This window comes from Echiichthys vipera, assembly GCF_963691815.1.
Source record: "Echiichthys vipera genome assembly, chromosome: 19".
Lineage (NCBI taxonomy): Eukaryota > Metazoa > Chordata > Actinopteri > Perciformes > Trachinidae > Echiichthys > Echiichthys vipera.
In genome coordinates this window covers 4875846-4997564 of record NC_139844.1, presented here as the reverse complement: position 1 = coordinate 4997564, position 121719 = coordinate 4875846, and the positions used below count along the sequence as shown (strand labels likewise).

The 121719-nt window shown below is 42.6% G+C and overlaps 6 protein-coding genes across 9 annotated transcripts; 3 read left to right on the top strand and 3 right to left on the bottom strand.

Moving 5' to 3' along the window:
• Positions 1 to 4451: 4451 nt before the first annotated feature.
• LOC310962077 (gap junction delta-2 protein-like) lies at positions 4452 to 8982 on the top strand (the record flags this gene model as incomplete). The annotated part of the gene is made up of 2 exons (XM_083934429.1): positions 4452 to 4522; positions 8139 to 8982. The coding sequence occupies 2 exons, from the start codon at positions 4452 to 4454 to the stop codon at positions 8980 to 8982; spliced, it is 915 nt and encodes a 304-aa protein (XP_083790555.1).
• Positions 8983 to 20793: 11811 nt separating this feature from the next.
• On the bottom strand, positions 20794 to 31178 carry ccr6a (chemokine (C-C motif) receptor 6a; the record flags this gene model as incomplete). Its single annotated transcript, XM_083933911.1, has 2 exons — positions 31153 to 31178; positions 20794 to 21948 (listed from the first exon to the last, which is right to left on the bottom strand). Exon 2 carries the CDS (start codon positions 21937 to 21939, stop codon positions 20794 to 20796), a length of 1146 nt encoding a protein of 381 aa, XP_083790037.1. The 5' UTR covers positions 21940 to 21948; positions 31153 to 31178.
• Positions 31179 to 35351: 4173 nt separating this feature from the next.
• Positions 35352 to 56802, bottom strand: cep43 (centrosomal protein 43). Of its 3 annotated transcripts, XM_083933522.1 has the most exons (20): positions 56669 to 56802; positions 55545 to 55598; positions 55384 to 55438; positions 53221 to 53309; positions 51565 to 51687; positions 51153 to 51179; positions 49966 to 50022; positions 49803 to 49873; positions 49583 to 49644; positions 49065 to 49126; positions 48346 to 48396; positions 46247 to 46288; positions 42234 to 42436; positions 41609 to 41665; positions 39551 to 39619; positions 38197 to 38306; positions 37256 to 37315; positions 37007 to 37040; positions 35601 to 35688; positions 35352 to 35508 (listed from the first exon to the last, which is right to left on the bottom strand). In XM_083933522.1, the coding sequence occupies exons 1-20, from the start codon at positions 56750 to 56752 to the stop codon at positions 35428 to 35430; spliced, it is 1479 nt and encodes a 492-aa protein (XP_083789648.1). In that variant the 5' UTR covers positions 56753 to 56802; the 3' UTR covers positions 35352 to 35427. The 3 variants fall into 3 exon arrangements, with proteins under 3 accessions (XP_083789648.1, XP_083789650.1, XP_083789649.1); XM_083933524.1 differs by lacking the exon at positions 39551 to 39619; XM_083933523.1 differs by lacking the exon at positions 46247 to 46288.
• Positions 56803 to 58559: 1757 nt separating this feature from the next.
• mboat2b (membrane bound O-acyltransferase domain containing 2b) lies at positions 58560 to 78763 on the top strand (the record flags this gene model as incomplete). Its single annotated transcript, XM_083934130.1, has 13 exons — positions 58560 to 58754; positions 60021 to 60166; positions 60479 to 60556; positions 62065 to 62160; positions 68145 to 68200; positions 68292 to 68346; positions 69187 to 69370; positions 70549 to 70741; positions 72965 to 73068; positions 73157 to 73221; positions 73365 to 73497; positions 74087 to 74238; positions 78595 to 78763. The coding sequence occupies exons 1-13, from the start codon at positions 58665 to 58667 to the stop codon at positions 78761 to 78763; spliced, it is 1521 nt and encodes a 506-aa protein (XP_083790256.1). The 5' UTR covers positions 58560 to 58664.
• Positions 78764 to 82629: 3866 nt separating this feature from the next.
• On the top strand, positions 82630 to 104621 carry kidins220b (kinase D-interacting substrate 220b). Of its 2 annotated transcripts, XM_083933588.1 has the most exons (30): positions 82630 to 82756; positions 84424 to 84579; positions 85509 to 85607; positions 85723 to 85821; positions 86045 to 86143; positions 86265 to 86366; positions 86761 to 86859; positions 86936 to 87133; positions 91807 to 91905; positions 92018 to 92116; positions 93063 to 93161; positions 93249 to 93426; positions 93517 to 93681; positions 93921 to 94100; positions 94189 to 94354; positions 94429 to 94580; positions 94773 to 95062; positions 95201 to 95341; positions 95420 to 95657; positions 95966 to 96054; positions 96172 to 96316; positions 96619 to 96781; positions 96877 to 97055; positions 97999 to 98234; positions 99193 to 99315; positions 100404 to 100433; positions 101231 to 101368; positions 101445 to 101543; positions 101653 to 101886; positions 101963 to 104621. In XM_083933588.1, the coding sequence occupies exons 2-30, from the start codon at positions 84448 to 84450 to the stop codon at positions 103145 to 103147; spliced, it is 5256 nt and encodes a 1751-aa protein (XP_083789714.1). In that variant the 5' UTR covers positions 82630 to 82756; positions 84424 to 84447; the 3' UTR covers positions 103148 to 104621. The 2 variants fall into 2 exon arrangements, with proteins under 2 accessions (XP_083789714.1, XP_083789713.1); XM_083933587.1 differs by lacking the exon at positions 100404 to 100433.
• Positions 104622 to 106709: 2088 nt separating this feature from the next.
• On the bottom strand, positions 106710 to 109019 carry id2b (inhibitor of DNA binding 2b). The gene is made up of 2 exons (XM_083933815.1): positions 108698 to 109019; positions 106710 to 106828 (listed from the first exon to the last, which is right to left on the bottom strand). Exons 1-2 carry the CDS (start codon positions 108996 to 108998, stop codon positions 106821 to 106823), a joined length of 309 nt encoding a protein of 102 aa, XP_083789941.1. The 5' UTR covers positions 108999 to 109019; the 3' UTR covers positions 106710 to 106820.
• Between the last annotated feature and the right edge of the window lie 12700 nt (positions 109020 to 121719).

The window sequence follows — 121719 nt, the reverse complement described above, 5'->3', positions numbered from 1 at the left end:
GTTAAAATGATGATTTACTAATATAACAGTTAAAATGATGATTTACTAATATAACAGTTCAGTAAATGATGATTTACTAATACAACATTTAAAATGATGATTTACTAATATAACAGTTCAGTAAAATGATGATTTACTAATATAACAGTTGAGTAAAATGATGATTTACTAATATAACAGTTAAAATGATGATTTATTAATATAACAGTTAAAATGATGATTTACTAATATAACAGTTAAAATGATGATTTACTAATATAACAGTTAAAATGACGATTTACTAATATAACAGTTAAAATGATGATTTATTAATATAACAGTTAAAATGATGATTTATTAATATAACAGTTAAAATGATAATTAACGAATATAGCAGTTCAGTAAAATGATGATTTATTAATATAACAGTTAAAATGATGATTTATTTATATAACAGTTAAAATGATGATTTACTAATATAACAGTTAAAATGATGATTTACTAATATAAAGTTCAGTAAAATGATGATTTACTAATATAACAGTTAAAATGATGATTTACTAATATAACAGTTCAGTAAAATGATGATTTATTAATATAACAGTTCAGTAAAATGATGATTTACTAATATAACAGTTCAGTAAAATGATGATTTACTAATATAACAGTTAAAATGATGATTTACTAATATAACAGTTAAAATGATGATTTACTAATATAACAGTTAAAATGACGATTTACTAATATAACAGTTCAGTAAAATGATGATTTACTAATATAACAGTTAAAATGATGATTTACTAATATAACAGTTCAGTAAATAATGATTTACTAATATAACAGTTCAGTAAATGATGATTTACTAATATAACAGTTCAATAAAATGATGATTTACTAATATAACGGTTAAAATGATGATTTACTAATATAACTGTTAAAATGATGATTTACTAATATAACAGTTCAGTAAATAAGGATTTACTAATATAACAGTTCAGTAAAATGATGATTTACTAATATAACAGTTCAGTAAATGATGATTTACTAATATAACAGTTAAAATGATGATTTACTAATATAACAGTTCAGTAAAATGATGATTGACTAATATAACAGTTCAGTAAATGATGATTTACTAATATAACAGTTCAGTAAATGATGATTTACTAATATAACAGTTCAGTAAATGATGATTTACTAATATAACAGTTCAGTAAATGATGATTTACTAATATAACAGTTCAGTAAATGATGATTTACTAATATAACATTTAAAATGATGATTTACTAATATAACAGTTCAGTAAATGATGATTTACTAATATAACAGTTCAGTAAAATGATGATTTAATAATATAACAGTTCAGTAAAATGATGATTTACTAATATAACAGTTCAGTAAATAATGATTTACTAATATAACAGTTCAGTAAATGATGATTTACTAATATAACAGTTAAAATGATGATTTACTAATATAACAGTTCAGTAAAATGATGATTTACTAATATAACAGTTCAGTAAATGATGATTTACTAATATAACAGTTAAAATGATGATTTACTAATATAACAGTTAAAATGATGATTTACTAATATAACAGTTCAGTAAATAATGATTTACTAATATAACAGTTCAGTAAATGATGATTTACTAATATAACAGTTAAAATGATGATTTACTAATATAACAGTTCAGTAAAATGATGATTTACTAATATAACAGTTAAAATGATGATTTATTAATATAACAGTTAAAATGATGATTTACTGATATAACAGTTAAAATGATGATTTACTAATATAACAGTTCAGTAAAATGATGATTCACTAATATAACAGTTAAAATGATGATTTACTAATATAACAGTTAAAATGACGATTTACTAATATAACAGTTAAAATGATGATTTACTAATATAACAGTTCAGTAAATGATGATTTACTAATATAACAGTTAAAATGATGATTTACTAATATAACAGTTAAAATGATGATTTACTAATATAACAGTTAAAATGATGATTTACTAATATAACAGTTCAGTAAAATGATGATTTACTAATATAACAGTTAAATTGATGATTTACTAATATAACAGTTAAAATGATGATTTACTAATATAACAGTTAAATTGATGATTTACTAATATAACAGTTAAAATGATGATTTACTAATATAACAGTTCAGTAAAATGATGATTTACTAATATAACAGTTCAGTAAAATGATGATTTACTAATATAACAGTTAAAATGATGAATTACTAATATAACAGTTAAAATGATGATTTACTAATATAACAGTTAAAATTATGATTTACTAATATAACAGTTAAAATAATGATTTACTAATATAACAGTTAAAATGATGATTTACTAATATAACAGTTAAAATGATGATTTACTAATATAACAGTTCAGTAAATGATGATTTACTAATATAACAGTTCAGTAAAATGATGATTTACTAATATAACAGTTAAAATGATGATTTACTAATATAACAGTTCAGTAAATGATGATTTACTAATATCGCAGTTCAGTAAATGATGATTTACTAATATAACAGTTAAAATGATGATTTACTAATATAACAGTTCAGTAAAATGATGATTTACTAATATAACAGTTAAAATGATGATTTACTAATATAACAATTAAAATGATGATTTACTAATATAACAGTTCAGTAAATGATGATTTATTAATATAACAGTTGAGTAAAATGATGATTTACTAATATAACAGTTAAAATGATGATTTACTAATATAACAGTTCAGTAAAATGATGATTTACTAATATAACAGTTCAGTAAAATGATGATTTACTAATATAGCAGTTCAGTAAATGATGATTTACTAATATAACAGTTCAGTAAATGATGATTTACTAATATAACAGTTCAGTAAAATGATGATTTACTAATATAACAGTTGAGTAAAATGATGATTTACTAATATAACAGTTCAGTAAAATGATGATTTACTAATATAACAGTTAAAATGATGATTTACTAATATAACAGTTAAAATGATGATTTACTAATATAACAGTTAAAATGATGATTTACTAATATAACAGTTCAGTAAATGATGATTTACTAATATCGCAGTTCAGTAAATGATGATTTACTAATATAACAGTTAAAATGATGATTTACTAATATAACAGTTCAGTAAAATGATGATTTACTAATATAACATTTAAAATGATGATTTATTAATATAACAGTTGAGTAAAATGATGATTTACTAATATAACAGTTAAAATGATGATTTATTAATATAACAGTTCAGTAAATTGATGATTTACTAATATAACAGTTCAGTAAATGATGATTTATTAATATAACAGTTGAGTAAAATGATGATTTACTAATATAACAGTTGAGTAAAATGATGATTTACTAATATAACAGTTAAAATGATGATTTACTAATATAACAGTTAAAATGATGATTTACTAATATAACAGTTAAAATGATGATTTACTAATATAACAGTTAAAATGATGATTTACTAATATAACAGTTAAAATGATGATTTACTAATATAACAGTTGAGTAAAATGATGATTTACTAATATAACAGTTAAAATGATGATTTACTAATATAACAGTTAAAATGGTGATTTACTAATATAACAGTTCAGTAAAATGATGATTTACTAATATAACAGTTCAGTAAAATGATGATTTACTAATATAACAGTTCAGTAAATGATGATTTACTAATATAACAGTTAAAATGATGATTTACTAATATAACAGTTAAAATGGTGATTTACTAATATAACAGTTCAGTAAAATGATGATTTACTAATATAACAGTTCAGTAAAATGATGATTTACTAATATAACAGTTCAGTAAAATGATGATTTACTAATATAACAGTTCAGTAAATGATGATTTACTAATATAACAGTTAAAATGATGATTTACTAATATAACAGAAGAAAGGTAAGAACAGTCAATAACTCCATGTGCAGTACTTTTGAAATTAAATGATGAGCCTCTACACAGTTGTGATTTATGGTGACATGGTATGAGTTACATACAGGCCCGCAATCCTGACCTCGGATCTGCACCCAGGGGCTAAAACGGTGGACAGACGGATTTAATACTGTGGACAGGCGCGCGTCTCTGGACTGTGCAGCGCACCGACCGGTGTGCGTGTGACGCAGAGGAAGTCAATCGAGTAAAGCTGGATTAGCGTTGAGCGGCACACTGTGCTCCACACAACCTTCAGCACACAGCCGCTCAGGACGGCTCTCTCTCTCATCAGCGCCTGGAGAACGGACAGGACAGGCGCTCGGGTTTCTGCACGGCGGCACACACACACATACACGCACCCATGCCCTCGCTGGATACCGTCGGAGTTCTCGTACACATGGAAGAGGAATAATAAGATCCCCCGGGTTTTTTTCCTGCACGATTTGCATCTGAGGGCTATCTTCTCCGAATGAGCGACCATGGCGGAGTGGACCATACTGGAGCGTCTCTTGGAGGCGGCTGTCCAGCAGCACTCTACTATGATCGGACGGTAAGAGAGGGGTGGAAAGAGAGACAAAGAAAGAAATGTGCCGTCCTCTTGTCTTGAGAAGAGTTTTAGAGTCGAGGTCAAAATTCAGCACGGTGTCAATCGGGAAGATGACGCATTTACAGTGTCAAATCATAACAAAAGTGATCTCAGGACACTTTACAGACTAGGTAAAGACCACACTCTATGACTTATTTATGATTTACATAGACCCAACAATTCCCCCGTAGAGTACGGTGGCAACAAAAACCTTCCCTATAACAGGCAGGAACGTGAGCCAGACCCAGCTCTGTGGAGGAACGGACATCTTTCTGCACCGGTGTGGAGGAAGAAAAAGTGGGAATTGTTGGGTCTATGTAAACTTTTCTTATGATTTGGCACTGTAAATAAAATTGAATTGAATTGAATTGAAAAGGAGAGAGAAAGAGAGAAAAGACGGATAGATGGACAGAGAAAGACAAAGACAGACACAAAGACAGAGACAGACACACTTACAGTAACTATAATAATATCCATAGTAATGTGAATATGAATTATATGTTATGGCGGTTAATACAGCAGAATAGTAGAAACAAGTATAGCTAAGGTGATAGAATATGAAAATGATAATAATTATGGAGGCAAACATGATCAATGATGAGTAGCGGCAATAGCAGCTGAGGTACAGCGAGGTACCAACATACCAGTGATGGTGTTTTTATGGCTACAAATTGTATATTTCATAAGACTAGTGATAGTATATATGAGTAACAGTGATAATAGCAGCAGGAAGCGTCATGCAGGACCAGGGCAGCAGGCACCACCACCATCAGCAGAGACCTGCGAGACGACAAAGCACAAACAACTCCGGGGCTTTGTTTGGTTATTTCACTAAAGATTTAAAACATTTCAAACTCAGCAGCTGATTTCTTGTTTGAGGGAAATGTTGAGTGCTGACAGAGATTTGCGTTTACATTCTGATGACTTAGAGCGCCACAGGAGAACTGTGGGGTTGGCCAGGCTGGCAGGGCTTACTTCAGCACTGGGTACTGGACAGCTCCACACAGCAGGACACCTGCAGGGATAACACCCTCCTACCACCTGATGGGCCTGGGCCTGTGGAAACACTGTTCTAACAAGGCACCCTATGAAGGGTTTGTAAGGAGTGACTTTATGAATGAATGAGCAATGCTTCAAAGATGCATTATCATTATAATAATAATAATAATAATAATAAGAGATGGGAAAACTGGATTTGGCTAAAATGTGTCCCCGATGAACTAAAAAGCAAAGGGATTCTTCAAAAACCTTTAATCCCAAAACATTTCTTATTAGTGGTGTAACACTGATAAAGCATTAGTGAATGACTTATTAAACATTACTAAAGATGGAAGCTTTATTTTCTCATGGGCAGAAATGGGTGATGAAAAACATAAAAATATGCAATACATTCAATGTGCACATGTAACTTCACACGACATTTACTCACACATACAGTACACACCTTTATGTTCAGTGGAGGTCTTTATTTAAGCTGCGTAAACACAATTAGGCTAAAATAACACATTTATACTGCAGGAGAAAAACTGCATGTTTTGACCCAAACTATCTGGATGATCATAAAGTGGGCGTGTCTGTAAAGAGGAGACTCCTGGGTTCACATAGAACCAATGAACTAAAGAGGGACTGACACCTGCAGGAAAGAAGGAACAGAGAAGTTAAACCGGTGTAATGCAGAAACTATAAGGGCACAGGAAAGACTAAGGATGCAGAGACAGTAAGTCAATCAAATATTTTTTATTGCAATGATACTAAACCAAGAGAAACCCTGGAGCTGTTAAAGAAGAAAGGGAGAAGCACAAAATGACTATGAAAAGGTCAGTGATGACACCCAGGCCACACTGAAACTCAAGAACAAACAAAGATGAACTCCCTAAAAGCAGAAGAAAGTCGACAAAACCTCCAACTCTAACCTCTAACTCGTGGATTCAACAGCAAAGGACCATGAAAACAAATCAAAACTACAAGAAATCAAAAATGGCCAAATAAACCAAAGAGCTAAAGGCTAAAAGAAAGCATGGGTCCAAAAGAAAAGAGGCAAATAAACCAAAACAAGACCGAACGGAGCAGCTGCAGGGAATCCTCTAAAACAAAAGACACAAAGTAGTAAAGAGAGAAACAACTTCGACTCAAATGTAGGGGGGAGAGGTTGGGAGCTAAGGGGCATTCACACTTCCTACTGGTTCACTACAATCTAGTTACATATGATACCAACATCTTCACGTTGGCTTTAAAACAGAGCCCTCTGCTGTTGGCATGTTGGGGATGTCGGCCAAGGTTGCACACACTCCTGCAGGTCTCTTACCTGGGTAACACCTGGGGGGGCAGTCAGATACCCCTGGACACAGGGCTGCATGAGTACAACATAATGTTCTGAGTTCATTCAATATCAGGTCAGTGTTCATAGATTTAAGTTCACATTGTTTCGAACTCTTATCCCAGAGCTCAACATCAGCGCATCATTTTTGAACACCTACATTCTTTCAGGCATTGGTTTCTGTTTCTATCTGTATAAAATGATTGTGATAGAAAAACACTGTACTGATGCTTTATGTCAGTTTAACGTACGTAAGGGAGCATAACGCAACGTAAACATGTCTATGCTATACATGAATGTATTATCAGTAAGATAATGGGATGTAAAACAAAAAGCATTCTGCCATCCAGGTTCAGTTATGACGCTTTTTCCTGCTGGAGTTTAGTGTCAGATTGCTAGAAAGGAAAGAAAAATCCCATTTTACAGGCACTTTACTGGATATTCAGAGCCTTGATATAGCAGCCATTTACATAAATACATAATACAGCTTTAGCCTGCACGCAATAACAATAACATTGCTACACTTTGATGGATAACTAAAGGAGATTTCAGGTCTCTGCAAGTGCATTTTCTTATTGAAAATGTATTGGAAGAATAAAGCTAAAGTGCCCTCTTCAGTGGCAAAGATGCGCTACATGTGCCCTTTTCTTTCCTTTTTGCCCCTGTCTTTCAAAAAGTCTGTACACGCTGCTGCTTTGTATAGAAGTCAGCAGAAAGGAAAATGTAAAATGTAACCTGTAGTGAATGAGCTAAAACATGCAAACGCTGGTGGTTTCCTCCACCTTTTTCTCTTTCATCCCTGATTAAACCAGTGAACCAGGTCAACAGGGGATCACACACACACACACACACACACACACACACGCTGCCACACCTCCTTGCACGAGACAACCCAGGATGATGAAGTGTACACCTTGTTCACATCCAAGTATCCCAATGGAATTGTTTGTGAGAGCAGATACATGTCGAATCACTGTAAACTCCACATTCATCACAGAGTTCAACAAACAAAGCTATCTCTACTTGTGACCCTTTATCATCAGTGCCATAAGTCTGCTGATTTTGGGATTAAATCCAGAGAGTTACCTCTCAGAAGAGACTTAGACTGTGTGTGTATTTGAATGGGGTCAAGAGCCGTAACCATTTTATTTCTGAATATAAGGTTTATAAAATATATAATATATAACCTTATATAAGGTGCACAAAAAGGCTGTTGACAACACAACTACTCTAAATGTGTATCTGTCCCTGATCTTTCCTCAGGATCCTACTGACCGTGGTTGTGATCTTCCGGATCTTGGTCGTGGCCATAGTTGGAGAGACCGTGTACGACGACGAGCAGTCCATGTTCGTGTGTAACACCTTACAGCCGGGCTGCAACCAGGCCTGCTACGACAAGGCTTTCCCAATCTCCCATATCAGGTACTGGGTGTTCCAGATCATCATGGTGTGCTGCCCCAGCTTATGCTTCATCACCTACTCTGTGCACCAGTCTTCCAAGCAGAAGGAGGTGCGCTACTCCACAGTGTACCTCTCCCTGGACAGAGACATGGACTTTCTGAAAAGAGACGACAGCAAGAAGATGAAGACCGCCATCGTGAACGGGCTGCTGCAGAACACGGAAAACTCCAGCAAGGAGGTGGAGCCCGACTGCCTTGAGGTCAAGGACATCCCCAATTCAGCCCTGCGAACTACAAAGTCCAAAATGAGAAGGCAGGAGGGCATCTCCAGGTTCTACATCATCCAGGTCGTGTTCAGAAACGCACTGGAGATAGGATTTCTGGTGGGTCAATACTTCCTGTATGGATTTACCGTCTCTGCGGTGTACGAGTGCGATCGATACCCTTGCATAAAAGATGTAGAATGCTACGTTTCCAGGCCGACAGAGAAGACGGTGTTTCTGGTCTTCATGTTTGCAGTCAGTGGCATTTGCGTGGTGCTGAACTTGGCAGAGCTCAACCACCTAGGCTGGAGGAAGATCAAGGCGGCCGTGAGAGGAGTGCAGGCCAGGAGGAAGTCCATTTATGAGATCCGGAACAAAGACTTGCCCAGGATGAGCATGCCCAATTTCGGACGCACTCAGTCCAGTGACTCTGCATACGTGTAACTGCATGTTACACGTATGCAGAGGAGCCTGCGGGACAGCTGTGATGAAAATATAGAACAACAAAAACAACATTCAACATTGATTTATTAGTATTTAGTCTTGAAATGAAACAAGTAAAACATTTTTTCAGTGAAAGTCAAAACATTATTATCGAAAGATCGGTGGTTCGATCCCCAGTTCCCCCGGTCCGCATGTCGAAGTGTCCTTGGGCAAGACACTGAACCCTGAATGTGTCCCCGGGCTGCGCATTGGTGTGTAAATGTGGCGTGAATGGTTAGATTAGATGGTATGTCTGTGTGAATGTCTGTGTGAATGGGTGAATGTGACAAGTAGTGTGAAAGAACACTATTTACTATTCATCCTTTTTTCCAAGAAATCAGAATAAGTAATGATGGCTTTTTGGCTTTTTGGATTTCATCTGCCTTTCATGGAGAGGTTCAGATGGACCACACATTTGTTTGTTTGTTCTAATTAAGGTAGTGATGAAAAATGTGTTTGGATTTGATGCATAGGGTTTTTTAAAAGCATACACTGATACATTACACGGTCAAATGTATGTGGACACCAGAGGTTGCCTTAACAGAATATTTCCACTATTGACAGGATTTTCTTAACAATGACGGAAAACTCTGAAGGCCACCTGTCATTTTGACGGATTAGAACAGTGAGGGTGATCTACCGTAACTTTAATTCAATCCCCGTCCAGTCACATGTACGTGCGTACTCAGTACAGCAGCGGTAGAGTTTACTGACAAGGTGACGTAGAGGATTTGGTATCAAAGCTAAAGCATTTCTGATTGAAACCCAATTCTAATAGAGATCCTTATCCGGCTGTTAACACGTGACATAACGCCAGCAATCAAATCTTTTTGTAATCAAGTATTCTACCGGATAAAAAAATATATATTTTTGCGTAAAAATATATTATAATTTGTGGTATTTTGCCAAACAATATATTGTGTCTGGGGTAGTGTGTGTGAGGGGGGGGGGGAGATGAGATATGTGTGTGTTGAAGGCAATACACTCACAATTTAACATTCATTCATTCATTCATCTTCAACCGCTTGTCCCTGTCGGGGTCGCGGGGGGGCTGGAGCCGATCCCAGCTGACATCGGGCGTGAGGCGGGGTACAACATGAGTAAGTGTATTATTAGAGATATTAGAGATATTATCAGGAAGAGTGAGTCGTTCTCTTCCTGTTTACTGTAAGAACAAGCAATGAACAAAACTCCACTGACACATTTACGCAAACCAAACTATAAAGAGTGATCAGGGAGGTGACGTTATGTTTAAGATTCATGAAAAACTAAACATAGAGGCATTCACAAAGACAGCTAACGTTACGCATTCTATTGCTGTTTCTCCGTAACTACGGCAACCGCCCTCCTTAAAGCGGAACAGCGGCGCTCGGTGAAGTGGTGTTAATAACGGGCTGCTTTGGTCCAGACGCTGAATCATCGATGTATTGTTTTTTGTTTGTTTTAATTTTCCAACAATAAGAAAGTCTAATGCAACCTCTGGTGGACACCTCAACATTCTGGTCATATGTCATGACAGTTGAACATGTGAATGCCACACAATGGGCATTAGTGTGCTGCTATTACGGCCTTGTGGTTTGGAACGGGATTACATTCAACCACCAGAGCATTAGTTAGGTCCGGCACAGTGTTGATTGATATGGCCTGGCTTACAGTCGGCATCCCAGTTCATCCCCAAGGTGTTGGATGGAGTTGGGTTCAGGCCTCTGTGCAGGCCAGTCAAGTTCTTCACAGCAGACTGAGAGAACATTTCTTAATGGAGCTGGCTTTGTGTATTGGGATCATAGACTGTATAAAAAATGTCGAGGTCCGTTCTCTCAACTTGATCCAATCGTCCTCGCCTACGGAAGGCATCTAGTCGGACTTTGACTCTGCCTCATTTCCTCTTACCAAAAAAGGGCATGTAAGTGACGTTGAGGGGAGGGAGATACGTCCATCTGGCTGACGTTTACCTCCGAGGAGAAGTGAGGGCCAGAGGCTAGCTGTCACTCAAGAGGCCACGCCCCTAATTATTCATCAACTTTAACCTCCAATAAAATAAAAACTAGGCTGGTCCAAAAGAATTCAGCCCCCTCAGTGTTGTCATAGAGATATGACCTAAACATACAGACAAGAATGTTTTTTTTGTCCCAGGTCTTAAACAGGTTTAATGATGCTGTGAAAACAGCCTGTTTAACATGGGGGTCAATGAGAAACTGCTCTGTTATGAAACCTGCCCCTAGTGGACACTGAGAGAACTGCAGTTTTTGGCAGTTTTGATTGGGTCAACCAGGAAGTGGCTGTGGAGGGTGCTTGATTGGGATATTGTTATTTTTAAGCAGGAAGAGGAAAACAAACAAGGCAACACTCTGTAGGTGCTTTATAAACAATGTGATCATTTCTCTTAAAACTGATTTAGTATGCACTTTTATAAAGTTGGGGCTCTCGTCATAGATGGATTCAACCAAGAAGGATGGAATCTGTGCAGAAAAGGCAGAGGTATCTAAACTTTTAGTCCTCAATTTGAGTCAAGCTCGAAAACCGCAGGATCCTCCTTTTCCCATAATGCAACTAATGTCTTCACTTGTGCATATTAACATCATATGGGATGGATGGTATCAATGAAAAATATTTCCATGTGTATGACTTGCGACTGCTTGAGTCAACAGACAAATCAGGATGGTTGTATGACCGCAAAGTTGGTTATTCTGTTGGTTATTGGTTGTGTTTAACTCTCCCTGCCTGGACAATGCCTCCAAGTCTCCAGGCTCAATCCCAGAGACTGAGAAAAGAAAGTCTCACAAAGCTCCCCCAGGGGAGACCTCAGGGGAGACCTCTCACTATTTTCAGCGGTTGCATAGAATTCCCTGTGACGGGTAAACTAGTGCTCATGTGTAAAATTGGTAGGGCGCTCTTTGAATTGGAATTTAGGGACCTGGCCCAAACCATGAAAACAATACCGGACCAAAAGTACACTCAAGTATACATACCTCTGAGTTCTTGAACTGTTCTTACACATAGATCGATTGTATTCCTAATGTCTTCTTTATCCATTTTGAAAGTTAAAGTTTGTTCTAGTCAGAAAAATGTGTTATATGGTAAGGATGTCCTCTTACCTTTTCTTAGCTCACAGTTTTGGCTGTCCTCCAGCCTTCCTCAGAGCTGCTGTTCTCTTCCAGGTATGAGGTGTTTTATGAAAACAGCTGACCGGGCCGGGAAACTTCAAAATAAAGTTCCCCGACCCGGTTGCGTCCGTTCCTTGCTCTGGTGCCGCTGGCAGAGTCCAGGTGTGTCCCAGGTGTGTGGGAGCAAGTATGCCCTGTTCATGGTGTTGCCCTCACACCATTCTCTGCCAGCGGCACCAGGGCAAGGAACGGACACAACAGGGTCGGGGAACTTTCCCGGCCGTGCTCGCACCACTAACCTTAATCTAACTGATCATTCCTTTGCTTCAGCTGGGGGAAGGTGGCACCTGGAACCAATGTTTTTCTCTTCCAGCTATTACTTTCATTTGTGATGTTTCTTGTTTTCATGTGCCATACATATACTTTATGATGTTAAGCATTCATACATGCTAATTTTCGTTTCTTTGGAGGGATATCCTGTACTAATCATGGCATTACTACCCCCCTAATATTGTACGTCATGAGTGGGTCTAAACACAAAAGACTTTTCTCAAATTCTCTTTATTATGCACTTTGTAATAAAAAATATTCTTCACTCTAAATTGTCTCTCCTGATTGAAGTGAAGCTTAACGAAAGTTCAATCAGAAAGATTCTATACACTCTCGTTCATTCACAAATCTCTCTGCCTCTCTCTCTATCTGAATATGGGCGCTGACTCTAAGTAGTCCAACCAGATTTTTAATAGAATAGTTTGGTGAGTAATAGAGAGACAAGTTAAGTCCCAGTTGGCAACATCTGTTTGATCATGTTCACTGAAGCCATCACTATGATCTGATAGAACAACAGAATTCATCTGGTTTTAGAAAAAAAAGCGCCTCTACGTGCACGTAGAGCCAGTTGTTTGTTTTGCCAAATTCCACAGCGCCCGTATCCTCCTGTCCACTCAGAGCAGAGCTGACTTTCAGGCACAGTTTGTGCACACACCACAGATCCCCCCCTCCACGCTCGCGCATATTGCAATATCACAGGCACACGCCTCAAGCTAGACATACGCTAAATGATGTTAGCAGTTGCTATCTATGGGTAAGATAGCCAGCCTACCTCCATGTAGCATGTACTCCATGCTGTTTGTTTATTTATGAGAGAAGACATGGGCGCGTCCACAGGAATCTGGTGCACACGCACTGACGAGCACTCGACTGGAGAGAGCAGAGGAGCTCGATGGTAGAGGGGGAGGGGCGAGGCTCCGTCTGCCAGACTTGCTGATTGCAGCTTTAACTTAACAGAAAGACAACAGTAAGCTATGGAAAGGCATTATGAAACACACCCAGGAGATCCAGAGAGATGGTTGGGGGGATGGTGGAATCTCCAACAGGAAGGACAAAAGGTTATTGGCCCTCAGTTTAACAAAGACATGACCAACATCTGAGATGTAGATAGGTAACAAAGAGAGAAAGGTAACACCAAGCTCACCACCTACACCATAAACTGCAGGACCAGAAAAATACATCAACTGTGGCAAGAGCTTCAAACCCTCAAAAACTAATACAAGACATCCACTAAAGCGAAGAAGCAAGCCTTAGCCAACCTACGAAACATTCTAAGGAAACAGCTCATGGCACTTGGTAATCATGCCCTGAGTCCTGTGGCCTCTGCGGGTTCATGCTTTTTCACTGACCACAGTTGAGTCCCTCAACAGTGCAGCATTGTAGAGGAACAGCTGTCATCGACTGGCATCGAGGTGAGAACAAGAAGGAAATAAACAAGTCACGACTATGGCAAAAGGCATTGATGGGAGTCATGGTAATTGGCAGAGTAACACACAAGACAAAACAATGCACACCAGCACACAAGGCTGACATCTGCGACTAACCTGACTCCTCCAGATGGATTGATCCTCATTTTCTCAGCATATCCATTTGGGAACTCTCGGTTGGAGATCTTTTGGGAGGGGGTGAAAATACTGGTTGCTGATTGGATAAACCATCTGTCTATCACCAACATACGGGCCAAATCAACCAATCAGATCACTGAAGCATGTGATGTACTAACAGCGTGGAGGCAAAGCTCAGACAGGAAACATCATGTGGGTAAAGGAGATTTTCTCTTTGTGTTTAACGTGAATTTACGGATCAAAGGCCCAATTTCAGGAGCCCGGTCCATATTCAACAGAAGGATCCAGAGAAAGTTAGTGAGCAGCTTGATCCATAGCTGCTCATCTCATCTGTGGAAGTATCCAGTTGTTTACACTGAACAGTCGCTTCTCGTTGCGTCACTGTTCAACTCACCTCTAAACCAACACAGATTGGTTTGGTCGCTTGGCAAACTTCTCCAAATTTTCTCCTCTGTACGTCACCAGACTGATCTCAGAGTAAAAGACAATGGAGCTCAAACATCAGGACGGTCTATGCGACGCCAGGTTCCTGAAATTCACAAATATCAAGGACGTTAAACAGTGGTGGAAGGTTACAAAGTACATTCGCTGTATAAAGTGTTTGACTTAAGTACAGTGTTGAGGTACTTGTACTTCAGTTGAGTATTTCTACTTATGGCCCTTCACTGTTCAACAGTGAGAAGCTGCTTCAGTGGAAACAAGGAGGAAGTACCAGGCCAGATTATTCAGGGAACTTAATCCTTATTGGTCTATACAGTCTAAGTGGATTAGTAAACACTGCATCACCATCACTACATATAGTAGCCAGCCATGCACTCTACTACTAAGCTTGGTTATGTCACCCACACACTCCCAATCTTAGCCACACACAGGGCATATCAGTACAGTGTTTTCTTGATTGCTAAGACATACTTAATGAAACTGGGATCCCCTTGATCTTCATCACTTGCTTAGCACAGCCGTAGTAGTGTTTTGCTAATATGTTCACGCTTAATCCCTTGGTTTAACATTTTCCACACCTTTTTTTTCAAAGCAGTTAACACAGATCTCACAGACATTCACAGAACTGCATAAACACATTTCATTCATCATTCATCTTCACCCGCTTGTCCCTGTCGGGGTCGCGGAGCGGAGCCGATAGACACGCTGATATAAATTACTGCACAACCAGTCAGCAACTCAATCAGCGATCAAACACTAGCTCAAAACCTGGTGCACGGCTGTTGTGTTGTAGCCAAAAAGAATGAGGTGGAAAAATATGCTGCAGTACAATTAAAATGGACGTATTTAATATTTCTCAGTTTGGTTTGTTGGTTCTTTGGTGATGATGAATGTGTGAATTTATTTAGTGTAGGTCTTGTCAAAGACAGTTCATGGGCACAGAAAGACCTGCACACAAGAATAAAATGAATGAAAACAGGTTTCTTAAAAGGTTATAGTTATAGTATAATATATAATATCAGTGTATATATATATACCATTTTTTTAAATAAAAGATCCAAAAATAGATAATAAAATAAATAAAAAATAAAAAATAAAATAATCCCCAAAATATTACTAAAGTATCAGAAGAAAAATCTGAATAATATCTGGAAGTTATCAATAAAATATCCTTTAAATATTTGTAGAAACTTCAAGAAATATCATTAAAATATCAGAAGAATATTACTTCAATATCGATTTATTTGAGATAGAACACATTTCATTTAAACCGTCTCGTCAGGATTCATATTTCTGTCCTTGAATTAACTTTCCTTCTTGTCTTTTGATCTTCGTGTTTAATCTGTAAATAATCTGGGTTATAACATTAATATATACAGTAGAGCCTATAGAAAGTCAGGATTCCCTTTTGAAATAGTCACTTTTTTTGTTTTACAGCCAGAAATGATAACACATAAGCACATTTGCCTTACAACATTACAGTGAAACTTTATTTTTCAAAATTTCTGAAAAGGAATAAAAACTGAAAAACTAGAATGGTAGTGTTGTAAAAGTGAAGTGTCCCCAGATTTAATCCTTTGTGGAGGCTCCTTTTTCTTTAATTACAGCATCAGTCTGTCTGGATCCGTCTCTACCAGCTTTGTGCACCTAGGGAAATATTTCCCCATTCTTCCTGCAGAACTGTTGGAGTTCAGTCAGATTCTGTGGTGAGAGTTGATGGACTGCACTCTTCAAGTCCATCCACAGATGTTCTGTAGGATTCAGGTCCGGGCTCTGACTGGGCCACTCTAGGACATTCACCTTCCCATCCTTTAGACACTGTGTTGTTTTTATGGAGGTGTGTTTTGGGTCGTTGTCATGCTGAAGGTCAACCACCTACCTTTCAAGTGTCTAACTGAGGGGCAAGGGTTTTCCTCAAGAATTTGGGTGGACTTGGCAGCATCCACTTTCCCTTTAGTCCTGACCAACTGCCCAGCAGTCCCTGCTGAAGAGAAAAATTAACTTAAATGTTGTAAGGCAAAATGTGTAAATCAAACTGGAGAAATATTATTTTTTATTTATCATCATCAAAAGCAAAAGGGTATCATAACTTCTATAGGCACTGTTTATATATATGTATATATATATATATATATATATATATATATTGTGTTGTTGTGGTTGGTTTTCAGTCTAAACTTGAGTTTAGGGTAAAACAACTAAATAAATATATATGAAATATTAAATATGAGTAATTTCTCTGCAGAATCACAGAACAATCAAAGATATTAAAAACATATTTCCAACAAACACAGATGTGATTCAGACGTTTGGACACCAGAGGGAGACATTTACTAAATCATTTATTTATTTCTCTTTTTTCAGAGATATCCCTGATTTATTATTTAATTTATAAGTTTATTTTCTTATTTTTCATGTTGTGGTTTTAAATAACTATTACTGATCCAGCTCATGAAGTTTGATTTTTACTTTTTTGTTTCTCTTTGAAAGATTTCATCACATTCTTTAATGTTTTATTTCTATTTTCTGTTTATTTCACTTTTTTACAACTGGCAGGAAATATGAAATAGGAACACTTTTAATGTTTAAGACTAAAGAGAGGGAATAATGATGAAGGCAAAGATCTTTCTGAATTTAATATCCAAAAAATATCAATAAAATATAAGACAATATGAACACAATATCAAAACATAATAAAATATCCAAACATTATTACTAAGGTATCATAGCAATATCAGTAAAACATCAGAATATTACTGATAAAATATCCTCAAAACATTGGTAGAAATCTTGTGAATATTATAAACATGAAGTAATGAAGTATCCATTTATTCTCTCACCAACTTTATTCTAATAAATGACGACAAGTAATAAATGATTGAGTGATTCAAATGAGCCCTCACATTAAAGTGAAGAACACCGGAATGCATCCATAATGAAAATGAATAATGATAAATAATAATAGACTCATGTTCTCCTGTTGCTGCAGAAACTCGTGGTTCCGAGGGGACGGCGGTGTGTGGACGGGGGGGGGGGGGGGTCCTCTTTGTGACCGAAGCTCCGCCACAGGACAAACTCGGCTTCAGCAGCCGCCGCACCCCGCTGGAGCTGCGGAGGATTTTCACCGAGTCACGGATCTGGTTCTGGGAAGGAGAGAGAGAGAGAGAGAGAGAGAGAGAGAGAGAGAGAGAGAGAGAGAGAGAGAGAGAGAGAGAGAGAGAGAGAGAGAGAGAGACAAAGAGTGAGTGAGAGAGAGGGAGAGAGCGAGAGAGAGACAGAGAGAGAGAGGGGCGTTCACGACCGGCAGAAGCCCCCATTGTCTCCGATGACCGGAATCTGATTCGCAGCGAAGCCGGGACACATGGACAGCAGTGCGGGGGGTCAGCAGGGCTACTCCGGGTCCTCCTCCGGGGACCTGACAGCCCAGAACTGTTATGAGCTGCTGAGCAGAGCCAAGAGGGGGGGCGAGCAGGGCGAGCTGCAGCGGGTCTACCGCTTCATGAGCGACCACTACCTGCAGGTGCTGCGGACCCCCGCGGTGTTCGGCCGGCTCTCTGCGGCGGAGAGGGAGCTCATCCTGGCCCGGCGGCTGGAGGGAAGGCAGGTGCTGACGGTGGCCGAGAGCAGCGAGGTGTGTGACCGTGGCGGCGCCGGGGGGAGCCGGGAGAAGAGCCCGCTGCCGCCGGGCCCGGGGGACTCCAGTCTCCGCAGGGTGCTGTGCCTGCATCCGGAGCGGCAGCGGTGGGAGGAGCTGACCCGGCTGCCGGAGGATGTCCCAGCTCAGGGCTCCGGGATGTGCACCATGTACAACTACCTGTTCGTGGCGGGGGGCATGAGCGCGCACGCGGACGGCCGCTCCAAAGCGTCAGACCGGGTGTTCTGCTTCAACCCGCGCACCGGCGTGTGGAGCCCGGTCCGGCCGCTGCTGCAGCCCCGCTGCCAGCTCAGACTGGTGTCCATGGACGGACAGCTGTACGCCATCGGGGGGGAGTGTCTGTTCACGGTGGAGCGCTACGACCCGCGGGAGGACCGCTGGGCTCCGGTGGCTCCGCTGCCCAAAGGGTCCTTCGCGGTGGCGCACGAGGCGACGTCCTGCGGAGGACAGCTGTTCGTGTCCGGGGGCTCGCTCTTCTACCGGCTGCTGCGGTACGACTCCCGCCGGGACGAGTGGGAGGAGAGCCCGTTCAACGAGAGCCGCCACAGGTCCGCGGATATGGTGGCGCACCGCAGCCTCGTGTACCGCTTCGACTTGGACCGGGAGCGCGCGACGGTGAGCGTGCACAAGTACAACACGGTGGTGAAGGTGTGGCACGGCGGCGCGTCCTTCCCGCTGCACAACCCGCTGCCGTTCCGGTGCGCGGTGCTCGGGGACCGGATCTACTGCGTCAACCGGAGCCACACGCTGCAGTTCGAGGTGCGGGAGGACCGGGAGGGCTTCCTGCCGGAGGAGCTGCCGGCCCCGCCGCACACCAGAGGAGCCCTGGTGCCCTTTGTCCTCTCTCTGACCCGGGACACCTGACCCAGCCCGGGACAAAGCCTCCTCCTCAGCCCTGATCCAGGAGCTGCTCGGTGCCTTTTTGTCTTTCAGAACTTCCACTGGATGAAAACTCAGTTTCACTTGTTGATGAAAGTTTGAAAAGTGAATCATTTCATATTTGATGCAGTTTGGATTCAGAAGCAGCTGACGTCACCGAGGCATGTGGATGAAGATGTGGAAATCTAAAGACACTTTACACAGTTCTATAGAAACCATGTGCATAAATAGACTCATTTATAAATATACCTATAGAAGCTTCATAAAGAAGTGAAATAAAGTCCTTAGAGTGCTTCATTTTCTAAGTTCTTCTTCTTTTTTCACACATTTCTTCTGTTTCATCCCGTGACTCCAGACAAAAGAAGTATAGATCATTTTTCAGGCCTGATATAAAACTTTATTAGAAAAGACAATGACTCATGACTCCATGTTTATAATCTGGACGGTAAAGTGTCAAAAGATGAAAACTATTGAACAAAACCTTTGATAAAAGATCTTATCTGCAGCTTTATCTCCTTTTTTCTGCCTTCTCTGCTGTTTGTCTCTAAACTGTGAAAGTGTCCTGCAGGTGTGACGTCAGCGTTGACCTCCGCAGGTAGTTTTGGGAACATTTGGTGATGCGTTCAGGAACCAAAGTTAAAACCCTTCACAGCTTTGATGTTTTAATGATTGCGTTGATGTGAACTACACTTAAATTCCCATCATCATCACTGAAGATCCTTCAAAATAAAACGAAAGTGACCCTCAGAGAGCTCTTCATTCAGCAGAATTACAGCGTTGATAGTAACAATAATAATAAAACTGCTTCCATTAAAACAAACATTTATTCAGTCTCCATATATTTACTGTATTTTTACATCCATCGATGTTTCAATGTTCTAAAAATGAAAGTTGAAATGAATAAAGTTGCATTAAAATTAAGTTGAAACAGAGAAATAAAACAGCTTCATGTTCACGCCGAAGAACCCAGAAATAAAGTCTCCAGATTATCAAAATCATTTGAATTCTGATGTTTTTGTTTGAATACATTTCCTGTATTATATTTTGAAGGCTCCTCTGTTCATTGCCGACACTGAAAGAAATCTGCATCCTGTTAATGTTTCCAGAAAACTCTTCATATCTCTAAATATACACAAACACACGCACACGCACACACACACACACACACACACAAACACACACACACACACACACACAAAGGCCACGGATGATCACTGAAGGGGTTTCAATGGTGCAGGAGGACACACGACTGACCACAAAGAGACACAAAACAACCACAAATAGACACAAAACAGCCACAAAGAGACACAAACAACCACAAAGAGACACAAACAACCACAAAGAGACACACAATGACCACAAAGAGACAAAAACAACCGAAGAGACAAAAACAACCAGAGACACAAAACGACCACAAAGAGTCAAAAACAACCAGAGACACAAAACGACCACAAAGAGACAAAAACAACCAAAGAGACACAAAACGACCATAAAAAACACATAACGGCCACAAAAAGACACAGAAGAGAGAAAAAAATCCAAAGAGACAAAAACAACCAAAGAGACAAAAAATAGCAAATGGACACAAAACAAGCACAAAAAAGCTACAGTGGTCAGTTTGTGTCTCTCAGCTGTGAGCAGTTCAGGGACATGTCTTCTCATGTTGTTACAGTTTTTAAGTCCTGAGGACGTCAAACTCAGGACATCACATTAAAAAAAGAAAGAAAACCAAGATTTTGATCCTTAAAAGATTCTCAGACTGGAGACAGTTCGGACTTTGGGTTCAAGGTTCTGGTCCTCACATGGTGAAAGAGGAGCCGTTTTCGCTAGATCCATCCACCGAGCGGCGGGTGGACACATAGATCTCAGAGGTGACCCTAGAGAAGCGGCGTGGAGCGATGTACCTCTTCCCCAGACACCACAAGTCCTGGACGATCCTCCTGAAGTGGTTCCTGAACTTGACCCCGACGAAGGCGTACAGCACCGGGTTCAGGCAGCAGTGCAGGTAGGCGATGGTCTGCGTCACAGTCTTCGCCGCCAGCAGGACGTCCGACTCTTCGCACGACTGCAGCTCGAACATGTTGGCGGTGTCGTAGAGCAGCGTGATGTTGTAGGGCAGGTGGCAGACGATGAACACAGCCACCAAGGCCAGCACCACCCGCACCGCCTTGTGCCGCTGGAAGTTTTTGGCTTTCAGCAGCGTGGCGATGACGGCGGCGTAGCAGAAGACCATGACGAGCAGCGGCAGGAAGAAACCAACAGCCAGCTGGGTGCTGGGGACCGCCACCTTGGTCTTCCAGGCCGTGGAGTTGTCCGCGAACCTGAACTCGCAGACATACTGTGGACTGGAAGTGCGGTTTGTCTTGTCTTCCTCATCCATGAAGGCGTCCACACTGTGGGACGGCTGGTACCAGCTGTAGAAGTAGAAGGTGGGGACGGATAGCAGTAAGGCGGACGCCCAGACGATGGCGCAGATGAGGCGGCTGTACGGCAGCGAGCGCAGTCTGAAGCTGCGGCGGGCCTGGACGATGGCGATGTAGCGGTCGGTGCTGATGCAGGCGAGCAGCAGCATGCCGCTGTACAGGTTCACGCTGTAGGAGCCGCGCAGCAGCTTGCAGGCCACCGGCCCCATCGACCAAGCCGTCAACTCGTTGTAGACGATGAGCGGCAGCGACCCCACGAACAGCAGGTCGGCGATGGCCACGTTCAGCAGGTAGACGTCCGTCATGGACTTGGTCCTCTTGTAGAATGCGTAGGTGACGATCACCAGGCTGTTCCCCACGAAGCCCAGGATGCAGATGATGGAGTGGACGTACGGGCCAACCACCATCTCAACACTGTGGTTGTTCTGGTGAGAACACGGTCCAATCAGGTCGTAGTCAAAGTCCGTCTCGTTGTAGTCGTAATCTGTTTGGTTAAAGGTTTTCTCCTCTGAGTTGTCCATCTTCTTCTACTGTAAAAAAAAAAAAAAAACAGCACTGAGGACAGTTTGATAACAACGATGTTACGAGACATGAAGACAATGGACACAAGACAAACACAAAGACACAAATCAACCACAAACACACAAGACAGCCACAAAGAGACACAAGACAACCACAAAGAGACACATGACAACCACAAAGAGACACAAAACAACCACAAACACACAAGACAGCCACAAAGAGACACAAGACAACCACAAAGAGACACAAGACAACCACAAAGACACAAATCAACCACAAACACACAAGACAGCCAAAAAGAGACACAAATCAACCACAAAGAGACACAAATCAACCAAAAGGGACATAAATCAACCTCAAAGAGACACAAAACAACCACAAAGAGACACAAAACAACCACAAAGAGACACAAATCAACCAAAAGGGACATAAATCAACCTCAAAGAGACACAAAACAACCACAAAGAGACACAAAACAACCACAAAGAGACACAAAACAACCACAAAGAGACTCAAATCAACCAAAAGGGACATAAATCAACCACAAAGACCCAAGACAACCACAAAGACCCAAGACAACCACAAAGACCCAAGACAACCACAAAGACCCAAGACAACCACAAAGACCCAAGACAACCACAAAGACCCAAGACAACCACAAAGACCCAAGACAACCACAAAGACCCAAGACAACCACAAAGACCCAAGACAACCACAAAGACCCAAGACAACTACGAAGAGACACAAAACAACCACAAAGACACATAAAACAACTACAAAAAGACACAAAACAACTACAAAAAGACACAAAACAACTACAAAGAGACACAACACAACCACAACATTAAAGAGAAGCACACTGAAGATGTGCAGCAGTCAAATGTTTGTTCTGTGCAGGTGAAATGGAAGAACAGCTCGTCTGGTCTCAAGGGGGAGGTAGAGCTCTATCGTTTTCATTACCTCATGTGAAACGAACAAGATATAACTTGTTATCAGTAATCTTTCAGCAGGTGTTTTGTTACCTTTGGACAGGCTAGCTGTTTCCCTGTTTAAAGGGTTTATGCTAAGCTAGGCTAAGCAGCTCTTCTTTGTACAGACCTGAGATGGTTTCAGTCTGAACATGTATCTCATCCGAAACAGCTGTTTCAGATGGACCACACACCTGAGAGGACAGTTTACAGCCTCTTTAAAGACACAGTGGACACGTCTTTGTCTTTGTCTAATGTTCAGTTTCTTTGAGGAAAACTTTATTCACACTAAAGAATAAATAAGGAAATAAACATTTAAGAAATAAATCAAGAAAACTAATAATGTATTACACAGCACTTTAATACGACTGTATTCCCATACGTGCAGTAGATTACCACTGTCAGTATTTTACTGTAGTATACAGTGTTTCCCCTACCATTATATTGAGGGGGCGCTACACCCCCCCCCCCCAACGGCACCCCCGCCCCCCTTAAATGTCAGGTTAATCTTATTTAATTGTATTTTCTGAATAGACTCAGATCCCAACAGAAGTCATTTAAGGATCCTTTCGTATAGAACAGCTCTATACCTTGTACTTTAAGTAAACAAACTAAACAGCTTTATGTTATTTGTCTTATTTACACGACAGCATGTAAAATATGTCTCTACATGGCTGTGTGTTTACAATTCTCAGAAAACTCCGACAGCATTGGAGATTCACTTGTTCAAAAATCGTTTGTTGAATTGTTTAGGAGGAGGCTCCACTCCTACAGGGGGGCAAAGAAACTGAAACTTATCAGAGATCCTTTATTGTGTTTGAGAAGAGGGTTCACTCCTACAAAAAAACAACAAAAACAGAATTAAACAAACTGAAATTCTTTCTTTAGTTAGTTGATTTTTGATTTAACTTTGGACTGTTTCTGTTGGGGAACATTATTTGAATCTTTTGGACATTAATTATTTCAAATACATTTTCTGATGCTGAGTGTAGCTCATTGTGTGATACACTGATTTAAACTGAGTTTGCATTGTGGCTAATTATTGCTGTATTACTGTGATCCTTCTGTCTGGTGTAACGCCTTTTAACACTGATTCATTTCCCCATGTGGGGGTTGACCTTTAATACGAACCCAACCTTTAAAGTGTCTGATTAAACACCGACTGACACGCTAACAAAAGAACATTCAGACAATCTGCGACAGTGGAAACACTTGAAAACCTTGAGTTTGTATACACTGGTATACTTATTAAGAGTACACTTATAAGCAATTTACAACACACTTACAATAAGTACATACTTAAATACACTTCTAATGAAATGTAAGTAGATTTAATAAAGAATACTAACAGTGTAATACAAAAGACTTGAATACAACTATACTAAATCACCACTACCTATACTGTATCTGTAATTGAGTATATGTATAAAAAGTGAACTGAAATAAATGACATTAAATGCACCTTTTGCAGCTTTGTTTAAATACACTTCTAATGAAGTGAAATGATGAATAAAAACATAACAAGACTAAATCACTATTAGAGGGATTTCACTATAAGTATACGTATCAAAAGTGCACTTATGAGCAACTTACAATACATTTACAATAAAGTACACAAATAAATACACTTCTACTGAAATGAAATGATAAAGAAAACTATTAAAAGGGGGTCCATAAGTCCATAATCACTAAAAGCAAACTTATTAAAAGTGAACTTATGAGCAACCTACAACACACTTACAATACACTAATGCACCACTGTAAGTTTATATTTATTATTTTATTAAGTACATTTTTAAAAGTATGTGTTAAAAATACTCAATGATGTCGTAATAAAGAATACTAAAAGTTTATCACAACTATACTTTTCATAAGTTCACTAAAATACCCCCGTAATGTCAGAATTTGTGTATTTAGTTTAAACGCAACGTGATGTTTCTAATACAGTTTGTGTGAATTAAAAGAGTCTCTGTAATTCTGAAGTCCTGACACAAACGAGTGCTTTTCACTATGACTTTGATTCCCTTTGATGGGCAAAAGATTATTATTGAAATGATGTGAAAGTGGCACAGACGTCCCAGTGTGAGATAATCTGGTGTAAGTGGAGCTTTACAGACTCAACGTGTTCCAGTTGTGGTGCAGAGAGGAGGAGGAAGTCTGCAGAAAAACGGGTCAGCGGCGTCGCAAACACCCGGATGACCCACTTCAGATGGAACCTGTGGTTTCTGCCTCGCACCTCAACATTCTACATTTATACTTTTATTCTTATTGTTCTCTGAGAGTTACTTCAGAACAGAGGAGCAGCAACAGATCAACAAGAAAGGTCAACTTTAGTGAATCTGAAATATCATTTACACACAAAAAAGTTATTACAGAGATTCTTTTACTTTGACTGCTTTAAGTGTATCTATGATAAATCAAGTCATTGTGTGATCCCTTGTGTGAGCTCTTTTTAGACTGTAAAGCTCCAGATCATCGCTTTCAAATCATTTGCATACGTAATCCTTTGTTCTTACATTAAAGTCAAAAACACTCACTTGTTTCCACTGTACACTACGGGGGAATTGTTGGGTCTCTGTAAATCATAAATAAGTCATTGAGTGTGGTCTTTACCTACTCTGTAAAGTGTCCTGAGATAACTTTTCTTATGATTTGGCACTATAAATAAAACTGAATTGAATTGAATTGAATATTCTCTGGTAAACACAGCATGACTTCAGACCCAAAGCCACAGCCACGCACACAAACTTTATTAGAAATGTGACGCACAAATACAAAAGTTTACTTTTTGTATTTAGCTTAAAGTATATTTAATATGTACTTTAAAATAAATACACGCATTTTGACTTTAAATTGGTGTTTCAGTGAACTTTATTGTGTTCTATCTGTGCACTTTTAATAAGTGGAGTTAATCGCAAATACTTGCAGTGGTAATTTAGGGTACGTCCGCACAATCGAAAAACAACCTTTTTTTCTCCTGTCATTCTTTAAAAGGTTTTTTTCCACACCGCCTCGACTCTGCGTCCACGAGAAACCAGTGAAGCCGACTAAAAACGCTGTAGTACACATGTCAGGCCTGGATGTGGCGCTGTAACTGCCACAGAAATACACCAACAACAGAGAAGAAGAGACGGGGAGACGCTGTGGAGAATCCAAACACCGGAGAGTTTCTCTCCAAATCTGGAGACTTCCCAAATCCTCCTCCATCCTAGAGAGAAATGTGTCACTGTTTCTGGTGTTAGTGGAGACTTTGGTGCTGTTTGGACTCTGATGCACCAATCACTCTGCAGTTCGTGTCCTCACTGAGCAGAGGGTGCTGCTGGGAGCCCCTTCCCCGTCCCAAAGCACTCACAGGCGCCACTTTCTCACTACATTTAGAGACTTTTCACACCTTCTTAGAACTGGATTTAGAAAAAGAGACAAGAGAGCAGTTTAGCTCCTTATTCAGAGCATCAGGGAAAAGGGAGAAATCTGTGGTCGGCCTAATTCATTCCCATGCATGTGGCTCAGAGTCCAGTTCAGTAAACAGTCTCTGGGTCCGTCTCTCTCCTCTCACACAGCAGCACTGTTGTTGTTATGTGACTCTGCGGGGTTAGAGGCCGGAGGTGGGGCCGTGACGCCATCCTTTAACAAAGTCTGAGCTTTCACCGTCCAGACCACAACGCCATGGAGGGCCTTTTACAATCTTCCCACTCTGGGACCCGGTTTCTAAAGATCCTGTTTTCAGGCTCCGATAACACCGACTGAGTGCGGATAGAAGACTGAACCAGATTGAAGTTGTGCGTTACAAGAAAAACGTGTCTCCGTGTGGACGGGCCCTTAGTGTACTTATGGAAATTAAATTGTATTCAAGTGCTTTGTATTTTTTATTAAAGTACAAAAAGTTCAATTAAAGACAAATTTCTGTGGACATTTAAAAGATTATACTAATTTATTTATTCTTTATTTACATTCTTGTTAACTAAGTGATACTGAACATGAAGTTTATTATTGTGTATTTTTTCTTTATTTAACTGACTAACACTGAACATGAAGTTTATTATTGTGTATTTATTCTTTATTTAACTGACTGATACCGAAAGTGTGGGAGCAGCCGAGGTTTTATCTAAAGAAACATTAACACAGTAAATAAAGAATAACCAGATGGATATAAACTTCTTTTTACGAGAGTTCCTCAAAGGCCTCGCTGTTCCTGTTTGTCCTCTCAGACTTCCTGTATTTCAAATGTCAGCTGGAGACAAACAAACATCTTCAGCTCTGTCTTTCTAGTGAAAGGGTTGGACAGCTGCACACTCACCTGTTCAGGTGCAAATGTTTGTGTTTAAGCACTTCCTTTAAATCACTTCCTCTCTCTCACACACACACACACACGCACGCACACACACACACACACACACACACACACAAACACACACACACACACACACACACACACACACACACAAACACACACACACACACACACACACACACACACACACACACACACACACACACACACACACACACACACACACACACACACACACACACACACACACACACACACACACACACACACACACAGACCTGAGCTAGTATGAGGCAACACAGAGACGAGACAAACACGAGACAGAAAAGAGACAAACACGTTTATTGATGTTCTTTTTCTGTTTTGTTGAAGTCCGATGAAGAATGTCTCCAGTCATGAAAACTATAAAAAGAATGGAAGTTAAAGGACATGATAGGATATTTCTCACGCTAGCGTTTGTAGCTTTTTAGGTCCTTGTTGTTTCAAAATAAAGTTGTTATTTTGTTAATTTCCTGGCCTCTTTCTAAAGAACGACTAAACAAGGTTATAGGGTTAACGAGGTTGTGGAGTTAACATGGTTGTTGAGTTAACAAGGTTGTTGAGTTAATGAGGTTGTTGAGTTAACGAGGTTAAAGAGTTAACAAGGTTGTTGAGTTAACAAGGTTGTAGAGTTAACGAGGTTGTGGAGTTAACGAGGTTGTAGAGTTAACAAGGTTGTTGAGTAAATGAGGTTGTTGAGTTAACAAGGTTGTAGAGTTAATGAGGTTGTTGAGTTAACAAGGTTGTATAGTTAACGAGGTTGTGGAGTTAACGAGGTTGTTGAGTTAACGAGGTTGTAAAGTTAACAAGGTTGTTGAGTTAACAAGGTTGTTGAGTTAATGAGGTTGTTGAGTTAACGAGGTTAAAGAGTTAACAAGGTTGTTGAGTTAACAAGGTTGTAGAGTTAACGAGGTTGTGGAGTTAATGAGGTTGTAGAGTTAACAAGGTTGTTGAGTAAATGAGGTTGTTGAGTTAACAAGGTTGTAGAGTTAATGAGGTTGTTGAGTTAACAAGGTTGTATAGTTAACGAGGTTGTGGAGTTAACGAGGTTGTTGAGTTAACGAGGTTGTAAAGTTAACAAGGTTGTTGAGTTAACAAGGTTGTATAGTTAACAAGGTTGTAGAGTTAACAAGGTTGTAGAGTTAATGAGGTTGTAGAGTAAATGAGGTTGTGGAGTTAACGAGGTTGTAGAGTTAACGAAGTTGTAGAGTTAACAAGGTTGTATAGTTAACAAGGTTGTAGAGTTAACAAGGTTGTTGAAAAATGAGGTTGTAGAGTAAATGAGGTTGTGGAGTTAACGAGGTGTTAGAGTTAACGAAGTTGTAGAGTTAACAAGGTTGTATAGTTAACAAGGTTGTAGAGTTAACAAGGTTGTTGAGTTAATGAGGTTGTTGAGTTAACAAGGTTAAAGAGTTAACAAGGTTGTTGAGTTAACAAGGTTGTAGAGTTAACGAGGTTGTGGAGTTAACAAGGTTGTAGAGTAAATGAGGTTGTTGAGTTAACAAGGTTGTAGAGTTAATGAGGTTGTTGAGTTAACAAGGTTGTATAGTTAACGAGGTTGTGGAGTTAACGAGGTTGTTGAGTTAACAAGGTTGTAAAGTTAACAAGGTTGTTGAGTTAACGAGGTTGTAAAGTTAACAAGCTTGTTGAGTTAACAAGGTTGTATAGTTAACAAGGTTGTAGAGTTAACAAGGTTGTTGAGTTAATGAGGTTGTAGAGTAAATGAGGTTGTGGAGTTAACAAGGTTGTAGAGTTAACGAAGTTGTAGAGTTAACAAGGTTGTATAGTTAACGAGGTTAAAGAGTTAACAAGGTTGTTGAGTTAACAAGGTTGTAGAGTTAATGAGGTTGTGGAGTTAACGAGGTTGTTGAGTCAATGAGGTTGTAGAGTTAATTAGGTTGTTGAGTTAACGAGGTTGTAGAGTTAATGAGGTTGTGGAGTTAACAATGTTGTATAGTTAACGAGGTTGTGGAGTTAACAAAGTTGTTGAGTTAACAAAGTCATTGAGTTAATGAGGTTTTAGAGTTAATGAGGTTGTGGAGTTAACAAAGTTGTAGAGTTAGCAAGGTTGTAGAGTTAATGAGGTTGTTGAGTTAACGAGGTTGTAGAGTTAATGAGGTTGTGGAGTTAATAAGGTTGTATAGTTAACGAGGTTGTGGAGTTAACGAGGTTGTAAAGTTAACAAGGTTGTGGAGTTAACAAGGTTGTAGAGTTAACAAGGTTGTTGAGTTAACAAGGTTGTATAGTTAACGAGGTTGTTGAGTTAACCAGGTTGTATAGTTAACGAGGTTGTAGAGTTAACGAAGTTGTAGAGTTAACAAGGTTGTAGAGTTAACAAGGTTGTTGAGTTAACAAGGTTGTATAGTTAACGAGGTTGTAGAGTTAACAAGGTTGTAGAGTTGACAAGGTTGTGGAGTTAACAAGGTTGTTGAGTTAATGAGGTTGTAGAGTTAACGAAGTTGTAGAGTAAATTAGGTTGTGGAGTTAACAAGGTTGTAGAGTTAATGAGGTTGTTGAGTTAACGAGGTTGTAGAGTTAATGAGGTTGTGGAGTTAACAAGGTTGTAGAGTTAATCAGGTTGTTGAGGTAACGAGGTTGTAGAGTTAATGAGTTTGTGGAGTTAACAAAGTTGTAGAGTTAATGAGGTTGTTGAGTTAACAAAGTCATTGGGTTAATGAGGTTTTAGAGTTAATGAGGTTGTGGAGTTAACATGGTTGTAGAGTTAACAAGGTTGTGGAGTTAACAAGGTTGTGGAGTTAACAAGGTTGTAGAGTTGATGATGGAGTGGAGTTAACATGGTTGTTAACATGATCTCAGCTGAAATCGGGCGTGAGGTGGGGTCCACCCTGGACAGGACGCCAGTCTATCACAGGACACATAGAGACAGAGACAAAAAACCTTTCACACTCACATTCACACCTACGGGTGATTTAGAGTCATCAATGAACCGAACACCTGCACGTCTTTGGACTGTGGGAGGAAACCGGAGAACCCGGAGAAAACCCACGCAGACACGGGGAGAACTCCACACAGAAGGGCCCTCTTGCTGTGGAGGGACAGTGCTAACCACCACCTCACTGTGCCGTCCCGCTTTATATATTTATATATATTTTTTTTGTATTTTCTAAATTTTGTTTCAACTCCAGGTCTTTTCAGGGATCACAGGTCGTGTTTTTAAAAAGTATAATTATCTGCCCTTTGGAGGGCATGTGTGCAGAGTTGATCAGGGGCTCTTGATTAAAGTGTTTCAGATCAACTTTTTGTTCTAGAACATCTCCATCAAACACTTCAACATACAAGTGAGAGATTTTCTAATGCAGTCTGGTGCTGTTCGAAGGCACGGGCTCCACAGCATAGACCTGTTTGTACGGGTTCATGTAGACGGTGTGGTGTGCACGACGTCCTTATTGGAAATATACTGTAATTCAGGGCTGAAGGGGTGAACGTCAGTGGAAAAATATTCTGTTTGTTATCGTAGGAAAAGGCTGTGAATAACATGGGCAGTATTTATACTGACTTTTCTGTCAAAAACAGCGTCATTTTCATCAGTGCTCATTATGTGGTTCTTTCTTTTTTGAATCAGCAGAAAAAACGCTTTATCCTGACATATGAAGTTAAATGATGTCGCTGTTAAAACTGCATGAGTTTGTTCAAGTTTCTGAATCTTTCATTTGGTTGCGACATTAAACACTTTCCTAAAATGTCATCATCGCCACATCCTGTTGAGTTTTAAGATAAAAATCACACAAAAACCGCCTGTGATGTTATCTGACGGATGACATGACCTTACTCTTTTCACCTTCAGCTCTTCGGTCCACGGATTTAATACACAAAGAGTGAAAGATTCTGAGGTTTTCACTGAGAAACAAACAAAAGAAGCATCAAAATCAAAGTAGAAATCAAAAGAAACTCACAGGAGGAAGTTTGGATGGAGCTGCTGGTTCCCTTCGTCGTCCGTTCAGGTGAGGATGAAGAGGATGATAGTGGTGACGGGGCGGACAACACTGAAAACACAAAAGGGAAATAAAGTGTGTGTGCGTTTCTGAAACCGGTCAATTGAGTCATCTCACCTACACACACACACACACACACACACACACACACACAGACACACACACACGCACACGCTCTCTGTTTCAGGTTTCACACATTCCAGCGTTTCTGTTGATAAAAAGGTGAAATAAAATAATAAAAGAGTGTAAATGTGCTCAGGCTCACATGAATGTGATGAAAATGGGACTTCTCCTTCAAAACGTTTGTGGTTTTTCAAGTCTGTGAGAAAAGAGTTCAGTCCGCTGCAAACAGGAAGTGCTGAAGAGCCAATTCAGCAAACTTCAATGGTCACAAAGTCACAAAAATGTAAAGAAATACTGACGTTAATGACGCTAACTCAAAGAAAGTCACATTTAACTGATATCCCCATGAACCTGATCCACTTCATCACTGACATTAAGAGTATTATGTTTGTTTTCTCAAATGTTAAATATGCAAATGAGGCGTTGTGTGATGAAATATGAGCTCACGTTCATACGTTTCCGGGTTCATTTTAGAGTACGTTCTTTTCTTTACAGATTACTCCATAAATATGGCGTCACAGGAGTGCCAATAAAAATAACAAATTGGTTTGGAAAATTAATTAATAATTAATAATTTATTTATTTATTTAATTTAATTTATGAATGAATCTATTTTTCTATACATTTAAAAATAAATATTTATTTTTATCTTGTGGCATTTATTTTCTTTCCCTATTGCTTGTCTACTTTATATTTCCACATTTATTTTCCTATATGTTATTTGAGTGTTTATGGCACGAATATGACTCCATATTAAATCTGAAAATAGTGTATTTTTATGAATAAATGTTGTATAAACGAGGCTGTGAATGTTAAAATCCTTCAGCATATAAACAGGAATGAAACCGGAAAGTTTGGAGATTTAAAAACCTTTACAGATATTTTTTAAGTTGGATGCGTTGTGTCGCTGGTTGAAGATGGTAAAAGGTTTTCCTCTTTAGCATTTAGCTTAGCACACCAGATTTAAATTGTCAGCGACTTAGCGCTCCTCCCCGACTCCGCCATCTTATCCAAATATGATCACGTTAGGTTCAAAGAAAAGAAGGATTGACGGACAAATTCCAAGCCCGATGCTAACACCCGTTAGATGCGTTGATGTCATCGCTGCTACGACTGCGCCGGCATCAACACTCAACGCCCTCCAACAGCTTCCGACAGTTACGGAGTGTAGCGACACTTTCTACTGTGAGAAAATGACAATAAATAAAATATAAAGCAATAAACTCCAAAATCAAACATGTTCCTGCAGGAATGAGATCTAAATTGACAACAACAGACAATTTAACACACACTGCTACATGTAGCTAGCTTTATGCTAACGTCAGGGAAGAAGAAGAAGAAGAAGAAGAAGAAGAAGAAGAAGAAGAATTACTTTATTTATCCCACACGGGGAAATTGAATTTTTTTCACCTTTATTATACATGTTACACACACAGGCCTGTACATGCAATTAAGGAGAGATGTTAGAGCGAGGGGGCTGCCAGTGACTAGCGCCCCGAGCAGTTGGGGGTTCGGTGCCTTGCTCAACAGCATCTCGGCAGTGCCCAGGAGATGAACTGGCACCTCTCCAGCCACCAGTCCACGCTCCATACATGGTCCACACAGGGACTTTAACCAGCGACCCTACCGTTCCCAGCCAAGTCACCTATGGACTGAGCTACTGCCCCCCCCAAAAAAAATAATAATAATAATAATGATAAATAAATAAATAAATAAATAAATAAATAAATAATAATAAATAAATTAATTAATTAATTAATAAATTAAAAAAAGAAAGCTGCATCTTGGTTCATGTTGTTCATTTCTCCTCATTTTCAGATCTGATTCTTTCTGGATAATATTAGTTTTTACTTTAGAAGCATTTACTGGTTGTTTTTGATAATGGAAAGTGCTGCTATAATGTTAGCTACTCCACAGTCAGTCACTGCTAACTAAGCTACATGTAGCTTCATGCTAACATCAGGGAAAGCTACATCTTGGTTCATGTCAGTAATCTCTCCACTTTTTCAGATTGTTTCTTTGCTTGAACATGTTAAAATGTGTAGTTATGTGATTAATAAGCCTTTATTAGTGATTTTAGACCGTAAAAGTGTTTCTATAACTTTATTCCAGCCTTTCTACTTGTGGAGCAGCTAAGTGCTTATTTCCATCAGAATCTTTCAATTGATGATACAAGCGTGGAAATTGACATAGTTATTGTTATTATTGGCATGACATTCTCCATGGGTCACTTGCCAAAGAAATTGTCCGAGACATTTGAAATTTCAAGATGGCTGCTGTGTTGTCCTCAGTCCCTCTTCTGGCCCTGTAGGCAAAATGGAGGAGATCCAGGTGTTGACGGTTGTGTGGCAGGATGGTGGGAAGCAGCAGGCACTCCAGGCACTTTATCAGGATGGACGTAAGGGCGATGGGATGGGAGTGGTTTGGTTCTTTAGGCTGTGGTTTCTTGGGTAATGGAATTATTATAGCGGTTTTCATGGGGGGGGGGGGGGGGGGGGGGGGGGGGGGTACATTGATTGTAGACTTCACAGAAGAGTGAATGGATTATTGCAGAAAGTTCAGTGGCACAGGTCTTTAGCAGCCTTGCTGAGATCTAGACGGGCCCTGGAGCCTTGCCTGGCTAGCAGATGTTCAGTTGATGTCCGTGCTTGGGTGGAATTGGAGTGCTGGGTCTGGGTGCACTTCCCGTCAGTGTCTTGGCCACCTGAAAGGCTTGCTTGGTGTTCATGGGGCTTATTCTCATATTGTAGTTTGGCTTTGAAGACCTCATTTTTACTGCCCGGTTTGCTACACCGAGGGCTGTCCTTGAGCTCGAAGGCTCTGTATTTTTCCTTCAGGCTCTTCCTTAGCTGTGGTGTAATCCATGGTTAGGAGTTGGGGTATCTTTTTATGTTCTTTACTGCTATGATAGTCTGGATACAGAAATGTATGTAGTCTGTAATGATGGAGACCCTGTCATCTAATTTCCCATAAAAATGCCATTGCTCAGTTATTATTTTGGGGCACTGTTCATTCAGCACCACAACGGTGCTAGTTACACCATCCCTTAGTATTTATTTGAAAGATTTAATGGATTAAAAAAACACTGTGACTGTCGTGGTAAGGGAGCTTGTGTACCTCAGTGAATCCTGAAAGAGCTTTCTTGGTGGGAGGCAACTCCTGACAGGTTTAACCAAACTGGACAGGGCGTGGGCAAGGAGTCAGACTAAAACAGTCAAAAACCTCTCTTGATAGAGCCTTTTGAGGAACCAAATACATTTCTATGAGAAAATGTATTTACAGATTCACATGGGGGGCGGCAGTCATCCTGAAAAATGGCCGCCATCTTAAAACTTTAAGTCAATGTGGGTGGTTTCTTGTCAAATGACCCTTTGAGACAGCTCATGCTCACCAAATAAACCATTATATCACTTAACTGCTCCACTAAGGTGTCGGCCATCTTGAAATTTCAAGTAGCTGCGGGTGGATTATTGTCAAATGACCCTTTGAGACAGCTCATGCCAATTTTTATGCTTGTATCACCAAAGAAAGCAGTATTTCACTTAACTGCTCCACTAAGGGGTCGGCCATCTGCAAAAATGGCCACCATCTTGAAATTTCAAATGTCTCAGACAATTTTCTTGTCAAGTGACCCATGGAAACTGTTCATGCCAAAGTTCACGAAAGATTGTAGCACTGCTCCACTATACTAGCTAAGATACATGTAGCTACGTGCTAATTTCAGTGAAAGATGCATCTTGGTTCATGTTTTCTTCACAAGAGTCCTGCTTGACAATTTTGGATTGTGTAGTTAATGTGATTTAATAACCTTTATTGGTGATTGTTGACACTAGAAAGTGAAGCTACATGAGTTTACTGATAACTAAAATGCATGTAGCTAAACGCTAATGCCAAGGAAAGCTAATGTGATCGGACGAAAAACAAACATGAGAAGTGTAATAATTGTGCGTAAACCATGTCTCAATAGAAATCCATTTATTTGCTCATTGAAACTTTACATAATTGTGCGTAAACCATGTCTCAATAGAAATCCATTTATTTGCTCATTGAAACTTTACAGTCTTAAATATTTATGCTACAAAGAGGTGCATGATGGGATGGTGGCGATGGCGTTCAGGACACGTCCTCCATGTAGTCGGCTCCGTGACTCTGACTGAGCTGAGACACGCTCAGGTCCTGAGTGGTTTCATCAAACTGCAGAACAAACAACAACATGAGCTCTAAGAGACCTTTAAACCCTCACAGACACGCTTCACTCACTGAACACGGACGCCACTCATCGTCACCTTGTCGCTGTGGTCGGGCCCCTCAATGGAAACTTCCTCGATCTCTTCGCCGATGCTGAGCTCGCTCTTGGACAGATCTGACCGATGACTGTGGCAACAACAACAGAACAATTAAACCAACCTCACTTTCACGTTTCCATTAGACTCTTTTTCTTACATTTCGGTTCTTTGCTGTAAAATGAATCCTCATAATAATTATAATAATTAATAATCATGGACGGATTATTTGAGTCTGGGCCCTGAACAACACACCCAAACTCAAAGGTGAGTTTTGGTCATATTTCATGTTAATAATCTGTCAAAGTTAACATTTAGGTAGTAGTTACTTTGTCGTACAGCAGGCTTATGACTAAAGGCTTAACACTAAATACTTAAGACTAAAGACTTAAGACTTAAGACTTAAGACTTAAGCCTAAAGACTTAGGACTTAAGCCTAAAGACTTAGGACTTAAGCCTTCAGACTTTTAACGTAACAGAATAAAAGGAAAAGGCGTTATGTAACTGTATTGTGTTAAAGATACAGAAAAAACAAAGTAATTAGATTTCTGATACAGAATTACAGCCTTGTGGTTCCAGACTTCATAATGGCATTTCTTTTATATTTCAAAACAGCTCGGCTCCAGCCCCCCACGACCCCGACAGGGACAAGTGGTTGAAGATGAATTAATGACTGAATGAATGTGTTGACGCGCAGCTGCAGGAAGGCACACTGCAGAGCCAAAGTCATCTCCTCGGTTAGTGGCTACCCTTGATAAATTGCATTAAATCAAACAAGGTATCAGATGATTAACATTTTGGTAGGGTTCTTCTAGGTGACAAAGGTTATCCTCTAACAGAATACCTAATAACCCCGCTGGCAAACCCCGCTACAGAGCAGGAGCGCAGGTTCAGCAGTGCGCACACACGAACACATGCCACAGTGGAGCGCTGCTTCGGGTTGACTGCCTCCGTTCTTCTTTTCCATACAGCGTTTTTATGGGCCCCTTTTATTCCACTCTTAAGACTGCCAAAAAGCATCAGCACATCTTTATTTTGCTCCATCTCGGATGTCAGGATGCCGATCTGTGTGTCAGAAAAGTTTCTTTTCTAACCTGCGTTCCTTCTCTCCATGTTTGACCTCAGTGGGCGAGGCCTCCGAACCAGGAATATTTAAGGGCGTAACATGTTAATGACGATCAAATTCAGCCGCCGCATTTATCAAGGCCCGCTCATTCGTACGCTGAGATTGGTCCGATATGAATGTTTCATAAATCACACGTGGGTCCTGTCATACGACCAATTCTGCGCTCAGATCTGCTCCCGTTTCCACGCAAGATTGATAAATGAGGGCCAATATCTCTAAAATAATATCTGCAGTGAAGACTTTCAGTTTAATAAAAAAGGTGTTCAAGCTTCATCAATCTCACCTGTTAAAGTCATCGTCATATTCAACATCGTCATCTGTGGAACAAAGTTTACAAGTTTCATTTGTGAATTTGAACATTTTTAAATCAAAAAAATCCAGACATAAGTCAAACTGAATTCAAACTCTTTGCAGATGACACTCACATTTATCCATAAAGAAGAAGAAAGTGTGCTCATGATTAAATTCAAACTTTAAAAACACTGAATAGAAGTAAAAAGTCTGAAGCGTGTGGAGTCGTGGCGGTTCGTACCTAAATGCAGAGATCCAGTTTTATCGTTCGAGACCTTTGGATCTCTGAAGCCTCTCTCTCCTGCAGGAAGGAAACAACAACAGTGTCCTCAGAGAGACACCTTTATTACATCTGTGTGTTCCTGCTCTCTAGAGGATGGACCTTTACACGTTCCTCTACAGTCTAGGAGGACAGAAATGCAGCTCCACCTTCCAAAACTATACTGATGTACTACCATTCTTTTAAAATATTATTTGATTATTTCGCAGATTGGAAAATAAAATGATTATAAAATACATCAACAATAAAATTTAGTGCCATAAAAAACGTATGAAAATCAGAGAAAAAATAAGTCATGTTATTTTTAACTATTTTCATGGATACTTTTTTTCGTCTTAGCTTCAAAGCTTATATTAAACTTCAGCTGTTCCGTTGCTTAGGAGGTTTATAGGATATTTTCATGTGTAAGATAAATACATTACACATTTTATTGACTTCACTGTAGATTGACAGTTTTGATCCGGCTGTTTAAACTTCAAAATGATGCAAAAAAGAGGTAAAATGGCCTTTTGTAAATAGTTGTTGCGACATTTCCTTAGCAACGGTCGTCACAGAAACGTAGAACTTACTGGCAAGGATCAGGAAATAAAGAGGTTACCACGACTAGCATATATTCAGAGTTTGACTTCATAGTGTTTATCAAAACCAAAACTATGATGTTTTATTTGCCGCTAAGGGACTATATCACTGTTCATACAGTACTTCAACCTCTGGACCCTGATGTCCCACCTGGACCCTGATGTTCCGACTGGACCCTGATGTCTCACCTGGACCAGAGTCCCTCACATGGTTCTGGATTAATGATGTGGACAACAACACAAATGTGTTGAGCAAACTTCACATTTTAGTTTGTCTGCAGCCTGTAGTGGGCGCTGTAATCTTATAAACTGTTGAAGTCTGACCGTTCTTGCTGCGGCTCTGCTCCGAGACGCTGCTTCCCCCTCCTCCTGGTCTCTGGGCCTCTGACAAGGACCCTGCTGGACTCCCTCTGACCCCCGGTGCCTCCACCTTCCTGGGATATGAAGAGCACACAGTCAGCTGAGGTTCAAACCAATGACCAGGGGTTAGCTGTGTTGACTGGCTTGGTCACAACCTGAGATCCACGCTAACCAACAACCCAGTGACCCTCGTCCTGGACCACTCACACCGAGGTGGACCCTGGTTCAACCGGAGTCACAAGTCAACGAGGGTGAACCTTTTAAACACTTAATCAACCCTCGGTGTGTTTTCAGTCACCGCAGTACCCAGAGAATGGCCTTTACTCGGGTTCAGTTAATATGCGGGTTATTGCAGTTCTCCCCGTTTACATGAGCGTGAAGAATGTGAAGAATGATGGAGTAACTCTTCCTGCCTCAACGTGAAGAAAAAGATGTATTCAGACCAGATGTACGTTAGCAGAGCGCCACCAGGTGGTCAAGACACGAGAAAACTGTCACAGCAGTAACCTGGTTATGGTCTGTACCACAGCTCAGTTAATAAGCGGGTTATTGCAGTTCTCCTCATTGAGCGTGGAAGAACGTGAAGAATGACGGGGTAACTCCTCCTGCCTCAATGAGAAAAAAATGTACAGGATCTGGTCTGGAAACGTCTTTATCTTCCGGTTGACCTTTTGTCAAAATCACAACAATGTTGAGAGCGTGGAGAACACGGAGGACTTTTGGACAGAATGAGGACAGACACAGGGCTTCTTGGTGGTGACGTTAGTCTCCACGGTGAAGTCCTCAGTGGGTTTAAGGGTAACGCTTGTGTTGTTGCTGTTGTTTTCGCCGGCGTTGCTTCCTGTTCTTTTCTATTTACGGGTCAAAAACAACTGCAGCGGGGGCAGCTGGTGGCACGGTGGTTAGAGCAGTCGCCCATGTAAAGAGGCTGAAGGTCCTCGAGGCAGCAGCCGCGGGGTTCGACTCCGACCTGCGGCCCTTTTCTGCATGTCTCCCCCTCTCTCTCTCTCGACTTATTTCCTGTCTGTCCTATCTAATTAAGGCTTGAAAACTGCCAAAAAAAATAAACTTTAAAAAAACGAACAAAATAAAAACACTGCAGCATGAGGTGGGGAGAGGCAGTTATAACCTACGGAGCATGTGCAGATGCCTGACCTCATCTGACCCCGGTTTATGCACCAATACTCAGGTTACTGAAGGTTACCCATGTCTGTCTGTTCACCGGGGTCAGGTGTTTACATGACGTCTCTGAAACCTGAGTATTAACCAGAATATAACCGGGTTTATAAAATGAGACACCCGTCTGTCTGCTGCTCACCTGAGATCACAGGTCCCACCGAGACCATCATCTGCAACGTCCTCTGAGTCGACAGACAGGACAGACAGACTGATACCAGAGAGACAGAGAGAAGAAAAAGACAAAGGCAAAGAGAGGACAGAGATGATGAAAGGCAGTCGTCCTCTTTATATATAACATCTTTACTTTCTATAACACATGTTTCCATAATCCCTGTCCAGTCCTCTGGTCACAGTCCTGTCATGGAGGTCACAAAACTTCTCTGATGATGAGGAGAAGAGCCGGTTCCAAAAATCAAAGTTTGCGTCTCGGGTCAAAAGCAGAAGCAAGAGGTGCTGCACACAAAAAAATTCTGGTTCCGTCGTTTACCAATGGAGTTCATTTGAAACAAGGACTCCTCAAGGTATCGATCCCTCATGCCCATCCCCAGTACAGTCATATATCATACGACCAACCTCGACCTGCCTCAGCTTTGGAACCAACTTTATTGACAACAAATGTAACATTTGACACGTTCAGAGACAGAAACTTTACAGACGGTTCCCTGGAACAGGATGAGGTGAATTCAACCGCATTTATAAAAATAAAAACCAATGAGAAAGCAGGCGTCGTCAGCAACCGTGCCGACGGCAGCGCGACGCACGCTGCATTCGCAAAGACACTAAACTGCGTTGGGCGCGGGCAGAACAAAGACACCCAGCACAGACGGAAACACAGATGGTTTCAGTGTCTCTGAATGGACAGACGGAGACACTGAACTGATCTGAACACGTGTCCACCTGCTGAAACCAAACACTGTCTGTGAACTGATCTGAGGTCAGACGAGGACACTCACTCACTGAGGCTTTGTCCTCGCCTCATCAGGGACAAGACCAGCCCAGAGACACACTCCGCCTTCAGGGGGACAACACTGCAGGGTGAGGAAGGGAGACGCAAAGGTGGAGGAAGAAGGACAAGTAGAGAGGGAAAGTGAAGAAAGAAGGACAGGTAGAGGACAGGTGAAGAAAGAAGGACAGGTGAAGAAAGAAGGACAGGTAGAGGACAGGTGAAGAAAGAAGGACAGGTGAAGAAAGGACAGGTGAAGAAAGAAGGACAGGTAGAGGACAGGTGAAGAAAGAAGGACAGTTAGAGGACAGGTGAACAGAGAAGGACAGGTAGAGGACAGGTGAAGACAGAAGGACAGGTAGAGAACAGGTGAAGAAAGAAGGACAGGTAGAGGACAGGTGAAGAAAGGAGGACAGGTAGAGGACAGGTGAACAGAGAAGGACAGGTAGAGGACAGATGAAGACAGAAGGACAGGTAGAGGACAGGTGAAGAAAGAAGGACAGGTAGAGGACAGGTGAAGAAAGAAGGACAGGTAGAGGACAGGTGAAGAAAGAAGGACAGGTAGAGGACAGGTGAAGACAGAAGGACAGGTAGAGGACAGGTGAAGAAAGAAGGACAGGTAGAGGACAGGTGAAGAAAGAAGGACAGGTAGAGGACAGGTGAAGAAAGAAGGACAGGTGAAGAAAGGACAGGTGAAGAAGAAAGAAGGACAGGTAGAGGGCAGGTGAAGAAAGAAGGACAGGTAGAGGACAGGTGAAGAAAGAAGGACAGGTAGAGGGCAGGTGAAGAAAGAAGGACAGGTAGAGGACAGGTGAAGAAAGAAGGACAGGTAGAGGACAGGTGTCGAAAGGACAGAGAAGACATGGTAAGGATGCAGGAAGGACAGACAGGATGTAAGGAGACAAGAACAGGAAGTAGACATTTAGGACAGAGTTAGGACATGAACAGAGGGACAGTGTGAAGAAACAAGTAAGCCAAGCTCAGAGGGGCATACAGGAGGAGACTAAAGACGCTAAAAGATGTGACCGAGGTTACATGTTACACTGACTTTTTTTGGGAGTCTGCATGTTTTTATAGATGTTTAGAAAGAGGAAACAAAGAAACTTGTATCAAATGCAGTCAGTTGCAGCAGCTGAACGTAACAAGTTAAGAGAGAAGAGCAGACGAAGACGAAGACAAAGAAGACGAAGAAGAAGAAGAGACTGCTGTGGTCCGAGGATCAGGACTTTGTCTTGGATGAGTCCAGGCACTTACTCTTTGTGACTGCTGGTCCGTTCTGATGGGTCCTTCTGTCCCAGAGGAGAACTACGACTTTAAACACAGAGACAAACACAAGATTGAAGTTTGTTCCATCACAACAGTTCTGCATTCACACTCAGAGTACACAAGCCGATTGGTTGTTCTGTCTGTCCTCTGATATGATGTCTTTCTGTTACCACAGACTATGTAAAGTCCAGCAGGGGGAGACTCCACTTAAAGCTACATTCTCTTTAATGTCCAGCAGGGGGAGACTCCACTTAAAGCTGCATTCTCTCTAATCTCCAGCAGGGGGAGACTCCACTTAAAGCTGCATTCTCTCTAATCTCCAGCAGGGGGAGACTCCACTTAAAGCTGCATTCTCTCTAATGTCCAGCAGGGGGAGACTCCACTTAAAGCTGCATTCTCTCTAATCTCCAGCAGGGGGAGACTCCACTTAAAGCTGCTTTCGCTCTAATGTCCAGTAGGGGGAGACGCCACTTAAAGCTGCATTATCTCTAATATCCAGCAGGGGGAGACTCTACTTTAAGCTGCATTCTCTATAATGTCCTGCAGGGGGAGACTCCACTTAAAGCTGCATTCTCTCTAATGGTGTGACTAGTCAAAGGTAAAAGGTACTCACCAGCCGTAGGTCTTCTGTGGTTTAGGCAGGGGATCGTCAAAGAACGAATCCCCATCATCGGGATCGTCCTCCACCTCCAGGTCCAGGTCCAGGCGGTCCCTCTTCGGACTGGAGGAGGAGGTCCTGTTGTCGGGCACCTCGCTGAGTCTGGAGCCCAGCTGCTGGAAGTCTCCTTTACCCAGAAACATCCCACCGTCCAAGTCCTGAGTGAGAACACAAAAACATGAGATAGACGACGCGCCAGCTTCAGGGCAAACATCAGAAGATGTTTTGAAGAGTCCAGAATCTATCCAACCAACCAACCAACCAACCAAGTATTCATTGAACCAAACATCCAACCAACCAACCATTTATCCAACCAATCAACCATTTATCCAGCCAGCCAACCTTTTCTTCATTCACCCAAACATCCAACTATTAGAGCAACCAACCAACCATTCAACTTTTCGTTCAAACATTCATCCAACCAACCATTCATCCAACCAATCAACCAACCAACCTTTTATCCAACCATCCAACTGACCACTCAACTTTTCTTTTAACCATCAAACGAACCAACCTTTCATCCATCCAACCAACTAACCTTTCATCCAACCAATCAACTATTCATCCATCCAATTAACCAACCTTTCATCCAACCAATCAACCTTTCAACCAACCATTCATCCATCCAACCAACCAACATTTCATCCAACCAATCAACCTTTCATCCAGAGAACCACCATTTATCCAACCATCCAACTGACCACTCAACTTTTCTTTCAACCATCAAACAAATCAACCTTTCATCCAACCAACTAACCAATCAACCAACCATTCATCCAACCAACCAATCAATCTTTTAGGTCTGACTGCCAGTAGTCGGTTGATATGCTCTTTAATCGTTGGTGTCACTTTCAAAAGTCCATGTGTAGAATTCTGGTCAAAAATTTGTGGTTTAATAACAGCCCTACAATCTGTTCCCAAACTCCATTTACAGCCAGGTGAGAAAGTCAATCATTTACCAATATTTGGGAATTGAGAAGGCTGCTGATCAGAAATGTGTTAATCATCATCATCATCATCATCATTATCATCGTGACTCTAGTTCTAAATATTAATCTGAAGCAGATGAGTTATTAAAGATGACATTGATCTCAGCTCTCTGAAGCTGATCTGCAGTCTGTTGTTTATGACTAAACTAAAGCAGGCTGCAGCTCACTAACTAGTTCATAAATAGAGATCAGTTTTTACTAAATATTTACAGTCACAAACTGCAGGTGGAACTGTTTTGTGGCTAACAGGCAAAGCTAATGTTAGCATTCTTCAGATTTTCAACCAGTTTGATTTGTTCCAAATGTCAGTCATGTATTTATGATCCAGGATACTTAAAACTTAGATTAAAAATGTGTGTTTTATACCGAAACACCCGATTCTGTGTAAATAGTTACAATAATATAATCTAAATTCAGCCCCAGTACAGTTATAAATGGGGAAATGAGCTCCAGAGACCAAAAGTGTTTTTGTAGCAGCTGGTAAAAAAGTCTGCCGTAACATGGAGGTCTATGGGGATTGACTCATTTTAACATGGAGGTCTATGGGGATTTATTAATTTTAACATCGAGTTCTACGGGGATTGACTCTTGGAAAATGCCTCAAGTAGCCGTTGGAGGAACTGCAGTTTAGCCCTGAGGTTGTCTCTTGAATAACATACAATGACAAACATAATTTTCAGCATCTTACTGATATATTACTAATGACTAAATACTCAACATAAAACAGCATTAGACTTATTTAGCATCAGAACAGAAGCCAGCGTTAGCTTGGCTTAGTATCTTGACATAAGCTAGCATGAGCTTCATTTAGCATCAGGACATAAGCTAGCGTGAGCTTTATTTAGCATCTGGACAGAAGCTAGCATTAGCTTCATTTAGCATCAGGACAGAAGCTAGCATTAGCTTAATTAAGCATCAGGACAGAAGGTAGCGTGAGCTTCATTTGGCATCAGGACAGAAGCTACCGTTAGCTTCATTTAGCATCAGGACATAAGATAGCATTAAATTCATTTAGCATCAGGACAGTCACTTCACTTTATGTTAGCTTCAACAAGGATTAGGACCGACCTGTTGTCAAATTCAGGAAATCAACAACTTCATCTCATCTCATCTCATTTTCATCCGCTTATCCAGGTTCGGGGCGCGGGGGCAGCAGCTTTAGCAGGGGACCCCAAACTTCCCTTTCCCGGGCCACATTAACCAGCTCTAACTGGGGGATCCCGAGGCGTTGCCAGGTCAGCGTGGAGATATAATCTCTCCGCCTAGTCCTGGGTCTTCCCCGAGGCCTCCTCCCAGCTGGACGTGCCTGGAACACCTCCCTAGGGAGGCGCCCAGGGGGCATCCTTACTAGATGCCCGAACCACCTCAACTGGCTCCTTTCAACGCAAAGGAGCAGCGGCTCTACTCCGAGTTCCTCACGGATGGCTGAACTTCTCACCCTATCTCTAAGGGAGACTCCAGCCACCCTCCTGAGAAAACCCATTTCAGCCGCTGGTACCCGCGATCTCCTTCTTTCGGCATGACCCAGCTTTCATGACCATAGGTGAGGGTAGGAACGAAGATTGACCGGTAGATCGAGAGCTTTGCCTTCCGGCTCAGCTCTCTTTTCATCACAACAGGGCGGTAGAGCGACTGCAATACCGCCCCCGCTGCTCCGATTCTGTGGCCAAACTCACGCTCCATCGTCTCCTCACTCGTGAACATGATCCCGAGGTACTTGAACTCCTTCACATGGGGTAAGGACTCATTCCCTACCTGGAGTAAGCAATCCACCGGCAACCCCTCCCCACCACGACTATGCCTTGATATCCTGTCCATGAAAATCACGAACAGGATTGGTGACAAAGCGCACCCCTGGCGGAGGCCAACCCCCACCGGGAACGAATCCGACTTACTGCCGAGGATCCGGACACAGCTCTCGCTTTGGGTGTACAGAGATTGGATGGCCCATAGAAGTGACCCCCTCACCCCATACTCCCGCAGCACCTCCCACAGTATCTCCCAAGGAACCTGGTCATATGCCTTCTCCAGAGCCACAAAACACATGTAGACTGGATGAGCATACTCCCAGGCCCCCTCCAGGATCCTTGCGAGAGTGAAGAGCTGGTCCGTTGTTCCACATCCAGGACGGAATCCACACTGTTCCTCTTTGATCTGAGGTTCGACTATAGGACGAACCCTCCTTTCCAGCACCTTGGAGTAGACTTTACCAGGGAGGCTGAGTAGTGTGATACCCCTGTAATTGGCACACACCCTCTGGTCCCCCTTTTTAAAAAGAGGAACCACCACCCCGGTCTGCCACTCCCTTGGCACAGTCCCAGACTTCCACGCAATGTTGAAGAGGCGTGTCAACCAAGACAGCCCCTCCAAACCCAAAGCTTTCAGCATTTCTGGACGAACCCCTGGGGCTTTGCCACCTTGGAGTTGTTTGACTACCTCAGTGACTTCCGCCAGGGATATTGACAATGACTCCCCATCAGCCTCCAGCTCTGTGAAATGTTGTAAATGTTGTTAAGTATTGATTTCTTTGTTAGAACATCCAACATACAAGTCTTCACATACAGTCTGGGGTCGGACCGGGTCTGAACCGTGAAGATGGTGCAGCTGATGGCAGATGATAAATCTAGGTGTTCATATTTATGTTAACCCAACTAGATGAATGATGATGTTTCGTCTTTGATTTCTGTTTTATTCCAGCATCTCTTTTAAGGGAATATAAACGGCAAATAAAAATATAAATCAAATGCTCTGTTAATTGGATTTAATCAGAAACATGCATCAGAGGAGGTGGAGGGGTCTTTCTCAGCCCTGAGTCATGTCTTAAGGTCATCCAGCCACACGTTTGGGCAAACGGTGAACCTGAAACAGTCACAGTGAGAAACACATGGAGATTTATTGAGATCAGCGTGTGTTCAGCTTTCAAGAGTTAGTGAGCAGAGGAGTGTTAGCGTGAGTATCTTTATCTCTCCATGTTGTTACCTTGGCTGCTGTCTGACTCTGGCCTCCTTTATATCTGGGGATCTGTGCATGACAGGGACACAGCAGCTGTCAACACACGGCAGCTCCTGTCCTGATGTCCACAAGTGTGATTGTGTTGCCTACAGCAGCTGATGAGTGCTGACACAGAAGCTAAACAAGATTCTGCCTCAAAACATCTCCATCGGTTTATATTCATAATGTTTTCACAGCTTTATCGTGCTGTCAGACGGCTCTGTGACGTTGATAGAAACCCTTGAATTGACTGTACGCACCACCGAAAAGCAACGATGACGATAGAGAGATTATACACACACGTTAGCAACTTAATCAGATCATCTTAATGTTTATAGAACTCTTTGTGCTTGTGTTCTAAAGGTGTTTTTCTGGCTAGTCGACGGGATCTGCTGTCTTTCCTGCGTCTTGGTCCTTGATTTCGGACAGAGCGAGGTATTTATTTGACTTGATTTAGCTCCTAATGTGATGGCTCGGATCCTGCACATATCGGTGGCTCCATTTCCATGTAAATAGAGTCCATGCGGCCCCTCGGCACTGCCGGGAGGTTTAAAAGCAGGAAGCAGCTGATCACAGAAACGAGAGATGGCAGAAGAGGGAGCGTGGTGATCAGCGACTGGAAAGCCTGTGAAACCCGTGAGAGGCCGACCATCATGGCAGAGAAAGTCCTGAATTACCATGTGGCAAACTTCTCCAGACAAAGATTTTGTTCGTCACAGGTTGTGCTTCACAATCGTCACGTCCCAGATAGGAGGAATAGTCCCAGAAAGGAGGAATATTAAGCCTCAGTTTCACTCAGACAGGATGGCAATGTGAACCATTATCTATATAGAAATGACTGTTTCCATGGAGGCGTGAAACACTGGTCCCTTTGTAGAGATCATAACCTGGAGTTGTCTTTGAATTTTAAAGTGTGCTCCATAAGTAAAATTCATTGAAGTGTAATTCCGGCGGGGGTCTCCGTTTTTTTTTTGGCAAATACACTCATCAAATAAGCCATCGAGACAATTTTTTTGTTTAACAACTATTAACGGAGAATCCGGGAGAGTCGCTAACAAATGGACATGGCTAACACTGATTAGCTGGGGGCAGTAAGCTGAAGGCATTAAAACGTCTTTTTTAAACACTAAGACTGCTCAGAATAACAGCAAACCTCTGCAGCAGCATGAGAAGAGTCCCTACACAGAAAACAAAGCACCAACAGCGTAGTTAGTGAACCCAGAGTTTATTAAAAGAGTGTTTTTACAGACTTACCTACTGGCCCCTGTACCAGCTCCTCTCATAGTAAAGTCCATTCAAGTGGATTACCAAAGTCAATCCCAAAGGAAGGAGCCCATTGTTGCTTTGTTTTCTGTGTAGAGACTCTTCTCATGCTGAGCTAATCAGTGTTAGCGACTCTCAAGGGTTTCTCCGTTAATATTTTTTACAGGTTATTGTTGAAGTAACTTTTGGAATAAACAAAGATGTATTACTTTATTAGTAACAGTGTGCTGAGACCTGTAAATATTGAATATATTCAAGGACAGGGAAGAGTGTGATAAATAAACATTAATTCAGCAGTCTAAATGTTAGTGATGTCTGCTGTCTGCTGTCCTTCTCAATGTCTCATCCAATCAGACGCTGTGGTTGGATCTACTTGTTGTATAATGTGGCGTTTTCAAGGTTTGAAAAGTGCTTGAAATTGAAGTAATACAGGACGCCAAGTCTACAGTCCTGACACATAATCTGGTTGTTTATAGCTCGATAACTAATTTAATTTATACTGTATGATCTAGATATAAATATGGAATCTATCCCAGCTTTCAGGTGCTGGAAGAGCTTGATTATGCACCTTGAAATGTTTGGAAAGTGCTTGAATTTGAGCTTGTAAAAGTGATCCAGATGTATTGAGGTGTCGCATCTGTTGAGCTGCTGTGTCGGAGCCAATCTTCAAAACATCTCAGCCTTTAAATCCTGACTGCGTCTCTTTATTTCCCTGGACGTCTAATGTCGCCCGTCCTGACACATCCGTCTGTCCAGCTCAGTTTCCCCGTCTACATGATGTCATGTGAAGTGCCACATATGTCACACAGCTGAAGGAAACGTACCTTACTGACTGGTGGTGGGCTGATCTTGTCCTCAGGACCGTCCTGCAGCACCTGAACACACACAGGATCACAACAGAAAAGAGTCTGCACGTCCATTTGTTTAGAGGGACAGACTAGCTGGTTTTTCAGTCTGACGTGACAATTTGATTTCCAGGTCTTGCTCCACCACCACTAAATTAATTTATTAGGAAAAGGAATCTGGGAGGTATGAGCACCAGGGCTTGTGACAGAGGAGAACATGAGATCCCCCACAGGCACACCGCAATGGGAGACAATTATGATCACCTCTTTATTCAGTGAGACACTTTTTCATTGATAAGAAAGAGGTAAATGACAATTGCGTTGTTTTTTTCTTTTGAAAGGACGTTATGGCACAACTTCACAGCCGGATTGAGGCTGCTGACACACGTCCACCATCAGGACCAATGAGGACTAAAGAATGCACCTTTTAAAAGTCACATTCAAGAACTTCAAGGTGCACCATCAGGCTTTTCAAGCACCTTCCAGCTGTGGTACAGGAACCTCTTTATACTCTAATGTGATGAACATTGCAATAATCAAACAGCTTTCTAGAAAAGCTTATCACCTCGTTAAAGATGTCCAGCAGCTCAAACTGACAGGCGTAGCTTAGCTTAGCACAAAGACTGGGAGCGGAGGGAAAGTGCTAGCCTTCCTTTGTGTGTCTGTGTAATCTGTTAATAAAGAAAGGAAGAACTCACCACACTCCTGCACTGAGAGAAGAGACGCTTGTAGACGCTCACAAACTCCTGGAAGTCTATGGCTGTAAACAGACACAAACAAAAGCACGTGGTCACGAACTTTGACTTGTGTCCTGGACCGTCCGCAGCGTTCTGTGGATCCACTCAGACCGCGGCAACGGTGGAACGGCGCTCCAGAAACACTCCAACAGATTGCCTTTGTAGTCGGTACGCGAACAACGGAAATGTCAAGAACCCGCTGGAATGTTTCAGGCCGTTCCTTCAACCGTCGCTGCTTGAGTCCTCGGTGTCTGCCTTCTGCACGCCACCTGATTCATTCACTCATTTATTGTGTTTTGGAAGCGACCAATTGGTTGCACAAAGCATGCTGGGTTACGTGCCCAGCAGACCGAGCTGGTGAAGAACTCAATCAGCCACGAGCAAGCAGGGGTGCAGTGCGGATAACCTTAAACAGTGTTTTTACTGGTTCCAGTGGTCCATGAGCTGAAGGAAACCTCGAGCAGATTTCAAACTCTTACTTTGACCGAAGCTCCTGTCTGCAGCTCGGAGCTCATCACACACGAACCTCTCCAACATGGTCCTGCACGACAACATTCAGTAGAATTTTTGTTACTATTTTGTTCTCATCCACCTTCAACACCAGCTGTCAAATATACAACTTATGAATTCAACTCAGGAACAGCTGAGACAGAACAGAGAACGACCTCCAGACCCTGAACTCATAATCTCTAAACCTACTTGTTCAGACCGGGGAACAGATCTGTGAAGACGCTCTTTAGATCTTCCCTGACGATTGAGCCGCTCCCGTCCTGACGGAGGACAAAACGACAATCAGCTTCACCAGAGCAGGCTGTGATTGGTCAGGGGGCAGCGACATCACATGCAGGTATCGGATACTCACCTTGTCGTAAAAGTCAAACCTTTTCCGAGCGAGCGAGATCTGTTTCTGCGACGGCTCCTACGAGACAACAGAGTCAAAAAAAACGTTTTTAAACGTTATGGACCTCAGTCAAACACACCAACGCCTAAAGCAGCCATGTCCCCTGCTGGACATTGGAGAGAATGCAGCTTTTAGTGGAGTCTCCTCCTGCTGGACATTGGAGAGAATGCAGCTTTAAGTGGAGTCTCCCCCTGCTGGACATTGGAGAGAATGCAGCTTTAAGTGGAGTCTCTCCCTGCTGGACATTAAAGAGAATGCAGCTTTAAGTGGAGTCTCCCCCTGCTGGACATTAGAGAGAATGCAGCTTTAAGTGGAGTCTCCTCCTGCTGGACATTGGAGAGAATGCAGCTTTAAGTAGAGTCTCTCCCTGCTGGAAATTATTGGGAATGCAGCTTTTAATGGAGTCTCCCCCTGCTGGACATAAGAGAGAATTTAGCTTTAAGTGGAGGCTTCCCCTGCTGGACATTAAAGAATGCAGCTTTAAGTGGAGTCTCCTCCTGCTGGACGTTAGAGAGAATGCAGCTTTAAGTGGAGTCTCCCCCTGCTGGACATTAGAGGGAATGCAGCTTTAAGTGGAGTCTCCCCCTGCTGGACATTAGAGAGAATGCAGCTTAAAGTGGAGTCCAGATCACACACACACACACAGAAAGCAGAGGACTTTTGGACAGAATGACGACAGATCTTCTTGGTAGTGATCTTACTTGCCGTTGTGAAGTCCTCCCTGGGTTTAAAGGTAACGCTCTATTGTTGTGGTTGGGAGGAGAACTCCGACTTTACCCGGAGTACGGTGTTTACATGGTGTTTGAGAAACAGGAGTATTCCCTTAACCCGAATATAGTCGTGTTTTAAACTGCATGCAAACGCACAGTGTTTTCATCAGATATTAACTAAACATACAGACTAGAATGTTTTTTTGTACCAGGTCTTAAACAGGTTTAATGATGCTGTGAAAACAGCCTGTTTAACATGGGGGTCAATGAGAAACTGCTCTATTGTACAAACTACTCCTAGTGGACACTGAGAGAACTGCAGTTTTTGGAGCTTCCCGGGGGCTTGTTCCTCACACTCACACTCACACTCACACTCACACTCACACTCACACTCACACTCACACTCACACTCACACTCACACTCACACTCACACTCACCTTGAGGATGTTTCCACTTCTGTCTCCCTGTTCACGGAAGACACAGAACAGGAAACAGATAAGAAAATGTTGAAATATTTGCTGTGACTGAGCAATGGTTTGAAGGCTGGACGGATATCATAAATTATATATATTTATATACTGTATACAGTATATTGTGATCTCATATACAGTATATTATATATAAATACATCAGACCGTATAACTTAAGGAGCAGTTGAGGAAGTTTTAAAGAATTCTGTCGTTTCTCTTCATCTTTTCTCATGAGAATCTTCAAAATGCTCATTAAATACATTTATGGAAACACAGAATAAACAGAATATTATGTCGGTCTTTGTTAATGAAGATTGTGTTTTGTTGTTGAGTTTGGCCTGAACACAGTCACTGATTGTTAGAACGATGCTGGTCTCACCTCGGACACTTTGTGTCGTCCTCTTCTGACCAGCTCCAGCAGCAGAGGAGACTTCCTGTTGACCTCAGACTCTGACAGAGCCAGGTCTCTGCAAACGGCGTCCCGACTGTCCACGCTGCTCAGCTGCTCAACAACACACAGCAGAAGGGTCGGTGAACACCACAACAAGCTCATCAGCTCACACTTTTGGGGTTCGTGGTCGGCTTCATCTGCCTCCATCTCCACGGACACATCCACTCAGACAAGAGCAGGAAGTTCCACCAGGGTCAGAGAAGAGAGGCAGAATAATCCCAGAGTGCTCCTCAAAAACAGATGTACAGATAGAAAGAGATGGAACAGCTGTTTGTGAGGCTTTACGTGGCGTTTATTTCTACTCTGACTCTATCATTATTATCAGGGAAACTCCGATCGATCGGTTGCCGATCGTTATCAGAATTCAGGGACCCTAAACAGGAATGAATGAGGCTGGCAGCACGAGTTCTCCGGTCTGGAATTTCTTCACATTTCCAATAAGATGTAAACCTCGCCGAAATTGCAAGAGGTGGTAACCAACAACAACAATTTAATACAACTAACCTCATGTGACATTTGAGAACGCGCCACACAACAGAATACGGCATGTATGAGAAACAAACCCGGGCAAAACAAATCCCAAAGACCCCCGTCACTCAGCTCACCATGAGTGAAACGTTTAAACACCTGGAGCCTTACAAGCAGGGACAGGAAAAGGTGGAGGGATATAAAAAACAAAGCTTATGGAATTCACTGGAGTGACGAGCAGCCTCTTTCTGTGGTGGAAGACACAGGGTTCAGACGGTTGATGTGGTAATTTGTGTTTCCTTATGGTTAAGGACTATTAAGCGATGAAGTGGCAGTAAACTGCCTTCCTCTTTTTGTTTAAAATGATTGTGAATTCTTTTCTGCCTCACTTGGGGAGTAAGGCAAGTAAATGAAGTTAATTTGATTTATTTTATTTCATCTATTGATCTTGATCTTGAGGTACATAAAGATCTTGATTATATTTATTATTGATTTTAGTACAAATGGTTTTACCACTTTAAGTGGTGCATAAAGCTAGATTGTAAATACAGTACATTGAGGATTATCATTATTATTATTCTCCCATCCATTCTGTGATCGGTATCGGTATCTGCAGATTTATGATTTCTGTGATTGGATCGGCCCCCAAAAGTGCTGATCGGAGCATCCATTATAAATTTATTATTATTATAAAGCCTCACTACATCCATACCGTGCCCAAGCACCCTTCATGGCTAAAGTCTAGAGAGAGACAATAATCACCCTAAAGCACAGGGCACGGTACGAATGGACAGTGTAAGTGCGCCCTAAAACATACTTTGACCAGAATGTGAATGTTTGGATTCTTCACTCAGCCTTCACTCAAACAAAAACCTGTCAGAGAGTTTTTAAAGAGTTTTTTTTCACAGGTGCAGCGTTAACAAACGGCATGTTTAAAACCAGATTTAGAACATTCAGGTAACGCTGCAAAGAGAAGAGATAAAAGACGTGGGATGGAGAGAAGGCAGCTGACAGGAAGAAGGTTACGACAGCATCTGACACCACAGACCACAGTGACGAGGCTGGTGGGAACACTGTGGTCGCGCCGCCGCCGCCTCTCTGCGTCCCCACACTCACCGAGTTGATCTCCGGCTGGAACACGGCGAGGCTGAAGTCCAGGTCAAACACCTGCAGGAAGTCCACGATGAGTGCAGCCACCAGGCGTCCTGCAGAGACACAACAGGACACCGGACGTCACTTTGTCTTCCAGAGAGAAAACTGAAGTGGTTGTTATGAAGAACTCACCTGCCAAAATAAAAACATTAAAAAAATAAATTACTTGATAGAATTTATATGAAATGATCCCCAAAATATAAAAAAAAAATGTATGCATTAATAAATCGATAAAATGTGACATCAGTGGATATTTTAGTTTTAATAAGCTTTATTTTATTTATTTATACATTTATTAATTTAATTTATTAAATTAAAATATCATTTATCATTATTTCTTTTTTTTTTGTTTTTTTCTTTATTTTATATTAATTAATTTTATTTATTTTCATTTATTTATTTATGTATTTATAATGATTTTTTTCTAGATTCACTAATGTCACAACATAGTTGATGTAATTTCTTTTGATATAATTGATTTTTATATATTCATTTAGTTGTTTTCAGTATGTTGAAGGACTGAACCTGCTAAAAACATAAATAAATACATGACTCAATAAATGATGATGACACATGTATGTATGCATTAATAAATTGGTCCAATGTGACATAAATGGATAACCCACTCTTAATTAGCTGCTTAATTTACTATATTCTTGAGTTTTCCCTTTTAACATGTTTTTATTTGCACACACATTTCACGGCATATTCGTTCATTGATCAAGTTATTTATGTATTGAGTTTTTATATGACAGGTTCAGTAATGTTCCAGCTCAGGGGCCTCATTTATGAAACTGTGCGTAGGATTCATGTCAAGGGTGGCGTACGGACAAAACATAGGACGTGCGTGCACAATATTGGGATTTACAAAAGAGCGCACGCACGTCCTACGCCCGGTTCCTTCATGAATCCCAATCAACTCTAAATGTGGAGCAGCTCCTGCAGCTCCATGTCACGCCCATAGATACCAATAAATAGTCAATGAAACGCCCCAAATGAATATTCATTCATACGACATCATGACAAAGAGAGAGGAAAACAAAAAGACATAACCACTGTGAAGTTGTTGGAGAGGTGGAAAAAAGGAGAAACTTGTTGTTTGGAGGACACAGTGTGGACAAAGGGCCGCAGAGTGGAAACATGGTGCAGACAGTTAATGCAGCGTCAGCAGGTCGGACCGTGGAGGAAATGAAACGGAGAGGAATGAAAGCGTTTTCATTCTCACTCGTGCTCTTACAGCAACACAAGTGCAGTCAACAATCAACAGCACCGCAACATTTGAGAAACAGGACGATGATGCAGCTTGTGCTTTTTTTATTTCCCTGTTCTCAAAGATCCAAATGAACCATGAGAACAGAACACGGCAGTCTGAACCGGCTCATAACCCGTTCATCCTCATTTATCAGTGAATCAGTGAGTGTGCGCCCTTACGCACTGTGATATATTATACCTGACCATTGGATTTGACTGATCTAAAAAGATACAGGTGTGTGAATTAATCTCATCTAATTTTTAAATCGAACTGAAGCAATTCAAATAAAGGCTATTTAGCTGTGTGATATATAACCGCATGTAAACTGCGCTCCTAACTGCAGACAGAGGCATCGATAACAGCTTCAGCTGTTCGCCGCATTATTTATGAGAATAAACTCCATAACATGCAGGTATTGTTTAATACACAGAACATATTCATGAGTTAAGAGGGTTTTTTCAAAGAAGTCTTCATTTGGATTTCTGATCCTACATCTTATTGTAGTTGTTTTACACTGTTTGTGTTTTCATTTTAAGAACGGCTTTTGTGAATTCTTTATATGATTAATGAGGTAATATTTGTATTTACGCCTCGGTCAGAGTGTGCTCGGAGGACCGCACAGTCTCACATCAAGGCTGATTTTTATAAATCCCAAAGCTTGCTTAGAAAGTGCCGTGCACCCTCTTCTGTGCGTATGCCACCTTTAGAAATGAGGCCCCGGATCCTCGTTAATCATGCAGGTGTGAAGGCTCACAGCGCCGCCCTGTGGTGATGAAGACAAACCAAATGCCCTTCATCACAACAAACAGAAGAACTCAGAGAAGAACAAGAGATGAAAATATCTGTGAAGAACGCATGAAAGAAAAGACACTCACCATCTTTAGTGTTGAGACATTTCTTCAGGTTTTCATTGATCAGAGGAGTTTTGTTCTGTAAGAAACAAATATATAAATAACAATAATAATAATAATAATAATAATTCAGAAAACAGGTGTTTCAGTAGAACCAGAGACAGAAAACTGAAGTGAACGTTCACCTCCAGTTTGTCCTGCTCCTCCATCGCCAGGAACACTGCTGCCCTCATCTCTGCCTGCAGGAGGATTCACAGCAGTGTACTTTAACATTACACACACAATATTATAATTCTATAAAAACAGTCAGGAAATATCTGACATTCAGGCACACTTGGATTCACCAGTCATTCTAATAAAATATGGTTTATTTAGTGTCAGTTAGTGCATTCAAGTTAGTTGCAGCAGGACCTGTGAGGACTCATGACTGGAGATATCGATGATTTAAGTGACGTAAATACATTTGATAAGGTTTATTACATTTCAATTTTATTTATAGTGCCAAATCATAAGAAAGTTATCTCAGGACACTTCACAGAGTAGGTATAGACCACACTCTATGACTTATTTATGATTTTCACATAGACCCAACAATTAATATACATATACATTTAAAGTATTTCTGACTCTGAACACAAGTTCAATGAGCCACTATTTCTCTAGAACACAACATGCTGCATATATGTGCTCTACTGTGGGAATATAGACACTCTGTATAATTATTATAATTATTATTAAACACCATAATCTTCAACATATTTTATGTATGACAGATTAATACAGTACAGTATAAATGAAGCCAACGTTCCCAAATATCCCCGTTAATTCCAACTGTGAATGTTCCTGTTGCAGTCGCAGCCTTCTGGTGTCATTAGTACACAGCTGAGAGGAAAAGTACATCGATAATAGTTCAGTAAAGAGTGAAATATCACATGTGAGGTGGAGACCAAGCAGAGAATATCAGAAGCAGTGAACTCTCCAGTAATAAAGTGTAAAGTGGCTCAGTGCAGGAACTTCCTCATGAACAAACTGCAGCTCATCTTCTGTTATTAGCAGTAGCGTTAACACCGCTAGCTAACACTCGCGGCTCCATTAGCCTTCTAGCAAAGGGCTAACACAGAACACCCGGGTTTTTCCGTTGAAAAGCCGTTTCACGTCACCGGCAAAGTGACTTAAACAGAACCGAACACCTGTGATGTGGACGACTGGCGAATAACCGTTGAGCTAACATTAGCCTAGCCTAGCATCTCGAGCCGGTTCAGTTTTATTTGTGAAAATTAAAATACAAAGACATTAGAACGTCTTGGACCTTGAGCTTGTTGAGGACTCCGGTGTTCTCCAGGTTCTGTATCAGCAGGTCCCGTAGCTCCGTGTCGTCCTCTGTGGCTGACATGATTATTGTGAAGCTAACTGCAAACTGCTGTCGTCGGGACAACAAACCAAAACAAACCACCCGGAAGTGTCTTCTTCTACGCTTTGACGTCGGCTCTCAGAAGCGGACCGCCGCCTCCTGCTGATCCGGGTAGAAACTGCACACTTATTACATATATATGTGTGTATCATCCATAAAGCTTTAAAACGTGTGTGTTATAAATATATTCAAAATACACACAAACACATCTGTCTGTTCTACTTTATTTTATTTTATTTGTTTATATAAATAGAGACAAACGACCACTAAGAGACAAACAACAACAAAGAGACCCCAAACAACTACAAACAGACATAAAACAACAACAAAAAGATAGTTTTCATTCTGGGTGCTTCAGGGTGTTTTATGTTGCATTGTGGTCTCTTGTGGTCTTGAGACCATTGTCTCACAAGAGAAGAACAAACATATTTAGAAGGGTGAGTAGAGACAGAATGAAAGTGAAGAAGAGGAAGAACAGCGGAGGATGAGGAGGAGGAGGAAGAACAGAGAAGAAGGGTGAGAGGGAAGAACTGAGGAGGAGGATGAGGAGGAAGAACAGAGGAGGAGGAGGAGGAAGAACAGAGGAGGAGGAGGAGGAAGAATAGAGGATGAGGAGGAGGAGGAGGAAGAACAGAGAAGAAGGGTGAGAGGGAAGAACTGAGGAGGAGGATGAGAAGGAAGAACAGAGGAGGAGGAGGAGGAAGAACAGAGGAGGAGGAGGAAGAACAGAGGAGGAGGAGGAGGAAGAACAGAGAAGAAGGGTGAGGAGGAAGAACTGAGGAGGAGGATGAGGAGGAAGAACAGAGGAGGAGGAGGAGGAGGAAGAACAGAGGAGGAGGAGGAGGAAGAACAGAGAAGGAGGGTGAGGAGGAAGAACAGAGGAGCAGGATGAGGAGGCAGAACAGAGGAGGAGGAGGAGGAAGATGAACAGATGAGGAGGAAGAACAGAGGAGGGGGAGGAGGAGGAGGAGGAAGAAGAACAGGGGATGATGAGGAAGAACAGAGGAGGAGGAGGAGGAAGAAGAAGAACAACAGAGGAGGAGGAAGAAGAACAGAGGACCAGGAGGAAGAAGAACAGAGGACCAGGAGGAAGAACGGAGGAGGAGGAGGAGGAGGAGGAGGAGGAGGAGGAGGAGGAGGAGGAGGAGGAGGAAGAAGAACAGAGGAGGAGGAGGAAGAACAGAGGAGGAGGAAGAAGAATAGAGGAGGAGGAGGAGGAAGAAGAACAGAGGAGGAGGAGGAAGAAGAACAGAGGAGGAGGAGGAGGAAGAAGAACAGAGGAGGAGGAGGAAGAAGAACAGAGGAGGAGGAGGAAGAAGAACAGAGGAGGAGGATGTTAGGGGCCCCAGAGAGAGGAGGGGGAGACAGATGGACTGAAGGAACAGGAAGAAGAGGAGGAAGCATCATCAGCAGGACACATAGACACAGACAGATTGAGGAGGAGGAGGAGGAGGAGGAGCAGGAAGAAGAGAAGGAAGCATCATCAGAAGGACACACAGACACAGACAGACTGAGGAGGAGGAGGAGGAGCAGGAAGAAGAGAAGGAAGCATCATCATCAGCAGCAGCAGCAGCAGCAGCAGTACACACAGACACAGACAGACTGAGGAGGAGGAGGAACAGGAAGAAGAGGAGGAAGCATCATCAGAAGGACACACAGACACAGACAGACTGAGGAGGAGGAGGAGGAGCAGGAAGAAGAGAAGGAAGCATCATCAGAAGGACACACAGACACAGACAGACTGAGGAGGAGGAGGAACAGGAAGAAGAGGAGAAAGCATCATCAGCAGGACACACAGACACAGACAGACTGAGGAGGATCACGGAGCCTCCGCCGCCGCCTCTGAGCTGCTGCAGCCGGACACAGGAGCAGCGGACCCGGCAGACCCGGAGTCATGGCCGCTGAAGAAAGCCAATCCACGGCCTGCACCGGCTCCAGCCTGCTGCAGCCGGTCAGCGAGATCACCAACCTACCGCTGGACCAGGTAAGATCCACCGGGACGGCTCCTCCACACCGGCCGAGCCTCGCAGCCTGCGGAGCTGCGGAGCTCCGGGGCGGAGACCGGCGGCTCGCTCGCAAACACACCGAGATAAAAACGACATGCACGGCAACAAAAAACCCGAGTGAGACACGAACCGAGCGGATCAGACCGTCGGTGCAGCGTCGGGGTGTCCAAAATGGATGGAGGCCTCGGCGCTCAGACAGCCGGGGATGTGAGACATGAACACGGCTTCTGTTCTCTTGTGTCGTCGGTGGGATGAGAGGCAGCAGGGTGGAGGTGTGGAGGACACACACACACATAGTATATTTATATTATATGTATATATATATATTTTAGATATATATGATACTGTTTACATCCTGATGACACATTTGTCACATTTGACTATATCAGCCAGAAGAAGGATGTTTATGATCCTACAGGCCCCAATAATAAAATATTAACATTTATTATTACATTATTAGTCTCTTAATGCAGTTACAGCTCTGTGTTAACCCTGCATCTGAAATAATCTGCTGTATATACCAAATAAATACATTTTATATTCTGTATATACAATATTTATAGACATATATACAATATACATATATATATATATATATATATATATATATATATATATATATATATATATATATATGTCCTATATACCATATATACAGTATGTTATAACAATTTTGTCATAAATCAGATAATACAGATAATTTGCTAAATAAAAAATGACAGTTAAGTTTAGACGACAAAAGGTGACGGTTAAGTTTAGTCTAAAGGTGACGGTTAAGTTTAGTCACTAAAGGTGACGGTTAAGTTTAGTCTAATGGTGACGGTTAAGTTTAGTCACTAAAGGACTTGGTTCAGATCAGATAAAGGTGGTTTGTCTCAGTTCTTCCAGTACTTGAACACCAGTCCTCCTGTGTTTTAGGACCCATCCACCACCCTGACCCTCCTCCCTACGTGGAATTCAAATGACTTCCAGTTTGTTAGTTTTTGTAGATTTCTGTATGAAAAGAACGTGAGGACAGTCTGAATCTGAACAACAGTGTAATATCGAAATCACCTGTGTTGAAGGTAAAATAGGTTAAAAGACACAGAGACGTCATATTCTACAGGCGGAAGAGACAAACCTTTGTTTGGTACAGAGCCTTGCAGAATTTCCACTTTAATTCTAATTTCATTTTGTTCAGTCGCTCACTATACTGCGTTCATTATTAATAAACAACAACAACAACAACAACTCTCTGTCTGCAGGTGAACTTTGTGGTGTGTCAGCTCTGTGCTTTGCTGTCGGCCTTCTGGTTTCGCCTCTTCCTTCATCCCAGTAAAACCAGTCCCTTCATCAGACACGTGGTGGCCACTATACTGGGACTCTATTTCGCCCTCTTCTGCTTCGGCTGGTGAGATGAAAAACTAAACATTATTTAATGCAACTGTGAAGAAAGAGAAGAAGAAAACACTCACAGTTTATTTGTGCGTTCAGGTGCAACCAGGATGATCCCATGTCCTGAGTTGGGAAGTTGTTCAAACATGTCTTTACCTGTTTATCAATAAAGCGAAAAAAAAAAAATAGTTTAAATGAATTTTACTTGTTGTGGTGACAATTGAGGTTGTTTTTTTATGTGATTTTAAAATAATATATGTACCACCGTTAAAAAGATAAATGCATGTGTTTGATTTAATGATGATGTTGAACTTCCTGTGTGTTCCAGGTACGCCCTTCACTTCCTGCTTCAGAGCGGACTCACCTACGGCATCATGATCCTGACCGGAGTGGAGCACATGCACAAGTGAGCTCCTGCAGAATTTTAGGTCGTGCGGGATTCAGGATGCATTAAAGCTCTCAGAGGAAGCGGACGAGTCATTAATCAGTGCAGAGATGAAGAGGAGCGTCTGAGTGCAGCCGCGTCCATAACAGTCACCGTTTATCCTGATGGAGACAGAGGCTGGTTATTACTGAGCCTCGCTGAACATCTACAGGCTCACAGGAGATCCGGACGTTCGGATTTAGGAGAAAAGCGTATTTCAGCTTAATCGTGTTTGCTCAAACTGTTGCTGAGGGTCCCAGCTTCGTCCTCCACGGCCCCTGCTGGAATATCGCCTCTAGGGGTCTCAAGCAAAACATGATGGGTTTGTGGTAGTTGTAGTCTTCATTGCCGATAAAAAAAAAAAAAGCAACAGAAAAACAAAACAACTAAAAATAGATGCCAAACCACCTCAAACATGTACAAAATAACTAAGGGTGCACTCACACTGTCCATCCGTACCGTGCCCAAACAGGTTTTACGGGTAAAGTCTAGTTCGTTTGACCAGTGTGAGTACCGTACCATACCGCTATTAGCTAACTAACCGTACAGTGTCTAGCTGCCGCCCGCTTGCCGTCGGCGGCCCGTTTGGGAGAGGTGGGCTTTTATGAAGCACATTTGCACATGTACGAGCACGAGCGTGCACACGTGTACGAGCACGAGGCCTACGCCGGTTCTGACATCATTTTATGTGTGCCTGTTGGGACATATAAAAAAGAACGACAGACCATGCACGGACATTTAAAACAATGGCGGCGAAAGGTTCACGTTGGTGTGATGCGGAGGTGGAGTGTTTACTGCAGATTTGGTCGGATGAAAATATTTAAAAACAGTCGGACAAGACGCACAAAAACTCTGAGGTCTACGGAAAGATTTGTAAACAAAGCGACACATCGTGATGACGTCATCAATGCGTGTGACGTGTTACGGCGTGATGACGTATGGACAGGCAAGAAGCATTCGCAGAGGCCCAGGTGGTGTGAGTACAAACGGGCCTGGGCCGCAGGGGGAGAGGGAGGGGGGGACAAGTACCCTAAAGCACGGGGCACGGTACGGATGGACAGTGGGAGTGCGCCCTAAAATGGACATAAAATGACCACATAGAAAACACAGAAAGTGAACAATGACCACAGATACCCAAAGTGACTACACAACGACGAAAAGTCGAGTCTTTGAATTTGGTTGTCTTGTACCTGTAGATGGAGTGGGGGGCCGTTCACATGTCAGAAATAATGTTTACAGACCAGTTAATATGTTGTATGTATTCAAATATTATTCACTTCATGTAATTTCATTGTATTGAAATTATCTATCATTACATATTATGTATATTATCTATATTTATGTATCTCTTTGTGGTGCTAACCAGTTTAGCATGTAGCATTGGCAATTAGCAAGCTAGCTAACGTTAGTTGTTGTAAAATGTAAAATGGTCAGGCTTGTGTTAGCAGCACAAAGCTGTGTCTAGCTGACTAAATGTGTGTTATTTTCAGATACTGCCTCCTGGTGGCGCTCAGCTATCTGAGTCTGTGTCAGATCACTCGAGTGTACGTCTTCGACTACGGCATGTACTCTGCTGACTTCACAGGGTGAGACTCCTGATTCACTCTTCACTCACTCCTCACTCACTCCTGATTCACTCCTGATTCACTCCTCACTCACTCCTGATTCACTCCTGATTCACTCCTCACTCACTCGTGATTCACTCCCGATTCACTCCTCACTCACTCCTGATTCACTCCTGATTCACTCCCGATTCACTCCTGATTCACTCCTCACTCACTCCTGATTCACTCCTGATTCACTCCCGATTCACTCCTCACTCACTCCTGATTCACTCCTCACTCCCTCCTGATTCACTCCTGATTCACTCCTCACTCACTCCTCACTCCCTCCTGATTCCCTCCTCACTCACTCCTGATTCCCTCCTGACTCACTCCTGATTCACTCCTCACTCCCTCCTGATTCACTCCTGATTCCCTCCTCACTCACTCCTCACTCACTCCTCATTCCCTCCTCACTCACTCCTGATTCCCTCCTCACTCCCTCATAATTCACTCCTCACTCCCTCCTGATTCCCTCCTCACTCCCTCATAATTCACTCCTCACTCCCTCCGGATTCACTCCTCACTCACTCCTCATTCCCTCCTCACTCACTCCTGATTCCCTCCTCACTCCCTCCTGATTCCCTCCTCACTCATTCCTGATTCCCTCCTCACTCCCTTGTGATTCCCTCCTCACTCCCTCGTAATTCACTCCTCACTCCCTCCCGATTCACTCCTCACTCACTCCTGATTCACTCCTCACTCACTCCTCACTCACTCCTGATTCTCTCCTCACTCACTCCTCACTCACTCCTCACTCCCTCCTGATTCTCTCCTCACTCCCTCCTGATTCTCTCCTCACTCACTCCTCACTCACTCCTCACTCCCTCGTAATTCACTCCTCACTCCCTCCCGATTCACTCCTCACTCACTCCTGATTCACTCCTCACTCACTCCTCACTCACTCCTCACTCCCTCCTGATTCCCTCCTCACTCCCTCCTGATTCCCTCCTCACTCACTCCTGATTCCCTCCTCACTCCCTCCTGATTCCCTCCTCACTCCCTCCTGATTCACTCCTCACTCACTCCTCACTCACTCCTCATTCCCTCCTCACTCACTCCTGATTCCCTCCTCACTCCCTCCTGATTCCCTCCTCACTCACTCCTCACTCACTCCTCATTCCCTCCTCACTCACTCCTGATTCCCTCCTCACTCCCTCCTGATTCCCTCCTCACTCACTCCTGATTCCCTCCTCACTCACTCCTGATTCTCTCCTCACTCCCTCCTGATTCACTCCTCACTCACTCCTCACTCACTCCTCACTCCCTCCTGATTCCCTCCTCACTCACTCCTCACTCACTCCTCATTCCCTCCTCACTCACTCCTGATTCACTCCTCACTCACTCCTGATTCCCTCCTCACTCACTCCTGATTCTCTCCTCACTCCCTCCTGATTCACTCCTCACTCACTCCTCACTCACTCCTCACTCACTCCTCACTCCCTCCTCACTCACTCCTCACTCCCTCCTGATTCCCTCCTCACTCACTCCTCACTCACTCCTCATTCCCTCCTCACTCACTCCTGATTCCCTCCTCACTCCCTCCCGATTCACTCCTCACTCACTCCTGATTCCCTCTTCACTCCCTCCTGATTCCCTCCTCACTCCCTCCTGATTCCCTCCTCACTCCCTCCTGATTCCCTCCTCACTCACTCCTGATTCCCTCCTGATTCACGCCTCACTCACTCCTGATTCCCTCCTCACTCACTCCTCACTCACTCCTGATTCCCTCCTCACTCCCTCCTGATTCCCTCCTCACTCACTCCTGATTCCCTCCTCACTCCCTCCTGATTCCCTCCTCACTCCCTCCTGATTCCCTCCTCACTCCCTCCTGATTCCCTCCTCACTCCCTCCTGATTCCCTCCTCACTCCCTCCTGATTCCCTCCTCACTCACTCCTGATTCCCTCCTCACTCCCTCCTGATTCCCTCCTCACTCCCTCCTGATTCCCTCCTCACTCACTCCTGATTCCCTCCTCACTCCCTCCTGATTCCCTCCTCACTCCCTCCTGATTCCCTCCTCACTCCCTCCTGATTCCCTCCTCACTCACTCCTGATTCCCTCCTCACTCCCTCCTGATTCCCTCCTCACTCCCTCCTGATTCCCTCCTCACTCACTCCTGATTCCCTCCTCACTCCCTCGTGATTCACTCCTCACTCCCTCGGGATTCACTCCTCACTCACTCCTGATTCCCTCCTCACTCACTCCTCACTCCCTCCTGATTCTCTCCTCACTCCCTCCTGATTCACTCCTCAGTCCCTCCTGATTCCCTCCTCACTCCCTCCTGATTCTCTCCTCACTCCCTCCTGATTCCCTCCTCACTCACTCCTGATTCCCTCCTCACTCCCTCGTGATTCCCTCCTCACTCCCTCGTAATTCTCTCCTCACTCCCTCCTGATTCACTCCTCACTCACTCCTCACTCACTCCTCACTCCCTCCTGATTCTCTCCTCACTCCCTCCTGATTCACTCCTCACTCACTCCTCACTCACTCCTGATTCTCGCCTCACTCCCTCCTGATTCTCTCCTCACTCACTCCTGATTCCCTCCTCACTCCCTCCTGATTCCCTCCTCACTCACTCCTGATTCCCTCCTCACTCCCTCGTGATTCACTCCTCACTCCCTCGGGATTCACTCCTCACTCACTCCTGATTCCCTCCTCACTCACTCCTCACTCACTCCTCACTCCCTCCTGATTCTCTCCTCACTCCCTCCTGATTCACTCCTCACTCCCTCCTGATTCCCTCCTCACTCCCTCCTGATTCCCTCCTCACTCACTCCTGATTCCCTCCTCACTCCCTCGTGATTCCCTCCTCACTCCCTCGTAATTCACTCCTCACTCCCTCCCGATTCCCTCCTCACTCCCTCCTGATTCCCTCCTCACTCACTCCTCACTCACTCCTCACTCCCTCCTGATTCCCTCCTCACTCCCTCCTGATTCACTCCTCACTCACTCCTCACTCACTCCTCACTCCCTCCTGATTCTCTCCTCACTCCCTCCTGATTCACTCCTCACTCACTCCTCACTCACTCCTCACTCCCTCCTGATTCTCGCCTCACTCCCTCCTGATTCTCTCCTCACTCACTCCTGATTCTCTCCTCACTCCCTCCTGATTCCCTCCTCACTCACTCCTGATTCCCTCCTCACTCCCTCCTGATTCCCTCCTCACTCCCTCCTGATTCCCTCCTCACTCACTCCTGATTCCCTCCTCACTCCCTCCTGATTCCCTCCTCACTCCCTCCTGATTCCCTCCTCACTCCCTCCTGATTCCCTCCTCACTCACTCCTGATTCCCTCCTCACTCCCTCCTGATTCCCTCCTCACTCCCTCCTGATTCCCTCCTCACTCACTCCTGATTCCCTCCTCACTCCCTCGTGATTCACTCCTCACTCCCTCGGGATTCACTCCTCACTCACTCCTGATTCCCTCCTCACTCACTCCTCACTCCCTCCTGATTCTCTCCTCACTCCCTCCTGATTCACTCCTCAGTCCCTCCTGATTCCCTCCTCACTCCCTCCTGATTCCCTCCTCACTCACTCCTGATTCCCTCCTCACTCCCTCGTGATTCCCTCCTCACTCCCTCGTAATTCTCTCCTCACTCCCTCCTGATTCACTCCTCACTCACTCCTCACTCACTCCTCACTCCCTCCTGATTCTCTCCTCACTCCCTCCTGATTCACTCCTCACTCACTCCTCACTCACTCCTGATTCTCGCCTCACTCCCTCCTGATTCTCTCCTCACTCACTCCTGATTCCCTCCTCACTCCCTCCTGATTCCCTCCTCACTCACTCCTGATTCCCTCCTCACTCCCTCGTGATTCACTCCTCACTCCCTCGGGATTCACTCCTCACTCACTCCTGATTCCCTCCTCACTCACTCCTCACTCACTCCTCACTCCCTCCTGATTCTCTCCTCACTCCCTCCTGATTCACTCCTCACTCCCTCCTGATTCCCTCCTCACTCCCTCCTGATTCCCTCCTCACTCACTCCTGATTCCCTCCTCACTCCCTCGTGATTCCCTCCTCACTCCCTCGTAATTCACTCCTCACTCCCTCCCGATTCACTCCTCACTCACTCCTGATTCCCTCCTCACTCCCTCCTGATTCCCTCCTCACTCCCTCCTGATTCCCTCCTCACTCACTCCTGATTCCCTCCTCACTCACTCCTGATTCCCTCCTCACTCCCTCCTGATTCCCTCCTCACTCCCTCCTGATTCCCTCCTCACTCACTCCTGATTCCCTCCTCACTCCCTCCTGATTCCCTCCTCACTCCCTCCTGATTCCCTCCTCACTCCCTCCTGATTCCCTCCTCACTCACTCCTGATTCCCTCCTCACTCCCTCCTGATTCCCTCCTCACTCCCTCCTGATTCCCTCCTCACTCACTCCTGATTCCCTCCTCACTCCCTCGTGATTCACTCCTCACTCCCTCGGGATTCACTCCTCACTCACTCCTGATTCCCTCCTCACTCACTCCTCACTCCCTCCTGATTCTCTCCTCACTCCCTCCTGATTCACTCCTCAGTCCCTCCTGATTCCCTCCTCACTCCCTCCTGATTCCCTCCTCACTCACTCCTGATTCCCTCCTCACTCCCTCGTGATTCCCTCCTCACTCCCTCGTAATTCTCTCCTCACTCCCTCCTGATTCACTCCTCACTCACTCCTCACTCACTCCTCACTCCCTCCTGATTCTCTCCTCACTCCCTCCTGATTCACTCCTCACTCACTCCTCACTCACTCCTGATTCTCGCCTCACTCCCTCCTGATTCTCTCCTCACTCACTCCTGATTCCCTCCTCACTCCCTCCTGATTCCCTCCTCACTCACTCCTGATTCCCTCCTCACTCCCTCGTGATTCACTCCTCACTCCCTCGGGATTCACTCCTCACTCACTCCTGATTCCCTCCTCACTCACTCCTCACTCACTCCTCACTCCCTCCTGATTCTCTCCTCACTCCCTCCTGATTCACTCCTCACTCCCTCCTGATTCCCTCCTCACTCCCTCCTGATTCCCTCCTCACTCACTCCTGATTCCCTCCTCACTCCCTCGTGATTCCCTCCTCACTCCCTCGTAATTCACTCCTCACTCCCTCCTGATTCACTCCTCACTCACTCCTGATTCCCTCCTCACTCCCTCCTGATTCACTCCTCACTCACTCCTCACTCACTCCTCACTCCCTCCTGATTCTCTCCTCACTCCCTCCTGATTCACTCCTCACTCACTCCTCACTCACTCCTCACTCCCTCCTGATTCTCGCCTCACTCCCTCCTGATTCTCTCCTCACTCACTCCTGATTCTCTCCTCACTCCCTCCTGATTCCCTCCTCACTCACTCCTCACTCACTCCTGATTCCCTCCTCACTCACTCCTGATTCCCTCCTCACTCACTCCTGATTCCCTCCTCACTCACTCCTGATTCACTCCTCACTCACTCCTGATTCCCTCCTCACTCACTATTTCTGTGTCAATTTGCCCTTTTAGTTATTTACCTTTGTATTCATTCCACACTTTATTTACTATTAAATATTAATATTTAATTTTCCTTTTATTATCCATTTATTTTTGTATTATTTTCTAACTAGTTTCCTATATACAGTACGTTGACATAATTTACATGTATTTGAATGTCAGCACCCTCAGAAGCATAGTGAAGAAGATATGCATAAAACATGTAAAAAGAAAAAATAGAAATAAATAAATGTATATATAAATACATTTAAAATAAATAAAGAAAATGCAAAACGGAATTAGGGGAATTAATATAAAGGCAAATTAATAAAGAAGCGCATTAACCAGAAATATCAATTCATGTATTATTATATTAATGTTGTTTGTTCATTTATACATGAAGTAATTTATTTATGTATGTATGTGAAATATGATACACTTTTTGTTTGGGCAGGTTCAGTCCTCCATAGCTCTGTTGTATCACAAACATGTGTCCTGTCTTTAACGCTCTACTGTCGTCCCTGCAGCCCCATGATGGTGATAACACAAAAGATCACCAGCCTGGCGTTTGAAATCCACGACGGTGAGATAAAAACGTGACGAGCTGCACACGTGAGTTTATGTTTACTGCTCATATTCATATGTTTTTATTATTTTCTATGGTTGTCATGCAGGAATGGCACGAAAAGAAGAACATCTGACTCCGGGACAGAAGATTCTGGCGATCAGGTTTGTTAGTTGTTCTCAGCTACAGAGACACTTTAATCATATAAAATACAGATATACTCAGTTTATTATAATCGTCAGTCATTTAATAAATCTTTTCTTTATACTAATAACTTTGAACTGATACTGATATTTGCTTGTTAGAGGTTTTCAGCAGACAGATAAATGTACAGAAGTTTAAGTACAACATGCCACAATATACATAAATATACATATACATAAATTTATTTAAATACATAAATAAATGACTTGATGAACAAATGAATACCACATTATATATACTAAACATAATATTTAAAATAAATAAAGAGATTACTTAATTGATAAATCGATATTTGTTTTGATAAGCATCTTTATTTTATTTATATATTTTTCTTTATTCTTTATGCATTTCTTGTTCATTATACAAATGAGGATCCTGTCATTCAAATAAATAATAAACAATGTAAAAAGAAATGAATATAGAAAACTATAAAGAAAAAATAATACATAAATACATTTAAAAATGAATAAACAAATGTGAAGTTGTGAAATTAAATGTTTTTTTTATACTAAAAACTTAATAAATTATAATAATTCAATAGGAAGACAAATTAATATGATAATTTGCACAAGTGCAATTAAATGAAGAAGCTTATTAGCAGAAGTATTAATTTATGTCACATTTTATTATATTTATATTTATTATTTTAGGGAACATTCATTTATTTATGGAATCATATATTTAGTTTTATGTTAGCAGGTTCAGTCCTCCGTACATGTACACGTGTGAGTATGTTTCCGCTGTAATCAGACGTTCAGGATGTTTTGACTGCGGAGACCTCTGATTGGCTGTGTGTGCAGGAGGATGCCCAGTCTGCTGGAGTACTTCAGCTACAACTGTAACTTCATGGGGATCCTGGCCGGACCCACCTGCTCCTACAACGATTACATCGCCTTCATCGAGGGGGACCCCCGTCACCACAGAGACCAGGACGCCCACAGGAAGTCCAACTACAAGCTGAGGCAGAACGAGCCCTCGCCAAACGTACGCCACGCGGCCGCAAGCACCGCCACGACCATGACTCTTAACTTATGACTCCTGCTGTATAAACATAAGTGTAGATGACACACATACACAAATCATTCATTAGAGTACCTTCTGATAGTTCAGTTATAACGTTTGCAATAGTTGTGCTGATTTAGAACAAACTGAGCCCAAAAGAGATTGAGATAAATGGTAAAGGTCGGTATACTATAGAGATTTATATCTGAATTTTCATAAAATATCTTACTGTTCATAAAATGTCCTAATTTTCAGAAAATATCTTTTTTAATAAAATATCTTAATTTTCATAAAATATATTAATTTCATAAAATATCTTAATTTTATAAAATATCTTAATTTTCACAAAATGTCCTAATTTTCAGAAAATATCTTTTTTAATAAAATGTCTCATTTTTCATAAAATATCTTAATCTCATAAAATATCTTAATTTTAAAAAATATCTTAATTTTCATAAAATATCTTTTTCATAAAATGTCCTAATTTTCATAAAATATCTTAATTTTCATGAAATACATTTATTTTGCTAAAATATCTTAATCTTCATGAATCATAACTTTCAAAAATGTCATAATTTTCATAAAGCATATGAATTTTCCTAAAATATCGAAAATTTCATAAAATATCTAAATTTTCATAAAATATCTTAATTTTCATAAAATTTAATTAATAATTAAATTATTAATTAGTTTAATTATTTCCTTATTTCCAGAAACTTCCTTATTTTCATAAAATATCTTGATTCTCATAAAATATCTTGTTTCTCATAAAATATCTTGATTATCATAAAATATCTTGTTTCTCATAAAATATCTTGTTTCTCATAAAATATCTTGATTCTCATAAAATATCTTGATTCTCATAAAATATCTTGTTTCTCATAAAATATCTTGTTTCTCATAAAATATCTTGATTCTCATAAAATATCTTGTTTCTCATAAAATATCTTGATTCTCATAAAATATCTTGATTCTCATACAATATCTTGATTCTCATAAAATATCTTGATTCTCATAAAATATCTTGATTCTCATAAAATATCTTGATTTTCAAAGAATATCTTGATTGTCTTAAAATATAGACTAGAATAGAATTTAAAACTAGAAAGAAAAAGGATGCTTCCATGACTGAGACAAAGTGTGACTGTGTGTCTCCTCAGACGGAGGTCGTCCGTAAAGTGGCCACCTCCTTCTTCTGCCTCTTGGTCTTCCTGTCGGTGTGTAAAGTTTTCCCTGTGGAAAGAAACATCGACGACGACTTCATCGCCAACATGCCGTTCTACGCCCGTGTGGTCTACCTGTACCTGTCCATGCTGACCACCAGACCCAAGTACTACTTTGTCTGGACGCTCGGTGAGTGTCTGAAGCCTCTCTCACCTTTTTTCTCCCACATTTTTTTCACAAATTTCAAGATGGTCAAAGAAGAAAAAGTGCAACAGTTGTACAGTGTGTCAATACATCTGGGTTAAAGTAAGCAAACAGGAACAAAAACAAAAAACCCCAACATAAATCCCACTGATTCTTCAGCCACTAAGCTTCAGGCACGTCCAGAACATGTGTGTGTGGTCGGCTGGGGACTGCTTACAGCGGTTACAAGCGTCACTGTGACGAGGGTATATCTTAGCCAGTTTAGCGTTGGTGAAATGGGCTCCAAGCACCTTCCACTGTAATAGGCCGAGCCTCGCACAAATCGAAGATGAGTGGACCAGTTTCAGAATGTCCCTCCACTGGACCTCAGTAATGTCTACCCCCAAATCCTTTTCCCATGCATTTTTAGGTGATACGTTGAGAGACAGGAATCGGTTCATCTCAGCTTCAGGGGGACGCCTCTCTGCTCTTTAAACTGTCCTCGACTCTCTTCCGGTTCTTTTTGTCCTCTGTTTCTACAAACTGCAGCGAACTGCAGAAAGAACAACATGTTTCAGTTCAATTCAATTTGATTTATAGTCCCAAATCACAACAAAAGTTACCTCAGGACACTTTACACAGTAGGTAAAGACCACACTCTATAACTTATTTATGATTTACACAGACCCAACAATTCCCCTGTAGAGTACCGTGGCAACGAAAACCTTCCCTTTAACAGACAGGAACGTCAGACAGACCCAGCTCTGTGGAGGACAGACATCTGTCTGCACCGGAGAGAGGAAGAAAAGAAGAGAGAAAGAGAGAAAAGACACACAGATGGACAGAGAGAGACAGAGACAGACACAAAGACAGACAGATGGACAGAGAAAGACAAAGACGGACACATAGACAGAGACACTTCCAGTAACTATAATAATATCTATAGTAATGTGAATATGACTTATATGTTATGGCAGTTAATACAGCAGAATAAAACTAATGATATTATATATGAGTAATAGTGACAATAGTAGCAGGAGGCGTCATGCAGGACCACGGCAGCAGGCACCACCACGATCAGCAGAGAGCCATATTTCTGTGCAGATCAAATATGCATGTGGCACAGTGTTACACCGTCCTCAATACCACTGAAACAGTAACTTAACACCACCTGGAAACCCTTTAAGGACTATAAGGACCCCTCATTTAAATGTGATGATTCATGACAATCACAGCAACGCAACCTGACCTACGACCAATCACAGCAACGCAACCTGACCTACGACCAATCACAGCAACTAAACCTGACCTACGACCAATCACAGCAACTAAACCTGACCTACGACCAATCACAGCAACGGATACTGGCCTACACCCATCCCAGAAACTAAACCTGACCTACGACCAATCATAGCAACAAAACCTGACCTGCGGCCAATCACAGCAACGAAACCTGACCTACGGCCAATCACAGCAAAGAAACCTGACCTACGGCCAATCATAGCAACGAAACCTGACCTACGGCCAATCACAGTAACGTAACCTACGACCAATCAGAGCAACCTAACCTACGACCAATCACACTAACAAAATGTGACCTACGACCAATCACAGCAACAAAACGTGACCTACGACCAATCACAGCAACAAAATGCGACCTACGGCCAATCACAGCAACTAAACCTGACCTACGACCAATCCCAGCAACGGATACTGACCTACGACCAATCCCAGCAACGGATACTGACCTACGACCAATCTCAGAAACTAAACCTGACCTACGACCAGTCACAGCAACTAAACCTGACTTACGACCAATCACAGCAACGCAACCTACAACCCATCCCGGCAACAAAACGTGACCTACGACCAATCACAGCAACAAAACGTGACCTGCGACCCATCACAGCAACGAAATGTGAGCTACGACCAATCACAGCAATGAAACGTGACCTACGACCAATGACACCAACGAAACGTGATCTACAACCAATCACTGCAAGGTGACCTACAACCAATCACAGCAACGCAACCTGATCCACGACCAATCACAGCAACATGACCTATGACAAATCACAGTAACGAAAACGTGAACTACAACCAATCACAGCAAGCTTGATTGGTCCACACAGGAGACAAAACAAAGTCGCAGTTTGAAGGCGTCTTCTGTCTCACCTGTCTCACATGTCTCATCTGTCTCACCTTCTTCTGATGTCTTCTGACCCTCAGCTGATGCCATCAACAATGCTGCCGGCTTCGGCTTCAATGGCTACGACAGCAATGGCGCTCCTCGCTGGGACCAAAACTCCAACCTGAGGATCCTGAACATCGAGGTCAGGGCCGTCCGGACTTTACACGCCACGTTTGACTCTGGCCTGGATGTTATTGAATAAATATCCTTGTGTCTCTGTTTGGTTTCAGTTAGCCACCAGCTTCAAAGTTTTCCTCGACAACTGGAACATCCAGACAGCTCATTGGCTCAAAAGGTCTGAACACATTTATTCTGTTTCTATGTTGTTTCTAATATTATTGATCTACAGTTAGACCACAGACTTTATAAGAGATGGTTGTTTTGGTTGTTGCCATCTTGTTTTTTTTGAGAAGTGACCGTATTTGATTGCCTCGACAGGGTGTGTTATGAGCGGTGTCCCTACCACCCGACAGCAGCAACCTTCATCCTGTCGGCCATGTGGCATGGAGCTTATCCAGGCTACTACCTCACCTTCCTCACAGGCATCGTCATCACGCTGGCTGCTAGAGCGGTGAGCTGTCCACACTAACTCTTAGCTGTCATGCTGCGTCACTTGCGAAATTGTCATGAACGCCGACTCAAACCTGTGGTAGGCAGTTTGTTTGTGGCGATGTTGGGAAAAACTTAATAATATAATAATAATCTTTCATCATATTGTAGTTCAAGTGTTATTAGTATATAAGTGTGAAAACTAGACTTCTGCAGCTTCTCTTGGATATTTTCAGGCTTTAGAAAATCTAACCTGTGCCTGGTTGGTTAGTCTTTTATTCTTTTTATGAATTCACATATTATTATACATAATATATATATATTTTTTGCTCTCATGTAATCTGTAACATGGTAACAACATGGTAACAAGTGCTTTAGCATTAGCATTAACTATGAAAACAAGTCAGGTAAAGAATATCTGACTGATAAATAAAAGGAAATCACTGATTTAAAATACGTCTTCTTTGGAGCGTCCATGTTGTTTCCTCAGTAACGCTCATGAAGAACCATCAGATCATCCGAGGAGCACCTAAATGCAGCATTAGTTTATATTTCTGCTAGCTCACTGTTAGCTAGTAACGGTTAGCTGACGATGACTGTTATTATCTCAGGTCCGACACAACGTTCGGCCCCACTTCCTGCAATCACCCACCCACAAACTGGTCTATGATGTCATCACCTGGGCGGCCACTCAGATCGCCATCTGCTACACTGTGGTGCCTTTCGTCCTGCTGTCCATGGGTCCATCCATCAAATTCTACAGGTCAGTGAGCTAGTCAGGTTTAACTTGGGTTTGACTCAGTTTCAGTCAGGTTTAACTCGGGTTCAACGCAGTTTCAGTCAGGATTAACCCAGGTTAACTTTGGCCATTTTAGACTTAGACTTCTCTTAGACTTCTCTTTATTGATCCTTTGGGATCTCATATATACGGACATGATATGGCAACTGATTCACTGGACATTATCCAGAGTGTCTCTTCCTCACATGTAGCACACAACACTACTCCGTTTGGTTTAAGGAAGTGGTGGCGCCTGTGTAGAGCGTGCAGGAGCCAGTTCAAGTTCTAGTCTCTTGGCGTTTCATGTTCTGATGAATAGGACGTCAGCCCTTATCTTGTTGTTTCTCCAAGTACACATTTTCGGTGGTGTCTCAGAGGTTTGTTTTCTTCACGATAGAAACGTCATCAACACACCCACTCGCTTTGTTCACACAGGGACTCAATGGACATTAACAGACTTTGTGCTGGGCTCAATGGGACATTAACAGACTTTGTACTGGACTCACTGGGACATTAACAGACTTTATGCTGGGCTCAATGGGACATTAACAGACTTTGAACTGGACTCAATGGGACGTTATCAGACTTTGTGCTGGGTTCAATGGGACGTTATCAGACTTTGTGCTGGGTTCAATGGGACAATAACAGACTTTGTGCTGGGCTCAATGGGACATTAACAGACTTTGTACTGGACTCACTGAGAAATTAACAGACTTTGTACTGGACTCACTGGGACATTAACAGACTTTGTACTGGGCTCAATGGGACATTAACAGGTTTTGTACTGGGTTCACTTGACATTAACAGACTTTGTACTGGACTCACTGGGACATTAACAGACTTTGTACTGGACTCACTGGGACATTAACAGATTTTTGTACTTGGCTCATTGGACATTAACAGAATTTGTACTGGACTCACTGGGATATTAACAGACTTTGTACTGGACTCACTGGTACATTAACAGACCTTGTACTGGGCTCACTGGGACATTAACAGACTTTGTACTGGGCTCACTGGGACATTAACAGACTTTGTACTGGACTCACTGGGACATTAACAGACTTTGTACTGGACTCAATGGGACATTAACAGACTTTGTACTGGACTCACTGTGACATTAACAGACTTTGTACTGGGCTCACTGGGACATTAACAGACTTTGTACTGGACTCACTGGGACATTAACAGACTTTGTACTGGACTCACTGGACATTAACAGACTTTGTACTGGACTCAATGGGACATTAACAGACTTTGTACTGGACTCACTGGGACATTAACAGACTTTGTACTGGAATCAGTGGAACATTAACAGACTTTGTACTGGGTTCAATGGACATTAACATACTTTGTACTGGACTCAGTGGAACATTAACAGACTTTGTACTGGGTTCACTGGACATTAACAGACTTTGTACTGGACTCAGTGGAACATTAACAGACTTTGTACTGGGTTCACTGGACATTAACAGACTTTGTACTGGGCTCACCGAGACATTAAAAGACTTTGTACTGGGCTTACCGAGACATTAACAGACTTTGTACTAGACTCACTGGGACATTAACAGACTTTGTACTGGACTCACTGGGACATTAACAGACTTTGTACTGGACTCACTGAGAAATTAACAGACTTTGTACTGGACTCACTGGGACATTAACAGACTTTGTACTGGGCTCAATGGGACATTAGCAGGTTTTGTACTGGGTTCACTTGACAGTAACATACTTTGTACTGGACTCACTGGGACATTAACAGATTTTGTACTTGGCTCATTGGACATTAACAGAATTTGTACTGGACTCACTGGGATATTAACAGACTTTGTACTGGACTCACTGGTACATTAACAGACCTTGTACTGGGCTCACTGGGACATTAACAGACTTTGTACTGGGCTCACTGGGACATTAACAGACTTTGTACTGGACTCAATGGGACATTAACAGACTTTGTACTGGACTCACTGTGACATTAACAGACTTTGTACTGGGCTCACTGGGACATTAACAGACTTTGTACTGGACTCACTGGGACATTAACAGACTTTGTACTGGACTCACTGGACATTAACAGACTTTGTACTGGACTCACTGGGACATTAACAGACTTTGTACTGGACTCACTGGACATTAACAGACTTTGTACTGGACTCACTGGGACATTAACAGACTTTGTACTGGACTCACTGGGACATTAACAGACTTTGTACTGGAATCAGTGGGACATTAACAGACTTTGTACTGGGCTCACTGGGACATTAACAGGCTTTTTACTGGACTCAGTGGAACATTAACAGACTTTGTACTGGGTTCAATGGACATTAACATACTTTGTACTGGACTCAGTGGAACATTAACAGACTTTGTACTGGGTTCACTGGACATTAACAGACTTTGTACTGGACTCAGTGGAACATTAACAGACTTTGTACTGGGTTCACTGGACATTAACAGACTTTGTACTGGGCTCACCGAGACATTAAAAGACTTTGTACTGGGCTTACCGAGACATTAACAGACTTTGTACTAGACTCACTGGGACATTAACAGACTTTGTACTGGACTCACTGGGACATTAACAGACTTTGTACTGGACTCACTGAGAAATTAACAGACTTTGTACTGGACTCACTGGGGTATTAACAGACTTTGTACTGGGCTCAATGGGACATTAACAGGTTTTGTACTGGGTTCACTTGACATTAACAGACTTTGTACTGGACTCACTGGGACATTAACAGATTTTGTACTTGGCTCATTGGACATTAACAGAATTTGTACTGGACTCACTGGGATATTAACAGACTTTGTACTGGACTCACTGGGACATTAACAGACTTTGTACTGGGCTCACTGGGACATTAACAGACTTTGTACTGGACTCAATGGGACATTAACAGACTTTGTACTGGACTCACTGTGACATTAACAGACTTTGTACTGGGCTCACTGGGACATTAACAGACTTTGTACTGGACTCACTGGGACATTAACAGACTTTGTACTGGACTCACTGGACATTAACAGACTTTGTACTGGACTCACTGGGACATTAACAGACTTTGTACTGGACTCGCTGGGACATTAACAGACTTTGTACTGGACTCACTGGGACATTAACAGACTTTGTACTGGACTCACTGGGACATTAACATACTTTGTACTGGGCTCACTGGGACATTAACAGGCTTTTTACTGGACTCAGTGGAACATTAACAGACTTTGTACTGGGTTCAATGGACATTAACATACTTTGTACTGGACTCAGTGGAACATTAACAGACTTTGTACTGGGTTCACTGGACATTAACAGACTTTGTACTGGACTCAGTGGAACATTAACAGACTTTGTACTGGGTTCACTGGACATTAACAGACTTTGTACTGGGCTCACCGAGACATTAACAGACTTTGTACTGGGCTTACCGAGACATTAACAGACTTTGTACTAGACTCACTGGGACATTAACAGACTTTGTACTGGGCTCACTGGGACATTAACAGACTTTGTACTGGACTCACTGGGACATTAACAGACTTTGTACTGGACTCACTGGGACATTAACAGACTTTGTACTGGACTCACTGGGACATTAACAAACTTTGTACTGGACTCACTGGGACATTAACAGACTTTGTACTGGGCTCACTGGGACATTAACAGGCTTTGTACTGTACTCAGTGGAACATTAACAGACTTTGTACTGGGCTCACTGGGACATAAACAGGCTTTGTACTGGACTCAGTGGAACATTAACAGACTTTGTACTGGGCTCACCGAGACATTAACAGACTTTGTACTGGACTCACTGGGACATTAACAGACTTTGTACTGGGCTCACTGAGACATTAAAAGACTTTGTACTGGGTTCACTGGACATTAACAGACTTTGTACTGGGCTCGCCGAGACATTAACAGACTTTGTACTGGACTCAGTGGGACATTAACAGACTTTGTACTGGACTCACTGGGACATTAACAGACTTTGTACTTGGAGCTTCAGGGTAAATAAAGTATTTTTAATGTTTAGCTGATTCACTCGTCTGTGTTGTCACATTCAGCTCCTCCAGGTGATGAAGAGAAGAGTTCCGGACTGTCTGGACGAGTCAACTATAAACTCCATAAACTATAAACCAAATGGATAACTATTCCATCAGTGTGTAAAGATGAAACTTGAATCCAGTGACTCGCCCTCTCTAGCTGTTTGATCAGAATCGGAATCAGAAATACTTTAATAATCCCAGGGGGAAATTGTGACGTGTGTTGTAGCTCCATTGGATTAAACGTATCATTAGATAACCTGAAACCTCTTCCCCCGTGTCCTCCCCCTGCAGGTCCTGGTACTTCAGCCTCCATATCGGCTGTGTTCTGCTGGCCGTAGCGCTGCCGGTCAAACCGAGACATCTGCGCCTCAAAGAGCAGCAGAACCTCCTCCAGGAGCCGGTCCAGCACCACCTGGAGGCTACAGATAGCAACTGCAGCCAGAAGGAAAAGACCACATGAAACACAGGACGAAAGTGTACAACATTTTATTTCCAAAAACTTGTACAGAAAGACAAGGAGGTGAACCATAGCAAACGGACCCTCCTCCTGTCCCGGGTACAGAAACCCGATGGTCAAGGTAAACACTGTATTATTTGGATTCACGGGACGACGGGAACGAAAACCAGCCCTGACTGTCTAAAGGCCTGTGTTTTACCTGATGAAGTGTTTCCCCACAAAACTATGACAAGACAAGGAAGTACGACTGCCGGGATAGCATTTGGATCCATTACCGACGGAAGATACTTTTTGGGGTCAGACAAATCTGCAATTAAGAGGGATATATTGTAACTTCATCTGGAGCAGCTGCCCTGAAACGTCATTGCCACCCGTGTAGTGTTGAACTCCATTTTCTTTGCGGTCAGATCCTGCTGACCGTCCATCTGCAGAAATGAATGAATGAAGGGAGGAATAGATGAAAGGATGAATAGAGGAATGACTGAACAGATGATTAAAGGAGCCCATGGCTGAATGAGAGCATGTTAAAGAGAAGTCCAGTGTATGAACAGACAGGATGAGCACGTGGAAGTATAAATGAGGAACCGGATGAATGGGCAGGCCAGTGAGTTAGTGCATTAAACAAGTAAATGAAGGAACAAAGAAAGTTCCAATGAACTGTTCTCGTCCACATTCCTCCCAGACTGTCTGACTGTCATCGTGTTATAATCTATTAAACCACAACATCACAGTGTTCATAGAAATTAGTTTGGAGAAAGTGCCAATGATTATTCCACTCAGTCGCCTTAGTTGATTTGTTTTTTACAAGAAAAAGAAAAGTGCTACTTTGCAGGATAAGTATTTACTCTCTGTTGGTGTGTGAGGAGGGCGTCGTGTTTACATTTATAGATGTCAAAGTTTTTGTCATGTTGTTATTTATGTGATTCCAGACAGTGTTTTTGATGTAAGATGTGTTGAGATGAAAATGCCTCACTGAATCATGGGAAATTAGGAAAATCACGCTGAAATTCAAATTCCATGATGTGAACTGAAATGCTACAATTAACTTCCTCTTAAATAATAAAGTATTACATACCAGCAGGGAGTTCATCCGTTGGTTCATGTTTAATTTAGAAGCTAAAACAGTTTGGTTATGGTTAGCTTAAATAATCTGGTTTAGTGGAGCCAACGCTAACACTGGTTTAAGCTATCTAAAGGGTCAGTGTTGCGGTTATCTTGTTAGGTTAGGCTAAAGGTTTAAGCTTAAAAGGTTTGGGTCAGGTTAGCAAACATCTCTGTGGAGAAGCCTAGTTAATGGTACGGTGTGGAAAATAAAAGAAGGTTATTTACTGGTTCAGTTTAGAAGACAGTACAGTGGAGTTCAGGTTAGCTAAGGTGCTGTTGAGCAACTGAAACAGTTTGGTTAGGTGGAGCCAACAACAAGCAGTTTAGTGGGAAATCTTACAGTCTGGATTAGTTTATCTGATGGACAGTTTAGTTTGCTTCAGATTAGCTGACATTTCATAAAGAAACATTGTTTTGGGTTAACCGACAGCTCAGTGCAGAAGCTAAACCAGTTAGCTTATGGTCCAGTTTAGCTAAAAAAAAAAACAGTTGGAACAGGTAAGCTAACAACTCTGTGTAGAAGCTGAGTTGTCGTCTAATCCAAAGTAATTACTTCAGGTTAGCTAACGGTTCAGTGTGGAAACTACATACGTTTGTTTTGGGTTAGCTAACAGCTCAGTGTAGAAGCTAAACCAGTTAGTTCCACTTAGCTAACGGTGCATTGTGGAAACTACTGATGTTTGTTTTGGGTTAGCTAACAGCTCAGTGTAGAAGCTAAACCAGTTAGTTCAAGTTAGCTAATGGTTCAGTTTAAGCAAACGCTTTGATTTAGCTCAAGTTTCAGACTAGCTGGAGGTATTGGTTTCATAAGTGGGAAAAAAAGTAATTCTTCTGCACCAACTCCTTTTTCCAGTATTCTTTTTTAAATTATGCATCACGTTACGTTAATATTAATCCCACTAGTTTTCCTTGCAAGACACACCCTGCGTAGCATTCAAGCGCCAAGAAGGCCATCAATCCATGCTTGCACATCCCCTGACCATCAGCTGTCCTGACCCTAACCACGCGAGGTCAACGCCTGACCTCAACCATCTGCCTAACCACCTGACATCTCATGATGTTGAGGGAAAAGACATTTTCTACACTACTGCTTTGTGTTTATAGTCTATTTTAAAACCAGGACAGCACGTCTCTTAAAGTTCCTGTATGTCCCGTTTTCCACATTTTGTTTTCATGTGCAGCGTCATGAGACCCGGATGAGAATGGGACATTGTTGATGAACACAGAGGGTACGGCGATTGTTTAAGACGAATCATGAAATTAATGTTCTCACAGCGAACCAGCCACCTGTCTGTACGTTCGATATTTGTTTTTTTTGTAAATGATGTGATTAAACCTTGGATTTTTTTGACACTTGACACGTGTGTGTGTGTGTGTGTGTGTGTTCATCTGTGCTCGTTCATGTTTGAACGGAGGGAAAATGAAATACAATTATTATTAAGTGTTAAAACTGTAATTCATGATAATATATAACCATCAAAAATAGATGCAAAACCACCACAACACATTAAATAAATACAATATTATTATATATTGTAGCTATTATAATTATAGGTGATAAAACTATGATTCATAATAATATACAGTATATAACATAGCTATTGTAATTGCCCAGTCAAAATTGATCACATCATAATGGTTCAAAGTTTGAAATACAAATAGAATTATTATTTTATACGTATTAAGATATAATTCTAATCTAACTCGTTCATTTTACATTTTCAGTAGTATTGTCAGTGGATATTTAGAGAGCATGTTGAGAACCTTTGTGTTACAGTTACCTGTGACCTTCTGCGGACTCTCTGCACTTTGGACCCTAATAAAGTGACTCTGAAGCAGGCTGACACTGTGCTGCACGGTTACTGAGTCATTATATTTATTACTCACATGATAAACCTACTTGTGTTTTCAAAGATTGAGGCTAAATACAAAGTATTTTTCATCAAAACCACCAGACACAGGATAAATGATTATAAATAAACAATACATCAAAATTATTTTTCTTTTTTTTAAAATTTATTTTGCCTGATTTCTGGACACTAGTGAGATATGTGACCTCCCGTAAGTGGGAAACAGTCATGGAAAAAAGACAAGGACACATATTTGTTACACGGGAAAATGATGGAATAAATAAACAGAAGACCTAATTCTATTGTGTTTATTAATGATATCAAATTGTCAAAACACTGACATTTGTAAATAATAATGAATAAAAAAACAAAAAACAAACATGAAAGCCATAAAACTGTTAAAAAATGTTGAAGAACACATTTTGTTAATAACGTGGATGTGCCTTTATATAGTTGAATAAGTGTAGGCCTTCATTCTTCCTCTGTAGTTAAATGCTTTTCTATCCGTTTTGTTAGATGATTATATTCTCAACAGTGTTGTTTCTTGATTTGTAATTTTATTGTTCTTCACATTTAATTAAAAAAAGAAAGAAATTTACATTTACATTTGAAGTACATTTAAAGGTTCACCCCTTCAAAATAAGTTACATAGCGCAGTCTACTCATTGATTAGGTGAAAATAAAAGAAAATATGCAGTGAAATAAACTCAGTGTGATTATGAAAACATGTGCTGGACGTAAAGAAAACAGAATAATCCGTAAAAAGCCTGTAAAGCTGGGTGTAGTTGCCGAATGGTCACTGCGGTTGCTTTTATTTTGACAGTAACAAGCGGAAGTGGCTGAGTCATTTGGGCGCTCTTGACACAGCGGCAGGCTGTTGGCTGTTCTGATCAAAGATGGCCGCTGTTGTTCTGGATGGAGAGTAAGCTTCGGCTGTCATCCGAACACAGGCCGAGGAAACGCGAGAGACACGCCCGACAACAGGCACCTAAACCCAGCGGAACACGAACCCGGACCGCCTGAACCTGGTTCTCTTGTCAAGGTAAAAGCCGGTTGTTTTCCTCTCGTTTCCGCCGTCAGCATCCTCCTGTCATCGATGTTTGATTAATCGATGAGAATAAATCAAAACATCATTAACGGTTATATATAGTTATATCTGTACATGTTGAATTTGTGTAAATGAATGTGCGTTGAAACATTAGATTATTACAGTTTATCTTATCCTATATGTGTATTGTTCGGTAAACGAGTGAATCTGTCTGACAGCATGAAGGTTATTCCGTTACTGCAGTGCTATAACGACCGTGGTAACACCTGTTATTACTACAGAACAATGTGACACCATCGGTATGTTATATGTTTATTCATGTTGATTCATAATAAACAGGGCGTGTCCTCATTCTGCCACACGGGTTATTCACCACCCCAAAAAGGTGGTATATTTATGACTAAAAACGATGCCAAACCACCCCAAAAAGGTGGTATATTTATGACTAAAAACGATGCCAAACCACCCCAAAAAGGTGGTATATTTATGACTAAAAACGATGCCAAACCACCCCAAAAAGGTGGTATATTTATGACTAAAAACGATGCAAAACCACCCCAAAAAGGTGGTATATTTATGATTAAAAACGATGCAAAACCACCCCAAAAAGGTGGTATATTAATGACTAAAAACGATGCAAAACCACCCCAAAACATTACAAAATGACTAAAAATAGATGGAAATCATCACAAGATGCAAAATGACTAAAATAGATGCAAAACCACCACAAAAAGATGCAAAATGACAAGAAATAGATACAAAACATGACAAATAGATTCAAAATCATCACAAAAAATGCAAAATGACTAAAAATAGATGCAAAATCATCACTAAAGATACAAAATGACTAAAAATAGATACTAAAAAATCATATGAAGATATAAAATTACTTTAAACAGATGCAAAATCATCACAAAAAGATACAGAATGTTTAAAAATAGATGGAAAACCACCATGAAAAGATGCAAAATGACTAACAATAGGTACAGACCCCCTCCAAAAAGATGCAAAATGTGTAAAAATAGATGTAAAACCACCACAAAAAAATGCAAAATGTCTAAAAATAGATGTAAAACCACCACAAAAAGATGCAAAATGACTAAAAATAGATACAAACCAACCACAAAAACATGCAAAATGTTTAAAAATAGATACAAACCAACCACAAAAACATGCAAAATGTCTAAAAATAGATACAAACCCACCACAAAACATGCAAAATGTCTAAAAATAGATGCAAAACAAGCACAAGAGGTCCAAAATTACTAAAATAAATGCAAAACCACAACAAAAAGATGCAAAATCACTAAAACTAGATGCAAAACCACCACAAAACATGCCAAAATGTCTAAACAAAGATGCAAAACCACCACCATTTTGTATCTTTTATACAAAATAATGATAATGATTATGTTAATCATTAGATATTCATCAGTTGAACACAGAAATGTATAAATGACAGTTCATATATTTCATTTTGAAAGTCTACTTTTCACAGACCAGTTGAATTAAAAGGATGAGCTTCAGTGAATAATGTGGCTGTCTCCATGGTGACAGCTCATCTGTGAGTCCATTGAAGTGTTATCAGTCGTCCAGCAGAGCCACAGAAGTGTGTGTGTGTGTGCGTGTGTGTGTGTGTGTGCGTGTGTGTGTGTCAGCAGGAGGCACACTGACATACTGCAGTCATGGACACCACCACGTCCATCAAGATGACCACTCTGGCCATCCAGAACCTTTTCAGCTACGTGGAGGAGGAGAACCTGTCTGCTCTCAGAGCTCACCTGGACCGCTTCAAGGAGGTGGACGGACGCAGCGACGTACGTACATCAATCATTTAATAACCCTTTAATAACCAGGGCTGTCCTTAAAACCACTTCTTGAAATTCAAATATTCTGTGACTGTTTCTCTTCACGTAATCAGCAGAAAAGCAACTGCCCGCTGTTAAATCATCAGCATCATTTAACATGATTCTGCCCCTTCATTACCACATTTTGTCTGAATCACACCAACATATAATAATAATCATAATATTATAATAATAAATGCTCCTTATAGACTTCAGTCGGACATTGAGACTACAATTCTAAATACACTGTCAGCTACTGTCAAACAAACACATGTGTTTTATAACAGCAGTACTTCTAATAAGATGGCCGTCTCAGAAAGTCAGAAACTCACCCACCGCCCAGGATCAGAGAGTCTATTATATTATATATATGCTGCAGCTCGCATTTAGTGATAGCCTACATTAAGAAAAGGTTGTTTAAAAAAAAAATTAAAACAGGGTTCTTACAAATGCTTGAAATCCTTGGAAATGCTTGAATTTTAATGTTGTGTTTTCAAGGTTTGAAAGGTGCTTGAATTTTGGATAAAGTGCTTGAAAATGTATCTGCAATTCTTGCACAACAATCAGCTATAGAGTAGAAATATAATTTAGTTTATTACGAAACAATTTTAGTTGTTTATAACATAAAACCATCTCTTTTAATGAGAGAAATAATACATTTCAATATCTATACATATTCATAGAAAAATGTAATTTGCCACAACTGTAAGGTGCTGGAAAAGATTGAAAACCGAAGTGCTTGAGTTTGACCTTGGAAAAGGTGCAGGAACCCTGTAAAAAACGAATATCCGAACACTGAAAAGGAAGATTGAACATCGACCCAACAAAATAATATTTGATTATTGTTGGTATATTTGGGTCCTGCTGCTGTTGACAATGTTTGTTTGTGTGTTTGTCAGAACGGTCAGACTCCTCTGATGCTGGCGGCAGAGCAGGGCAGTCTGGAGATCATCCAGGAGCTCATCAGGAGAGGAGCCAACGTCAATCTGGACGACGTGGTGAGGCGATCAAACACGCTGCCTCTTCACCTTGGATGCTGTGGTTGCTAGGAGACAGGGAGAGTTAATGGATTTGTTTCCATGGTAACACGTCTCTGTGTGTTTGTGTCGTCAGGACTGCTGGTCGGCTCTGATCTGCGCAGCTAAAGAAGGTCACGTGGAGGTGGTGAAGGAGCTGCTAGAGAACAGCGCCTACATCGAGCACAGAGACATGGTAGGACCACCGCTGAGGCTCATGGGACATGTAGTCAATGTGACGATGCCTGTGTAACATGATGTTGTTGTTTGCATCTCTGAGGCTTTGACAGAAAACGATAAAATATCTACTGGACACGTTCATAAATCACAATAAATGACTGTGTGTTTGTGTGTGTGTGTGTGTGTGTGTGTGTGTGTGTGTGTGTGTGTGTCTCTCTCTCTCTCTCTCTCTCTCAAAGGGGGGTTGGACCGCTCTGATGTGGGCGGCCTACAAAGGTCGTGTGGAGGTCACGGAGCTGCTGCTGGAGCACGGAGCGAACCCCAACACTACAGGACAGGTAACACACACACACACACACACTTTATTAAGGACCCCTGGACAGTGGACAGTGACTTCTGTCTTCGTCAGGTTATTGAGGCCAACACCTGTAAATATATCTGTCCCTGTCTGTCCTACAGCAGTACAGTGTGTATCCAATCATCTGGGCTGCAGGACGTGGACACGCTGACATCGTCAAAGTGCTGCTGCAAGACGGAGCCAAAGTCAACTGTTCTGACAAGGTGAGACACTGAGACACATGGACACAGAGACACTAAGACACAGGGACACTGAGACACAAAGACACTGAGACACGGACAGAGAGACACTAAGACACAAAGACACAGGGACACTAAGACACAAAGACACTGAGACACAGGGACACTGAGACACAGATACACAAAGACACTGAGACACAAAGACACAGGGACACAGGGACACTGAGTCACAGTGACACGAAGAGACTGAGACACAAAGACAATGAGACACTGAGACACAAAGACAATGACACACTGAGACACAGGGACACTGAGACACTGAGACACGCCCACTTATCACCTGACACACAGTAACCACTTCCTTTGTGTGTGTGTGTGTGTGTGTGTGTGTGTGTGTGTGTGTGTGTGTGTGAGATAGTATGGGACCACTCCTTTGATCTGGGCGTCCAGGAAAGGACACTTTGACTGTGTGATGCACCTGCTGGAGAACGGCGCTGACGTGGACCAGGAGGGGGCGGTACGAGCACACGCTGCTGTTACGGAAAAGATCAGGGTTCAGTAAGTGAGTACCTGACCGTGAACTCTCTCCTCAGAACTCCATGACGGCTCTGATCGTGGCAGTGAAAGGTGGCTACACGGAGGTGGTGAAGGAGCTGCTGAAGAGGAACCCCAACGTCAACATGACCGACAAAGACGGGAACACAGCGCTGATGATCGCCGCCAAGGAGGGCTACACCGAGATCGTCCAGGACCTGCTGGACGCCGGGACGTACGTCAACATCCCCGACCGGGTGAGTTGCCGTTACAAGGCATTACGCAGCGTGACAGTGACATGGCGTTACACAGCATTACACCGCGGTTCGTGGCTTTACGCGGTGCTACACAGCGTTTCGCAGCTTTACACGACATTACACGGTGTTACAGGGCGTTACACGGCGTTACAGGGCGTTACTCGACTTTTGACTTGCGGGACCACAGATGGATAATACCTAAATAGGATGCGAATAACGCTTTTCATGTCAAATTTTATCTCCTACGTCAGTCATCTGTTCCCTGCCAAGGACACAAAACGGGAGGAATCAAAACATGAGGAAGCCAAAACAAAGCCTCAGCATGAAGAGAGCTTTGAGCATGAGGGACATCAGCGAGAAGAAAAATTTCCCCACCTCCCCCCCCGCAAGCTTAAAGAACAAACCTGCCTACGCCCCCACCCCAAACACCATCCAGCTCCCCCTTCTCTACGCCCACTCTGTCCCCCTCCTCCCCTCCCTTGGAGTCCACTGACCACATTAAACAGCTGGGACCTAATTCACACCCCGCCTGATTCCTAGATTCCATCCCTCAAATGACCCACTGCATCCTCCCCCACTGACCCCTCTCCCATCACTCGCTCTAAGTCCAGTTCTGGCCAAATCACCATAGACACATCATGCACCACCCCCACCTCGACGACAGAATCATCCTCTGTCTGAACAGCCCGATAACAGTACAGCGCGTTCAGTGACTTGTGTACAAAATACAGCAAGCTCTAATTGATATGTCCTGGGCTCAGACTACAGGACGGACTGTACTCATGGCTTTTTCAAGGAGAAGTCAGGGCCCAAGTTGATAGCTCCCTCAGTTCCAGTCTTGATAAGTAATTGAGAAAGACTAAGCAAAAAAAAACTGCAGCTCCTTCTGCGACTTTATCAAATCTAGCATCCATCCCTGTCAGTCACAGCCAATCCTAAAACATGGGGCAGATAATATTGATGCTAACACGCTAAATCTAGCCTTATTAAATATCAGGTCTTTGGCAGGAAAAACATTTTTCATCAATGATTTCATTATCAAGCACATTTTTAACTGAAACCTGGTTAAACCAGGATAACAGTGCTGCTGTTCTTATTGAATCAGCTGCTCCCAACTTCAGTTTTAAAAGTGAAGCCAGAGTTCATGAGAAAGGAGGAGTGGCTGTCCTGTCCTAGACTTGGGCAGGAGCAGCCTTCCACTGAACAGGCTCCTCTGGCTGCTGATGACGGTGCCGGGGGTGCGGCTGGCATTGTCCATAATGTCCAGCAGTTTGTCCAATTTCCCCCCTGTCTGAAACCATCACTAGCGAGTCCATGAGCTTGAAAATTACAAATATTATTGATGCCATTGCACCCAGTAAGGTAAAAAAGTCTCCATGGAGAAATGCCATGTCGGTAAGAACAGAAAAAAGATACAAAATCTCAGGTTCACGATGACATCTATAAAGAATGACTTCAAATCTACAACTTGAAACTGAGAAATCTCAGACATCATTGCCAAAAACAATAATAATGCACGTGTCTTGTTTTCTACTTTGGACAGGCTAACAAACCCTCCTGTGTCAGTAGCCTCTGAACTGCTTTCCACCAGGATCTGCAATGAATTTGCCTCCCTTTCCAATGACAAAATTCAAAGCATTAGGCAAACAACCAGTGCCTCCACATCAGGTGCAGGACATGTGCTGTCCATGTATCCACCTAACGCTAACTCAATATAATTAACCATAGGACCTTGGAGGTCATCTGAAATCCTACTCCTACTGCCTCGATATTCTCCGAACAGACCTTTTCAAAGATGTATCAAACTGTACGGCCTCAGATCTTCTACAGATTGTAAACACGTCTCTTCTCTCAGGTGTCTTCCCACAGGCCCTGAAAACTGCTCTTATCAAGCCTTTCTTAAAAAAACAACAACTTCGACACTTCACTAATGAACAATTACAGACCAATATCAAACCTCCCATTTCTCAGCAAAATCATTGAAAAAGCAGCTGAACAACTTCATGATAATAAACAGCTGTTTTCATGTCTTCCAGTCAGGTTTTAGACCACAGCACCAAGACGTCTTCAATGACATCCACTTAAACATGAACAATGGCAAAATTTCAGTCTTAGTATAATTGGTCGAATAACAACATATCACTGGACTGTCTGGAAAACTGTGTGGGACTTTCTGGCACAGCATTAAAATGGTTTGAATCCTACTTGAAGGACAAGGACTATTTTGTGTCTATATGTAAATACGCATCTGAGCGGACAAAAAATTTTGGGCCTCTTCTGTTTATTATCTACATTCTTCCACTGGCTCAGATCATGAAAATCAACCAAATATGTTACCACAGCTACGCAGACAACACACAAATTTACGACACACATATCACCAGGCGACTATAGTCCAATACAAGCACTGAGCAGATGCATCAAGCAATTCTACGATTGAATGGAGCAGAACTTTCTCCAGTTAGACAAAGAAAAAACTGAAATGATTGTTTTTGGAGCCAAGGAAGAACGTTTAAAATTCAGCAAACAACTTCAAACAGTAATGCTAAAAACCACAAACCAAGCCAAAAACTTTGGTGTAGTCATGGACTCAGACCTGAACTTCAACAGCCACATTATAACAATTACAAACTCAGCCTACTATCACCTAAAGAATATATCAAAGATTAAAGGACTTATGTGTCAGCACGACTTGGAAAAACTTGTCCATGCATTTATCATCAGCATGCTCGACTACTGTAACAGTGTCTTTACAGGTCTCCCTAAAAAGTCCATCAGACAGCTGCAGTTAATGCAGAACGCTGCTGCTCCAGTCCTCAATAAGACCAAAAAAGTCGATCATATCACTCCGGTCCTCAGAACCTTACACTGGCTTCCTGTCAAAGAATTGATTTCAAAATCCTTCTGTTAGTTGACAAAGCACTGAATGGTTTAGGACCAAAATACATTTCAGATCTTCTGCTCAGCTACGAACCATCCAGACCTCACAGATCCTCGGGGACAGGTCTGCTCTGTGTCCCCAGAGTCAGGACTAAACATGGGACAGGTCTGCTCTGTGTCCCCAGAGTCAGGACTAAACACGGGACAGGTCTGCTCTGTGTCCCCAGAGTCAGGACTAAACATGGGACAGGTCTGCTCTGTGTCCCCAGAGTCAGGACTAAACACGGGACAGGTCTGCTCTGTGTCCCCAGAGTCAGGACTAAACACGGGACAGGTCCGCTCTGTGTCCCCAGAGTCAGAACTAAACATGGGACAGGTCTGCTCTGTGTCCCCAGAGTCAGGGCTAAACATGGGACAGGTCTGCTCTGTGTCCCCAGAGTCAGGACTAAACATGGTACAGGTCTGCTCCGTGTCCCCAGAGTCAGGACTAAACATGGGACAGGTCTGCTCTGTGTCCAAAGAGTCAGGACTAAATATGGGACAGGTCTGCTTTATGTCCCCAGAGTCAGGACTAAACATGGTACAGGTCTAATCTGTGTCCCCAGAGTCAGGACTAAACATGGGTCAGGTCTGCTCTGTGTCCCCAGAGTCAGGACTAAACATGGGACAGGTCTGCTCTGTGTCCCCAGAGTCAGAACTAAACATGGGACAGGTCTAATCTGTGTCCCCAGAGTCAGGACTAAACATGGGACAGGTCTGCTCTGTGTCCCCAGAGTCAGGACTAAACATGGGACAGGTCTGCTCTGTGTCCCCAGAGTCAGGACTAAACACAGGACAGGTCTGCTCTGTGTCCCCAGAGTCAGGACTAAACATGGGACAGGTCTGCTCTGTGTCCCCAGAGTCAGGACTAAACACGGGACAGGTCTGCTCTGTGTCCCCAGAGTCAGGACTAAACATGGGACAGGTCTGCTCTGTGTCCCCAGAGTCAGGACTAAACACGGGACAGGTCTGCTCTGTGTCCCCAGAGTCAGGACTAAACATGGGACAGGTCTGCTCTGTGTCCCCAGAGTCAGGACTAAACATGGAACAGGTCTGCTCTGTGTCCCCAGAGTCAGGACTAAACATGGAGAGGCAGCATTCAGTTTTTATGCTCCACAAATCTGGAACAAACTTACACAGCATTACACGTTACAAAGCATTTCACGTCGTTACTCAGCATTTCACGTCGTAACACAGCATTATGCGACGTCAAGCAACGTTATGTGGCTTCACAAGGGGTATATGGCGTTACACAGTGTTACACGGTGCTACGCAGCACTACAGCCTGCAGGGGGCACTACTGCTTACAGAAACACTGGACATACCTGTGATCTGATTTAAATTGTTCATTTTCACACACATCTATATTTAATATATAATCTGTAACTTAATTAAAGTTCCCTTGATTGTTTGTGCTGTCCATATAAACAATACATGACTCCATAAATACATTAATATGCCATTTAATGCACCAAAAGTAATATTATAAATAAATACTGGCATTAATCAATTTATCAAATCTGACAGAAATTGATATTTCTGTTTATTTACTTTCATATTTAATTGTCCTCTTATATGTTGTCATCTTTATTAATTATAATGCATTTATTAATTTGAAATGTATTTTTTTTAAATGTATTATTATTTCCCCTTTACATTGTTTCCCTTCATTTACTTCCCTATTTAAATTTAATTTAAATGCTTTCTCTGTTTGTATTTAATGTATATTTAATGTATGTTTATGAATGTTACAGAGTGGTGACACAGTGCTGATCGGAGCAGTGAGGGGGGGTCATGTGGAGATCGTCAGAGCTCTGCTGCATAAATACGCCGACATCGACATCAGAGGACAGGTGAGAGCATATTAATATTATTAATTATAATAAGAGAGTTCATGAATCACAGTTGTAGGAATCATATCTGCAGTGTAATAACAGTAATAAATAATAATCCTGATGTTTCCAGGAGAATAAAACAGCTCTGTACTGGGCTGTGGAGAAAGGAAACGCCACCATGGTGAGAGACATCCTGCAGTGCAACCCAGACACTGAGACCTGCACCAAGGTGAGACCTGGACACATCTGACACACCTGAACACACTTGGACACACCTGAACACACCTGGACACACCTGGACACACCTGAACACACCTGACAAACCTGGACACACCTGAACACACCTGAACACACCTGAACGCCTGGACACACCTGAACACACCTGAACACACCTGACACGCCTGAACACACCTGAACACATCTGAACATATCTGACACACCTGAACACACTTAAATACACCTGAACACACCTGGACACACCTGAACACACCTGACAAACCTGGACACACCTGAACACACCTGCACACACCTGAACACCTGACACGCCTGAACACACCTGAACACATCTGAACATATCTGACACACCTGAACACACTTAAATACACCTGAACACACCTGAAACACCTGAACACACCTGACAAACCTGGACACACCTGAACACATCTGAACATATCTGACACCCCTGAACACACTTAAATACACCTGAACACACCTGAAACACCTGAACACACCTGACAAACCTGGACACACCTGAACACACCTGAACACACCTGACACGCCTGAACACACCTGAACATATCTGACACACCTGAACACACCTGAATACATCTGACACACCTGAACACACTTGAATACACCTGAACACACCTGAACACATTTGAACACACCTGAACGCACCTGAACACACCTGAACACATCTGACACACCTGAACAAACCTGAACACCTGACACACCTGACACACCTGAACACACATGAACACACCTGACACACCTGAACACACTGAACACCGGAACACACCTGACACACCTGAACAAACCTGAACACCTGACACACCTGAACACACTTGACAAACAGACAGATCACACGTTGCGTTGACGTATCTCTCCAGGGAACAGCAGCTGATGCGCTGTCTGTTTGTTTAATCCTATGTTGTGTTTCCTGTTTCCTGTCTCAGGATGGAGAGACTCCTCTGATCAAAGCCACCAAGATGAGGAACATCGAGATTGTGGAGCTGCTGCTCGACAAAGGCGCCAAAGTGTCAGCTGTCGACAAGGTCAGAACAATAAAGACTGGTTAAATCAACATCAATTAATGTGACTTCAAAATAAAAGCTTCACCTCTGAACTTCCTGTTTCTCCAGAAAGGAGACACGCCCCTCCACATCGCCATCCGAGGGCGGAGTCGCCGCCTGGCCGAGCTCCTCCTCAGGAACCCCAAAGATGGCCGCCTGCTGTACCGACCCAACAAGGGGGGAGAGACGCCGTACAACATCGACTGCAGCCACCAGAAGAGCATCCTCACACAGATCTTTGGAGCTCGTAAGTTCAGTCAGAACAGCAATCTGTTTGTAGCATTGAAGTCAGACACGAGAGGAGTTTTTATAGCATATCTGTGATGTGTCCCTGCAGGTCACCTGTCCCCCACAGAGACAGACGGAGACATGTTGGGCTACGACCTGTACAGCTCTGCACTTGCTGACATCCTCAGTGAACCCACCATGCAGCCGCCCATCTGTGTGGGTCTGTACGCCCAGTGGGGCAGCGGCAAGTCCTTCCTGCTGAAGAAGCTGGAGGGTGAGTCCACACCATAGACATAGTCCGTTTTTCTCTCAACTTGATCCAATCGTCCTCACCTTGCTAGCTGTCACTCAAGAGGCCACGCCCCTAATTATTCATCAAATTTAACCTCCAATAAAATAAAAACTAGCCTGGTACAAAATAATTCTAAGAGGGGAACATATAGGGTACGGGCCGGAAGTAGAGAGGTGAACGTGTGTGAAAGAGCACTCTCTCATGTCTCTGTTCCTCCTCAGATGAGATGAAGACGTTTGCCGGTCAGCAGATCGAGCCGTTGTTTCAGTTCTCCTGGCTCGTCGTCTTTCTGTCTCTGCTGCTCTGCACCTCCGTCGCCGTCGTCCTTGGCTTCACCGTCGACCCCAAACTCGCCATGGCCGTGTCCCTCAGCCTGCTGGCTCTGCTCTACCTCTTCTTCGGTAAGATAAACGACTATTTGCCTTCATAAATAAAGTTTCTCTGTATGAATAAAGTTAACCACCGACCCCCCCCCCCCCACGCCCTCAGTGGTGGTGTATTTTGGCGGGCGACGTGAGGGCGAGAACTGGACTTGGGCGTGGCTGCTCAGCACCCGTCTGGCGCGTCACATCGGGTACCTGGAGCTGCTGCTGAGGCTGATGTTCGTAAACCCGCCGGAGCTGCCGGAGCAGAGCACCAGAGCGCTGCCTGTCAGGTAAGAGGCCGCCCTCAGGAGGACACACAGCAGGGGATGTGATGTCACGCTGATGTCATCACGTTTCCCCACAGGTTCCTGTTCACAGACTACAACCGACTGTCGAGCGTCGGAGGAGAGACGTCGATGGCCGAGATGATCGCCACGCTGTCCGACGCCTGCGAGAGAGAGTTCGGCTTCCTCGCCACACGCCTCTTCAGAGTGTTCAAGACCGAGGAGACGCAAGGTGACACACACACACACACACACACACACACACACACACACACACACACACACACACAGACACACACACACACAAACACACACACACACACACACACACACACACACACACACACACACACACACACACACACACACACACACACACACACACACACACTGTAACTCTGCTGCTCTTCTGTGGTGGTCGCAGGTAAGAGGAAGTGGAAGAAGACATGTTGCATCCCGTCCTTCATCATCTTCATCCTGGTGCTCGCCTGCCTGCTGACCGGCATGGCGCTGCTGGCCGTGTTCAAGGTGGACGGGGATAACCGGACGGTTAACGCCATGCTGATAGCCATCGGCAGCGTGGTGGGTCTGGCTCTGCTGCTCAACTGCAGGACCTGGTGGCAGGTGACTGACTCGGTGCTCAACTCCCAGAGGAAGAGGCTCCACGGCGCCGCAAACAGGATGCACAAGTTGAAGAGCGAGGGCTTCATGAAGGTGCGATCTTCAGCCGCCGTTCTTTACAGTAATGCATAAATACGAAGGCGTGATATATTTACTGTTAATATGGAGTCGTAAAACACATGCGTATTATTATGAAATTAATATTATAATAATAAACTAGTGGTCCTGCAGGTGCTGAAGACTGAGGTGGAGCTGATGGCGAGGATGGCGAAGACCATCGACGGATTCACACAGCATCAGACAAGGCTGGCGGTCGTCATCGACGGCCTGGACTCCTGTGAACAGGACAAAGTTCTGCAGATGCTCGACACGGTGAGACCTCCTCTTCTCTGGGTCTCAGTCTGAGTCTGGGTTTGGTCTAAATCTGGTTTGGGTCTGTGTGTCCTGCAGGTCCGTGTCCTGTTTTCCAAAGGCCCGTTCATCTCGATCTTCGCCAGCGACCCTCACATCATCATCAAGGCGATCAACCAGAACCTGAACAGCGTGCTGCGAGACTCCAACATCAACGGGCACGACTACATGAGGAACATCGTCCACCTGCCCGTCTTCCTCAACAGCAGGGGACTGTCCAGCGCCAGGAAAATGTGCGCCGCCGCGCCTGCCAACGGGGACACCGCCAACGCAGACGGTAACCATAAGTTAGCTACAGACTGCTGCTAAGCTAATGTTACCGGCAGGCCATTGCTAAGCCAATGTTATCTACAGACTGCTGCTAAGCTAATATTAGCGGCATTTTAGTTGCAGGCTAATGTTAAGCTAATGCAAGCTAACTGCAGGTTAGTGCTAAGCTAATGTTAGCTGATACCACCACTAAGCTACTCTGTCGCTGTGTTGTTGTTGTTTAGCACCCGTGGTATCAAAACATTAAGACTTTGACAACGTTAAATAATATTAACATAATATCATGTGTGTGTGTGTGTGTGTGTGTGTGTGCAGGCTGGCACGAGGAGTTGGACAGGAAACTGTCACAGCACAGTTTGGGAGAATTAACTAAGTTTGGCAGCAAGACGACGCTCAACCGCCGGGTGAGTGTGAGTGTGTGAGTGTGTGTGTGTGTGTGTGTGTAGGTGTAGGTGTGTGTGTGTGTGTGTGTGTGTGTGTGTTTGTTTGTACGCCTCTAATCATGTGACCTGTGTGTTCAGGACACATACCGGCGACGGCAGGTGCAGCGCTCGGTGACTCGTCAGATGTCCTTCGACCTGACGAAGCTAATGGTGACGGAGGATTGGTTCAACGACATCAGCCCACAGACGATGAGGAGGCTTCTCAACATCGTCTCCGTCACAGGTCACACTCAAACAAATATACTTATTTATGATGTGAATATTGATGTAACTGGTGTTTCATGTTGTTCTGCAGTTGTATTTTTAAAGCTTTATTGCCAAAGCAGCATAGAAAAGTATTCAAGTTCTCAGATAATTAACAATAAAAACACAATTATGTCACAACAGTCGTATCAAATACAAGATGATAAAGACGCTTTATAAAAATAACATGCGCAGCTGTCATTTTATTTTACTGACATTATAACTCACCGGAGCAGATCCTCCATCATCTTCATCATCAGCCGGTTTCCTCTCTGCCTGCAGGTCGTCTGCTGAGAGCCAATCAGATAAGCTTTAATTGGGACCGCCTGGCGTCGTGGATCAACCTGACGGAGCAGTGGCCCTACAGGACGTCCTGGCTCCTCCTGTACCTGGAGGAGACCGACGGCGTCCCAGACCTGGCCACGCTCAAGAACATCTACGAGAGGTCAGAGGTCACAGCCGGCTCCAAATGTGTTAGAAATGAACAGAATTATCCTAAAACAAGCACCAGAGAACAGTTTCTTCTTCTTCTCGTCTCAGAGTGTCCAAGAACATCCCGACCACCAAAGACGTGGAGCCTCTGCTTGAGATCGACGGAGACGTTAGGAGCTTTGAGGTCTTTCTTTCCTCACGGACCCCCGTCCTGACGGCCAGAGACATCCGGACTTTCCTGCCCTGCACCGTCAACCTGGACCCCAAACTGAGGGAGATCATAGCAGGTGAGGCTGTCTGATCCAGATGTTTATTCTCTCTGATCCAGATGTTTATTCTCTCTGATCCAGATGTTTGTTCTCTCCGATCCAGATATTTGTTCTCTCTGATCCAGATGTTTATTCTCTCTGATCCAGATGTTTGTTCTCTCCGATCCAGATATTTGTTCTCTCTGATCCAGATGTTTGTTCTCTCTGATCCAGATATTTGTTCTCTCTGATCCAGATATTTGTTCTCTCTGATCTAGATGTTTGTTCTCTCCGATCCAGATATTTGTTCTCTCCGATCCAGATATTTGTTCTCTCTGATCCAGATATTTGTTCTCTCTGATCTAGATATTTGTTCTCTCTGATCCAGATATTTGTTCTCTCTGATCCAGATATTTGTTCTCTCTGATCCAGATGTTTGTTCTCTCCGATCCAGATATTTGTTCTCTCTGATCCAGATATTTGTTCTCTCTGATCTAGATGTTTGTTCTCTCCGATCCAGATGTTTGTTCTCTCTGATCCAGATATTTGTTCTCTCCGATCCAGATATTTGTTCTCTCTGATCCAGATATTTGTTCTCTCTGATCCAGATATTTGTTCTCTCTGATCCAGATATTTGTTCTCTCTGATCCAGATGTTTGTTCTCTCCGATCCAGATATTTGTTCTCTCCGATCCAGATATTTGTTCTCTCTGATCCAGATATTTGTTCTCTCTGATCCAGATGTTTGTTCTCTCTGATCCAGATGTTTGTTCTCTCCGATCCAGATATTTGTTCTCTCTGATCCAGATATTTGTTCTCTCCGATCCAGATGTTTGTTCTCTCTGATCCAGATGTTTTTTCTCTCCGATCCAGATATTTGTTCTCTCTGATCCAGATGTTTGTTCTCTCTGATCCAGATGTTTGTTCTCTCCGATCCAGATATTTGTTCTCTCTGATCCAGATGTTTGTTCTCTCTGATCCAGATGTTCGTGCTGCCCGTGAGCAGATGAATATGGGCGGGGTCAGTTACCCGCCCCTCCCCCTGCAGGAGGCCCAGCCCCGCCCCACCTCGATGTACAGTCAGGTGTCGTCAGCGTGCTCGCCGTCCGCCTCCTTCAGTGGACCCTTCAACCAGCCGGTGGGAGGCGTTGTCTCCCCGCAGCCTCACAGCAGCTTCTACAGCGGCATGGCCGGACCGCAGCACCCCTTCTACAACAGGGTGAGTACAGGCACCGCCCACAGCTGATGATGTCACACACAGTGACAGGGGACAGGTCCCTGATTGGTTGAGCGGTAGGTAAAGCTGTGATGCCACAGTTTCCCGCTCACTCGCTTCAGTTTCACCTTCATTTACGCTTCAGGTTTGATTTCACTGAGTTTCTGAGCTGAAGTCACGGGAATGACCCTCAGGACCATATGAATCGTTCTTCTAAAGTCATGCAGGTACTGGAGGTAGCGCGGCCGCTGTTCTCCTGGACTCACTCTTTTTAGTTTTCCATCAGTACGTGCTACTGTTTTAACCTCAGTTGCGGTTCCCCCGACTTAGCAAAACAAAATGTCACAACTTCCATGTCCGTCACATGAGGCCACGGGGTTAGGATACAAATGTTTTGAGTGTCACAACCACCGTGAAATGACTTGTTCTATTCAGTCCAATAACATTTAAAAGGCTCAACACAACCTGAAAGAGCCAAACAAAACTTTCAGATTTATAGACAAAACTTTTAGATATTTAAACTTAACTTTTAGATATATAAATAAAACATTTGGATACAATAACAAAACTTTTAGATCATAAACAAAACTTTTAGATCTTTAAACTAAACTTTTAGACTTAGAAACAACATTTTTGGATTTATAAAAAAAACCTTTGGATCTATAAACAAAACTTTTGGATTTATAAACTAAATGTTTGGATTTATAAACAAAACTTTTAGATTATAAACAACTTTTGGATTTATAAACAAATCTTTTGGATTTATAAACAAATCTTTTGGATTTATAAACAAATCTTTTGGATTTATAAACAAACTTTTGGTTTGAACAATGATGCCATCAATAATGTCCAGAGGACCTCCTGTTGACTCAGCAGTGACTCACTTGTTTGTTTTTATTTTTTCTCCTTCTTGTTGTTTGAAGTCGAATCATCTCCATGAACATTATTTTGGTTTTCCCAGCCATATTTCCCCCATCACCTTTACCAGCTGCCACGCCCTCTCATGGCCGCCACCTTCCCATCACACCTCCACCCACGTCCTCCACCCAAACACTGCTACAGTCGGGACGCCAGCGCCGCACCTGTGAGTACAACAAACACCTGAAACATGACGTCTACAGGGTCTGAGCTCCTGACCGACGGGCAGAAACTAACATTATTATTCTCATTCATCTGTGGATCATTTGGACATTAATGGATTAGTTTGTCCTTAAAATGTGGGTTAGTTTCCTCAAATGAGTCAAAACATACTCAGTCTTCTGTCACAGAGGAAAAAAAAATACAAATATTCACATTTAACAAACTGACAGCAGACAGTTTGGACTAAAGACAAAATGATTAGCATAGTTTTTGCCATTTAATCTCAGTGTCTCATCATTTTGAGAATGGAAATGTCCTCAGATGTTTTGTTTTGTTCGACCAACAGTCCAAACCTGAAAAACATATTTTCTTTTCACAAATATTTCTTTTATATTATTTTCATGTCACAAATGAACTTCTAATCACATCTTAGAGTCAAAACCTTAAAAAAACTAAGTTTATATTTTTACTTGGTGAAAATCGTCAAATATTTTGTCAAAATTATGTCATTTTGTCACTGAGTCAAAAATATGAGCGACTAAAACGTTGAGTGTATGTTAATTATATGATCTCGTTTCTTGTCACAACTTAATTTCTGCACACTTTTAGACTTTTAAAACTTTCCCAGCATGCCCTGCTTTACTCTGCTTTTCTTTCTTCTGCTGTTGACGCTGGACTCCACCTTCCGGGCTGTATTATTTATTTATTTATTTATTTATTCATTCATGTGGATCTGTGTAGCTGTGGAAACTATAAAACTTGTTCTTTTAATTCAGTATAAGTTGAATTTATTTTTCTTTTGATGCTCTGAAACTGAAAATATCTGAAATAATTTACACTTTGTGTCAGTGATCCTGATGTTTCATTCACATGTCTGTCTGTCTGTACCTCTCTGTCTGTCTGTTTCTATGTCTTTCTGTCTGTCTGTCCGTACCTGTCTGTCTGTCTGTCTGTTTCCATGTCTCTCTGTCTGTCTGTCCGTACCTGTCTGTCTGTCTATCTGTTTCTATGTCTGTCTGTCTCTTTGTCTGTCTGCCTGTACCTGTCTGTCTGTCTCTATGTCTCTCTGTCTGTCTGTCTGTCTGTCTGCAGTATAAGGGTTCATCTTTGAGAAAGCGGCAGGTATTGAAGTCTCTCCGTCTGTTCCCACTAACTCCCTCTGCTGTGTACATCTCCCAGCATGCACCTTGCCTGGACTAGCCTGTAGCTTCAGTAGAGTAGCTGTGGACATGTTTGTGCTTGGTTTGACCTTTGACCTTGAGCCGAATACTTCGGAACAGTAAGACTTATGATTCTGCATGTTTAGTAATTATTATTAATTATATTATTATCAGGAAAGTTATTAACACAAGTTATTATGCGCCGTACTAATGCACACATTAAATTAATATTTATTTTGGGGTCAGGGCTCCACAGAAAAAGTCACCAATGGCAACCTTTTGAGATATCAGTGAGCAATTCTTAAGTGTGTACCTGCACATTAGCTCCATATGGGCCTCAGCATGGCACAGATACTCGTGTACGAGCACGAGCATTGACGGCGGCCTTGAAACTATTTATATTCGACTGTTCCCTGCGATGGACATACCTGCATCTTTTTAAATGCAAGAGGGCCTGGGCCGTAGGGAAGAGGGAGGGGGGATGATCACGCTAAAGCACAGCGTGATCATCTCACGGAATTAATGGTAAGTGTGAGTCGTCCCTAAGAAGTTGACACGAGTCAAATACAACAAGGACATTTCCTGTTGTCACACGCCGACGGTGATCTGGATTAATCAGCTGATCATTTGTTTGTGTAGATTAGAAACGCCACCAACGTCTTCATAGAATCAGTCTCACTTCCTGTTTCTCGTCCATCACATTTTCAGACATTAGAGTTTAGTTTTTCCAGAGTTTTTAACAGCCTGCTCTGTGTTCAGGGTTCAGCCTCCGTGGTGTCCGGCACTCCCCCCGTTCTCCTCAGCTCCATGACGACGGAGGGTGTGTGTGAGCGTGTGCGTCAGATCGATGGGATCGACCAGAGCATGATGGGACACTACAGCGCCACCATCAGGAAGGTGAGCCACGTGACGCCTGCGTGGATGTGTTTGTGTGTGTGACAGTGAGACTAAATTCTTGCATTGTTGTTTCCAGGCCAACGTCAACGGCAGAGTTTTGTCTCAGTGTAACATCGACGAGCTGAAGAAGGAGATGAGCATGAACTTTGGAGACTGGCAGCTGTTCAGAGCCTCGGTGAGTCACACACAAGCTAACACGCTACATGTTAGCGTCTAGCTACTACGCTACATGTAAGCATCTTAAAGGTCGTGGTTGTCACGTGTCACTGTGTCTCCTGCTGCAGGTTCTAGACATGCGTCACATCGAGAGTCAGGTGCTGCACGAGGAAGCTGCCAGCGAGCAAGGCAGCGTCGTGGGCGGTCATACCGAGGCGGGGAGGCGAGTCGCCGCGGCTCCACTTCTCGGTGGTGGCGCTAACACGGATGCTTCGCCAATGTACAGCTTCAACCTGAGCTTCGAGGAGCTGAGCACGGTGGGACTGGACGAGGCTCAGAGACAGGGGAACCTGCAGTGGATGGTAAGGATGTCACTTCCTGACATTAGATGCTGGTGGAGGACGTGTAAACAAACTCTTCTTCTGTGTCTGCCCTCAGGGTGGCGCCCACCGCACCGCCAGTATGACCAGCCTGAACTCCCAGGAATCCTCCATGGACATCTCCAAGCTGACGGACAAGCAGCAGGACGAGTACCGCAATGCCTACCAGGAGTACATCGCCCAGATGGCTCAGGTGGAGATGGGCGGCGGCGGCAGCGGAGAGAGGCCTGTCCAACCACAGCCGGGACAGTTCATGACATCATCATCAGATGACAAGAGTAAAGACAGCGGTGAGCAAGATGGACGCAAGTCTTTCAACAAGAGGAGTGGCGGCAAACCGACAGCAGACAACACCGACTTCGCCTCCAATGGCGACGCCCTGGACCCAATAACGGAGGAGGACGAGAAGGGCGACCACGGGTCCTCCAAGTCCCTGCTGACCCGCAAGACCTCAGCCGAAAGAGGAGGGCTGTTCCAGGGCGCCACCGACCTGAAGCTGAAGGCCAGCGGCGGGCTGCGCTACCAGAAGCTGACCAGCGATGACGAGGAGTCAGAGGAGTCTGATAACGCTCCTCTCCTGAAAGACGGAAAGAAGGCGGTCGACCCCAAACTTCCCGGCGGCTCGCTGGCGCTGAAGGGGAAGGACTACCTGTCAGACGCCATGCTGGACAAGAAGGATTCGTCAGACTCCGGCGTGCGGTCCAACGAGAGCTCGCCAAACCACTCGCTGCAGGACGAGGAGGCGGACTTGTCGCAGCTGGAGAGGGCCAACCTGATTGAGCTGGACGAGGAGAGCCTGGCGAGAAAGCGAGGCCTTCCCAGCAGCCTCAGCGGCCTCCAGGACCCGGCCGTCGCACGCATGTCCATCTGCTCCGAGGACCAGTGCAGCCTGCTTGCCAGCAGCCCCGAGGAGAGCTGGCCCTCGTCCAAGTCCTACAACCTGAACCGCACACCGAGCAACGTGACGCTCAACAACAACACCAACGCCCAGCAGGCTAACCGCCCTCGCCAGTCGGAGGGCTCCACCTCCTCCAACCCCACCTCCTCCTCCTCCAGTGATGTCATCCTCTCCCCGAGCTCAGGGACCTCCGGGACCACCGGGACCACCAGGCCGGGGCCAAACAACGAGAACGTGCGAGTGGTTCACCTGAAGAGGGGCCTGAAACCTGGAGACCCGCCAGAGATCTGCGCCGTGTCCTCCGACACCGTCACCTTCGGCGAAGAACGGGAGAGCATCCTGTAACCTCATCATGACCTCACCGTGACATCATCGTGACCCGTGAAGATTAGGAGAGCACTGAGGGTCCACCAGGAGCCGCCTCCTCTCAACCCTCTCAAACAATCCGGAGCTTCTGACGAGTTGTTAAAAAATTTCAGCTGATGATTCAAATTTTATGATTCGAAAACACGGCGGCGAGCTGCAGTGCAGTGTCTGCGAAAACCTGAGAAGAGGTGAGCCAAACTAAAAGTTAAGGGGTTGTTAAACTTCTAGCGCCGAAGTGCGTTGAGTAAAAACCTGTGGAGTCCTGTGGCGCAGAAAAACGACATTGATTGCGGTGATTGCCCGTTGTGTTTTCGCTGTGAAAGGTCGTCAGTAGAGCGGCTGCTGGTGGACTTTGTTGTAGTTGTAGAAACTTTATTGGAACTAGAAGCTGCTGCATGTTGTTGTTGTAGTTGTTGTTGTTGTTGTTGTTGTTATTCCCATTAAACAGAATCAGAAAAGAGAAGTTAAATTAAAAAACATATTTGAAATTGATAAACATAAATAAAACAGTGTGTTTACATGATCGTGAATAACCGATGATGTAAACATGCGGCGGCGTTTGCTCAGCCCATGACGCTGATTGGCTAATGGTCAGTCCCCCGCAGTGCTGATTGGCCGGTCTGTCCGTCAGTATCGAAGGCAAGGCATTAACAAGCATTGACGCGGTTTAAATGAAGAGGAGGATAAAAAATAAAAACTACATAAGGACGATTTCTTAATGATATTTGTGCTGGAATAATTTGAGTAAAAACGTGTTTGTGTGTCAGTGAGTTTTCACAGGTTTATTCTGAATAATATTCATGTTTTTATTGACTTTAAAGAACACTAATAAAGTCTGAGTGACAAGAAACATTAATGTTTTATTAAGATAAAGTCAAATTAAGTGAATGTTATGTTTGTTTATTAAGTGTTGAAAAGGGAAACTAATATATAATTTATGTATTAATATCAGTTTACAGTGAGTTTTATTTAAACCGTTTTAACCACAGCTGATGCTGCAGGAGGCTTTTATTCTGAAACTATTTATCCAGTATAAGCGTTTTTTCCCTGATGCTTTTATTCTGAAATTGCCGATCCAGTTAACAGTGCTTTATTATTATAATTTGTTATATATTTCATGTTTATTATTTTAAATTGGCAGTAAGTCACCTGCTGGTAAACAGTTTTATTTATTTTATTTTGAGTCAATAACAATTATTTTCATTATCGATTAAATTTTAATATCATTTAAAATCATTAAATGGATTATCAAAATGTTTTCAGAACTGGCTCAATAGTTTCAGAGTAAAAGTCTCTAATGACTGGATCAATATTTTCAGGATAAAAGCTTTTCAGAATAAAGGCCCTGATAGCTGGATCAACACTTTCAGAATAAAAGCCTCTAATAACTGGATTGATAGATTCAGATTAAAATATTTGAGTTAAATGACTTTAAAACCAAGAATAAAATCAGTGACGTCGGATCTGTTTGATGTCGTGAATGTGCACCTCGATGTTTTAGTGTCTCAGTGCTCTTCATCATCATCTTCATCATCATGTGAACAGTTGAATCTGTTGTGAACTAAAACGAATAAAACCTGGATATGAAACGTTGATTCTCTCTGACTCTTAATGTGACCACTTTTATTATGAAATATAATATTATAATAATATTATCAAGGATATGTTTCTTTTATTGTTGATGCTTATTCCTGTAGTTGGCCCAGCTGGTTTCTATTACTCTACTTTTAACTGCTCTATAATCATTTGAATTCCTTTTGTTTTTACATGTGATTAGTTCATAAAGTATGAATCATTGTTCCAAATGAAACTACAAAATAAAGTTCAGTGATAATATTCAGATGATTTATCCTTTGGACTGTGACTTGTATTTAAAACTATATTTGAATTATATACATATACATACACATGAAGATGAAAATATTTACCTTTTTTGAGAGAACAAAGAAAACTAACTTAGAACAATATATTAAAAATGTAAAAGAATAAAGTCACAATTATTTTGGAAACTCGAGAAAAAACTATAAAAACAGATTTTATTTCTGTATTTTAATTTTCAGTCATACAAGAAAAAAATTATATTAAAAGAAAAAATTAAAATATTTAGAGTATACATTCGTAATGTTATGATATATTTTAATTTGTATATCTTATGTAGCTTTGAAAAACACTACATTTTTTATTTGAACTCTAAGTAAGAAAAATCCATTTTAAAAGAAAAAAAATATTTTGATCATAAACTCATCATTGAAACTAAAAATACTTAGAAACAAAAGAATAAAGTGACATTAATAAAGTATTGTATTTAATAAAAACAGGAGAAACTCGAAGTTTCACCAGCAGGAGGCGCCACCTGCTCACAGTCTGAGACTGTTTGGGATCAGAAATATAAATGTATAAATATGAAAAATGATACTGAGGAGAAGTTTTTTCTTTATTTAAGGGAAGAAAACTCTCAAATGTTCTGCGTCTGTTTGCAGATTTCTCCTGATTTCAGATGAAGCCTCATTTGTAATATGAAAACAATATTCTTAATGTCAGGATCATATCTGAGAGTTCATGTCAGCTGGGGTGCCGCTCAATTTGTAGTTTTTTTTCTCCTAATAATTTATTTGATAAAGTGAATATTTTAAATGATTCTTGTTTCATTTTTTTCAAAAAAGGTTTTTACAGATTTTCTTTGAATCCCTCCATAAATACGGAGTCCTAAGAGTGACGGGAACAAAGAAGAAGAAAGGAAACGTGAAAATATAAAAACGAATAAATATAGAAAACAAAGACAATAATTATTTGCACTCTCACATTTATTTGTTTATTTATTTCTCTCTATATATAAATCAATATTGTTTTCATTATCTAACATCATTTATTTCTCTAATATTCAAATTACTTTTTAAATATAAAAGAAAAGAGATTAAATGCAAAACTTAAACACATATACTCAGGAATAAATGAATAATTGAAAATGCTCATTATTATAATTGTATGTTTTGTTATTTATCTTATATTACCACATTTGCTTTTTTCTATGGCACTCTTATGACTCCATACTTGAAACAGCCCGAAAGTAAAAGCCTGTTTTTATGAATGAAATGAAATCATGTGAAACACAGGACACATTCGTTGGCCCTCCACATTTACGTTAAAGCGATAATTACCTGAAACGAGCTCCTGTGGTAAAATATGACTTTAGTTCTTTCACACACTTTCATTTATTGATGGTATAAAAGTTGTCCAGTGTTTTCAGAGGAAGTACAACAGTAAAACAGTTGAAATTTTAAACCAGAACAGGAAACACCGCCTTCCTCCCGCCACAATAAAGCTGGAACTGCTTTGTTTTCAAAATAAGAGTCCCTTAACTTCTATAGTCACAAATGGAAGTCACTTCTGATCGAATGACGAACTGCACTTCCTGCAGGATTTTCAAAACAAGGCAAAGGTCTTGCATCTGAATCAAAACCAGACCTTGAGTCAAAATCTGTCTCCTCACGTCCAAACACATGAAATTAAAATAGAGGAAAGGAGACTGTTGTTTTTTTCAGAGTCACAAACTGAAACGAAGTGAAAAAGTCCAGGACACTCAGTCGAGAGCTCAGAGCTGCTGAATAAAGGCCAAAGTGGACCTTCGGTGGCCTCCGATCATCCGCTTGCTTCAAACACCTGCAGGTGAAAAACAGAAAATGGATTCAGCGACGAAGGAGAAACAATCTGAAACCAAACAGACCCAGACCCAGAGCCCATCCTGATCTCTAAGCTCCATTATATTTTACTCAGATCAGTCTGGTGATGTTCGGCAGAGAACATTTGGAGAAGTTCAACCAGGTCCGAACCAATCAGAGTTGGTTTTGAGGCGGATTTAAGTGACGAAACGAGAAGCGACTGTTCAGTGTAAACAACATGGATACTTCCACAGATGAGATGAGCAGCTATGGATCAAGCCGCTCACTAACTCTTTTTTCTCTGGATCCTTCTGTTGAATATGGACCGGCTCCTGAAATTGGGCCTTTGATCCGTAAATTCACGTTAAACACAAAGAGAAAATCTCCTTTACCCACATGATGTTTCCTGTCTGAGCTTTGCCTCCACGCTGTTAGTACATCACATGCTTCAGTGATCTGATTGGTTGATTTGGTCCGTATGTTGGTGATAGACAGATGGTTTGTCCAATCAGCAACCAGTATTTTCGCCCCTTCCCAAAAGATCTCCAAACCAGAGTTCAGATGGATATGCTGAGACAATGAGAATCATGAGAATCAATCGATTTGGAGGAGTCAGGTTAGCAGACCCAGGCTCTTAGGAAGGAAGCTCCAAAATCTTCAGTTCTCTCAGTGTCCACTAGGGGCAGGTTTCATAACAGAGCAGTTTCTCATTGACCCCCATGTTAAACAGGCTGTTTTCACAGCATCATTAAACCTGTTTAAGGCCTGGTACAAAAAAACATTCTAGTCTGTATGTTTAGGTCATATCTCCATGACAACACTGAGGGGGCTGAATGTTTTTAGAACAGCCTAGTTTTTATTTTATTGGAGGTTAAAGTTGATGAATAATTAGGGGCGTGGTCTCTTGAGTGACAGCTAGCCTCTGGCCCTCACTTCTCCTCGGAGGTAAATGTCAGCCAGATGGATGTATCTCCCTCCCCCCGACGTCACATACATGCCCTTTTTTGTAAGAGTAAATGAGGCGGAGTCAAAGTCTGACAAGATGGAGACTCCCGTAGGCGAGGACGATTGGATCAAGTTGAGAGAACGGACCTCGATGGAGAGGCTACGTCCATTTATACAGTCGATAATGGAAACAAGCCAAATGTGGCGGGTCAACTGAGCCTCATAAAGACCCTGAAGAATAAATCCAGTTCAGTTTTAATTATTATTTTTTTTACTTTAATTATTATTAAATTCAATCAATTCAATTTGCTTTTTTAAATTTGACTTTGTATTAATTCCCCTATTTATTGACCCCACTATTTAATTTTCACTTTATTTATTTGCATTATGTATTAATTTATTTTGGTATTTAATTAATACAAGTTCAAAAATAAAAATAATAAATACATTTCATTACATATACCAGAAATAATATTTAAAAATTGGATAAATTGATATTTCTGTTTTAATTTGCTTCTTTTTTTTGTTTACTTTTACATTTGATTTTCCATGTTTTAAATGTTTTAAAAAATGTAAATGCTATTTTAATAGAAAAATATACATTTATTTTTTCATTTACTAGTATTCATTTCTGTTAAATGTATTTATTTATTTGTAAATGTATTTATCACATGACCCCCGGATGAATATAGATGTGCTAAATATCTTTGAGACATTTTATTGACCAACAACCGATCCATTAAAAATTAGATAATAATACTAATGATAATGATAAGATGATAATAAAAATAATCCTTATAGTTGTTATGAAACCATAATGTTTTTAAACAGAATAAATCCGTAAAAGAATAAGAAAATAAATACAAATAAATGCAATGAACAAAGATATATACATTCATCCTAAAAAGAAGGGATAAAGTGTTACCGGGGCTCTGTGGAGGGTCCTGGGCCGGGCAGGAGGCGTCCAGCTCGGTCTGCAGCTGCAGGATGTAGTCGATGACCTGCTGCAGGATCTGCACCCTGCTGGGCTGCACGCCGGGCGGCAGACCGGGCACCAGCCTCCGCAGCAGCCGGTAACACAGTTCCATGTCCCGCAGCAGGAGCACCGGGACCTGCCGGGCGTCCTCCTCCGCAGCCGGGCTCTTGTTCCGGGAGAAGCCCCGCGGAGAAGCCCGGGCCCTCCTCCTCCTCCTGCCGGCACACGGCACCGGATTGCCGGCTTTCATGGCTGCAGCTGCACCGAGATCATGTGAAGACAAAGCCCCAGGTTCCGTCCCACAGACACGCAGAGACACACTGAGACACGGGACCGGGCCTCCCGGAGCTTCTCATCCAGCCGCTGAGCTCAGCTGCACGCTCATTGGCTCTCGCGGCTGTCAGTCATCTTCTCAAGAGATCTGATTAGCTGGCGAAGTGAGGGCTCACCTGTGGACAGACACGCTGAGACATGTTTTCATCTTTTACTACATTGGCTTTTTCAACTTTTGCTAAAAACACTGACAACAAAAACACGACTTCCACAAATATTCTACTTTTATTTTTCAAAACATCAAAACATTTTCAATGCAGATGAAATATGCAGGGATCTGAAAAAGAAAAAAAATCTTTAGACTGAAATGTTTTTTCAGGCTGGATTGTATTGCCTATCTACAGTTAAATTAGTATTTGTAAAACTGTTTCCAAAGATCAACATTCCCACAAAAAGATAGTATAGTATGTTCAAAAAAGTCATAGCGACAGGCGTGTCACTAGCTTTTGAAAATATTTAAAGTTAGAGTCCGTTTCAGACAAAAGGTTTGAAATTGGGCAGATGAACATGCAATTGTGACGTAGTTTGGGAATTAAAGGAAAGACCTGGTCATGTGTGACTCCGGGGCAGGCCCACTGAGTACACTGTTTAACGTTATGTAAGAAAAGGTCAGCACAGACACCAGGGGACATTAAGGGCGCACTCACACTGTCCGTCTGTACTGAGCCCTGTGCTTTAGGGTACTTGTCCCCCCCTCCCTCCCGGGCCAGGCCCGTTTGTACTCACACTACCTGGGCCTCGCGCAAATGCTTCTTGCCTGTCCATACGTCATCACGCCGTAACACGTCACAGCATTGATGACGTCATCGCGATGCGTCGCTTTGTTTACAAATCTTTCCGTAGACCTCAGAGTTTTTGTGCGTCTTGTCGACTGTTTTTGAATATAACGTGACGTTATAATAACGTGAACCTTTCACCGCCATTGTTTTAAATGTCCGCGCATGGTCCCTCCTTCTTTTTCTATGTCCGAACAGGCGCACATAAAATGACGTCAGAACCGCCGTAGGTCCCGTGCTTTTTCACGTGCGCACACTCGTGCAAGTACATGTGCAAACTTGCTTTACAAAAGCCCACCTCTCCCAAGCGGTCCGTGGCCGGAAACTGTACCGCAGCTAGGCGGCCCTGGGGCACGGTACAGAAGGACAGTGTGAGTGCGACCTAAAATAGCCTACAGCCTCAGAAACACTGACATGCACCGACCTAATGTCAAGTGGACCAGGTTGAATCCACAGAAGGTCTCCTGAAACTGTTGAAGAGAACATATTTCTCCTGTATTAGCTTCTCTGAACTGGCTACCTGTAAAATCTAGAATAGAATCTAAAATCCTTCTCCTTACGTACAAACTCTTATTGGTCAGGCTCCGTCGTATCTTAAAGAGCTCATAGTACCGTATTACCCAACTAGATCGCTGCACTCTGAAAATGCAGGGCTGCTAGTCGTTCTTAGAGTCTCCAAAAGTAGAATGGGAGGCAGAGCCTTCAGCTTCCAAGCTCCTCTCCTTTGGAACAAACTCCCAAATGTTATTCGGAATACAGACACTGTCCCCTTATTTAAGAGTCAACTTAAAACTTTCCTTTTTGATAAAGCTCACAGCTAGGGCTGACTCAGGTTAGCCCTGGACCCGCCCTTAGTTACTATATCGATGAGCACTGGCGGGTTAAATCATCTGTTCTACATCATATAAGAGATGGTCGTATCCACGGTGATGTCACCCACTGGTTTGTGGACAACCGTTCTAAAGCCTCCAGTTTGGCGTTTTGGTCGCTGCCGTCTTGTTTTTCCGAAACCAGACGTGACCATTTTTGGACGAGAGGGTGGAGCTGAGGAGGAGCACTGAGCAGGTTCAGGTGTTTATATCCGTTGTTCATATGGCGCTGTGCTAAGCTAAATGCTAAAGAGGGAAACTGACGGTTCGTTTCTTACAGTGTTCATCATTTCCCTGCTTCACATTCATTGTCTGTGTGAGACAACTTGCAGTGCCTTCTTGTAGCGTGGTTGCGAGATTGAAGTGACGGGCATCGAGCTGGAGACCAGTGCAACCCGTCGCCTTGCAGAACTCCCAGAAACCATGTAACCTAACCATCGACCTAAATGAAGACAGATCCTCAAAACTTCACTGTTCAAGGTAATTCTTTTATTCCCAGGTCACATCTGTGTTGTGTGTCAACGTATTGTCAGGAGAAAAGGTTATTGTTGCTGTTGGCTGTGGACGAACACATGAAGCCTTCAGATGAAATCTTTATGGGGGCGGCAGTAGCTCAGTCCATAGGTGAGTCACCTCAGAACCATGGGGTTGCCGATTTGATTCCCTTTGTGGACCATGTATATAGGTCCTGGTTGTGCATGTTGGTGGATTTCAGGCCTGCGTGTGTGAACGTGAATATTATAATAACAGAGTGAAACAATTGAATTTTCCCTTGAGGGATGAATAAAGGAATTCTTCTTCTTTATGACAGAAGAGACTTTAAGAGGAAACACAGTAGGACGGTTCAAACACAAAACAAAGTATAAATTTGAATTAAAATGTAATGAAAATAAATAGGCTTTAAAGGAAGTGAAGCTGAAATCACTGGATCTGTTCATGGAGGAGTTGTTTACTTCATGTGTTTGTTACCCAGCGGAGGTCAGAGGTCGTCCTCCTCCGACCGCCATCGTCTCTTCTTCTGGATGTAAATGAATCACTGATTTTCATACGAATGATGAAGACACAAAGAGCTCCTGACCCTGGATCTGTCCCAACAATAGAAACAATAGAAACAATAGATCCTCCACAGTACAGTGGTCCTTGTGAAGAGTCCTCTAGCTGTAATTAATTAGCCTCTCAACGTCCATCAGACAACACGCTCACATTAACCTCTTTTCATACAGCACCTTTCAAAATAAAGTAACTTTAAAGGTGTTTACCATTTAGACTGAGTTTTAAAGCAGCTCTCTGGGATTCAGGCTGTGTTGTTGTCCCCAGAGGGAAACTGGTCTCCTCCCAGTCAGTCCACATACTGGCTGCTGGGTTTGGACGTCTTCATCTTATCACCCTGGTAACAGAAATCTGGGTCTGGATTTCTTTCTGTAGTTAAGAGGGATTATTTATTTGACTGCTGGTGAATTTAGGGAATTTTCCCACTGTTAGTTTGTCCATTGAGGCAATGGTTTGTTTGGGTTTGCATGGCAACTTTCAACAGCGGGCAAAATCCATTCTTTTTTTCTACCAACTGTGCTCGCCAATACCATCCTAGTGTGCTTTGATGGGTGAATATTATATTTATTTGTTTATTTCGGGCATGTCAGTTAGATCAATCATCATCACACATTATCTTGGTTTACAATTCACATGTCCGAAAGGGAAAGCAGGAGTCTAGTCCTATTAGTCTATTATCTACATCATGCTATTTTTCTGTGTCCTTTGACACAGGAAAAAATAAAAATAACATAAAAAAATAAAACGGGTACATGGGTATCTTCCTCAGCGGGCATCTTCATCAGCAGGTACCTTCATCAGCGGGTCCCTTCATCAGCGGGTATCTCAATCAGCAGGGACCATCATCAGCAGGGACCTTCATCAGCAGGTATCTTCATCAGCAGGTATCTTCATCAGCAGGGACCATCATCAGCAGGTACCATCATCAGCAGGGACCATCATCAGCAGGGACCATCATCAGCAGGTACCATCATCATCAGCAGGTATCTTCATCAGCGGGTATCTTCATCAGCAGGGACCATCATCAGAAGGTACCATCATCAGCAGGGACCATCATCAGCAGGGACCATCATCAGCAGGTACCATCATCATCAGCAGGTATCTTCATCAGCGGGTACCATCATCAGCAGGGACCATCATCAGAAGGTACCATCATCAGCAGGGACCATCATCATCAGCAGGTATCTTCATCAGCGGGTACCTTCATCAGCGGGTATCTCAATCAGCAGGGACCATCATCAGCAGGGACCTTCATCAGCAGGTATCTTCATCAGCAGGTATCTTCATCATCAGGGACCATCATCAGCAGGTACCATCATCAGCAGGGACCATCATCAGCAGGTACCATCATCAGCAGGGACCATCATCAGCAGGTATCTTCATCAGCAGGGACCATCATCAGCAGGGACCATCATCAGCAGGTACCATCATCAGCAGGGACCATCATCAGCAGGTACCATCATCAGCAGGGACCTTCATCAGCAGGGACCATCATCAGCAGGTATCTTCATCAGCAGGGACCATCATCAGCAGGTACCATCATCAGCAGGGACCATCATAAGCAGGTGCCATCATCAGCAGGGACCTTCATCAGCAGGGACCTTCATCAGCAGGGACCATCATCAGCAGGTATCTTCATCAGCAGGGACCATCATCAGCAGGGACCATCATCAGCAGGGACCATCACCAGCAGGGACCTTCATCAGCAGGGACCATCATCAGCAGGTATCTTCATCAGCAGGGACCATCATCAGCAGGTACCATCATCAGCAGGGACCATCATCAGCAGGTATCTTCATCAGCAGGGACCATCATCAGCAGGGACCTTCATCAGCAGGGACCATCATCAGCAGGGACCATCATCAGCAGGTATCTTCATCAGCAGGGACCTTCATCAGCAGGGACCTTCATCAGCAGGGACCTTCAGCAGCACCATCATCAGTCATAATTAAGACTCAGTTCCCAAATGCTTCCAGAGTTGTTAAAATAAGCGATGATCAACAGAATGGAAACATGTCTCTGTCCGACTGATTTTAACCTGTTGATCCATCACATTAAAAATAAACCAGATCATTTATTCATCGGGTTGTATCCCAGCGTATGAAACACATGATCATATTGTTTATACACAATATGAACTCATAATGCCACAGAGCCAATTCCTCTGAAAACAAAAAGGAGTTATTAAAGTTTAGCCACAACAGTAAACTCGACTCCAGCAGCGTCCTGCAGGCGCTCTCAGGCTCAACATTTGCAAGACAAACAACAGAAGCGGGTTGCTGTGCGGTGTGAGCTGACAGTGTTGGTGTTATGAAAATGTGTGTGTTACAGTAAAACTTCTCTGTGGCTTCATGCATTTGAATATGTGATCCAGCGGCCGCTGCAGGCCATGTTTTGCATGTTGCAGCTGCGTGTTGGGGGATCAGAGCAACGCTGCCACCTGCTGAGCCGCAGGCAGACGCTGATCTGAGATAAGATGCAAAGTCTAAGGGGTTCAAGTCTTTATAGAGCTGCTGCGCCTCTGGACAGCAGACATACAGTCAAATGAGACATATTCGTATTCATGTGACCAACAGGAAATACCTGAAACACATCATGGCTCCATCAGAGGCTCAGGACGGACGCTTTGGTCCTGTGACTGCTGAGCACAGCACAACACTCTCCCTCTCTGAAGGTCCACTCCGGTGTCTTTCTGTAACAACCTGTAACTTCTCCACCTTTCTATAACCCAATCAGACATTTGCGATAACAGTTTTGAGCTTGCTTGACGGATATTGTGGGTGTGCAGGTTCAGCTGGTTCATAGCAGCGCCACTCTATACTGACACAGAAACATAGAGTCAAGGTTCAAATACAGATTCACCTGTAACATGTTAGGTCTGGGGGAGGACAGAGGGAGGACAGAGGGGGAGTTGGGCGATGAAAGGCAGCCGGACAGATGTCCTCCCCCATGAAGGGCTGGGGGGAGGACATCTGTGAGTCCTCCCTGCCGTCTCTGCAGCTTCACCAGATGTTGAACATGTTTCCGCTGCAGAGGCGGCAGCCTCCTCTTCATCGTCTTGTTGGTCATCATCGTCTTCAACACACGAAACGCTTTCCTTCAGGTTGAAACTGAACATGTCTGTTGAATGATTAAAAAATGAATAATAATAATAATAATAGTATTTAGGAATATGAGTTTGTTGTATTTTCACCCTGACTCTCGTTCAGACGAGGCAGCTGTTGAGTTCCTGGTTCAGAGTCAACATCTGTCCTACTGCAGCCAAAACACCAGCAGGGTCACCATGGCAACCCCCCCCCCCACACACACACACACACATGCACACACCCTTCTGAGACGTATGGTTGTAGGCGCTGTTGACGGAGCGCCATGTTGATTGAGTGACATGTTTGAACACTGGTTGAGACATTTGAGATAAGAACAAAACTCAACTGAATATAAAACACAGGAGTAAACATTCATCAACAGTCAAACGATCAATGCTCGTCCAGCGTCCCCCACATCCTCCCCTGTCCTCCCCGTTCCTCCCCGTCCTCCACGGTCCTCCCGGTCCCCCTGTCTTCTCTGTCCTCCCTATCCTCCCCAGTCCTCCCGGACTTCCCTGTCCTCCCCGGTCCTCACGGTCTTCCCCGTCCTCCCAGTCTTCCCCCTCCTCCCCATCCTCCCCGGTCTTCCCCCTCCTCCCTATCCTCCCCGGTCTTCCCCGTCCTCCCCATCCTCCCCAGTCCTCCCGGACTTCCCTGTCCTCCCCGGTCCTCACGGTCTTCCCCGTCCTCCCAGTCTTCCCCCTCCTCCCCATCCTCCCGGTCTTCCCCGTCCTCCCCAGTCCTCCCGGTCTTCCCTGACCTCCCCGTCCTTCCCGGTCCTCTCAGGTCTTCCCTGTCCTCCCCCTGTCCTCACCGGTCCTCTCAGGTCTTCCCTGTCCTCCCTGTCCTACCCCTCCTCCCCTGTACTCCCTGTCCTCCCTGACCTCCCTTGTCCTTCTCTGTCCTCCCTGACCTCCCAGGTCCTCCCCATCCTCCCCTGACCTGACCCCCTGAGTAAACATGATCATTGTTATCATTATTATTTTAGCATTATTATTAAACTATTTTCATCATCATTATTATTATTAGTATTATAAATATTAATAATATTAATATAATATTTTGATTACTAATACTACTCGTATTATCATTATCATTATTGTCATTATTATTATTATTATTATTATTATTATTATTATTATTATTATTATTATTATTATTATTATTATTATTATTATTATTATTCTCATCATCATCACCAGTCACTCCTGTAATAAAGCGCCTGATTCGTGATCAGATTTTAGTTTGAAAGCAGGACCTCGGCGCTTCTCCAGTGAGTCGTGGCTACTCACGGTATATAGTATAGTATAGTATAGTGTGAAGTGTAACGGCGCCCTCTGGAGGCTGGAGCGCAGCTGACACACTCACACTGCAGGTGGGCGTCCAGCAGGTGGAGACACAGGACAGGAAACATGCAGCTGCGTCCTGTCCGCTCACAATCAAAGCTGTTAAATAACAAATCAACAGGACTTTCGTTGTGAAGAGTTTTTTGTTGTGATGAGATGCTGTAGTTAAAAATAAATGTTCATTTTTTACAGACAAGAAACCAAGTGAGGGAGAAGTGAGAAAGCCCACAGACCTCAAACTGCTCCCACTGCACTGGCTCCTCTCTGAACCCATCATCTGGTGCTGGCCGGGGTTCATTTCCATGGTTCTGAAGAACTGGGTCCTGTTTAAAAATGGGCTGCAGAGAGTCCCAGACGACAGGAAGTGACGTTTAAAGGATTCAAAGTGTAACTGTAGGTGTAATGTGCACATGTGAACGTGTGACTGAGGGAAAAGAACTTGATCATTTTCAGACAGAATTGTTATTTTGTGTGTTTTTATTTTAATTTTTTTTTAATGTGTTTGTTATTTTGTGTTTTAATTTTTTGTTTTTTACATTTTTTTGTTACAGTGGGGTTTTTGTTATTTTGTGGTTTTTATTTTTTGTTTTTTAGTCTGTTTGTTATTTTTATTAGTTTGTGTGTTTTTTATTTTTGTTATATTGTTGTTGTTTTTTGCTTATTTATTTCTTTGTATTTATTTTTTTAAATGCTTTTTAAATGCGATTTTTGTTTTTTAGTGTATTTTTTATTATTTGTTGTTTTTAAATTTTTTTGTTCTTGTGTGTTTTCTATTTGTTGTTTTGTAATTCTGCACGTGGGCTCGTATCGCATGCAATAACTCTTGAACCTCTCATAGGAGTTCATGGTGATGATCTGCTCCTCTTCAGTGAAACATGCGTCCCTTGATCCAGAGGGTGAGTCAAATGACGTGAGAACACGTATTGAAACTAAAGCAGAAACCCTGACCTGACAAATTCAATCTAAAGTGAGCTTCATGGAACCGTTTAACTCTGATGCGAGTTTGGTTTTTGTCGATCCAGGTTATCCAGAGACACCCTGGGGATGTTCAGCGTGCTTCGTAGTCCACCCCTCAGACCCAGTGTATGACCTCTGACACTGTGTATGGACCCCAGTGAGCACAAACAGTCCGTTTTAGAACAGGTACTGCAGGAGAAACAGTGTCTGGGTGATCAGAACGTGTTGAAATCAGAACTCTGGATGTTTTTACATCAGTTTCAGTTTCATGCCGACAGCTTCACTGCAGCCTCACACACACAAACCGTCCACATCTTGTTTCAGAGCTGTGGAGGTGAAACTGTATTTTTACCTCCATCACTGAGCGACCCCGTGTTCTCATTACCCAGAAGGCCCGGCTGATCAGAGAGCAGCAAAGATACTTCACTGTGTCTGCTTCACTGACTGCTCAGCCTCAGGATTTAAGAAACACTTCCAACGAAAAGCCCATTCTTCATGTTCAGATGAGAAACAAACTGCTGACGTCCATTTAAAGAGGAGAACATAAAGACGACTAATAATTAAAGAAATATTAGACGACCAATAATATGAATCCTTAATGTTAGCAGCTAACGTTAGCCACGTCCTAAGTGATGCACAACTGTAAGAGGTTCACATAATATAATAGTAATATAGTGAAATGATCTACAGAGCTGTAAACATGTTGATTTCTGTGTTTAGGCCGCGGTATGTGACGCCCTGAGCGTGGGAATGGGCACTGACCTCAGCTGGGACTAGAGACAGGAGTTGAGCAGCCAATCAGGAGCTGGCTGTGACCTCAGACAGTGAAAATGAACGGAGACTTCTTGTGAAGAGGAGTGTCACGCTCCACGGTGCTGCGTTCACTGTTCATCAGGAGAAACCAGACGTCGACTCGATGCTGCAGTTTGGAAACATTTATTCAATATAAGTCTAATTCTGCTGATGGTCTATAGTTATAGAATGACAATAATACAATACAATAATGTAATCAATAAGATATATTTTGTATCTTTTTGTTGTGGTTTTGCATCTATTTTTAGTAATTTTGCATCTTTTTGTGGTGGTTTTGCATCTATTTTTAGTAATTTTGCATCTTTTTGTGGTGGTTTTGCATCTATTTTTAGTAATTTTGCATCTTTTTGTGGTGGTTTTGCATCTATTTTTAGTCATTTTGCATCTTTTTGTGGTGGTTTTGTATTTATTTAGTAATTTTGTATCTTTTTGTGGCGGTTTTGAATCTATTTTTAGTCATTTTGTATCTTTTTGTGGTGGTTTGAATCTATTTTTTAGTCATTTTGTATCTTTTTGTGGTGGTTTTACATCAATGTTTAGTAATTTTGTATCTTTTTGAGATGGTTTTGCATCTATTTTTAGTCATTTTGCATCTTTTTGTGGTGGTTTTGCATCTATTTTTAGTCATTTTGCATTTTTTTGAGGTGGTTTTGCATCTATTTTTAGTCATTTTGCATCTTTTTGTGGTGGTTTTTCATCTATTTTTAGTCATTTTGCATCTTTTTGTGGTGGTTTTGCATCTATTTCTAGTCATTTTGCATCTTTTTGAGGTGGTTTTGCATCTATGTTTAGTCATTTTGTATCGTTTTGAGGTATCTCACATCAATTGTTCTTTGCCAAAAGCATCTCAGATCGTCTCCTTCTCAGGAGCTGTTGAAGTGTCCTTGAACGCACCGACACAGCGCACTGAGTTTATCCCCTTTTTAACCAACCACCTCGTGATAAAAATCTTCAGTGTTTCAAAATAAAAGTACCAAAAAGAGATAATTAATGAATGAGACTAGAAAATGAAGCAGCATGTTTCAAACTGTGAAAATAAAAAGCTTAAAAACATCATTGAGGAAGACAACACCCTCAAAAAAGTCTGTGCTCCCACGGCCCCTGAACACACCACGCTGCTTGAATTCAATCTGCAGATTAAATGAATGTAAAACAACAGCTGGATGCAGGAGGCGGAGCTACAAGGGTCCTGTGGGCCCCAACCACCCCCCCACCCCCATATCATTATTACCCATGATGCATTATTCATGCACACGAACATACAACTGTTATATGCAAGAACAGACGCTTGCTGGGATACGAAGCAAAGCCTTCTGGGAGTGTTGGCCCCTCATGGCGGCCCCTGGAGGTCTTTTTGGTCATTTTGTGTCTTTCTTGTTTAATTTGTGTTTTATTTGATTCTGAGGCCCAGCCCACACAGCAGCTGGAGGAAATCAGAACCAAAAATAAAACAAGAATAAAGACGATAGAGGCAGCTTTAGACACCACCCACATGACCAAGCTTTTTTTGGAATGGCGGTGGACACCAGAGGACGTCAGGTCAACCCTGACCCATGTTTGATCTCACGCTGGAGACAAACAACTGATTAATGATGATGAAAACAAGCCTTAGTTGGAGGATGGCTTGGCCTCAGTCAGATTCCTGCTCAACTTCACACTGATGAACTGGGAGGACTGGTTCACACACACACACACACACACACACACACACACACACACACACACACACACACACACACACACACACACACACACACACACACACACACACACACACACAAACACAGCCTGAGGTCAGAACAGGGAGGTAGGAAATGAGCGACAGGAAGCAGGCGCTTGGCCCTGTCTGACCTCGCCTGATTTTTCTACAAAGTGTGTGTGTGTGTGTGTTTGTGTGTGTGTGTGTGTGTGTGTGTGTGTGTGTGTGTGTGTGTGTGTGTGTGTGTGTGTGTGTGTGTGTGTGTGTGTGAGAGACTGTCTGGCTTCCACACAGTCTTGATGAGGTGATAGGGGAAATGCTCCACTCTATTTTGGTAACATGGATTTATTGAACGTGCTTTTCTAACTTTGGATTTTCTTAAACTTTAAATAAAATTGAACTGAAAAACAAATCATCGTTTTATTTTGGAGGCAGACACTGTCCCCGTATTTAAGAGTAAACTTAAAACTTTCCTCTTTCATAAAGCTTACAGCTAGGACTTACGAGCCCTCAGCTATGTTGTTATTGTTAAGCTGATTTTGTTCTGCTTAATGATGATGCTATAGGCCTAGTCTGCCGGGGATAATACTTTTCCAGATACTCTGAGCTTCTCTCCTCTCTGTTTGTATCATTCATGTCTCAACAATGCATGTTACTAATTCAACTTCTTCCCCGGAGTTGTTTGTGCTTTGTCGTCTTGCAGGTCTCTGCTGATCGTGGTGGTGCCTGCTGCCGTTGTCCTGCATGACGCTTCCTGCTACTATTATAATCTATAACCTTAGCTGTGCTTGTTTCTACTATTCTGCTCTATTAACTGCCATAACATATAAGTCATATTCATATTACTATAGATATTATTTTAGTTACTGTAAGTGTGTCTGTCTCTGTCTTTGTGTCTGTCTTTGTCTCTCTCTGTCCATCTGTCCGTCTTTTCTCTCTCCTTCTCTTCCTCCCCAACCGGTGCAGACAGATGTCCGTCCTCCACAGAGCTGGGTCTGTCTGACGTTCCTGCCTGTTATAGGGAAGGTTTTCACCACCGTACTCTACGGGGGAATTGTTGGGTCTCTGTAAATCATAAATAAGTCATAGAGTGTGGTCTTTACCTACTCTGTAAAGTGTCCTGAGATAACTTTTGTTATGATTCGGGACTATAAATAAAATTGAATTGAATTGAATCAAAATAAGTGTGAAGTGCATGGGGACAAAAGGAGGCGTCATTATGAAACAGAATATGACACGATGAGGAAGTTGAAGCCGAGATTAAACGCTTTAATGTTAAACCTTGGAAAAACTGGTGGTTGTGTCAATGTTTCAAATTGAATTGATGGAACTCAGTAGATCGAGCTTCTCTCTGACAGTTCATCACTGTTCCTACATGTTTATTCTGTGTCCACCTTAAAAAAGCAGGAGAAGGACTTTTACCTCATCGTCACCCTTTGTTGTCTAAACTTAACCGTCACCTTTTGTTGTCTAAACCTAACCTTCTCCTTTTGTCGTCTAAATGTAACCGTCACCTTCTGTCGTCAAAACTTAACGTCACCTTTAGTTGTCTAAACTTAACTGTTGCCTTCTGTTGTCTAAACTTAACTGTCACCTTTAGTGGTCTAAACTTAACGTCACCTTTTGTCATCTAAACTTAACGTCACCTTTAGTCGTCTAAACTTAACCATCGCCTTTTGTCGTCTAAACTTAACCCTCATCTTTTGTCGTCTGAAGCTAACCGTCACCTTTTGTCGTCTAAACGTAACCATCACTTTCTGTTGTCTAAACTTAACTGTTGCCTTTTGTTGTCTAAACTTAACCGTCACCTTTAGTGGTCTAAACTTAACGTCACCTTTTTTCATCTTAACTTAATCGTCACCTTAAGTCGTCTAAACTTAACCATCGCCTTTTGTCGTCTAAACTTAACCCTTGCCTTTTGTTGTCTGAACCTAACCGTCACCTTCTGTCGTCTAAACTTAACGTCACCTTTTGTTGTCTAAACTTAATGGTCACCTTTAGTCGTCTAAACTTAACCATCGTCTTTTGTCATCCAAACTTAA

Excerpts from the sequence above, each read along its gene's own strand:
- id2b (XM_083933815.1), bottom strand. The coding sequence starts at position 108,998 with ATGAAAGCCGGCAATCCGGTGCCGTGTGCCGGCAGGAGGAGGAGGAGG.
- kidins220b (XM_083933588.1), top strand. The coding sequence starts at position 84,448 with ATGGACACCACCACGTCCATCAAGATGACCACTCTGGCCATCCAGAAC. Across the intron at positions 87,134-91,806 it reads ACGTCAACATCCCCGACCGG|AGTGGTGACACAGTGCTGAT; the intron begins GTGAGTTGCCGT and ends TGAATGTTACAG. Across the intron at positions 93,427-93,516 it reads CACACAGATCTTTGGAGCTC|GTCACCTGTCCCCCACAGAG; the intron begins GTAAGTTCAGTC and ends GTGTCCCTGCAG.
- cep43 (XM_083933522.1), bottom strand. The coding sequence starts at position 56,752 with ATGTCAGCCACAGAGGACGACACGGAGCTACGGGACCTGCTGATACAG. Across the intron at positions 51,180-51,564 it reads GACGACACAAAGTGTCCGAG|GGAGACAGAAGTGGAAACAT; the intron begins GTGAGACCAGCA and ends TTCCGTGAACAG. Across the intron at positions 38,307-39,550 it reads GGTGGGACCTGTGATCTCAG|GAAGGTGGAGGCACCGGGGG; the intron begins GTGAGCAGCAGA and ends TTCATATCCCAG.